This window comes from Heterodontus francisci, chromosome 24, assembly GCF_036365525.1.
Source record: "Heterodontus francisci isolate sHetFra1 chromosome 24, sHetFra1.hap1, whole genome shotgun sequence".
NCBI lineage: Eukaryota > Metazoa > Chordata > Chondrichthyes > Heterodontiformes > Heterodontidae > Heterodontus > Heterodontus francisci.
Genome location: NC_090394.1, coordinates 70,983,547 through 71,114,393, shown reverse-complemented (window position 1 = coordinate 71,114,393; position 130,847 = coordinate 70,983,547). Strand labels below are relative to the sequence as shown.

General features: G+C 44.1%; 2 protein-coding genes across 2 annotated transcripts; one reads left to right on the top strand and one right to left on the bottom strand.

Moving 5' to 3' along the window:
• The first annotated feature begins 22,552 nt into the window (after positions 1–22,552).
• LOC137383623 (uncharacterized) lies at positions 22,553–101,380 on the top strand. The gene is given in 19 exon segments (XM_068056777.1): positions 22,553–22,890; positions 33,994–34,156; positions 42,657–42,806; positions 43,306–43,466; positions 48,890–49,063; positions 49,669–49,810; positions 50,551–50,738; positions 51,570–51,711; positions 60,400–60,576; positions 66,348–66,446; positions 81,322–81,524; positions 84,477–84,639; positions 85,271–85,420; positions 86,215–86,375; positions 92,595–92,768; positions 94,375–94,516; positions 96,855–97,042; positions 98,458–98,599; positions 99,758–101,380. Coding segments are annotated over 19 exon segments (3,171 nt in total). The 5' UTR covers positions 22,553–22,689; the 3' UTR covers positions 100,009–101,380.
• On the bottom strand, positions 101,372–122,170 carry tekt4 (tektin 4). The gene is made up of 6 exons (XM_068056541.1): positions 121,462–122,170; positions 108,751–108,821; positions 106,579–106,722; positions 103,387–103,609; positions 102,070–102,224; positions 101,372–101,929 (listed from the first exon to the last, which is right to left on the bottom strand). The coding sequence occupies exons 1-6, from the start codon at positions 121,993–121,995 to the stop codon at positions 101,713–101,715; spliced, it is 1,344 nt and encodes a 447-aa protein (XP_067912642.1). The 5' UTR covers positions 121,996–122,170; the 3' UTR covers positions 101,372–101,712.
• Between the last annotated feature and the right edge of the window lie 8,677 nt (positions 122,171–130,847).

Genomic DNA, 130,847 nt, shown 5'->3' with positions numbered 1-130,847 from the left:
TGAATTTGCGATGGTCTCCTGCCTTGATAGTCTTATGACCAAGGCGGGAGAAATGCACTGTTAATGTAGTCCCACTACTCCACAGGTTACAGCATATCAAAAAGGTTTCCCATCTACTGAAGAATAGCCAAATTAGACACTCTATTTGTCCCCCAGAATAAAGCATACCAAACCAGGTTTCTTCAAACAACAACTACATTTTAACTATTTATTAGAAAAGAAATAATAAGTCTTAATTACTTAAGGGATAACTCTATATCTATGAAAAGCTCCTTAATTCCTTAGCCCTCGTGCACACTTTCAAAAAAAACTGTTAACTGGGGAAAAGAATTTTGATTTACAGCTGTTTCTTAGCAATGCAAGGAATAATTTTTTTAAATCAGTTCGTCACGTTCTGGTAGGATGTTTTGGTATGGCGAGGTGTCCCAGAGTTGAATAGTCGGATGCCACTTGAAGTCTCTCCAGGCGAGGTTGATGAACAGTCTTTGATGGATAGATGTTCAAGATGATTCGACCACAGCGGGCATCACACATATCTTTTAGTAAGGGTGCAACAACCGATCTGCTCAGGACTCACAGCAGCAACACAGCAGTAAGAAGCTTTGTTCAGGTTCCAGGATTTCCCAAAACACAGGAGGTAACAGGAACCACTCTGGATGCAGAAATTTTTCAGAGACAGCAGGCAATAAGAATCTGCCACCTTTCAAATGCAGGATTTCTTTTCAAGAGATGCAAGTCTCCTTTACAGAGAGGTCTTTTTCTCTAGTCTCCAAGCAGTTCAATTCTAAGTTTCAAAATGCCTGCTCTTTGTCCAACTCACTTGTTGTAAAATTCCAAAGTGGAAGCAAAAAGCCTTCCTGCCGCTCACGTGGCCAGAAACAGTGTCTCCACTGTCATTCAAAGTGTTGCTTTGAGGAGGTCAAAGAGCCCTAGCTGGCATCCTTGAAGCTGCTTGCTTTCCTATTATTGTATACAAAGTCAACATCCAAAAATTCTAGCTATTTTCAGGTGTCAAAGTCCACTGAAAATTCTTACTCCAGTTTTTAAAACACACAGAAGTCTAAGATTTTAGCACAAAAATAAAACATCTTGCAACAATAATAATGGTAGAACGAAGGATATGCCGGGACATAAGGTTTGTGTTCTGAATCTAAATAAAGGAAACTATGAAGGTATGAGGCACGAGTTGGCCATGATAGATTGGGGAACTTTATAGAGTCATAGAGTTTTACAGCACAGAAACAGGCCCTTCGGCCCAACGCGCCTGCACCGGCCATCAAGCACCCATCCAAAACTAATCCCACTTCCCCGCACTTGGCCCGTAGCCTTGTATGTTATGGTGTTTCCAATGCTCATCTAAATACTTCTTAAATGTTGTGAGTATTCTTGCCTCTACCACCCCTTCAGGCAGAGTGTTCCAGATTCCAACCACCCTCTGAGTGAAAACATTTTTCCTCAACTCCCTTCTAAACCTCCTGTCCCTTACCTTAAATCTATGCCCCCCAGTTATTGATCCCTCCACTAAGGGAAAAAGTTTCTTCCTATCTATCTTATCACTGCCCCTCATAATTTTGTATACCTCAATCAGGTCCCTGCTCAGCCTTCTCTGCTCCCAGGAAAACAGCCCCAGCCTATCCAGTCTCTCTTCATAGCTGAAATGCTCCAACCCAGGCAACATCCTGGTGAATCTCCTCTGCACCCTCTCCATTGCAATCACATCCTCCCTATAGTGTGGTGAACAGAACTATACACAGTACTCCAGCTGTGGCCTAACCAGCGTTTTATACAGCTCCATCATAACCTCCCTGCTCATATATTCTGTGCCTCGGCTAATAAAGGCAAGTATCCCGTATGCCTTCCTAAGCACCTTATCTACCTGTGCTGCTGCCTTCAGTGATCTATGGACAAGCACCCCAAGGTCCCTCTGACCCTCTGTACTCCCTAGGGTTCTACCATCCATTGTATATTCCATTGCCTTGTTAGACCTCCCAAAGTGCATCACCTCACACTTCTCAGGATTAAACTCCATTTGCCACAGCTCCGCTCATTTTACCAGCCCATCTATATTGTCCTGTAATCTAAGGCTTTCCTCCTCACTATTTATGACACCGCCAATTTTCGTGTCATCTGCGAACTTACTGATCATACCTCCTATATTCACATCTAAATCATTAATGTACGCTACAAACAGCAAGGGTCCCAGCACCGATCCCTGCGGTACCCCACTGGTCACAGGCCTCCATTCGCAGAAATAACCCTCGACCATTTCCCTCTGCCTCCTTCCACTAAGCCAATTTTGAATCCAATTTGCCAAATTACCCTGGATCCCATGGGCTCTTACTTTCTTAACCAATCTCCCATGCGGGACCTTATCAAAAGTCTTACTGAAGTCCATATAGACGACATCAATTGCTTTACCCTCATTTACACCTCCAGTCACCTCCTCGAAAAATTCAATCAAATTTGTTATACACCATCTCCCCCTGACAAAGCCATGCTGACTATCCCTGATCAATCCCTGCCTCTCCGAGTGGAGATTAGTCCTGTCTCTCAGACGTTTTTCCAATAATTTCCCTACCACAGACGTTAGACTCACAGGCCTATAATTACCTGGTTTATCCCTGCTACCCTTCTTGAATAATGGTACCACATTCACTGTCCTCCAGTCCTCAGGCACCTCTCCTGTAGCCAGAGAGGATCTGAAAATTTGTGTCAGAGCCCCCGCTATCTCCTCCCTTGCCTCACATAGCAGCCTGGGATACATCTCATCTGGGCCTGGGGATTTATCCACCTTTAAGCCCGCTAATACAGCTAATACTTCCTCCTTTTCAATGCTAATTTGATCAAGTATATCACAATCCCCCTCCCTGATCTACACCTACATCGTCCCTCTCCATAGTGAACACAGATAAAAAGTAATCATTCAAAACCTCACCTATGTCCTCCGGCTCCGCACACAGATTGCATCTTAGATTCCTAATGGGCACCACTTTTTCCCTGGTTATCCTCTTGCCCCTAACATACTTATAAAATGCCTTGCGACTTCCTTTATCTCGTCTGCCAGTGATTCTTCACGTCCCCTCGTCGCTCTCCTAATTACTTTTTTAAGTACTCCCCTACACTTTCTATACTCCTCTCGGGCCTCCACTGTTTTCAGCACTCTGAATCTGCTATACGCCTCCTTTTTTTTCCTTATCCAATCCTCTATATCCCTTGACATCCAGGGTTCCCTGGACTTATTGGACCTACTTTTCACCTTTCCGGGAACATGCTGGACCTGAACCATCGCAATTTCCTTTCTAAATGACTCCCACTGGTCTGATGCAGACTTTCCTATAAGAAGCTGCTCCCAGTTTACTTTGGCCAGATCCTGTTTTATCATATTGAAATGTGCCTTTCCCCAATTCAGTACTCTTATTTCCGGTCCCTCTATGTCCTTTTCCATAACTAACTTAAATCTTACAGAGTTATGGTCACTATCCCTGAAATGCTCCTTCACTGCCGCTTCTACCACTTGTCCAGCTTCATTCCCTCGGATTAAGTCCAGTACCGCTCTTCCTCTTGCAGGATTCTCTACGTACTGGCTCAAAAAGCACTCATGAATGCACTTGAAGAATTCCGCCCCCTTTAAGCTTTTTGCATTAATACTATCCCCTCTATTATAGGGGAAGTTGAAATCCCCTACTATTATTACCCTATTATTTTTGCACATCTCTGACATTTGCCTACATATCTGCTCCTCTATCACTGCCTGACTGTTTGGAGGCCTGTAGTACACTCCCAGCCAAGTGATAGCCCCATTTTTGTTTTTACGTTCTACCCATTTGGCCTCATTAGAGGAGCCTTCTAAGATATCATCCCTCCTTACTGCAGTAATTGACTCTTTAATCAACAGTGCAATGCCACCTCCTCTTTTACCCCCTCCCCTATCACGTCTGAAGATTCTATACCCTGGGATATTAAGCTGCCAGTCCTGCCCTTCCCTCAGCCATGTCTCTGTGATAGCAATAATATCATAATCCCATGTGTTAATAAATGCCCTCAATTCATCTGCCTCACTAGTAAGACTCCTTGCATTAAAATAGATGCAATCCAGCCTTGCATTGTTTGCTTGAGCCTTAACTGGTCTACATTTACTCTGCCCTCCAGACTGACTTAGCTTCTCATTAATATTTGATTGTACTACACCCCCTACTTTGCTTCCACTCTGTATCTCATCCCCTTCCCAAATTAGTTTAACCCCTGTTGGCCAGGGGCTGCAAGAAGTACTGAGTCTGTTACAAACTGCTGAACAGCTTGTGAACTAAAGTAACCTGAGCTCACCTGGTGAAAACCAAGTTGAACTAATTAAGTTATGTGAAAAACAAGTTGAACTAATTAAGTTATGTGAAAGACAAGTTGAACTAATTAAGTTATGTGAAAGACAAGGGGAATATCACAGGAATGGAGCCTTATTTGGACAAGGAGTGATACCGGGGTCCTTGGGCCTGGGCCAATAAGAAGAAGATACGAACGCGCGAGCAGGCCTAAACCAACGGGAAAGATACAGCACAGCTCGAAGAGATAAGAAAGAGAATAAGTATGGAGAATCTCGGGCATAGAGCCAGTGAGAAACTCCGGAGACCAACATTGCGGAAGTGGAAGACCCTGCATCAGCAACGCAGCGACGACGTAAAAGAGAGAGAGAACGGAATTCCTGGCCAGCGTCAGCTCTCCCCTTTTTCGGGTATTATCCTTTATTTTCTGTGACTAGGTCAGGGAAGGTCAGAGGAACCTAGTGGGTGTGCATATTGATTCTAGCTAGCTTTGTCATAAACTGCATAACCCAGTTTGAGTTGCATGCTTTTGTCTAACCACGTGTATAAGCGTTATTCTTACATTGTACAACAACGTGAATAAAGTAAATTGATAGTTAAAGAAAGGACTGAGTTTCCTCCTCTTGTACTAAGCCATTAACCATAGCCAGTGGATTAGGTGGAGGGTGACTCTCCTGTAACCCCGATATCCCAATCACCCAGCCTGAGCTTGAATTAAGAGGACTTAGTCCCACGTGATAGCCAGGATCAAGTGGGTGAAGGGAACAAAGGGGCCAAGGGGGAGTTGACTCCACGCCACAGTTAACACCACTCCCCCCGCACCCCCCCCCAGCAAAACAGCACTAGTAAACCTCCCAGCAAGGATGCTGGTCCCACTCCAGTTCAGGTGCAACCTGTCCATCTTATGCAGATCCCATCTTCACCAGAAACAGGCCCAGTGATCCAGGAAACTAAAGCCCTCCCTCCTGCACCATCTCCTCAACCATTTCATCTGCTCTAACCTCCTATTGATATACTCACTAGCCCGTGGCACCAGACGAGACCCAGAGATTACAACCCTCGAGGTCCTACTTTTTAATCTGCTACCTAGCTCCCTAAATTCTTTTTTCAGGACCTCACCCCTCTTACTAGCTATGTCATTGGTACCAACATGGACCACGACCTCCGGCTGTGCACCCTCACCCTCCAGAATACTTTTTAGCCACTTGGTGATAGACAAGACCCTTGCACCAGGGAGGCAACATACCATCCTGGAATCACGTCTGTGACCACGGAAATGCCTATCTGTTCCTCTAACCATAGAATCCCCTACCACTATTGCCCTCTTGTCCCTTTTTCTCCATCCCAGCACAGCTGAGTTAGCCAGGACATTCCGGTTTTGACTTTCGGTGCATTCTCCAGAGGAACCCTCTCTCTCATCGGTACTCAGAACTGAATATCGGTTGGAAAGTGGGATGTCCTCCGGGGACTCCTGCACTACCTGCCCTGACTTCTTTGTCTGTCTGGTAGCCACTAAGTCATCCCCCCCCCCCACGACTGTGCTTGCCTAGGCACCGGCTTGACTACCTCCTGAAACTTGCCATCCACGTAGTCCTCCACCTCACGGATGCTCCACAGTGACTCCAGCCGCCGCTCGAGCTCTGAAATCCGAAGCTCAAGCTTCTGCAACTGGAGACACATTCCGCAGACATGTTCACCAAGGTCACATGGCATGTCCACGGCTTCCCACATTGCACAGGAGGTACGTTTCGCTTGGCCAAGCTGCCCCACCATTACTTACTTTTACTATGAAAAAAAACTTGCTGGTGTAATAACTTACCAGCAATTTACAATCAACTTTTATCCCCTGTACCTTTGAGGCTGAGAATAAAAAAACCAAAGAGCACCTTCCACAACCCCCAGCCAGTGAAAATACCCACACTTAACTTACAGCCTCACTCCATGCAAACAGCACTAGCATAGCCAGTAAATACTAAAAATTTACAGGTAGCTATCCTAGGGCTTTAAATTAAAAGGAAGCCTTTGTTTTAAACTCCAATTAATCTCAGTTATCCCCAGGCAATAACAGCTGCCGCCCACCGACCAATCAGTGCACAGAATTTCAGTGATGTCACTGTTTGTTTTTTTTACACTAAATCCAAACAGAGCGCACGGAGAAACAGTCAGAGAGCCTGCCGCGGTCCCCGACTTCAGGTTAGTGAAGGGCCTCGATCCCCGCTCTTTCTTTTATAGGTCTACTCGGGTCCCGACTCCTTTCAGGTCCGCTGCCGTCAACCCCCGACCAGGTTAGTCTTTCGTCCCTTTATTAAAAGGGTTGATGGTGGATAGGCAATGGATAATTAAAGAATGTGTGTATGAAGTACAACAATTATTCATTCCTGTCTGGCGCAAAAATAAAATGGGAAAGGTGGCTCAACCGTGGCTTACGAAAGAAATTAGGGATAGTATTAGATCCAAAGAGGAGGCATATAAAATTGCCAGAAAAAGCAGCAAATCTGAGGGTTGGGACCAGTTTAGAATTTAGCAAAGGAGGTCAAAGAGATTGATTAAGCCGGGGGAAATAGAGTATGAGAGTGAACTTGTGGGGAACATAAAATCTGACTGTAAATGCTTCTATAAATATGTGAAGAGAAAAAGATTAGTGAAGATAAACGTAGGTCCCTTACAGTCAGAAACAGGGGAAATTATAATGGGGAACAAAGAAATGGCAGATTAAACACATATTTTGGTTCTGTCTTCACAAAGGAGGACACAAATAACCTCCCAGAAATGTTAGTGAACCAAGAGTCTAATGAGAGGGAGGAACTGAAGGAAATCAGTATTAGTAAAAAAAATATTGCGAGGGAAATTAATGGGGTTAAAGGCTGACAAATCCCCAGGGCCTGATAATCTACATCCCAGAGGACTAAAGGAAGTGGCCCTGGAAATAGTGGATGCATTGGTGATCATCTTCCAAAATTCTATAGACTCTGGAGCAGTTCCTACAGATTGGAGGGTAGCAAATGTAACTCCAATACTTAAAAAAGGAGGGAGAGATAAAACAGGGAACTACAGACCAGTCAGCCTTACATCAGTAGTGGGGAAAATGCTAGAGTCTATTATATAGGATGTGATAGCAGAACACCTGGAAAGCATAAAAGGGATTGGGGAATGTCAGCATGGGTTTACGAAAGGGAAATCATGCTTAACAAATCTATTGGAGTTTTTGAAGCTGTAACTAGTAGAATAGATAAGGGAGAACCAGTGAATGTAGCGTATTTGGATTTTCAGAAAGCTTTTGGTAAGGTCCCACATAAGAGGTTAGTGAGCAAAATTAAAGCACATGGGATTGGAGGTAACATACTGGCATGGATTGAGAATTGGTTGACAGACAGGAAACAGAGAGTAGGAATAAACGGGTCTTTTTCCGGGTGGTGGGCAGTGACTAGTAGGGTACTGCAGGGATCAGTGCCAGGACCCCAGCTATTCGCAATATATATTAATGATATAGATGAGGGAATTAAATGTAATATATCCAAGTTTGCCGATGACATAAAGCTGGGTGGGAGTGTGAGCTGTGAGGAAGATGCAGAGAAGCTTCAGTGCGATTTAGACCAGTTGAGTGAATGGGCAAATGCATGGCAGATGCAGTATAACGTGGATAATTGTGAGGTTATCCACTTTGGTTGTAAAAACAGAAAGGCAGATTATCTGAATGGTGATGGATTGGGAAAGGGGGAGGTACAACGAGACCTGGGTGTCCTTGTACACCAGTCACTGAAAGCAAGCATTCAGGTGCAGCAAGCAATTAGGAAGGCGAATGGTATGTTGGCCTTAAATGCAAGAGGATTTGAGTACAGGAGCAAGGATGTCTTACTGCAGTTATATAGGGCCTTGGTGAGATCACATCTGGAGTATTGTGTGCAGTTTTGGCCTCCTTATCTGAGGAAGGATGTTCTTGCCATGGAGGGAGTGCAAAGAAGATTTACTAGGCTGATTCCTGGGATGGCAGGATTGACGTATGAGGAGAGATTGGGTCGACTAGGCTTATATTCACTAGAGTTTAGAAGAATGAGAGGGGATCTCATAGAAACCTATAAAATTCTAACAGGACTGGACCGGCTAGATGCAGGGAGGATGTTCCCAATGGCTGGGGAGTCCAGAACCAGGGGTCACAGTCTCAGGATATGGGGTATACCATTTAGAACCGAGATGAGGAGAAACTTCTTCACTCAGAGGGTGGTGAACCTGTGGAATTCTCTACCGCAGAAGGCAGTGGAGGCCAAGTCATTAAATATATTCAAGAAGGAGATAGATATATTTCTTAATGCCAAAGGGATCAAGGGATATGGGGAGAAAGCGGGAACAGGGTACTGAATTAGATGATCAGCCATGATCTTTTTTGAATGGTGGAGCAGACCTGAAGGGCCGAATGGCCTACTCCTGCTCATATTTTCTATGTTTTTCTATGTTGTGGGTTACCAGTCCAAACTTTGTTCTTACTCCGGATTTCGCTTGGCGTCTATGATCTGGAACTCCAGATCTCCGTTTTTGTCACAACAAAAACAAGAAATGCTGGAACCACTCAGCAGGTCTGGCAGCATCTGTGAAAAGAGAAGCAGAGTTAACGTTTCGGGTCAGTGACCCTTCTTCGGAACTCCGTTCCTGTCATTGCATTGGGGTTTCAGAGTAATTTGTTCTCTTGGCACTAGTATGGTGCATTATATTGCCTCAGCCTTACTTTTGAGGGCTTCATTTTTGGATCGCCATGTTGAGCCACTTCACACAAGTCTGTGAAGGTCTTATTGCATGACGCACCGGTGTCTATCTGACACTTTATGTTGACTTAATATTCTCCTTCTGCAGTCGTCAGTCCAACAGTCACAAACCATTTATCACCTATTGACCTGACTGAAACAACCTGTTGTATGGTGTATAGCGATTTGTCAGAATCTTCAACTGATAAGTCTCCAGTGGCCATCTGCACCTGTCTGTTGTGCTTCCTTCTAGCCAAACACTTGTGTGCAAAATGATTCGGCTTCTTGCAGTGTGTCCCTTTGTGTGATGTCCTCCACAGTATTTGCATCCCGCCCTTTATTTGTGATCTTTCTGCCTTTCGGCCTGGAATGTCTATCAGCATAATGCAAGGTCTGGTCAGTTTTACCATGAATATGCTCTAGCTGTTGGTTTACAACCTCAGTGCTTCTGCACTTGTTGATTGCTTTCCTCTGAGTAAGTTTGTCCTCTCTCAGTTGACGTGCTGTCACTGTGGGATCTTGCATGCCTAATACAAACCTGTCTTTAATTTGATCATCTTTTATTTGCACACATTCACAGGATTCTGCAAGCTGTGTTAATGCAGTCACATATTGATCAATGGACTCTTTTTCACCTTGGGCCCTAATATTGAACACATACCGTCCATAAGTTACATCCACTTGGAGTCAAAGCATGCCTTCAAGGCTTTCAAAACTTCCTGTTTTTTTTTTGTTCTTCGGAGAGATTTAGGGTAGAATACATTTTGTAACAGTTTTTCTCCAACAGTGATCAAAGTACAGCTATTCATAGCTGCTCTGGTTTGTTAATTTCATCAGTTACTATTTTGTAATTTTGCCAATGCATGTGGAAAAACTGTCTGTTCTGCTTCATATCACCTTTCATTTCGACCGGCGCTGGGAGTGGAAAACTTGCAGCCATTGTGTCTTACCCAGTGCATTCAGCTGTGGCCTGCTTCTTTGTTTCTTTATTGTTTCTTCCTGTGGCTTTTAGCAGCATTTAGCAGCCCTGAACATTCCTGTGTTTCTCTTTTAGTAACTGTGCTTCTATAAAGCGCTTCAACACTCAATCTCAGCTCCACTCTGACACCATGTTTTGAGCTCACAGGACAACAGCCTTGCTTTACTGAACTGCCTTGTGATGGCTGCCTGAACTGAGTGCCTCATGGTAGAGGTCACATGAATGCAGCAAGCTAGGAGGTACATTAGTACAATATTGCATTTCTATCCCAAACAGAAGGAGTGTGGTGATGTGGCGTTAAACTGAGGCTCCATTTACCTTCCGCATGAAGTGCCTGCAGTGTTTCCTTACATTTTAATGACCACACTTCAAAAATATTGGCCTGATTCACGTTATGATGCCCTGACGTTGTCAAAGGTGCATTTTTAATAAATGAAAGTTCTTTAATTCCCATGCATTCTGTGTTTTGTTAGCTAGTCTCACCTTTGGCAAGGTAGATAGACTCTGCCAGTCTTAGACAAAAGACAAATTAGCCAAGATTCCCGCTCCTCATTGCTACTCACTCCCCTGGTTGAAAACTCTGTCTGCAGATATTGGATCGGACTCTGCTTTGACAGGAGTCCATGCCTTTGCCCCTCCCCCCATCACAGCCCCCAAAAAGAGACAATAGAAATGGAATTCCCTTAATGCTGCATTTCCTTCATTTCATTCTTCCCAGTGAGGGGGAGAAACTTCCACCAATATATAGCCCAAAAATTCATAAGTTGTATTACCTATAGAAAAAGGTATGAAGGCATTCCTCTTCACAAACTTCCCCTCAGCATCCAGAAAGTGAGACGGGTTGAACTCATTTGATTTTTCCCATTGAGTTTTATCAAACAGCACCGAGGATAACAATGGAATCACTGGGGTTCCCTAAAAAAATATAAAATATAATTTCCCTCTGATGTTACTTTTGAATTGTGATATTCAAAAAGCATTACTGAATATATTTGCATTGTTGCTGATTAATAATCTGAGTAGTAGTTTAAATATAACATTTCCATTCTAATTCTGGCTTCTTCAGCATCCCGAATTTTAATCACTCCATCATTAGCAACCTTGTCTTCAGCTGCCTGGGCCCTAACCTTTGGAATTCTCTTCCTAAACCTTTCCGTCTCTCTATCTCTCTCTCCTCCGTTAAGATGTTCCTTAAAATCTACCTTTTTGACCAAGCTTTGGTCACCTGTCCTAATATCTCCTTATGTGGCTCGGTATCAAACTTCCTTTGATAACGCTCCTGTGAACCTCCTTGGGACTTCTTAGTACATTCTGTTTGCGAGATGAATGCAAGTTGTTTTTGTTGAGCAGTATCCTCTCTATTTATTTTTCCCTCTTCCCTGTTCTCGCTCTTCCTTTATACCTAAATATAATTTTGAATGATGCAGCGCAGAGGGAGGTCTTTCAGCCCATCGTCTCTGTGCTGGCTCTTTGAAAGAGCTGTCCAATTAGTCCCACTCCACTGCTCTTTTTCCATTACCTACATAATAACAAGATACAACTTTAATAGTAAAATGCCCCAAGGCTTTTAGTCAAAGCCATATTATTTGGATGATGTATAAAATGGTCCACATAAGTTAATAGGAGCTGGTCATCAGACACTAATGGACCACAATGCAATGAGATGCAACCTTGAGAACTCTTTCCCTTCCCAACTCCATGGAATGTCAGAATATCAGCTCCAATTGTGGCCATACATCCCCTAGGGTACCTTTGGAATGAAGTATCCTTTGAAGTTTAAGTCCACTGTTGTTTCATGTGTGATGTTCAGCGGCACAATGTCACCAAACCTTTGGATTTCGTGGATCACTGCGTCGGTGTACGGCAAACTTTTCCGATCTTCAGCTCTGGGAGATCGCTCTGATCCAATAACACTGATAATTTCCTTGTGAACTTTTTCTGCAAGCCAAGGACATTTTTAAATTGTTTGGAAGTACGATTGTGTCTTTATTTGGGGAATCTCAAACTCTCATCTGCAGTAATCAGACAAGAGAGTTGTCGTTTGGTAGTAAAGAACTTGAGTATTGCTGAAGACAGAGACATTTTGTCGAAGCTTTTCATCTTGCATGCACCAGGAAAACTCGCAAGAATATCAATGTAAGGCAAAGCAAGAAATTTATACTGTATTAGAAGAGAATACCATATCTCTCATACAGTATAAATTTATTGTTTTCCCTTACATTGGTATTCTTGTAAATTGTCCTGATGAGTGCAAGATGAAAAGCTTTGACAAAATGTCTTTGTTTTCAGCAATACACAATATGAGTTGTGCAAAATGATAAAAGATCAGCTAAAAGCGGAATCAGTCAGATTGCTTCTTACTCTGAATCTCCGGATATTTCATCATCAGAAGCACGGCCCAACGAAGTGTGGTCGAAGTCGTCTCCATCCCAGCAGTAAACAGGTTGACCGTCATGAACATTAAGTTGTTATCATGGAAGTATGAATCGGGATTGTCCGATTCCTACAAAAATAAACAACACAAAAACTCAGGTTGTCGATTGGAACCAGTAGTGTCTGATCAGTGACACAGGATTAACCTGAAACATTGATACATCGATTATTGGGATTGCAACAGTGAAAGGGGATCAGGAATGAGAGGCTGCAGTGAGTTTACTCCAGTGCCAGTACAGCGTGAGTGCTGCACTGTCAGAAGTGCTGCCTGTCAGATGAGATATTAAACCAATGTCCCATCTGGCCTCTCAGGTGGATGTAAAAGATCCCACATCACTATTATGAAGAGTAGGGAATTCTTCCCAATGCACGGCCAATATTTATCCCTCAATCAACATCACTAAAAGAAAGAAAAAAGGAAATATCTTGCATTTCTATTGAGCCTTTCATGATCTTAGGACGTCCCAAAGTGCTTTTTGAAGTGTAGTCACTGTTATAATGCAGAAAACGTGCAGCAAATTTGAGCAGAGCAAGCTCTCACAAACAGCAATGTGGTAATGACCAGATTATCTGTTTTAGTGATGTTGGTTGAATCCACATAACAGTGACTACACTTCACAAGTATTTCATTGGCTATGATGCGCTTTGGGAGATCCAAAGGCTCAATGCAAATACAAGTTCTTTCTTTTTAACATTAATGTCTCTTTTCAAATCCTTTCCTTAGCACCAGAGACATTTGCAGCGGAGGAGGAGGCCATTCAGCCCTGTATGCCTGTGCTGGATTGAACAAATTTGCCTTTTGTTCTGAAACACATAAACATAGCTACTCAGTTATATAAAAGGCTGCATTAATTGCCGCTTCACATGTCCTGCCTACACGCAATTGCAGTGCCTGTGACATCAAGACCTGCATGAACAAGTACTGGCCACACGGAGGAGGACGGCTTAACGGGCGCATTCGACTTATATTACCAGACGCCGCATGGGGTGATTGTGCTGAATGCACAAAGACACCTTGCCAGCAACGTCAGGCATTACTCCCAAAACAGAATCTACAGTACATCTTAAAAGGGAAGTGTAGTTTCTACCTGCTGTTGTCTGAACATAGATACATACAAAAGCTCTTGAAAGTAATTCCCAAATTGTCAGGACCTATTGTTTAGATTAGTTATACAGCACTGAAACAGGCCCTTCGGCCCACTGAGTCTGTGCCGACTATCAACCACCTATTTATACTAATCCTACACTAATTCCATACTCATACCACATCCCCACCTGTCCCTATATTTCCCTACCACCTACCTATACTAGGGGCAATTTATAATGGCCAATTTACATGTCAACCTGCAAGTCTTTTGGCAGGAAACCGGAGCACCCGGTGAAAACCCACGCAGACACAGAGAGAACTTACAAACTCCACACAGGCAGTACCCAGAATCGAACCCAGGTCCCTGGAACTGTGAGGCTGCAGTGCTAACCACTGCGCCACTGTGCCACCCGTATCCTAGAGTAAACATTAAAAATCTATTACTTAAGGGATATGGTCAAATAACAACTCTGGAGATTTCCTACCTTTTCAATGGTCAGATATTATGGAGAACTACGTTAAGTACCTGGACTGGAATTTTACACAAATATATCCAGTCTTACCTGTGAGCCCAAAGCTCTCAGTTGTCTGCCAAGGCTTTAACCTTTCACAGTGACTCCTGTGACAGAAGCCACACCTGCCAAATGGAAACATATTAAATACATCATTTTGGACACTATTTGAATGCTTAATAGACATTGAATAAAACTTGTTTTAGAAAGACCACAAAGCAGTGGCTGAAAACATGGCTGCACATTTGTATCCTGAAAGACAGTTGCATGGAGACACAATGGAAGTACTCCCTGATTAGCCAGATGGGTTTTGTCAATTGTGATGATCAGAAGACATTGAGAGTCATTGTCTGTATAACAGCTTGCATCCCACTACCCCCTGCACCACCCCCACACCCCCAACCCCGCCACCCCCGCGATGCTATTTCAAACAAAGAGCTCGTCACATAACTAACCTGCCGGCCAACCCGGGAATTAACTGAATTGTGCTCACAGCAAGGTTTTGAGGCAGACTGCATTTTTAAGACCAAAGAGATGCAGGGTCTCTCTCTATCTCTGTCTCTCTCTCTCACACAAAGTTCCAGGGACCCACAGAAGTAGTGTAAGCCTCAAGACAGAAGAACCTGCAGCCTTCTGGAACCAGCTAAACAAGTTTGAAAGTATGCACTGGGCCCCAACGATAACTGCAAGACTTAACTTCAATCAAAGACTTTACATTTAACCCAAAACCAGTCACTAAATTTCATCCACTTATTCAAATCTTTCCCCTTTAATTCTTTCTCCTCTTCTGTATCCATTTGCTTGTGTTTATTGCATATGCATGTTAGCGTGGTCGTGTCACATATTTTTAGTAGTTTTCACTGAGTTAGAGTTTTAAGGTTAATAAACTTACACCTTTCTTGCTTAAATCTGAGAAAACCTGTCTGGTTGATTTCTTTACAATCACAATTAGAGAGCAGTGAGCAAGGACTCACTGAGGTGAAGCTAAAAACATGGTGTTTTATAAGTTAAACCCTGTTACGGCCAAACCAGGAAAAGGCTGAGAGGGGAGCCCTAGACCCCTTTCTCACCTGGTCGTAACAGAAATTTGGGGGCTAGCGTCCGGGATTGGACCCACAGACAAATGAGAAATTGGAAGTGGGAAATCAAATTGATCCAATCAAAAAGAGAAAAGATTTCAATACAGGTTTTCTTGTAGTTGTGTGTGCTAGAACACCAGCATGTCAGTGATTGACGCCAGTACACTCCCAGGTCAGGGTGAAGTAACTCGGAATAAGTTAAAGGCACTATCTATGGAGGTGTTGAGAAATATGGCTGAGCAGAGTGGGATCACTTTCCATGCCAAGGCTAGGAACTTGGAACTCCGAAGTCTAGTGGCCAACCATTTTTCCCTTGAATCTGAAGAATCAGAAACAGGGTTAGAAATAGACTCCGACAGGATATTGCGAGCAAAGATACAACTGAAACAAAGGAAACTTGAATTAGAAGACAGGCAAAGAGACAGAGAAAGGGAGGGACAGGAGAAAGAAAAAGAGAGGAAAGAGAGAAAGAGAGACTGGAGAGAGAAAGAGAAAGAAATTTCCAGAAGGAACGGGAGGAAAGAGAGCTGAGGCGGCTGGAGTGAACTATGGGGCAACAGAGTAACCCCAGTGAAAGCAATGAAATACAAGTGAAGTGGGGCTGTGTACGGTGTTTTTAAAATTTTCCCAATTGATTCCAAAATTCAATGAGGGAAACATGGAAGTATTTTTTGTATCTTTTGAGAAACTTGCAAGGCAGTTAAAATGGCCAGAGTTGGACTCTTATGGTGCAAAGTAAGCTAACAGGAAAAGCCCATGAGGTTAATTCCCTGTGCCAGATGAGAGCTCATCAAATTATGAACTGACAAAAATTGCTATCCTCGGAGCATATGAGCTAGTACCAGAAGCCTACCGCCAGACATTCCAAACCCTCAAGAAACAGATTGATCAGACTTACTTGGAGTTTGAGACAAGTGAGCAGCTGGCTTTTGACCAGTGTTTGAGGGCTCCTAAAGTGTAGCCCAGCTATGAAAACCTCCAAGATGTGATTTTGCTAGAGGAATTTAAAAACTCTGTCCCCCTCTCCATAAAGACCCATGTAGAGGAACAAAAAGCACATAGAGCGATGCAAGCTGCAGTTCTGGCTGATGAATTTTCTCTAATATACAAGTCGGTTCCCCAGGGGAAAACCTTTCCTAGTCACCCCCACAAATCCGAAAAGGACAAAAGGTGAGAAGGTGATAGGAGCCCAAGTAGTCCTGGGAGAGAATGAAAAGCAGGAGACACAGGGGGCCCTCTTCCAGCCAAAAAGGATAGTGCTGCAAGTAGGAGTGAGACCCGGAGACCTGTGTGCTTCCATTGTAATAAGGCAGGTCATCTAAGAGCTGACTGCTGGAAACTACGGGGAAAGCCTGTAGGGTCAATCAGGGCACACCCGCTCAGTGAAGGAGAAGGGACCCTGATGGAAAGCACAACTCAACAAGCTGTGGCTTTAACTGCAGCAATAGTAAGACCCAGAAAACATACTGCTATGGGTGCGGAAATATTTAATAGGATCCCTGAAGGTTATCAGGATTTTGTGTCTAAAGGGAGAGTAACCCCATATCCCTTGAGTGGGGCAAGCAAGCAGGGACACAGGGGCCAATAGATCCCTTTTACTGGGAAAAGGCCTGGCCTTTCCCCCAGAGAGTGCAGTAAATACCAGAATGATAGTAAATGGTATTGGAGGGCAGTGAACGCCCATACCTTTATGCAAGGTGCACTTGGAGTGTGACCTAGTTTTGGGATCGGTGACCATAGGGATTGTCCCTAGTTTGTATGTGGATAGGGTTGACCTACTCCTAGGCAATGATCTGGCGGGGGCAAAGGTGGTCGCTTCCCCAGTTGTGAAAGAGAGACTGCAGGAGGTCAGAGAAACAGGGCAGTGGCAGGAGATGGTCCCCTGCAGTTCCACTGAATGTGTAGTGAATTGGGCCATGACCAAACCAGCTCCACCAGAGGAGACTGAATTAGCACTCAGACAGATGACCATGAGATCTGTCTGTCTGAAACTTGATTTGGAAAGTTAGAGGATCCAGGGAATGGATTAAATGGATCTTCCCTAGCTGAGACTCAGCGAGCCGACCCAGTACTGAGAGAGTTAGTACAGGCTGCCCAAACAGAAATTGAAGCGGAGTCCCTGATTGCTACTATTTAAAGAATGAGGTACTGATGAGGAAGTGGAGCTCTCCTCACAGACCTGAGGACAAAGAGTGGACAGTGGTTCACCAGTTAGTGGTGCCGCAGAGGTACCGGAGAGAAATGTTTAGAATGGCCCATGAGATTGCAGTGGCTATACATGTCAGTATACGAAAAACCAAAGCCCGCATAAGGCAGTAGTTTGACTGGCCAAAACTCCACAAAGGTGAGGTGGCGTACTGTAGGAGATGTAATTATATTCGAGGAACAGTGAGCAAAGGCTCATTGAGGTGATAAGCTAAAAATCACTGTGTTTAAAAAGATAAACCCTGTTTCAGCCGAATGTGGAGGTGTGACAGAAACCACACCTGCCAAATGGAAATATATTTATTTTATCATATGGGACACTATTTGAACGCTGACTGGATATTGAACATAACTTGTTTTAAAAAGACCACAGAGCAGTGGCTGTAAACATGGCTGCAGATTTGCATTATGAAAGACAGTTGCATGGAGACACAATGGGAGTGCTCCCTGATTCAATTAGCCAGGTGGGTTTTGTCAATAGTGATGATCAAAAGACATTGAGAGTCATTGCCTGTGTCTTCTTTGGCCTCCTTGTCTCAAGAGACAATGGGTAGGCGCCTGGAGGTGGTCAGTGGTTTGTGGAGCAGCGCCTGGAGTGGCTATAAAGGCCAACTTCCCACACCATCTTGGCCAGTCTGGACAGAGCAGCGGACGCCTTTCCCATGCGCTTGTTGATTTCTGCATCAAGAGACAGGTTACTGGTGAAAGTTGAGCCTAGGTAGGTGAACTCTTGAACCACTTCCAGAGCGTGGTGGCCGATATTGATGGATGGAGCATTTCTGACGTCCTGTCCCATGATGTTCGATTTCTTGAGGCTGATGGTTAGGCCAAATTCATTGCAGGCAGCCGCAGTCCTGCAGACACTCTTCTGTGTGGGATGTTAATGCAGCATCGTCAGCAAAGAGGAGTTCCCTGATGAGGACCTTCTGTACTTTGGTCTTCGCTCTAAGACGGGCAAGGTTGAACAACCTACCATTGATCTTGTGTGAAGGAGAATTCCTTCTTCTGAAGACTTGAACGCATGTGAGAGCAGCAGTGTGAAGAAGATCCCAAACAGTGTAGGTGTGAGAACACAGCCCTGTTTCACGCCACTAAGGATAGGAAAGGGGTCTGATGAGGCACCGCTATGCTGAATTGTGCCTTTCATATTGTCATGGAATGAGGTGATGATACTTAGTAGCTTTGGTGGATGTCTGTGTAAGAGCTAGCATTCCACACTGAGTGTGTCCAGTAAGCTCAGAAGAATCAACAAACTTCGCAGGCAATGCTGTTTCAAACAAAGATATAGACACATGACTAACCTGCTGGCCAACCTGGGAATTAATTGTATTGTGCTCACTGTAAAGATTTGAGGCAGACTGCATTTTTAAGACCAAAGAAAAGCAAGGTCTCTCTCTCTCTCTCACGCAAAGTTCCAGGGATCCACGGAAGTAAATTAAGCCTCAAGACAGAAGACCCTGCAGCCTTCTGGTATCAGCGAAACAAGTTTAAAAGTGTGCACTGGGCCCCAACAAGAACTGCAAGACTTAACTTCAATCAAAGACTTTACATCCAACCTAAAACCAGTAACTGAGTTCCATCTACTAATTCAAACCTTTCCCCTTTAATTATTTATCCTCCTCTGTATCTATTTGTGTGTGTGTTTATCGTGTATGCATGCTAGCATGGTCACATCACGTATTTTTAGTAGTTTTAACTGAGTTAGAGTTTTAAGGTTAATAAACTTACACCTTTCTTGTTTAAATCTGAGAAAACCTGTGTGGTTGATTTCTTTACAATTACAATCACAATTAGAGAGCAGTGAGCAAGGACTCACTGAGGGGAAGCTGAAAACACAGTGTTTTAAAAGTTAAACCCTGTTATGGCCAAACCAGGAGAAGGCCGAGAGGGGAGCTCTAGACACCTTCCTCACCTGGTCATAACACTCCTGGCAACACAGAGCATGCGCAACGCGATCGCGGACGTCATCAGTGCGTTCAAACATTTGCCAGCTACCAGTACGATGCCGCGCTGATGTCACCATGCAATGAAGTCCTACCCTCAATAGCCGCGATCGGTGCTTCCATTCATCTGAAAAGTATCCCGCTCCTTCGCGCCATCCCCGCTTTCAATTTTTCACTTCCACCCCCTCAGCCGTTTGCTCCCTGCTTCTCCGCCCGTACCCTCCCACCCCCACCAACCCCGAGGCCGCTCGCTCCAGGCCTCATTGCTTTCTGCCCTTGGCCAATCACTCCCAGCTGCGCCGCCCGAAGAAGCAGCAGGGGTTGGAGGGTTAGGGAACGTGCCACCAATGTGGCAAGACAGGGAGTGAGCAGCCCAGGTGGGGAAGTGGCGAGGGCAGGAGTAATTGGCTGAGGGAAGGCAGCGGGGAGCGAAAGGCGAACAGAAGGGCATGGGAGGGAGCGGCGCAGAGAAGTATGATGGTGGGAGGGAGCGGGATGATGGTGGGAGGGAGCGGGATGATGGTGGGATCGGATGGAGGTGGCGATCCCAGCCATTGAGGGGATTTGGGTTTAATTTGTTTTCTGTGATAAATTGAACAGTGCGACCTTTATTACTGGCAGCTGCCTTAAAAGTCACAGACCATGACTTTTCAGTGGATGAGGTTGCATTTGTGCATGTGCCAGTCTTCTTCTTCTTCTTCTTTGGCCTCCTTATCTCGAGAGACAATGGGTAAGCACCTGGAGGTGGTCAGTGGCAGCACCTGGAGAGGCTATAAAGGCCAATTCTAGAGTGACAGGCTCTTCCACAGGTGCTGCAGAAAAATTTGTTTGTCGGGGCTGTTACACAGTTGGCTCTCCCCTTGTGCTTCTGTCTTTTTTCCTGCCGACTGCTAAGTCTCTTCAACTCGCCACACTTTAGCCCCATCTTTATGACTGCCCGCCAGCTCTGGCGAACGCTGGCAACTGACTCCCACGACTTGTGATCAATGTCACAGGACTTCATGTCGCGTTTGCAGACGTCTTTAAAGCGGAGACATGGACGGCCGGTGGGTCTGATACCAGCGGCAAGTTCGCTGAACAATGTGTCTTTGGGGATCCTGCCATCTTCCATGCAGCTCACATGGCCAAGCCATCTCAAGCGCTGCTGACTCAGTAGGGTGTACAAGCTGGGGATGTTGGCCGCCTCAAGGACTTCTGTGTTGGAGATACGGTCCTGCCACCTGATGCCAAGTATTCTCCGGAGGCAGCGAAGATGGAATGAATTGAGACGTCGCTCTTGGCTGACATACGTTGTCCAGGCCTCGTTGCCGTAGAGCAAGGTACTGAGGACACAGGCTTGATACACTCGGACTTTTGTGTTCCGTGTCAGTGCGCCACCTAGTGGTTGTGTTGTCAGCAAATGCAGCCAAAAATAAAATATATATATTTATATGAATATCAAAGCAAACTATTAACCTGCTCACATCTAAGTATTCTGCTATTAGAAAAATGCAATAATTAAATCTCAGAAATGTTAATGAATTTTTTGCACATCTGGTGTGTTTTTAAATGCTTTGACTAATTCTAACAGATTATAGATTTTTACTATAATTGTCATCCACAGCCTGAAAGGGCAGTAGAAGCAGATTCAATAGTAACTTTCAAAAGGGATTTGGATATATACTTGAAATGGTCAATTTGCAGGGCTATGGGGAAAGAGCAGGAGAGTGGGATTAATTGGATCGCTCTTTCAAAGAGCCAGCACAGACACGCTGGGCCAAATGGCCTCCTTCTGTGCTGTAAAATTCTGTGACATCTCTATTGAAATGTAAATCAAGAAAACCTGCCTGAATGGTTCATTTGTAATTATATTCGAGGAACAGTGAGCAAGGGCTCACTGAGGTGGTAAGCTAAAAATCACTGTGGTTAAAAAGACAAACCCTGTTACGGCCAAACCAGAGAAGGGGCGGGAGGGGAGCCTGAGACCCCTTCCGCACCTGGTCGTAACTTAAGAGCAGCTAAACTTTAGCCAGCCGGAGTCTTTGGAGTTATACTGCAGGCTGTGACTTTAAATTGATGTCTTGCATCTGGGAACTTTACTGTGAAATAAAACCAGCTGCTGCTGGTCATTGATCACCTGTAAAGGGAAGAACAGTGAGCCTACTGTGGGAGGCCCTTGGCCAGGACTTAACAGCACTCGGCAACCTCATGAGTTTATGGTAGTGGGTGAGTAAATTACTTTAGAATGAAGAAGTATTTGAAATGACCTCATGCTGTCAATGACAGGAAGAAACAAGAGGAAGAATAGGAAGTATGAGGAATGACAGAGAACTTGGAACTCAGTGATTGAAGATTGTGATGTAACGTGTGCTTACAAATTTTATCCAACGATGCAATGAAATCTGCAAAACTAAAAGCGACACCTCACTAAAAGGCATCTGGAATGTAAAGATAAATTTGAAAGACTTCTTTAAGCAAACAAAAAAGTAATCAGAAAACTCAAATGACGAATATGACCACGGTTCCGGAAAAGGCCCTGAAATTATCCTCTTTAACAGTGTTTCAGATTGCTAAAAACAAGAAAAGCTCACACGATCGGAGAGAAGCTGTAGAAATGTGAAAAGTAATAGTGAGGGCACAGCGCAAAAGCTGAGCTTTCTTGCCCCTGTATTCGCTGTCAGCGTGCTGTGAAATCAACATGGACTGTTCCATTATCTCAGCATTTGGGGAATGGAACTGAACACTGGAATTCTGTAATTTCACCTTTGCTGTCACTTGGACGCCACATTTAAACCAGGGCTCTGTTTGTCATCTCAGGTGGGTGTAAAAGATCCCAGGGTAATAGTTGGAGAAGATCAGGGGGGTATTCCTGCTGTCCTGACCAAAGTTTACCCTCAACCCACAGAGTTCGAAGACAAAATGTTCAACAGTGTGCACTGATTTAACTATCTTTTCCAGAATGCTAAATTAAAAAAATGATTTGCGAAGTTCAGATCATTTCTGGATTTGGCAGACTATCAAGAGTTATTGTCTTTTCTTGTGGGAATGAAAAGGTGTAATCATTTTATATAACTCAGTTTAGGTTTTGTTTCTCAGCAACGCAGTAACAACAAACAGCAACTTTTCCCGAGTGATTCCCGAATGGAGCAAATCCCGTTTACAAAAGTATTGCTTCCGTGTCAGAAAAGAGAGGCTGAGTTTTTGTATCCCGCCTTCTTGTCGGCTTGGAGAAGTGACAATTTTCTGCCAGTTGTTGCACAACCAGACAAAGTCCAGTTAACCAGAGATTAACAGCATAAACCCACTGACCTGTGTGAGCTTCTGCTTCGAGGGTGTGGAGCTCATTCGGAAAGGTGCTGAACTGCAACATAAACTGCAACAACTGTTTCCAACACAGACTGGGCCAGTTTGGATCCCAGGATGTCGATGACAAGTGTTTTCTCTTTGGATGCTGTCACGGTGGTGCTGCTTGCTGTTCTGACCATTATCCTTCTGGTGTATTTTAACACTGGGTCTAAATCTCGTGGAATCATCAACTTTCCTCCGGGACCGTCTCCGCTTCCAGTGATTGGCAACCTGCACATATTGGATCTGAAGAAGCTACACATATCTTTGAGGGAGGTAAGAGGGAATGAGACTCGTACAGCAAATTGGAGACTATTTTGCTGTTTGCCACCTCTATCAAGGGCCTTGGGAAGTTTATTTCTCTGCTAAAGGCACTATATAAATGCAAGTTGTTGTCGCCACTGAAAATAAAACACAGTCCAGGATATTCCTCCCCAAAAGCTGATCTGGTAAATTGACATAATGTTGGGCAGGTGAAGGAACTGTTGTTCCCCTGAATTCCTACCACTCTAAACCAGTTTGCCAGTTTTCCAAATGGGCATGATGCCCGTAGTAAACACAAATGTTATAAGTGCCTGCCCTTCTTAAAGGGGCACCACTAATAAACTGGAACAAAAAACAAAAGCTGAAAAGAAACATAAAATTTCATGGGTGGCATGGTGATGATGCACTCCAGTCCCTACAGGTCACGGACGGCCTCAAGTGTACAAGCGGACACCGCTTGCCCCATCTCCGGGGACACCCGGGGAGAGCATAACCACGGAAGAGATTCAGACCAAACACCCACCCGTTGCCTGGACCTGTGGATGGCCACTTTGGCCCAGGAACAGTCCCACAAGGAGGTGCTTCAATCCCACTGCTTCCCTCTGCAACGGGTGGCCAGAGATCAGGAGTTTGGGACTGAAGTGCAGCCAAACATTGAGGAGCAGCCCCCTCAAGTAGTGAAAGAGAGGCTGCAACCTCACACACTCTCCATGGAGTGATGAAACACAGACTCCTCCAGGTCCAGTTTGAGGGTCTACATCAATTGCAGTGCTTAATGCAGATATGCCTATAATTATACAGTCACCATTTTGGTAACATTGCTCACTCAAGGACAAAAGAGCTGAACTCCAGAGGTGAAGTGAGAGTGAGTGCCCTTGACATCACTCCACATCATAACAAGAAACGGCTGAAGGCATTGGATGCAGAAAAGGCTGTGGGCCCCGGCAACAGTACTGAAGATTTGTGCTCCAGAACTAGCCGCACCCCTAGCCAAGCTGTTGCAGTACAGCTACAACACCAGCATCTAGGTGGCAGTGTGGAAAATTGCCCAGTTATGTCCTGTACACAAAAAACAGCCAATTACCGCCCTATCAGTCTACTCCTGATCATCAGCTAAGTGATGGAAGGTGTCGTCAGTGCGATCAAGCAGCACTTGCTCATCAATACCCTGTTCGGTGACACTCAGTTTGGGTTCCGCCAGGGTCACTCAGCTCCTGACCTCAATACAGCCTTGGTCCAAATATGGACAAAAGAGCTGAACTCCAGAGGTGAAGTGAGAGTGACTGCCCTTGACATCAAGGCAGAATTTGACCGAGTATGGTATCAAGGATCCCTAGCAAACCTGGGGTCAATGGGAAGCGGGGAAAAACACTCCACGCTTTGCAGTCATACCTAACACAAAGCAAGATGGTTGTGGTTGTTGGAGGTTAATCCTCTCTGTCCCAGGATATCACTGCAGGAGTTCCTCAGGGTAGCGTCCTAATCTTCAGCTGCTTCATCAATGATCTGCCTTCAATCATATAGTCAGAAATGGGGATGTTCACTGATGATTGCATGATGTTCAGCACCATTCATGACTCCTCAGATACTGAAGCAGTCCATGTCGAGGTGCAAGAAGACCTGGACAACATCCAGGCTTGGGTTAAGAAGTGGCAAGTCACATTTATGCCACACAAGTGCCAGACAATGACCATTTCAAACAAGAGAGAATGTAACCATCTCCCCTTGCTGTTCAATGGTATTGCCATCTCTGAATCCCCCACTATCAACATCTTTGTGGTTACCATTGACCAGAAACTAAACTGGACCAGCCACATAAACACTGTGGCTACAAGAGCAGGTCAGGGGCTGGGAATTCTGTGGTGAGTGACTCTTCACCTGTCTCCCCAATGCGTGTCCACCATCTACAAGGCACCAGTCAGGAGTGTGATGGAATACTCTCCACTTGCCTGGATGGGGGCAGCTCCAACAACAATCAAGAAGCTCGACACTAAAGGCTGGTTCGGGTCTGCAAATGAAACCCGACCCCAGCCCGACAGAACCACATCTGACCCGAGCCTGACCCGGCCCGAGTCTTTTCATTTTTTCCCGTGCCAAACCCGACCCGACCTGACCATCAGTTAACCTACCTTCCGTTTTTCACTTTGTTGCTGATCTGCACAAGCTTTAAATAACTAAACAACCTTTCTAGTTCAAAAAGTACATTAACATTGGAGCCACTTACCGGAGGTGGTGATAGAGTGTGTCCGACACGGCCCGACGCGACCCGACCCGGAGGAGCGATCCGACCCGACCTGAACCCAACACATGTCGTCGGGCCCCGCTGGGTTCGGGTCAGGTAGTCATGCTGTACTCGGCATCATCCAGGACAAAGCAGCCTGCTTGTTTGGCACCCCATTCGCCACCTTCAACATTCACTCTCTTCCCCACCGACACACAGTGGCAGTAGTGTATAACATCTACAAGATGAACTGCAGCAACTCACCAAGACTCCTTCGACTGCATCTTCCAAACCACAACCTCTATCACCTGGAAGGACAAGGGCAGCAGCTGCATGGGAACACCACCATCTGCAAGTTCCCCTCCAAGTCACACACTATCCTGACTTGGAACTATATCACCATTCCTTCACTGTCACTGGGTCAAAGTCCTGGAACTCCCTTCCTAACAGCACTGTGGGTGTACGTACACCCCAAGGACAGCAATGGTTCAAGAAGGCAGCTCACCACCACCTTCTCAAGGGCAATTAGGGATGGGCAATAAATGCTGGTCTAGCCAGTGATGCCCACATTCCTCAAATGAATAAAAAAACTCACAGGTCTCCTTTAGTGCTGCAATGTGGTACTCCTGGGATAGGAGAAGCTTGGATAGGAAAACCTGCTTTAGATTCTGTCAAGTATTTTTATAAAATTAATTCTTGGCGGCAGCTGTACATTGAAGTCCCAGAAGTACATTGGCAATGAAGTTGTGTCAATATTGAATGTCCAGTAGTTGAAATAACATCGTTACATGTGCATGTGAGAGAGCAAGGATTTTGTTAAATGGATTGAGAAAGAAACAGGTATCATTGACTTTTTAACATATTCAGGTCATTGCTGTTTTTAAAGTGTTATGACCAGGTGAGGAAGGAGTCTAAGGCTCCCCTCTCATCCTTTTTCCAGGTTTGGCCGTAACAGGGTTTAATTTTAATACAGTGTTTTTAGCTTCCCCTCAGTGAGTCCTTCACGTGCAGGAAGTGTGTCCAACTGCAGCTCTTGTTCGACCGCATGACGGCTCTCGAGCTGCGGATGGACTCACTTTGGAGCATGCGCGATGCTGAGGAGGTCGTGGATAGCACGTTTAGTGAATTGGTCACACCGCAGATTAGGATTGCTGAGGGAGAAAGGGAATGGGTGACCAAAAGGCAGAGAAAGAGCAGGAAGGCAGCGCAGGAGTCCCCTGCGGTCATCTCCCTCCAAAACAAGTATACCGTTTTGGATACTGTTGAGGGAGATGGCTCACCAGGGGAAGGCAGCAGTAGCCAGGTCCATGGCACCGTGGCTGGCTCTGCTGTTCAGAAGGGCTGGAAAAAGAGTGGAAGGGCTATAGTCGTAGGGGATTCGATTGTAAGGGGAGTAGATAGGTGGTTCTGTGGTCGAAAACGAGGCTCCCGAATGGTATGTTGCCTCCCAGGTGCACGGGTCAGGGATGTCTCAGATCGGCTGCAGAACATTCTAAAGGGGGAGGGTGAACAGCCAGTTGTCATTGTGCACATAGGCACTAATGATATAGGTAAAAAACGGGATGAGGTCCTACAAGCAGAGTTTAGGGAGTTAGGAGCCAAGTTAAAAAGTAGGACCTCAAAGGTAGTAATCTCAGGATTACTACCAGTGCCACGTGATAGTCAGAGTAAAAATGAAAGAATAGTCAGGATAAATGCATGGCTTGAGAGATGGTGCAGGAAGGAGGGGTTCAGATTTTTGGGACATTGGGACCGGTTCTGGGGGAGGTGGGACTATTACAAATTGGACGGTCTACACCTGGGCCGGACTGGAACCAATGTCCTTGGAGGTGCTTTTGCTAACGCTGTTGGGGAGGGTTTAAACTAATGTGGCAGGGGGATGGGAACCAATTGAGGTCAGTTGACAGTAAGGAGGTAGTAACAAAAGCCTGTAAGGAACTAGATAATGAAGTCAGTGTGACTAAGGGGAAGAGCAGGCAGGGAGCAGATGATGAATATAAAGGGACTGGTGGTCTGAGGTGCATTTGTTTTAATGCAAGAAGTGTAGTAGGTAAGGCAGATGAACTTAGGGCTTGGATTAGTACCTGGGAGTATGATGTTATTGCTATTACTGAGACTTGGTTGAGGGAAGGGCATGATTGGCAACTAAATATCCCAGGATATCGATGCTTCAGGCGGGATAGAGAGGGAGGTAAAAGGGGTGGAGGAGTTGCATTACTGGTCAAAGAGGATATCACAGCTGTGCTGAAGGAGGGCACTATGGAGGACTCGAGCAGTGAGGCAATATGGACAGAACTCAGAAATAGGAAGGGTGCGGTAACAATGTTGGGGCTGTACTACAGGCCTCCCAACAGCGAGCGTGAGATAGAGGTACAAATATGTAAACAGATTATGGAAAGATGTAGGAGCAACAGGGTGGTGGTGATAGGAGATTTTAATTTTCCCAACATTGACTGGGATTCGCTTAGTGTTAGAGGTCCAGATGGAGCAGAATTTGTAAGGAGCATCCAGGAGGGTTTTCTAGAGCAGTATGTAAATAGTCCAACTCGGGAAGGGGCCATACTGGACCTGGTGTTGGGGAATGAGCCCGGCCAGGTTGTTGAAGTTTCAGTAGGGGACTACTTTGGGAATAGTGATCACAATTCCGTAAGCTTTAAAATACTCATGGACAAAGACGAGAGTGGTCCTAAAGGAAGAGTGCTAAATTGGGGGAAGGCCAACTATACCAAAATTCGGCAGGAGCTGGGAAATGTAGATTGGGAGCAGCTGTTTGAAGGTAAATCCACATGTGATATGTGGGAGGCTTTTAAAGAGAGGTTGATTAGCGTGCAGGAGAGACATGTTCCTGTGAAAATGAGGGATAGAAATGGCAAGATTAGGGAACCATGGATGACAGGTGAAATTGTGAGACCAGCTAAGAGGAAAAAGGAAGCAGACATAAGGTCTAGGCGGCTGATGAAAGACGAAGCTTTGAAAGAATATCGGGAATGTAGGACCAATCTGAAACGAGGAATTAAGAGGGCTAAAAGGGGTCATGAAATATCTTTAGCAAACAGGGTTAAGGAAAATCCCAAAGCCTTTTATTCATATATAAGGAGAAAGAGGGTAACTAGAGAAAGGATTGGCCCACTAAAGGACAAAGGAGGAATGTTATGCTTGGACTCAGAGAAAATGGGTGAGATTCTAAACGAGTACTTTGCATCGGTATTCACCGAGGAGAGGGACATGACGGATGTTGAGGTTAGGAACAGATGTTTGATTACTCTAGGTCAAGTCGGCATAAGGAGGGAGGAAGTGTTGGGTATTCTAAAGGGCATTAAGGTGGACAAGTCCCCAGGTCCGGATGGGATCTATCCCAGGTTACTGAGGGAAGCAAGAGAGGAAATAGCTGGGGCCTTAAAAGATATCTTTGCAGCATCCTTAAACACGGGTGAGGTCCCGGAGGACTGGAGAATTGCTAATGTTGTCCCCTTGTTTAAGAAGGGTAGCAGGGATAATCCAGGTAATTATAGACCAGTGAGCCTGACGTCAGTGGTCGGGAAGCTGCTGGAGAAGATACTGAGGGATAGGATCTATTCCCATTTGGAAGAAAATGGGCTCATCAGTGATAGGCAACATGGTTTTGTGCAGGGAAGGTCATGTCTTACCAACTTAATAGAATTCTTTGAGGAAGTGACAAAGTTGATTGATGAGGGAAGGGCTGTCGATGTCATATACATGGACTTCAGTAAGGCATTTGATAAGGTTCCCCATGGCAGGCTGATGGAGAAAGTGAAGGCGCTTGGGGTCCAAGGTGTACTAGCGAGATGGATAAAGAACTGGCTGGGCAACAGGAGACAGAGAGTAGCAGTAGAGGGGAGTTTCTCAAAATGGAGACGTGTGACCAGTGGTGTTCCACAGGGATCCGTGCTGGGACCACTGTTGTTTGTGATATACATTAATGATTTGGAGGAAAGTATAGGTGGACTGATTAGCAAGTTTGCAGACGACACTAAGATTGGTGGAGTAGCAGATAGTGAAGAGGACTGTCAGAGAATACAGCAGAATATAGATAGATTGGAGAGTTGGGCAGAGAAATGGCAGATGGAGTTCAATCAGGGCAAATGCGAGGTGATGCATTTTGGAAGATCCAATTCAAGAGTGAACTATACAGTAAATGGAAAAGTCCTGGGGAAAATTGATGTCCAGAGAGATTTGGGTGTTCAGGTCCACTGTTCCCTGAAGGTGGCAACGCAGGTAAATAGAGTGGTCAAGAAGGCATACGGCATGCTTTCCTTCATCGGACGGGGCATTGAGTACAAGAGTTGGCAGGTCATGTTACAGTTGTATAGGACTTTGGTTCGGCCACATTTGGAATACTGCGTACAGTTCTGGTCGCCACATTATCAAAAGGATGTGGATGCTTTGGAGAGGGTGCAGAGGAGGTTCACCAGGATGTTGCCTGGTATGGAGGGCGCCAGCTATGAGGAGAGGTTGAGTAGATTAGGATTATTTTCATTAGAAAGACGGAGGTTGAGGGGGGACCTGATTGAGGTGTACAAAATCATGAGAGGTATAGACAGGGTGGATAGCAAGAGGCTTTTTCCCAGAGTGGGGGTTTCAATTACTAGAGGACACGAGTTCAAAGTGAAAGGGGAAAAGTTTAGGGGGGATATGCGTGGAAAGTTCTTTACGCAGAGGGTGGTGGGCACCTGGAACGCATTGCCAGCGGAGGTGGTAGATGCGGGCACGATGGAGTCTTTTAAGATGTATCTAGACAGATACATGAATGGGCAGGAAGAAAAGAGATATAGAACCTTAGAAAATAGGCGACATGTTTAGAGAGAGGATCTGGATCGGCGCAGGCTTGGAGGGCCGAAGGGCCTGTTCCTGTGCTGTAATTATCTTTGTTCTTTGTTTGTTTGCTCACTGCTCTCTAATTGTGATTGTAATTGTAAAGAAATTAACCAGACAGGTTTTCTTAGGTTTAAACAAGAAAGGTGTAAGTTTATTAATCTTAAAATTCAATCTCAGTGAAAACGACTTAAAATAGGCCATTCAGCCCATCTGGTCTATGCCAGCAAGTTTGGATCTCATGACCTCTGTCTGAGCTTCCACTGCAGCTCTCAGATGTTGGATGGCTTCTGCCTGTGCAGCAATGGAAGCTGAGAAAATATCTACCAGATACTGCATCATGGTTGTGTCTGTCAGTGTTGTCATGGAGCTGACCACCACTTCCACAGTGAAATGAATGGGCACCAAGCTTTACATGATGCCATTGGAACCGGAGTCCTCCATGCTCCTTGTCAGTGACAGGAGCCTGTCTGACAAGCCTGCTAATCCAGAAGCAGCTTTGTTTGCGTGTTCATCAGCGTTCTCCTGTATGTGGTCCCAGTGAAGTTCTCATGTGAGTCCCCTGTAGCAGAACTCATGTGTGGTCTCACCCTCCGCTGAGCTGTCACGTGAATTTCCTTTCCCTTGTCGTGGCTGCAGCCCACTCCTGCCCGGTAACTCACCACATGCAGATCCTGACTCTATATTAGCCTCTAAGGTAGGTGCAGTGCCAGTATCTGAGCTGGTGGCTGCGACTGTCAGATCAAGTGATGGTGCTTCCTCATCACTGGTGTGGTGTTGCTCTGTCTTACTCCTGGGGCTGCTGTCACTGAGCAGGTGGCAGTTTCTGGGTATTGTCATGCAGATCACCCAACCCCCGCCAAGAATGGGGCACAGATATTTTGCCACATGGACATTAAATTTTAAAAATTGCTGCTGGGAAGAAAAGAAGGCCTATTACAAGGGGTTGCCAAGCCCCTGACTGGAAATACATTTGCATAGTAACAAATGGTGCTTAGAAAGGACAAAGGGGCCACTCCCTGCTGCAATTTAATCCACAATGGACTTTTGATTACTGGACATTGAAGGTGGAGAAGCTAGCATTCCAGTTTAACTACGAAGGTGACCGAATACACAAACAGACGTGGTCAGACCAGTTTAGTCACATGACTAACCGAATGTTGGATTATTTTGAATTTTGAACTTGCCACAGAGAATTTGAACTCAGAAAGCTCTTTGCTCCTGGACTGTGAACATCTCTCTCCTGGCTGCTCCCATCTCTTTCTCACAGAACTGAAGACCCATTGAAGACACCTGAACACCAAGAGAGAAAAGTCTCCTACAGTGAACAAGGTTTAAGAAGCATACTGGGCCCCAACAAAAAACAAGACTACCTACAAAAGGACTACAGTGAGCTCAAAGCACAGTAACAAGAAACTCTTCTGATATTGCCTCAAACCTCTCTACTTTATTTTTTCTTCCGCTCTTTTCTGTCTCTATTTGCATGTGCCTATCGCGTATGTATGCTAGTGTAGGGTGTGGCGTGTATCCGTAGGCGTTAACCGAATTAGAGTTTAAGTTTTAATAAATTTCACATTTCTTCTTTAAACCTAAGAAGGCTTGTTTGTGCTCATTTCCTTGCCTTGTAATTGGAAAGTGGTGAACAAAGATTCACCAAGGGGGAGCTCAAAACACAGTGTTGTTAAAATTAAACCCTGTGACAATAAGACCAGGTGTAGGCTGAAAGAGACCCCTAGACACCTTTCTCACCTGGTCGTAACAGTATCTAAAAGCATAAAGTAAGATGGGGAGGTTTGGGGTGAAGATGGTTTAGTGATATTGCTTTAATGGAATACGTAAATAGTGAGTGTGCATCATCACTGCAGGAAGTGATGTCATACAGCATGTGACACAGCAATAGGCGTTGTGTTGATTCCCAGTAAGATGTGCCTGGAGAGCTCTCCTGTAACTTGTACATAGTATTGTGAGTCTTCAATAAAAAGAATGCAAATTATTTATTACCATTCATCAGCGTGTGGGTGGCAGGTTTGTGTGAAGAACCCAGTAACACAACAGGAGGTGGGTGGGGAGGAAAGGAAGAGGTCCACGGTCACACCATCTGCACATTATGCCAGATAACAGGATGAGGATGAGGTGGAAGTTACGAAGGGGCATAAGCCAGTAACCTACCATCATCCTGGATCATGTCGGTGATGCCAGATGCTTCGTGCTCTGGCACAGCTGGCCCTGTGATGCAGAGCACCATCTCCTCCGTTGGGCTCAGTGGATGAAGGCAGCTCTGTCCCCCGCCATTACTCAGCTGCTCCCTCCTGTGCGACCTTGTCCTGCAAGAGAGAGGGCATAATGCCGGTGATAGTGTTGCACTATGTTTGGGTGCCATAGCTGAATAGCTGACGGTATGTGGAGGCTGAGAGATGTGGGTTTGAGGCTGGCATCATTGTAAGGTGTGTGAAGGTGAGGTGGAGTATATGTGATGTTCGGGGTGAGTGATGGGGGTGTGGTGCATTGAGCAGTGTGAGAGGTTGGTGGTGTGGTGGGTAGGTGATGTCATGTGAAGATGCATTCAGTAACCTTGACCACCAGTGTGAGGTCATGAAACTTCTTCCAGCACAGCTGCCAGTCCTCGGGGCCAGGTTCTGGACATTGACCTCCCTTGCCACCTGCTCCCATGCCTATGGAGGGTTTGCCCACACCCTCACTTTCCCGCCACCGCCACCACACTCATCCCCCGCGCCCACCCCGTGGAAACATGGCCTCTCTCCTTCCGTCTACTAATATGACTACTGCCTCCAGTGCTGCATCAGTAAACCTGGGAGTCCTCACTCTGCCCTGGTGTCCCTTTTCTCTTGGTCAGACGTGCAGCAATAGTGTTCAGCAGTAGCCTCTTGTAATTCAGTGCAACTACACATTACCAGGGACAGACTACCTTTAAGAGCTGGACGCTAAATGCAACATGTGCTAGCCTAGCACACTATTCGACTCTGTGTTGAGTGGGCAGCCAATCACCAGCGGGGTTGTGCTGTGTTCCATGCTGGAGTCATTGTAATGAGGCAGGATGGAGTTTCTGCGGTTCCCTGCCTCAACAGGCCCGGGCAGGTTGTGAAGTAGGAGCTGGAGGAAGCCATTTGGATCTTCGAGCCTGCTCTGCCATTCAAAAAGGTCATGGCTGATCTTCTACATCAACTCCACCTTCCCACACTATCCTCATATCCCTTAATTCCATTAGTATCGAAACATCTATCAAGCTCTGTCTTGAATATACTCAATGATTGAGCTCTCTGAGGAAGAGAATTCCACAGATTCACAATCCTTTCAGTGAAGAAAATTCTCCTCATCTCAGTCCAAATTGGCTGACCCTTTATTCTGATACCATGTCCCTTTGTCCTAGTTTCTCCCGCCAGGGGAAACATTTTCTCAGCATCTATCCTGTCAAGCTCCTTTAGAATTTCATATGTTTCAATTGGATCACCTCTTATTCTTCTCAACTCCAGGAAATATTGTCCTAGTCTACTCGATCTCTCCTCATCGGACAATTCCTTCATCCCGTCACCAAAATCAGGAACAAATGAATTTTTCTCCCGAATGGAAAGAAATGCTGGAATAGGTCAACATTTAAATCATTTCTTAAATATACTAACAGTCTTCTCTGTGAAAGAAAGTCAGTCAATTCATGGATCTTTCTGATCTGGAGCCAGAGCTTAGCCCAGTGATTAATCTCAGGAGTTTACAAACAGCTATAGTTACGACCACTTGACCGTTTAGACCATTTGGTCACAGAGAGGACAGTATCAGTGGCCTGAAAGGACAAACAGGTTAATAGCACAACACAATCATAGACCAGACCCTAGAAAACACATGGGCAACACCACAAGAGATCCAGTAGCTGTTATCAAATATTTGGACTGAAATAAATATTGAACTGTTCTGCTGTATTTCGGATATCTGATAGTTTAATTGTATAGATAAACATGTCACGATATATTATTGAAAGAAGCAGCACAAGACGTGCAGTGTAAAAATTTGAATTAATTGATCATGGAAATGTATTCCTTTTGTTGAAGCTATCTGAGAAGTATGGCACAGTATTCAGCATCAAGCTGGGACCCACAAATGTAGTGGTGCTGACTGGTTATGAGACAGTGAAGGATGCACTTATCAACCATCCAGATGAATTTGGAGAAAGAGCACACGTCCCAATATTTGAGACGGTTGCAAAGGGATATGGTAATTCTCACCTTTAATTCATTATCATAAAATCTGTAATTTGCAATCTGTCTGCATTCTCTCCTGGTTCAGATAATTAATATTTTTCAGAGTTTGGCAAAAATTCATTATTAGAAAGCTTAAAGTTTGAAAGGAACAAAGAACAAAGAACAAAGATAATTACAGCACAGGAACAGGCCCTTCGGCCCTCCAAGCCTGCGCCGATCCAGATCCTCTCTCTAAACATGTCGCCTATTTTCTAAGGTTCTGTATCTCTTTTCTTCCTGCCCATTCATGTATCTGTCTAGATACATCTTAAAAGACTCCATCGTGCCCGCGTCTACCACCTCCGCTGGCAACGCGTTCCAGGTGCCCACCACCCTCTGCGTAAAGAACTTTCCACGCATATCCCCCCTAAACATTTCCCCTTTCACTTTGAACTCGTGTCCTCTAGTAATTGAAACCCCCACTCTGGGAAAAAGCCTCTTGCTGTCCACCCTGTCTATACCTCTCATGATTTTGTACACCTCAATCAGGTCCCCCCTCAACCTCCGTCTTTCTAATGAAAATAATCCTAATCTACTCAACCTCTCTTCATAGCTAGCGCCCTCCATACCAGGCAACATCCTGGTGAACCTCCTCTGCACCCTCTCCAAAGCATCCACATCCTTTTGATAATGTGGCGACCAGAACTGTACGCAGTATTCCAAATGTGGCCGAACCAAAGTCCTATACAACTGTAACATGACCTGCCAACTCTTGTACTCAATGCCCCGTCCGATGAAGGAAAGCATGCCGTATGCCTTCTTGACCACTCTATTTACCTGCGTTGCCACCTTCAGGGAACAGTGGACCCGAACACCCAAATCTCTCTGGACATCAATTTTCCCCAGGACTTTTCCATTTACTGTATAGTTCACTCTTGAATTGGATCTTCCAAAATGCATCACCTCGCATTTGCCCTGATTGAACTCCATCTGCCATTTCTCTGCCCAACTCTCTAATCTATCTATATTCTGCTGTATTCTCTGACAGTCCCCTTCACTATCTGCTACTCCACCAATCTTAGTGTCGTCTGCAAACTTGCTAATCAGTCCACCTATACTTTCCTCCAAATCATTAATGTATATCACAAACAACAGTGGTCCCAGCACGGATCCCTGTGGAACACCACTGGTCACACGTCTCCATTTTGAGAAACTCCCCTCTACTGCTACTCTCTGTCTCCTGTTGCCCAGCCAGTTCTTTATCCATCTAGCTAGTACACCTTGGACCCCAAGCGCCTTCACTTTCTCCATCAGCCTGCCATGGGGAACCTTATCAAACGCCTTACTGAAGTCCATGTATATGACATCGACAGCCCTTCCCTCATCAATCAACTTTGTCACTTCCTCAAAGAATTCTATTAAGTTGGTAAGACATGACCTTCCCTGCACAAAACCATGTTGCCTATCACTGATGAGCCCATTTTCTTCCAAATGGGAATAGATTCTATCCCTCAGTATCTTCTCCAGCAGCTTCCCTACCACTGACGTCAGGCTCACCGGTCTATAATTACCTGGATTATCCCTGCTACCCTTCTTAAACAAGGGGACAACATTAGCAATTCTCCAGTCCTCCGGGACCTCACCCGTGTTTAAGGATGCTGCAAAGATATCTGTTAAGGCCCCAGCTATTTCCTCTCTCGCTTCCCTCAGTAACCTGGGATAGATCCCATCCGGACCTGGGGACTTGTCCACCTTAATGCCCTTTAGAATACCCAACACTTCCTCCCTCCTTATGCCGACTTGACCTAGAGTAATCAAACATCTGTCCCTAACCTCAACATCCGTCATGTCCCTCTCCTCGGTGAATACCGATGCAAAGTACTCGTTTAGAATCTCACCCATTTTCTCTGAGTCCAAGCATAACATTCCTCCTTTGTCCTTTAGTGGGCCAATCCTTTCTCTAGTTACCCTCTTTCTCCTTATATATGAATAAAAGGCTTTGGGATTTTCCTTAACCCTGTTTGCTAAAGATATTTCATGACCCCTTTTAGCCCTCTTAATTCCTCGTTTCAGATTGGTCCTACATTCCCGATATTCTTTCAAAGCTTCGTCTTTCATCAGCCTCCGAGACCTTATGTATGCTTCCTTTTTCCTCTTAGCTAGTCTCACAATTTCACCTGTCATCCATGGTTTCCTAATCTTGCCATTTCTATCCCTCATTTTCACAGGAACATGTCTCTCCTGAACGCTAATCAACCTCTCTTTAAAAGCCTCCCACATATCACATGTGGATTTACCTTCAAACAGCTGCTCCCAATCTACATTTCCCAGCTCCTGCCGAATTTTGGTATAGTTGGCCTTCCCCCAATTTAGCACTCTTCCTTTAGGACCACTCTCATCTTTGTCCATGAGTATTTTAAAGCTTACGGAATTGTGATCACTATTCCCAAAGTAGTCCCCTACTGAAACTTCAACAACCTGGCCGGGCTCATTCCCCAACACCAGGTCCAGTATGGCCCCTTCCCGAGTTGGACTATTTACATACTGCTCTAGAAAACCTTCCTGGATGCTCCTTACAAATTCTGCTCCATCTGGACCTCTAACACTAAGCGAATCCCAGTCAATGTTGGGAAAATTAAAATCTCCTATCACCACCACCCTGTTGCTCCTACATCTTTCCATAGTCTGTTTACATATTTGTACCTCTGTCTCACGCTCGCTGTTGGGAGGCCTGTAGTACAGCCCCAACATTGTTACCGCACCCTTCCTATTTCTGAGTTCTGTCCATATTGCCTCACTGCTAGAGTCCTCCATAGTGCCCTCCTTCAGCACAGCTGTGATATCCTCTTTGACCAGTAATGCAACTCCTCCACCCCTTTTACCTCCCTCTCTATCCCGCCTGAAGCATCGATATCCTGGGATATTTAGTTGCCAATCATGCCCTTCCCTCAACCAAGTCTCAGTAATAGCAATAACATCATACTCCCAGGTACTAATCCAAGCCCTAAATTCATCTGCCTTGCCTACTACACTTCTTGCATTAAAACAAATGCACCTCAGACCACCAGTCCCTTTATATTCATCATCTGCTCCCTGCCTGTTCTTCCCCTTAGTCACACTGACTTCATTATCTAGTTCCTTACAGGCTTTTGTTACTACCTCCTTACTGTCAACTGACCTCAATTGGTTCCCATCCCCCTGCCACATTAGTTTAAACCCTCCCCAACAGCGTTAGCAAAAGCACCTCCAAGGACATTGGTTCCAGTCCGGCCCAGGTGTAGACCGTCCAATTTGTAATAGTCCCACCTCCCCCAGAACCGGTCCCAATGTCCCAAAAATCTGAACCCCTCCTTCCTGCACCATATCTCAAGCCACGCATTCATCCTGACTATTCTTTCATTTTTACTCTGACTATCACGTGGCACTGGTAGTAATCCTGAGATTACTACCTCTGAGGTCCTACTTTTTAACTTGGCTCCTAACTCCCTAAACTCTGCTTGTAGGACCTCATCCCGTTTTTTACCTATATCATTAGTGTCTATGTGCACAATGACAACTGGCTGTTCACCCTCCCCCTTTAGAATGTTCTGCAGCCGATCTGAGACATCCCTGACCCGTGCACCTGGGAGGCAACATACCATTCGGGAGCCTCGTTTTCGACCACAGAACCGCCTATCTACTCCCCTTACAATCGAATCCCCTACGACTATAGCCCTTCCACTCTTTTTCCAGCCCTTCTGAACAGCAGAGCCAGCCACGGTGCCATGGACCTGGCTACTGCTGCCTTCCCCTGGTGAGCCATCTCCCTCAACAGTATCCAAAACGGTATACTTGTTTTGGAGGGAGATGACCGCAGGGGACTCCTGCGCTGCCTTCCTGCTCTTTCTCTGCCTTTTGGTCACCCATTCCCTTTCTCCCTCAGCAATCCTAATCTGCGGTGTGACCAATTCACTAAACGTGCTATCCACGACCTCCTCAGCATCGCGCATGCTCCAAAGTGAGTCCATCCGCAGCTCGAGAGCCGTCATGCGGTCTAACAAGAGCTGCAGTTGGACACACTTCCTGCACGTGAAGGAGTCAGGGACATCAGCCGTGTCCCTGAGCTCCCACATTGAGCAAGAGGAGCATGACACGGGTCTGAGATCTCCTGCCATTTTTAATCTTAAGCTTAACTTAGTTAAATGAAAAAGGAACGAAAAGTTTTTACCAATCACAATAAAACCAGAGAAATCGAAAAAGCCTTACCTTATAAACACCCCACCGAGTCCTTTTTTTTTGGTTAGAGGAGGAGGGCGGGTGGGAGACACGACAAGTGTGGTGTCTCGGGTTCAGAAACCGCCCAAATATATAGTGTTTTACTTACCCAGCAGCCCCCTGGCCTCCGCCGAAAAACAAAAGGAAATTAAATTTACTTTCAAACTGACCTTCCCAGCTGCTCACTCGATCACTCTCTGCTCCCGAAAAAGCTGCTGCAATGAAAGGAAAGTTATTTTAAACCGCCCAAATATATAGTGTTTTACTTACCCAGCAGCCCCCTGGCCTCCGCCGAAAAACAAAAGGAAATTAAATTTACTTTCAAACTGACCTTCCCAGCTGCTCACTCGATCACTCTCTGCTCCCGAAAAAGCTGCTGCAATGAAAGGAAAGTTATTTTAAACCGCCCAAATATATAGTGTTTTACTTACCCAGCAGCCCCCTGGCCTCCGCCGAAAAACAAAAGGAAATTAAATTTACTTTCAAAACTGACCTTCCCAGCTGCTCACTCGATCACTCTCTGCTCCCGAAAAAGCTGCTGCAATGAAAGGAAAGTTATTTTAAACCACCCAAATATATAGTGTTTTACTTACCCAGCAGCCCCCTGGCCTCCGCTGAAAAACAAAAGGAAATTAAATTTACTTTCAAACTGACCTTCCCAGCTGCTCACTCGATCACTCTCTGCTCCCGAAAAAGCTGCTGCAATGAAAGGAAAGTTATTTTAAACCGCCCAAATATATAGTGTTTTACTTACCCAGCAGCCCCCTGGCCTCCGCCGAAAAACAAAAGGAAATTAAATTTACTTTCAAAACTGACCTTCCCAGCTGCTCACTCGATCACTCTCTGCTCCCGAAAAAGCTGCTGCAATGAAAGGAAAGTTATTTTAAACCGCCCAAATATATAGTGTTTTACTTACCCAGCAGCCCCCTGGCCTCCGCCGAAAAACAAAAGGAAATAAAATTTACTTTCAAACTGACCTTCCCAGCTGCTCACTCGATCACTCTCTGCTCCCGAAAAAGCTGCTGCAATGAAAGGAAAGTTATTTTAAACCGCCCAAATATATAGTGTTTTACTTACCCAGCAGCCCCCTGGCCTCCGCCGAAAAACAAAAGGAAATTAAATTTACTTTCAAACTGACCTTCCCAGCTGCTCACTCGATCACTCTCTGCTCCCGAAAAAGCTGCTGCAATGAAAGGAAAGTTATTTTAAACCGCCCAAATATATAATGTTTTACTTACCCAGCAGCCCCCTGGCCTCCGCCGAAAAACAAAAGGAAATTAAATTTACTTTCAAACTGACCTTCCCAGCTGCTCACTCGATCACTCTCTGCTCCCGAAAAAGCTGCTGCAATGAAAGGAAAGTTATTTTAAACCGCCCAAATATATAGTGTTTTACTTACCCAGCAGCCCCCTGGCGTCCGCCAAAAAACAAAAGGAAATTAAATTTACTTTCAAACTGACCTTCCCAGCTGCTCACTCGATCACTCTCTGCTCCCGAAAAAGCTGCTGCAATGAAAGGAAAGTTATTTTAAACCGCCCAAATATATAGTGTTTTACTTACCCAGCAGCCCCCTGGCCTCTGCCGAAAAACAAAAGGAAATTAAATTTACTTTCAAACTGACCTTCCCAGCTGCTCACTCGATCACTCTCTGCTCCCGAAAAAGCTGCTGCAGTGAAAGGAAAGTTATTTTAAACCGCCCAAATATATAGTGTTTTACTTACCCAGTAGCCCCCTGGCCTCCGCCGAAAAACAAAAGGAAATTAAATTTACTTTCAAACTGACCTTCCCAGCTGCTCACTCGATCACTCTCTGCTCCCGAAAAAGCTGCTGCAATGAAAGGAAAGTTATTTTAAACCGCCCAAATATATAGTGTTTTACTTACCCAGCAGCCCCCTGGCCTCTGCCGAAAAACAAAAGGAAATTAAATTTACTTTCAAACTGACCTTCCCAGCTGCTCACTCGATCACTCTCTGCTCCCGAAAAAGCTGCTGCAATAAAAGGAAAGTTATTTTAAACCGCCCAAATATATAATGTTTTACTTACCCAGCAGCCCCCTGGCCTCCGCCGAAAAACAAAAGGAAATTAAATTTACTTTCAAACTGACCTTCCCAGCTGCTCACTCGATCACTCTCTGCTCCCGAAAAAGCTGCTGCAATGAAAGGAAAGTTATTTTAAACCGCCCAAATATATAGTGTTTTACTTACCCAGCAGCCCCCTGGCCTCCGCCGAAAAACAAAAGGAAATTAAATTTATTTTCAAACTGACCTTCCCAGCTGCTCACTCGATCACTCTCTGCTCCCGAAAAAGCTGCTGCAATGAAAGGAAAGTTATTTTAAACCGCCCAAATATATAGTGTTTTACTTACCCAGCAGCCCCCTGGCCTCCGCCGAAAAACAAAAGGAAATTAAATTTACTTTCAAACTGACCTTCCCAGCTGCTCACTCGATCACTCTCTGCTCCCGAAAAAGCTGCTGCAATGAAAGGAAAGTTATTTTAAACCGCCCAAATATATAGTGTTTTACTTACCCAGCAGCCCCCTGGCCTCCGCCGAAAAACAAAAGGAAATTAAATTTACTTTCAAACTGACCTTCCCAGCTGCTCACTCGATCACTCTCTGCTCCCGAAAAAGCTGCTGCAATGAAAGGACTTTGGAGGATGAAAATAACCCTTTGAATAAGATCGGTAACTCATTCTCTGTAACTTCTACAAAACATGGTTGTATTTAATCACACAATATCTGAAAACGATAGCCTATAAACTACAATTGGTGATGTTTGTGTAGGAATGTTTAACAGATTCACATGGCATCCTATTTTCCACATTTTTAACAGTGATGTTAATATCTTAATGTCTTTATTAATACATAAAGAAATTGAAGGAGATGCTGTTAGGATTCGGGACATAAGAACAGGGGTAGGCCATCTGCCCTCAAACCAGTTCTAACATTCAAACTCCAGATCTCCACCTTTGCCCCAAATCCCTTAATACTTTGATTAACAGAAACCTTGTCTTTTAATGTTTCCCCTCTTCTGCCCTATCACAAACCTTCTCTTTTTGTTACTTTTTCACCCTCCCCCATTTGACCTACTGAAAACCAATTACATTTTAAATTTTCCCAGTTCTGATGATGGGTTAGTGACCTGAACTGTTAACTTTACTTCCCTCTACATAGATGCTGCATTTCCAGCATTTTCTGTTTTTATTTCAGATTTCCAGCATCCGCAGTATTTTGCTTATCTATTCACCTATCTGTTATTCATTCTATCTGTTAAATTCAAATATCTTATTTTATATTTGTAGTTTTTATGATTTCCACAAACCTTTTCAAATGTTTTGTGCTCATAATGGTGTTTGGAAATGGAACACGTTCCTACTTTGACCATCACGTCAAGCAATTCCACATGGGTGTCGCATGGCTTGATGTGGTGTAAAGACTCCTCTACATTGCCCCCTAAAAGGGTGTTAGCTGTTGCTCAATGAGTAGCACTCTTGTTTTTGAGTGATAAGGTGGTGGGTTCAAGTCCCACTTAACCAGAATAACCCAGGGTGGTGCAGTGGTTAGCTCCGCAGCCTCACAGTTCCAGCGAGCCAGGTTCAGTTCTGGGTACTGCCTGTGCGGCGTTTGCAAGTTCTCCCTGTGACCGCGTGGGTTTCCGCCAGCTGCTCTTGTTTCCTCCCACAGCCAAAGACTTGCAGATTGATAGGTAAATTGGCTATTGTAAATTGCCCCTAGTGTAAGTAGGTGGCAGGAGAATTCAGGGAAGGTGGGGATGTGGGAGGGAATATGGAATTAATGCAGGATCAGCATAAATGGGTGGTTGATGGTCAGTACAGACTCAGTGGGCCAAAGGGCCTGTTTCAGTGCTGTATGTCTCTATGACTATGACTAGGTTCATGCTCCCTGTGCAGTGCACATGAGATGTTAAACTGAGGCCCCATCTGTGCTCTCAGGTGAAAGTGAAAGGTCTCATGGCACTATTTCAAAAAACCTGACCTGTGCACTATTACATTGCTGTCTCGGTGAGTTCACTGTTGGAAAATAGGCTGCCATGTTTCCTACTTTACAACAGTGACTACACCTGAAGAAAACCTCATTGACTAAAGCATTTGTGACATCATGAGGTTGTGAAAGGTGCTATTGAAATGCAAGTTTTTCTTGGTCCACTGTTTTGCATTTCCCACACCAGCTATTGCATGGATTCTGGGAGGGATGTTGCCACTTAATGCCGAGTCTCACAAGAATCACAGTGATTGTTTCTTTCTGATGGATTTAATTGTAGGCATTATTTTTGGTCATGGGGAATCATGGAAGCAAATGCGAAGGTTCACCTTAACCACTCTACGCAATTTTGGAATGGGCAAAAAAACCATTGAAGACAAAATAATTGAAGAAACTGATTTTCTGATAAAAGTATTTGACTCATATAAAGGTGAGTTTGTGTAAAGTAAACTAACAGAATTATCAATGTTTCTTCCGTCTCAGTGCTTCTTGTTTATAAATGTAGACGTGAATTAAAGAATTCTGCAAATCTGTATCATGGAAAGAGGCCATTGAGTCCATTGTGTCTGTGCTAGCTCTTTACCAGAACAATCTGAAACTAATCCCACTTACTGCTCTGTGTACGTAGCCCTGCATCTTCGTTTGCTGCGGATTGAATGAGTTTGTCCACAACTGATGTGACCAAATGGTTTCTAGTTTCTAGTTTATCTATCTCACAATTCATGAACATTGACTGTTCTGCAATTCCCCAGCACAATTTGTATATCTAAGGAGGACTGAAAAATGGTAGTCAGAGTCTCTGCTATCTCCTCTCTGCCTTCCTTTAACAGCCTAGGGGACAAGCTCGGTCTCTTACTCATCTGATGAGCAATATAATTTTGATTTCCAATAAAGTCTCAGACTTAACTGTGTGTGATTTTTTTTTGCAGGCCAACCATTTAATCCAACCATCAAACTGAACTCTGCTGTGGCCAATATAATTTGCTCTATAGTTTTTGGTGATAGATTTGATTACGAGAATGAATGGTTTGTCAACTTAGTAAAGAGAGTGAATGAAAACGTTCAACTTGCTGGTTCCCCTATGACCCAGGTAAACCTCTTCTTTCATTAGTAACACAAATACATTCCAGAAAAGAACATTTGTAACTAGCAGTAGCTGGTAGGGGTCTGTGAATGGAGTCTCCAAGGCCTGTGGTGCAAAAAATTAGTAAAGTTGATTTTTTAAATGACTGGTTAACCTGGGGAAGAACATTAATCATGATTGTGAATTACACCCTGTTTAATTATCTAACTAAATGTGGAAGGACAAAAGCTCGGTATATTCCAGACAAAAACACCCTTAAAACCATGTGCTGCAGAAGTGTACCATAATAGTTCCCCAGAAGGAGGTTATTCTGTCAATTGTGCTTGAGCTGGTTCTGTGCTAGAACAGTCCAAAACATTTCCCACTGCCCTTCCCTCTCCTCATATCCCTTCGTTATCTACTGGTTCAAATGTTTCACTACTTTTCCCCTAAAAGATCTACTGATCTCAGCCACTCCCCATCGCAAAGAATTTCATGCTTCAACTAACCTCTGTGTAAAGACATAAACTCTCCCCTCATTCTCCGAGTGACTGTTTAAAATTGATGATCCCTCATCATTGACTTCCCAGCCTGCGGAAAGAGACTTTCCCGCAACTTCCTTTTGAATCCTTCAGCTAGTTTATTTCTCCTCTCATAGCACTGAGTAATGTCATTCAAGGTGTTCCCCAGGCCTGTGACTTTAGTGCATTATTCCTCCTCATCCTCCTGGGCTTCTCTGCAGCCTTTGAAAGAGTTGATCACACCATCCTCCTCCAATGTCTCTCCTCTGCACTTCTTCACACAAAGGACAGTGGAAATCTCAAACTCTCTCCCCAAAAACTGTTGAGGCTGGAAGTCAGTTGAAAATTTCAAAACTGAGATTGATAGGTCTTTTTTTAGGCAAGGCTATTAAGGGTTAAGGCAGTGGTTCTGAAAGTTTCTTGGTTAAAGGACCTTTTCTCAAATGGATTGGTAATCCCGGGTTCCCCATTGGAATTAACAGGCTATGTAATACCCATAATATGAATGTGCTGCATGTACCGGGGGCTTTAATAATGCTTTTAAGTCAACAGTATTTACTTACAGCTATCAGTGAGATGGGTGTGCCTGCTTCTCACGGCAGAGCCTGTCTAGTCTTGGTATAATTTCTGACCAATGATACTCAGAAATCATTCTCCACTTAGTTACAACCGAGGTTGGAGGAATGCACCGACTGTCCATCATTCCACCGCTCTGCGGGTCACAACATATATTGAAATGTTTTACCCACTTACAGATACGGCCAATTATATACTTTGTTAGATTCAGAATAAAAATCCGCCAACCAGATTTCTTTAATATACAACAAAATTATTGATTTATTATAAAACAAGACTTATTCAATGAAGATGCAAACCTTATTAACACACAGTTCGAAATATGAAAGTATAAATATCTACCCTTCTAAAATAACCTAACACACCTGCACACACACCCACACGCTCATGCACACACACAAACACCGGTTAAAGAAAAAAATTAAAGAAAAACGAGAAAAACTGGCTCTGCAGTAATCAAGACTGGAATTTTACGGCCCCCAACGAGCGGGCTGGATGAGGGGGGGTAGGGGGTGTGGGCGGGGGAATGCAAAATTTGTTGGGAGGCAGGGGGTCATTCCCAGCCCCCTCCCACCCCTGCTGCAATTTTATGCAGGGCGACAGTGGCAAGAAATAGCCCGCCTGCCCAAGGCCAATCAAGGCCCTTAAGTGGTTAATAAACTAGCACATCAGGGCCTCCTCCAGCCACTGTAGGTGTTTTACCCTCGGCATCTAGGCGGCAAAAGCCCCAAGAAACCTGCCTGGCAAAACCAGGGAGCTTTCTTGTGGGCTGGAGGGACACTCCTGATCAGGCCGCCCTCAAAGTTCCAACCAACTCCAATGCACATCACTCCCCCACCCTCATCCCCCAATCGACCTTCCCCCCTCCCACCCCATTGCCTCACCGAGGCCCAGCTGATTGTCCCCGGCAAGCCCCAAAAACTTATCTGAATTCCGGGGCCATCCCTCCTCTTGTCTCCGATGGCTGGGTGTAGTCCCAGTTTGGCCAGTGCTCCCAGTGAGGCTGCTGGGACTAAGAGTTGCCTGCCCGCTGATTGGCCAGCAACTCCATTAGGCGGGACTTCCTGCCTCAAGGAGGTAGAAGTCCCATTCAAGACCCATTAAGGGTCTGGGGAGCAAAAACTCCCCAGACCCGGTGGAGGCGGGCTCGTTGCCAACTTTTTGGCCAGTTGGCAGGACCTCCCACCCAACATAAAATTCCAGCCCAACTTTTAAAAAAATACTTTGGCCAAGATATCGTTAATTCTTGAGAAAAAGGATAAGATATTGAATGTTCCAGAAGGCCTTTGGTCTGGCGTCTGGGTACACTTAGATGGCTGTCGCAAGACGGTGTGCAGATTGCAAGCTGAGTGTGGAGATTCGAGTTTGGTGATTGGCGAGTTCGGTGAAGGGGGGAGGAGGTGCTCCATTTTTCTACTTTTTTTTCTACTTATTTAACCCTCCAGTATTTGGTTCTTGCTTCAGTGCAGTGGAAGGAGCCGTTTGGTGAGTACCTGGTAAGTTATTCTACTTACAATAAATAGTCTGTAAAGTTAAGGGAGGGCAGGGCAGTTCTGCTGAGTGGAATGTACAGCCTGTAGCATGTGGGAAGTCATGGACACACCATGTTGCAGGACTATGCAGGAGTTGCAGGACTATGAGGTTCAAAGCTGTGGAGGAAAGATCACCAGAAGAGATGAGGTCAGTGACAGTCCTGTGGACAGTAGCTTGATCTTCGGTGGTGGGGTCATGGTCCAGGGGAGGTAGAAAGAAGTATCTGAGAGTTGGCGCTCAGCCTTTGCAAGGTGGAGGTCGGTGCACCAGACAACAATAGCACCACCCTTGTCTGTAGGTTTGATCACAATGTCAGAGTTAGACCTGAGAGAACAGAGTGCAGCAAGTTCAGAGAGAGACAGGTTAGAGTGAGTGCGGGGAGCAGAGAAATTGAGACAGTCAATGTCTCGCTGACAATTTTCAATCAAATGATCAAGAACGGATAAGAGGCCAGAGGGAGGGGTCCAGGTGGAGGGAGAATGCTGGAGGTGGGTGAATGGGTCTGCTGGTCAGATGGAAGAGTCCTGGTCAAAGAAGTGAGCACAGAGCACAGTGTTGGAACCCTTGCATTGCCTGATCTATATTAATGACCAAGACCTTGGTGTACAGGGCACAATTTCAAAGTTGCTGATGATACAAAACTTGGAAGCAATGTGAACTGTGAGGAGGATAGTGTAGAGCTTCAAAAGGACATCGACAAATTGGTGGAATGGGCAGACAGGCGGCAGATGAAGTTCAATGCAGAGAAATGCGAAGTGATTCATTTTGGTAGGAAGAACATGGAGAGACAATATAAAATAAAGGGTACAATTCTAAAGGGGGTGCAGGAGCAGAGGGACATAGGTGCATATGTGCATAAGTTATTGAAGGTGGCAGGACAAGTTGAGACAGTGGTTAATAAAGCACACAGTGTCCTGGGCTTTATTAATAGGAACATAGAGTACAAGAGCAAGGAATTTATGTTGAACTTGTATAAAACACTAGTTCGGCCTCAGCTGGAGTATTGCGTCCAGTTCTGGGCGCCGCACTTTAGGAAAGACGTGAGGGTATTGGAGAGAGTACAATAAAGATTCACAGCAATGGTTCCAGGGATGAGGAATTTCAGTTATGATGATAGATTGGAGAAGAGAAGGCTGAGAGGTGATTTAATAGAGGTTTTCAAAATCATGAGGGGTCTAGATAGAGAGAAACTGTTCCCACTTGTGAGAGGATCGAGAACAAGAGGGGCACAGATTTAAAATATTTGGTAAGAGAAGCAAAAGCGACATGAGAAAAAAGCTTTTTCACGCAGCGAGTGGTTAAGGTGTGGAATGCACTGCCTGAGAACATGGTGCAGGCAGGTTCAATTGAAGCATTCAAAAGGGAAAACCCATGGGATACAGGGGAATGTGGCGGGTTGGATCCAAAATTGGCTCAGTGAGAGGAAACAAAGGGTAGTAGTCGATGGAAGTTTTTGTGAATGGAAAGTGGTTTCCAGTGGCATTACACAGGGCTCGGTGTTGGGTCCCTTGTTGTTTGTGGTATATATTAATGATCTGGACTTAAATGGGGGAGGCATGATTGGGAAATTTTCTGATGACACAAAAATTGATCGTGTAGTTGATAGTGAAGAAGATAGCTGTAGACTCCGGAATGATATCAATGGTTTGGTTGAGTGGGTGGAAAAGTGGCAAATGGAATTCAATCCAGAAAAGTGTGAGGTAATGCATTTGGGGAGGATAAACAGGAGGATATTGAGAGGGGTAGAAGAAGTGAGAGACCTTGGAGTGCATGTCCACAGGTCCCTGAAGGTGGCAGGACAGGTAGATAGATTGGCGAAGAAGGCATATGGAATGCCTTCCTTTATTGGCTGAGGTATAGAATACAAAACAGGGATGCAATGCTGGAACTATATAAACTGCTGGTTAGGCTACAGCTGGAGTATTGCGTACAGTTCTGGTTACTGCATTACGGGAAGGACATAATTGCTCTGCAGAGAGTACAGAGGAGATTTACAAGAATGTTGCCAGGGCTTGAAAGTTGCAGCTATGAGGACATGTACCTGAAGTGCTGTACCAGGTAAGGCGATGGACCAAGTGCTGGAAAATGGGGTTAGATTGAGCAGCTAGTTTTTTCAGCCGGCACAGACATGATGGGCTGAGTGGCCTCCCTCTGTGCCGTAACTTTTCTATGGTTCTATGGGATCTGCAGTTTGTCTTCATTGTGGCCATAACACAAAATGATTTTTCAGAAATGTACATTGTTTGGAAAAACAGCAACACTTTCATAAAAGAACGACATGTTAACATTTTGGGGTAGAGCCCTTCAATAGGATGATCACCAGGGGACGCACAGTTTGGACATTTTGATGCCACACTGGATTTGTACCAGGTGATTGACCAAGATCACATTGAATCACATGGTTTACATTTCAAGAAAGATATCACAGAATTGTACGTCACAGAATGAGGCCATTTGGTCCATCAAACCTCTGCTGGCTCTTTGAAAGAGCAATCCAAATTAGTCCCACTCCCCTGCCCTTGCCCCACAGCCCTGCAAATTGACCTTTTCAAGCACATATCCAATTCCCTTTTAAGAGTTACTATTGAATCTGCATCTTCCGCCCTTTCAGTCAGTGGATGACAACAATGACAGTAAAAAACCTAGAATCTGTAAGAATTAGCCACAACATTTAAAAATGCACCATATGCACAAAAGCTTTGTAATATTTCAAAGATTAATTTATTGCATTTTTCTCATAGCGAAATACTTAGATATGAGCAGGTAATTGGTTTGTTTTGATATTAATATAAATAGCATTACTTTATGTTTATTCTGCAGTTGTACAATGCATTTCCGTTCCTGGGATTCCTTCCTGGATCACACAAGAAAATGATCTCCAATGCAAAACTGAATCGTGCCTACCTCAATAACTACTTCAAGGAAAATCGCCGTAAACTGGATGAGAATGACCTGAGGAGTTTTATTGATGTATTTATGTTCAGACAACAGCAGGTAGAAACTACACTTCCCTTTTAAGATGTACTGTAGATTCTATATAGGGAGTAATGCCTGACGTTGCTGGCAAGGTGTCTTTGTGCATTCAGCACAATCACCCCATGCGGCGTCTGGCAATATAAGTAGAATGCGCCCGTTAAGCCATCCTCCTCCGTGTGGCCAGTACTTGTTCATTATAACAGTGACTACACTTCAAAAATCACTTTGGGACGTCCTAAGATCATGAAAGGCTCAATGGAAATGCAAGATATTTCCTTTTTTCTTTCTTTTAGTGATGTTGATTGAGGGATAAATATTGGCCGAGCATTGGGAAGAATTCCCTACTCTTCATAATAGTGACGTGGGATCTTTTACATCCACCTGAGAGGCCAGATGGGAAATTGGTTTAATATCTCATCTGACAGGCAGCACTTCTGGCAGTGCAGCACTCATGCAGTACTGGCACTGGAGTAAACTCACTGCAGCCTCTCATTCCTGATCCCCTTTCAGTGTTGCATTCCCAATAATCGATGTATCAATGTTTCAGGTTAATCCTGTGTCACTGATCAGACACTACTGGTTCCAATCAACAACCTGAGTTTTTGTGTTGTTAATTTTTGTAGGAATCGGACAATCCCGATTCATACTTCCATGATAACAACTTAATGTTCACGACGACCAACCTGTTTATTGCTGGGATGGAGACGACTTCAACCACTCTTCGTTGGGCCATGCTTCTGATGATGAAATATCCGGAGATTCAGAGTAAGAAGCAATCTGACTGATTCCGCTTTTAGCTGATCTTGTATCATTTTGCACAACTCATATTGTGTATTGCTGAAAACAAAGACATTTTGTCGAAGCTTTTCATCTTGCACTCATCAGGACAATTTACAAGAATAAGGGAAATCAACAAATTTATACTGTATGAGAGATATGGTATTCTCTTCTAATACAGTATAAGTTTCTCACTTTGCCTTACATTGCGAGTTTTCCTGGTGCATGCAAGATGAAAAGCTTCGACAAAATGTCTCTGTCTTCAGCAATACTCAAGTTCTACCCAACGACTGTGCGGCACAGTGGTGCAGTGACTAGCACTGCAGCCTCACAGCTCCAGCGACCTGGGTTCAGTGCTGGGTGCTGTCTGTGTGGAATTTGTAAATTCTTCCCAGGTTTTCTCCGGGTGCTCCGGTTTCCTCCCACATGCCAAAGACTTGTGGGTAGATAGATAAATTGGCCATTGTTTAAAAAACTATTTGCCATTAGAGTAGGTAGGAGAATTGAGGGAAGGGGGGATGTGAGAGGGCAAAATGGGATTAATGTAGGATTAGTATAAATGGGTGGTTGATGGTCGGCGCAGACTCGTTGGGCCGAAGGGCCTGTTTTGGTGTTGTATCTCTCGATGACAACTCTCTTGTTTCATTACTGCGAGTGAGAGTTTGAGATTGCCCAAATAAAGACACAATCGTACTTCCAAACAATTTAAAAATGTCCTTGGCTTGCAGAAAAAGTTCATGAGGAAATTATCAGTGTTATTGGATCAGAGCGATCTCCCAGAGCTGAAGATCGGAAAAGTTTGCCGTACACCGACGCAGTGATCCACGAAATCCAAAGGTTTGGTGACATTGTGCCGCTGAACATCACACATGAAACAACAGTGGACTTAAACTTCAAAGGATACTTCATTCCAAAGGTACCCTAGGGGATGTATGGCCACAATTGGAGCTGATATTCTGACATTCCATGGAGTTGGGAAGGGAAAGAGCTCTCAAGGTTGCATCTCATTGCATTGTGGTCCATTAGCGTCTGATGACCAGCTCCTATTAACTTATGTGGACCATTTTATACATCATCCAAATAATATGGCTTTGACTAAAAGCCTTGGGGCATTTTTCTATTCAAGTTGTATGTTTTTATTATGTAGGTAATGGAAAAAGAGCAGTGGAGTGGGACTAATTGGACAGCTCTTTCAAAGAGCCAGCACAGAGACGATGGGCTGAAAGACCTCCCTCTGCGCTGCATCATTCTAAATAATTTTTAGGTATAAAGGAAGAGCGAAAACAGGGAAGAGGGAAAAATAGAGAGGATACTGCTCAACAAAAACAACTTGCATTCATCTCGCAAACAGAATGTACTAAGAAGTCCCAAGGAGCTTCACAGGAGTGTTATCAAAGGAAGTTTGATACCGAGCCACAGAAGGAGATATTAGGACAGGTGACCAAAGCTTGGTCAAAAAGGTAGATTTTAAGGAACATCTTAACGGAGGAGAGAGAGATAGAGAGACGGAAAGGTTTAGGAAGAGAATTCCAAAGGTTAGGGCCCAGGCAGCTGAAGACAAGGTTGCTAATGATGGAGTGATTCAAATTCGAGATGCTGAAGAAGCCAGAATTAGAATGGAAATGTTATATTTAAACTACTACTCAGATTATTAATCAGCAACAATGTAAATATATTCAGTAATGCTTTTTGAATATCACAATTCAAAAGTAACATCAGAGGGAAATTATATTTTATATTTTTTTAGGGAACCCCAGTGATTCCATTGTTATCCTCGGTGCTGTTTGATAAAACTCAATGGGAAAAATCAAATGAGTTCAACCCGTCTCACTTTCTGGATGCTGAGGGGAAGTTTGTGAAGAGGAATGCCTTCATACCTTTTTCTATAGGTAATACAACTTATGAATTTTTGGGCTATATATTGGTGGCATTTTCTCCCCCTCACTGGGAAGAATGAAATGAAGGAAATGCAGCATTAAGGGAATTCCATTTCTATTGTCTCTTTTTGGGGGTTGTGATGGGGCGAGGGGCAAAGGCATGGACTCCTGTCAAAACAGAGTCCGATCCAATATCTGCAGACAGAATTTTCAACCACGGGAGTGAGTAGCAATGAGGAGTGGGAATCTGGGCTAATATGTCTTTTTTCTAAGACTACCAGACTCTACTTACCTTGCCAAAGGTGAGACTAGCTAACAAAACACAGAATGCATGGGAATTAAAGAACTTTCATTTATTAAAAATGCACCTTTGACATCGTCAGGGCATCATAATGTGAATGAGGCCAATATTTCTGAAGTGTGGTCATTAAAATGTAGAGAAACACTGCAGGCATTTCGTAACAGAAGGTAAATGGAGTCTCAATTTAATGCCACATCACCACACCCCTTCTGTTTGGGATAGAAATGCAATATTGTACTAATGGATCTCCTAACTTGCTGCATTCATGTGACCTCTACCATGCAATATCATGACCTTCACAGACCTGTGTGAAGTAGCTCAACATGACAATCCAAAAATGAAGCCTCGAAAGTAAGGTTGAGGACAAATTACTCTGAGAGCCCAATGCAATGACAAGAACGAAGATCTGGAGTTCCAGATTATACACGCCAAGCAAAGGCTGGAGCATGAACAAAGCTTGGACTGAACTGGTAACGCACAATGTACAAAAAGGGATTTGCAACATGTCGCAGCACACTAAACCATTGATTGCTGAACAGATCCTAGTGAAGTGAGTTATGACTTTAACCCCTGATAGGGATTAAACCAAATCAGGAGTACATCCCTGTGAATCTCCTTTAATTAAGTTCAAACCAGACAAATTATTATAGATGCTTATTTGGGTGCAAAGAATTGAACTAGTTTTCCCTCAAGAAAGAACACCAGCAGAGAATATTACCATCTATCGCATAACCTTTTTTAAAATAATTATGGCTAAGTCATAAATATCCCAGATATTATAAGGATCTTGGAAACTCTCTTCAATATGTATCTCTCCACTTAAAGAGACACAGAGAGGGGGTTCTTGTAGTTGTATACAGGATGCAACATGAGACGATTTATGAACTTTGATATATTTATGAAAGAATTTGACGTGCAACACTTGGGAGTCAGTTGCCAGCGATCACCAGAGCTGGCGGACAGCCATAAAGGCGGGGCTAAAGCATGGCGAGTCAAAGAGACTTAGCAGTTGGCAGGAAAAAAGACAGAAGCGCAAGGAGAGAGCCAACTGTGTAACAGCCCCGACAACCAATTTTATCTGCACCACCCGTGGAAGAGTCTGTCACTCTAGAATTGGCCTTTATAGCCACTCCAGGTGCTGCTGCACAAACCACTGACCACCTCCAGGCGCTTACCCATTGTCTCTCGAGACAAGGAGGCCAAAGAAGAAGATATCACAATATCTTCTTCTTTGGCCTCCTTGTCTCGAGAGATAATCAGTAAGTGCCTGGAGGTGCTTCTCTTTGCTGACGATGCTGCATTAACATCTCACACTGAAGAGTATCTGCAGAGACTCATCGACAGGTTTGTGACTGCCTGCAATGAATTTGGCCTAACCATCTGCCTCAAGAAAACGAACATCATGGGACAGGATGTCAGAAATGCCCCATCTATCAATATCGGCAACCACGCTCTGGAAGTGGTTCAAGAGTTCACCTACCTAGGCTCAACTATCACCAGTAACCTGTCTCTCGATGCAGAATTAAACAAGCGCATGGGAAAGCCTTCCACTACGATATCCAGACTAGCCAAGAGAGTGTGGGAAAATGGCACACTGACACAGAACACAAAAGTCCAAGTGTATCAAGCCTGTGTCCTCAGTATCTTGCTCTACGGCAGCGAGGCCTGGACAACGTACGTCAGCCAAGAGCGACGTCTCAATTCATTCCATCTTCGCTGCCTCCGGAAAATCCTTGACATCAGGTGGCCGGACCGTATCTCCAACACAGAAGTCCTCGAGGCGGCCAGCATCCCCAGCATATACACCCTACAAAGCCAGCGGCGCCTGTGATGGCTTGGCCATGTGAGCCACATGGAAGATGGCAGGATCCCCAAGGACACATTGTACAGCAAGCTCGTCACTGGTACCAGACCCATCGGCCGTCCATGGCTCTGCTTTAAAGACATCTGCAAACGCGACATGAAGTCCTGTGCCACTGATCACAAGTCGTGGGAGTCAGTTGCCAGCGATCGCCAGAGCTGGCGGGCAACCATAAAGGCGGGGCTAAAGCGTGGCGAGTCAAAGAGACGTAGCAGTTGGCAGGAAAAAAGACAGAAGCGCAAGGAGAGAGCCAACTGTGTAACAGCCCCGACAACCAATTTTATCTGCACCACCCGTGGAAGAGTCTGTCACTCTAGAATTGGCCTTTATAGCCACTCCAGGTGCTGCTGCACAAACCACTGACCACCTCCAGGCGCTTACCCATTGTCTCTCGAGACAAGGAGGCCAAAGAAGAAGATATCACAAAATCAAATATTACGCAGAGATGTAACGCATAATCTTATTTCGAACATAGAATCCAAAAGTTTAACCTTGCTAATCTTGCAGCAAAATATCTTAGAATATCCATCAAAATTTAAAGTAAACTTTTATCTTAAATTCCCCGAGTACGCCATTGGGTGAGAAGTATCGTTGAGGAATTCAACCCTTCAAATTTTTGCTTCAGAAACTCTCATGTTTATGCTGTTTCTAAGGTATCATCTGACCTATTAGCATATAGGTGTTACTTTTCTGTGTGTGTTTTTCCTGCTTTTGAAATCCATATTTGGTAGTATCATTAACCAACATCTCCACTTCTTGTTTTGCTGGAATTCCCCGCTCTTGAAGTTGTGAGCATTTTTATCTGGTCAAAATGTTTATAATTGTATTTACTTGACTTCATGTTCCTGTAAGTACTATTCCATTTATTGTTTTATTATCTATAATTGTGTTTTTATGATACCTTGTCACTACTTTTTGAGTCGATCTATCCATATCACCAACCAGCACTATCAATTATGTTTGTTACCACCTCTTACTGATGTCACACAGGATATTTCAATATGTTTTTATCCTCCAAGTCCCTGGAAACAGAAACAGTGAAATGGATTTTCCAACTTAAAAGGTGTTTCTGGATCACATTCTATTGTAACAGGGACCTTAAGACCTTGAAATTTCTAACTCTACCTTCTTAAAGGGGAATTTCAGTGAGTCTTGAAAACTGACCATTTATTCAATCTCTAATTCTCAAAGGTATAATATATTAACTATATCTAAATTCTACCTAATTAAGCCTATTATACCGATATTCCATCACACTAGATATTGGTGCGATGCCAATATCATCACCCTCTATAAAAACAAAGGTGACCGCGGTGACCGCGGTGACTGCAACAACTACTGTGGAATCTCCCTGCACAGCATAGTGAGGAAAGTCTTTGCTCGAGTCGCTCTAAACAGGCTCCAGAAGCTGGCCGAGCGCGTCTACCCTGAGGCACGGTGTGGCTTTCGTGCAGAGAGATCGACCGTTGACATGCTGTTCTCCCTTCGTCAGATACAAGAGAAATGCCACGAACAACAGATGCCCCTCTACATTGCTTTCATTGATCTCACCAAAGCCTTTGACCTCGTTATTTTGACGTGGTCTCTTCAGACTACTAGAAAAGATTGGATGCCCACCAAAGCTACTAAGTATCATCACCTCATTCCATGACAATATGAAAGGCACAATTCAACATGGTGGCTCCTCATCAGACCCCTTTCCTATCCTGAGTGGCGTGAAACAGGGCTGTGTTCTCGCAACCACACTTTTTGGGATTTTCTTCTCCCTGCTGCTTTCACATGCGTTCAAGTCCTCTGAAGAAGGAATTTTCCTCCACACAAGATCAGGGGGCAGGTTGTTCAACCTTGCCCGTCTAAGAGCGAAGTCCAAAGTACGGAAAGTCCTCATCAGGGAACTCCTCTTTGCTGACGATGCTGCTTTAACATCTCACACTGAAGAGTGCCTGCAGAGTCTCATCGATAGGTTTGCGGTTGCCTGCAATGAATTTGGCCTAACCATCAGCCTCAAGAAAACGAACATCATGGGGCAGGACGTCAGAAATGCTCCATCCATCAATATTGGCGACCACACTCTGGAAGTGGTTCAAGAGTTCACCTACCTAGGCTCAACTATCACCAGTAACCTGTCTCTAGATGCAGAAATCAACAAGCGCATGGGTAAGGCTTCCACTGCTATGTCCACACTGGCCAAGAGAGTGTGGGAAAATGGCGCACTGACACGGAACACAAAAGTCCGAGTGTATCAAGCCTGTGTCCTCAGTACCCTGCTCTATGGCAGCGAGGCCTGGACAACGTATGTCAGCCAAGAGCGATGTCGCAATTCAATCCATCTTAGTTGCCTCCGGAGAATACTTGGCATCAGGTGGCAGGACTGTATCTCCAACACAGAAGTCTTCGAGGCGGCCAACATCCCCAGCTTGTACACACTACTGAGTCAGCAGCGCTTGAGATGGCTTGGCCATGTGAGCCGCATGGAAGATGGCAGGATCCCCAAGAACACATTGTACAGCGAGCTCGCTACTGGTATCAGACCCACCGGCCGTCCATGTCTCCGCTTTAAAGACGTCTGCAAACGTGACATGAAGTCCTGTGACATTGATCACAAGTTGTGGGAGTCAGCTGCCAGCAATCGCCAGAGCTGGCGGGCAGCCATAAAGGCGGGGCTAAAGTGTGGCGAGTCGAAGAGACTTAGCAGTTGGCAGGAAAAAAGACAGAGGCGCATGGGGAGAGCCAACTGTGTAACAGCCCCGACAAACAAATTTTTCTGCAGCACCTGTGGAAGAGCCTGTCACTCTCGAATTGGCCTTGATAGCCACTCCAGGCGCTGCTCCACACACCACTGACCACCTCCAGGCGCTTACCCATTGTCTCTCGAGATAAGGAGGCCAAAGAAGAAGAGGAGTACAATGATGTGTTTACAGGTTTAGGATGTTTTCCTGGAGAATATCATCTCAAAGCAGATGAGAGGGTAAGACCAATTCAGCAACTGCTGACCAAACTTCCAGCTGCCCTCAAGGCCAGCCTGAAGGACAAGATAGAGACAGAAAAGAAGGGAGTAATCAAGAAAGTGACAGCTCCTACAGAATGGATTTGTAGCACCGTAGCAGTGAAACAACCGGAAAGCTGAGAGTATGCATTGACCCAAAAGATCTAAATGAAGCTCTGAAGAGATCTCACTACCCTCTGCCAACCATCGAAGGAATTTTGCCATAACTTGCAAAGGCAAAATTCTTCACTATCCGAGAAGCGAAGGTTGGTTACTGGCAAGTAAAACTAGATGAAAGCAGCAGCTTTCTAACTACATTCTGGATGCCTTTCGGGAGATACAGATGGTTACTCATGCTGTTTGGCATTTCCATGGCTCCAGAGGAGTATCAACGCAGAATGCATGAGAGTTAGTGATGTTCCCAGATTGCAAGCTATAGCGGATGATCTGCTAGTTTATGGATGCGGAGACTCAATGGAAGAAACCATTGCTGACCACGATCAAAATCTAGTGGGACTGCTAGACAGAGCTCGCCAGATGAACCTGAAGCTGAACAAAAATTGCAATTAAAGATGTCAAGTACATAAGTCATGTACTGACAGCAAAACGTCTTCACCCAGATCCTGAAAAGGTGAGAGCAGTAGCAGTGATGCAGTGACCACTAGAAGTAAAAACAGTGCAATGATTTGTCGGATTCGTCAAACATTTCGCAAAATTCTTGCCCAATTTGCTGTCAGAGTGTGAACCATTACGCCAACTCACTGCCAAGGACGTGCAGTGGTATTGGGGCACAGAACAAGAAGCAGCATTCACTAAAATCAAGCAACGAGTGACGGCAATGCCAGTGCTGAAATACTATGACGTTAATGATGAAGTCACCCTGCAGTGTGACGCCAGCAAGATAGGACTTGGAGCAATACTAATGCAGCAAGAACAACCAGTTGTATTTACATCCAGGGCGTTAACGCAAATGGAACAATCGAGTAAGCGTGCCTGGCCATTGTCTTTGCTTGTGACCATTTTCATCAGTACCTACTTGCAAGAGACAAAGTGACGGTCAAGTCTGAGCACAAGCCCCTTCAAAGCATTTTCCTCAAGCCACTACTATCTGTTCCAAAGCGTCTGAAAAGAATGTTACGCTGGTTAGAGAGATATCATCTGGATGTGACATACAAGCAAGGGAAACGGATGTCCATCACTGACATGCTGTCAAGAGCAGCACTCCCTATGAAAAAAGTAGAGGATGCTACAACAGAGTGTGAAATCTTTCAGATCCAACCTGAAGCTGCAGCTCGATATGCTCTGGAAGTCATCAACCCAGCAGAGACATTGAATCTGACAGACACACGCCTTGCTCAAATCAAGTGAACTACCCAACAAGATGCAACTCTTCAAATGTTGCAAGAAGTAGTGATGAAATAATAGCTTGAAAGCATCAAGGACACTTCTGTGGTTACAAGAGCGTATTGGGCGTACAGAGATGAATTGACAGCCCTAGATGGCATCTTGTACAAAGGAAAGAGAATCATTATCCTGAAGGAGTCAAGAGGAGAGATGCTAAAGCGCATCCATGCAAGCCACAAAGGGATTGAGTCACGTCTGAGGAAGGCAAGAGAAGTATCTCTACTGGCCAAACATGAGCAATGAAATCACGGACCACATCAGCCAGTGCAGTGTGTGTAACGAGTACTAAGCTAAGCAAGCGAAAGAGCCACTGGTGACACATGACATTCCAGACAGACCATGGATGAAGCTGGGAGTAGACCTCTTCACTCTCTCAGGAACTGATTATCTTGTCACTGTAGATTACTATTCTGACAACTGGAAGGTAGACCAGCTGACTTCAATGACTAACCGTGAAATTGTAGAATGCCTGAAAGCACACTTCAGTCATTACGGCATTCCAGATGTTATGATGAGCAACAATGGCCCTCAGTTCACGAGTGAAGAATTCAGCCGCTTCATAAAGGATTGAGAAATTCAACACCATACATCATCTGCACACTATCCCCAGTCAAATGGAAAGGTTGAGGCAGCAATGAAAATTGCCAAAGGAATCATAAAGAAATCAAGCAAATCCTGCAGAGATGTATACAAGGCAATCCATGAGTGGAGAAAAACATCTGCTGAAGGCATGGAAAGTAGTCCAGTACAAAGACTAATGTCACGCTGCACCCAAACCACTTTTCCAATAGCAAAAAAGCTACAAAGCCAGAAGCAGTAACAGGCGCGAGTAACAAAATCAAGGAGAAATGGCAGAAACCCTAATTTTATTTTGACAAAACTGCCAAACCATTGCCAGAATTGAGCATTGCAGAACCAGTCAGGGTACAAAGTTTCAACGCTCAGAACAAGAGTCTGCCCAAGTGGCAACTTGGGACCTGCGGTTGTCACCTCGATCGTGTGCGGTGGAAGTACCGGCCAACCAGGAAGATGTGAACTCACCACCTGCACAGACCACAGATCAACCATCAGTCCCAGAGGTCCACAGCACCCCAACAACAGAAATGGACAACAGTTACCACGGCAACAAGTGACATGGGAAAGACACTCCCCAGAGAAGGAAAATCACCCAGATGAACAGCCAACGACAACACACACAAGCACCATTAAGAGACCAGCCTGACTTAAAGACTATGTGTGCAATACATGTGCAAAGACTGATGAGAATAACAGACTGCTAATGCATGAGAACAGTTGTGTGCATCGTGAGTGACTTGGGCAACTCACAGTGTAAATGATAATGCATGCAATTTTGTTTGCATGGAAAGGACGATGTTTGGGATAGAAATGCAATACTGTTTACTAATGTGCCTCCTGGCTTGCCATAGTCTTGTGATCTCTGCCATGAGGCACTCAGTGCAGGCAGCCATCACAAGGCAGTTCAATAAAGACACAGTACAAGCAAGACTGTTGGTTGGTCCTGATGAAAGTTCACTGACCTGAAACGTTAACTCTGCTTCTCTCTCCACAGATGCTGCCAGACCTGCTGAGTATTTCCAGCATTTCTTGTTTCTATTTCAAGCAAGACTGTTGTCCTGTGAGCTCGTAACACCCTTCTGAACTGCACTGGGAGTGCCAATCTAGATTTTGCACCCAGGTCTTTGGACTGGGGGCTTGAAACCACTGCCTTTTGGCTCAGAAGTGAGATTGCTTTCCACTGAGCCACAGCTGACACCTTAAGTTAGCACGGTATTTAATTTCACTTTAAACAGAGGTGAAGACTGTCTGTTCTTCGGAACTCCAAAGTTCCGAAGAAGGGTCACTGACCCGAAACGTTAACTCTGCTTCTCTTTCCACAGATGCTGCCAGACCTGCTGAGTGGTTCCCGCATTTCTTGTTTTTATTTCAGATTTCCAGCATCTGCAGTATTTTGCTTTTATTTTAGTGAAGACTGTCTGCTCAGCCTCAAACGTGTTCGTTTCGGAAATGCCATACAAAACTGCAAGGGTTTACCTGTTATCTTTAAAAAAGTGGTATTTAAAATCATGCTGAATAATTTTGTTTTTCTGAAGAGCAGCTTTGACATATTTTGCAACTGTGTTTTTGCAGGTCGGAGGTCCTGTGCTGGTGAGACCCTGGCCAAGATGGAACTGTTCCTGTTCTTTACTGCTCTGATCCAAAAATTCAAGTTTCAAGTTCCACCAGATGTCAGTGAGCTGGAGCTTGTGTCTGGTGTGGGTTTTACTTCATTCCCAAAGTACAAGAATGTTTGTGCTGTGCGTCGCTGATTGAAACACCTCATTCATGGTTTACCTGATTTTCCTTTTCATCACTTTCTTAATCGATTCAAGAAATGCATTTGTGTGGTTTTTTTTTTGCAGTTGGTTATGTTTGTCATTGGGCTGAATCAAGCTGGAAAAATTAATGGTGTGTTCACAACTCACCCCAACATTAATGCACAAACGGGCTAGAAAGTCTAGTGAATGAATATCTACACCCTGAGTTGTGAATATCTGGAATTTGCTGGGCAATGTACGCTGCCACCTCTATTTGTATCACACAAAGGCAATGTCACCCTTAACCTCTCTATTATTTTTAAGAACTTGCTGGATTTGCTAATGAATTTCCCATTGAATGCACTGCAGAAAGTACCTGTCCAACCCTAAACTGGACAGTGAGTGAGCTTGGGCTGAGGAGTCGGGTGTTTGACAGTAAATTGTGGCGAGCGGGAAATCCGTGATATTAATGGTATATTTGCCAATTATGATTGATTGATGCGAGCCAGGTTTGGTGAAATCATTACCCTCTCCTTTATAAACATAGTTCTGATTTCACTGCACCTGGCATTAAGGATAATTCAACCCTTCCATCCATATGCCCCTTGCTTTAATACACAGTAGTGTGCAGTTTTGGCTGTTTTGGAATAAAAAAAGTCACTCTTGCATGTGAATGGTGTGGTTGCCAACTCTGGACGTATTCCCCGAGGTTTCATCACTTGATCTCTTGCTTCCGACTGCCCTGCCCCCATGCCACTGCCATTGGTCACCCAACACATCCATCCTCGCAGTGCCCAGCCAGTTGGTGAACAGCCTCTTCACTACACGATTGGATAATTCTTGACTCTCAGCCTTTTATCCCATCACCTATATTCTTTTTATAAGTAATGAATGAAAGTTTTCAAAGAATGAATAAAACACACAAATTTTTAATGCCCTATGATTTTTCTCTGGGTTGGTTGCAGCAATGTCCTGGAGATTAATCTTCAATCTCTGGAGACTCCAGGAAAATTCTGGAGCGTTGGCAACCCTAGAAAGTCCTTCCATAACTGTGTCTTATGTGAAAGCTTGGATCAATTTGCAAAGTTAATTTCTAACATGAGAAATGGATCTCGTAGATTCACTTCAGGTCATTAACCCTTCACACATCTCAGAATCTTACAGTCCAGATTTTAAAATATGTTGAGGAGGAAAGATAAAAATTCTCGAAAGCTTTTTAATAGCAGTTGCAAGCGAAACAAATGTTAGTGAAGAGCTGGCTATTCCTTCAGCTCTGTAAAATGAAGCATTTAGCTGGCATTCAGATAGCTAAAATGGAATTGTGCATGCACATGAATATGAACACACCTTTCCATGTGGACTAGATCTGCATACATAATTCAAATTAAATATCCTGCTTTTGGCTGCATTATTCATTGCTCTGAGCTATTTGAAATCTGGAACATTGAATTGTAGAATGGGTACAACATGGAAGTATGTCATTTAGCCTGTCATGTCCACGCAGCCTCTCTGCAAGAGGAACTCATCAAATCCCGCTCCCCTCCCTTTTTCCCATAGTCCTGCAAATTATTTTTCCCTCATAACTTGAACAGAGCCAGGACCAATGTCCTAGCAGGTGATTTTCTGGTGCTGTTGGGGAGGGTTTAAACTAACTTGGCAGGGGTGTGGGAACCAGGATTTAATATTAGTGGAAAACCAAGGTGCACAGAGAATTGGAAGACTAGAGAAGGAAATAGTAGGTATTAAGTGGCGTCAGTAAGAGGGAATTTTATAAGGTCTAAAGTATGTTTACTGTGCATGTATGTGAATGCAGACATGAATGGTGATGGACAATGAAACAACTAACAGGAGGCGCCTCCACAAATATTCCCAACCTCAATGATGGGGGAGCCCAGCACATTGCAAAAGACAAGGCTGAAGCATTTGCAACAATCTTCAGCCAGAGGTGCCAAGTTAATGATCCATCTCGGCCTCCTCCTGAAGTCCCCGGCATCACAGATACCAGACTTCAGCCAATTCGATTCACTCCGCGTGATATCAAGAAACGACTGAAGGCACTGGATACTGCAAAGGCTATGGGTCCTGACAACATTTGGCAAAAGTACTGAAGACCTGTGCTCCAGAACATGCTGCGCCCCTAGCCAAGCTGTTCCCGAACAGCTACAACACTGGCATCTACCTGGCAATGTGGAAAATTGCCCAGGTATGTCCTGTCTGCAAAAAGCAGGTCAAATTCAGCCCTGCCAATTACCACCCTCTCAGTCTACTCTCGATCATCAGCAAAGTGATGGAAGGTCTCGTCAACAATGCTATCAAGCGGCACTTGCTCATCAACAAGCTGCTCACTTACGCTCAGTTTGTGTTCTGCCAGGACCACTCAGCTCCTAGCCTCATTATAGCCTTGGTTCAAACATGGACAAAAGAGCTGAACTCAAGAGATGACATCAAGGCAGCATTTGATCGAGTATGGCATCAAGGAGCCCTGGCAAAACTATAGTCAATGGGAATCAGAGGGAAAACTCTCCACTGGTTGGAGTCATACCTAGCGCAAAGGAAGATGGTTGTGGTTGTTGGAGGTCAATCATCTCAGTCCCAGGACATCACCGCAGGAGTTCTTCAGGGTAGTGGCCTAGGCCCAACCATCTTCAGCTGCTTCATCAATGACCTTCCTTCCCTCATAAGGTCAGAAGTGGGGATGTTCGCTGATGATTGCACAATGTTCAGCACCATTCGAGACTTCTCAGATCCTGAAGCAGTCCGTGTAGGAATGCAGAATGATCTGGACACTAGCCAGGCTTGGGCTGATAAGTGGCAAGTCACATTCACTACAAGTGCCAAGCAATGATCTTCTCAAACAAGAGAGAATGTAACCATCTCCCCTTGACATTCAATGGCATTACGATTGCTGAATCCCCCACTATCAACATCCTGGGGGTTACCATTGACCAGAAACTGAACTGGACCAGCCATATAAATATCATAGCTACAAGAGTAACTCACCTCCTGACACCCAAAGCCTGTCCACCAGCTACAAAGCACAAGTCAGGAGTGTGTTGGAATACTCTCCACTTGCCTGGATGGGTGCAGCTCAAACAACACTTAAGAAGCTTGACACCATCCAGGACAAAACTGCCCGCTTGATTGTCACCTCATCCACAAACATTCACTCCCTCCACCACTGACGCACAGTGGCAGCAGTGTGTATCATCGACAAGATGCACTGCAGCAACTCACCAAGCAATGCACCACGGCTCCTTAGACAGCATCTTCCAAACCCGCGACCTCTATCACCTAGAAGGACAAGGGCAGCAAATGCATAGGAACACCACCACCTGCACGTTCCCCTCCAAGCCGCACACCATTCTGACTTGGAACTATATCACTGTTCCTTCTCTGTCGCTCGGTCAAAATCCTGGATCTTCCTCCCTAACAGCACTGTGGGTGTACCCACCCCACATGGACTGCAGCGGTTCAAGAAGGAAGCTCACCACCACCTTCTCAAGGGCAATTATGGATAGACAATATATGCTGGCTTTGCCAGTAATGCCCACATCCCATGAACAAATTTTAAAAATTGCACAGAGTGTGGTAAATAAAGTTGGTGAGCTGCAGCCATAGGTAGCCATATATTAATGACCAAGACATGGATTACAGGGCACAATTTCAAAATTGCTGCATGACACAAGACTTTGAAGTATTGTGAACTGTTAGGTGGGTGGTGATAAACCTCAAAGGGACATAGACAGGCTGGAGGAATGGGCGGACAAGTGACAGATGGAATTTAATGCAGAGAAGTGTGAAGTGACTCATTTGGGAGGAAGAACAAGGAAAAGTAATGTAAATTAAAGGATACAATTCTAAAGGGCATGCAGATGAAGAGGGAACTGGGGGTATATGTGCACAAATTGTTGAAGGTGACAGGGAAGGTTGAGAAAGCGGTTAATAAAGCATACAGGATCCTGTGCTTTATAAATAGGGGCATAGAGTACAAAAGCAAGGAAGTTATGATAAACCTGTATAAAACAGTGGGAGTATTGTGTCCAGTTCTGGACACCATACTTTAGGAAGGCATTGGAGAGGGTGCAGAAAATATTCATGAGAATGTTTCCAGGGATGATGAACTTCAGTTATGTGGATAGATTGGAGAAGTTGGGGCTGTTCTCCTTGGAGAAGAGAATATTAAGAGGAGATTTGTTAGAGGTGTTCGAAATCATGCGGGGGTTCTGGACAGTGTAGATAAGGAGAAACGGTTCCCGTTGGCAGAAGGACTGAGGTAATTAGCAAAAAAAAACAATGGCGACATGAGGAAAATTTTATTTACACAGCGAGTGGTTAGGATCTTGAATGCACTGCCTGGATGTGTGGTGGAGGCAGATTCAATCATAGTTTTCAAAAGGGAATTGGTTAATTATCTAAACAGAAAACATTTTTCAGGGCTAGGGGGAAAAGAAAGGGGAGTGGGACGAGGTGAGTGGCTCTTGCAGAGAGCCGGCATGGACATGACAGGCCGAATGTCCTCCTGTGCTGTAACCATTCTATGATTCTATGTTGCTTTTGGTTCTTTCACTGATCAAATCTGCATCGTCTGGATATTGACCATTTCGCCACTGGAATCAGTTTCTCATTGTTCACTTTATCAAACCCTTCATGATTTTGTATACCTCTATCAAATCTCCTCTTACTTCTCTTTGTGTAAAATTCATAATTTTCCTGTCTGCAAGTATCTTTGTTGTGTCAATGTATGATTCATTAAAATGTGAACACTTGTTGCTGTACTCTTAATAAATTAAAGTTTACAATGTTTCTGCAGATCAGTAACTTAATTACCTGAGCCATTGATTCACAGAGCTGGACTTTGTCCCCATTGTGGAGTACTGACTCTGGACAGGAAAGCTGGGAGGCAAGGGACCCTGGCTGCATTTTGCAGCAGTCAGGCAATTAACTGACTGACGCTAGGGCTCCTGTCCTTTTAAAAGATGGGATCCCACCCCCACCCCCCCCAAGAGCTGCTGGCCAATCAAAGGGATGGCAACAGTCCCAGCAATGTGACTGGGAGTGGTGGTCACTGCTGAGGCTGCAGCTGTCAAAGTGGATGCTGACTTCCCCACAAGGTCAATGGGGTCGGTGGGGGGGGGGGGGGGGTGGGGGGGGGGGGTGGCGCCAGGGCCAATGACGCAGGCCCCGGCGAGGGGTGCAGGTTGGTGAGGGAGGGGAAACGTGTTTCCACAGGAGCAGCCATTGCCACTGGCAGGCCCTCCCTGGGCCACAGCATGTACGATCAGGAAGGACCCACTGAAGCCAACAGGGAGGCCGCCTGGTTTTACTGGGCGGTCTTCCCATGTGGTGGAAGTCCCCGCTGCCACTAGTAATATTCCAGCGGTGATGGGAAAAGGCCCTTAAGTAGGTCTTAATTAGCCTCTTAAGGGCCTCTACTGGCCTCTGGGCGGGAAGGCCTTCCGCAACCTTCTCCGCCCCTGGTAAAATTCCATGGCGTAGGGAAGGTGATGGGTCGCCATTTTATGTCCCTGCCCCCGCCTCCCAACCTGTCCCCAGAGGACTGGTAAAATTCAGCCCATAGTTGATGCTTCCATTCATTGCCAACCCTCGACATTTTTAGATGTGATCATTGAAATCGGTTGGTTTATTACTTTCATTCTGTTGCCAACTGTAACCAGTAGGTTTAATAAATAGATAAAAACAGCAAAGGCTGAAAAACTCAAAATGCTGTATCAGGTCCATCAGGAAACAGGTTAAACTTTTGGCTGTAAACCTATTTTCAAGACTCTTTTGTCGGACTGAACAAACTAGAAGAGAAGTGGTGGGAGAACGGGGAAGGGAAGAAAACTACAGCTAAAAGCAGTGAGCAAGGCATGTGCTTAGGTAAAGTGGGATCAACAATTAAAAGTGTCAGAAGCCAATAGCCTCAACTCTCTGCTAAACACAATACAAGAGCACAAAAGCAAAATATTGTAGATGCCAGAAATCTGAAATTAAAAACAGAACATACTGGAAATACTCAGCAGGTTTGGCAGCATTTGTGGAGGGAGAAACAGAGTTAATGGCCGGAGTTTTACAGGAATGGGCTGCAGTGGGGGGGGTGTAAAATTGTGTAGTAGGTGGGTGCTGTTCCTGTCGCTTTCCCACCCCTGCTGCAATTTTACGAGCAGCGGGAGAAGTGAGAAATGGCCCACCCACTCCAGGCCAATTGAGTGGCCAATTAGTTGCCACTTAAGGGTCTTCTCCTGTTGCTGCTGGTGTATTATCAACAGCGAGCAGGCACTTTGTTAGTGGTGGAGACTGCCCAGCAATACCAGGTGGCCTTGTCGGCCCAAGGGGGTGCCCTCCTGATTGGGCACCCTGTGCCCCATGCACGGCCCCCCAGCAGCTCCTGCCACCCTGGCCAATGCACCTCCCACCGCCTTCCTGATTGACCCCCACACCCTCTTGCCGATTGTCCCCAGCAACGCCCAAAACCCCGCTTATCTTTTTCGGTGCTGGCGTCCACGTTTCCCCCTGTAGCTGAGTGCAGCCCCCAGATTGGCTGGCAGCTCCTGGAGACAGGGCTTCCTGCCTGAGTGGTGTGGAAGTCCTGCCTGAGGCCAATTAAGGGCCTGGGTCACGTAAAATCTCTGCATGGCACACAGGCCCAGCAGAGGCGGGCACAGTGGGCGGGGCCTCTGCCCCAATGTAAAATTCCAGACAATGTTTCAGGACAATAACCTTTTCATCAGAACTGGGAAAAGTTAGAAATGTACTAGGTTTTAAGCAAGTGAAAGGGTGGTGGGTGAAAAATCAAAATGGATGGTCTATGATAGGGAAAAAGACAGGACAGAAGAGTTGGTGGTGCAGGAACAAAGGGAGTGGTAATGGGAAAAGTAAAGAAACAAAAGATGTGTCGAGAGGAGGTGTGAGGGGCAGAATGATGAACAGCTGCCATCCAAAAAGCAAAAACAAGAGAAAAACAAGAGTAAAACCGAAACCTGCAAAGAAAAAGGAATCAAAATGGGGTCAGAGGTTACAATCTGAAATTGTTAAACTCCATGTTGATTTCCGAAGGCTGTAATGTGCCTAATCGAAAGATGATGTGCTGTTCCTGGAACTTGCATTGAGTTTCATTGGAACGCAGCAGGAGGCCGAGGAGAGTGAGATCAGCATAAGAGCAAGGTGGAGAATTAAAATGACGGGAGACCGGAAGCTTGGGGTCACGCTTGCAGACTGAATGGAGATGTTCGCAAAGCAGTCACCAGAGTACGTTTGGTCCCCACAATATAGCGCAAACCGCATTGTGAGCAGCGAATACAGTATACGAAATTGAAAGAAATACAAGTAAATCGCTGTTTCACCTGGATGGAGTGTTAGGGCCTTGGATGGTGAGCAGAGAGGAGGTAAAAAGGCAGGTGTTGCATTTCCTGTGCTTGCTGGAAAGGTACCATGAGAAGGGGAGGGGTTGTTGGGGGTTATTGAGGAGTGGAGCAGTGTGATGCGGAAGGATCAGTCCCTTCGGAATGCTGAAAGGGGATGGGTGGGGACGATGTGTTTGGTGGTGGCATCACGCTGGAGTTGGCGGGAATGGTAGAGGATGATCCAATCAATATGGAGGCTGGTGGGGTGGGTGAAGCCAAGGGGAATCCTAACATGGTTCTGGGAGGGGAAGGGGTGCGAGCAGAAGTGAGCGAAATGCGGCAGACACAGTTGAGGACCTTGTCAACCTCAATGGGGGGATTCCTCGGTTGAGGAAAATGGAAGACATATCAGAAGCGCTGGTGTGGGAGGTTGCATCATAGCAGATGCGATGGAAACAGAGAAACTGGGAGAAAGGAATGGAGTCCTTACTAGAGGCAGGGTGGAAGGAAGTGTAATTGAGGGAGTCAGTGGGCTAATAATGAACATTTGTTGATAGCCGATCCCCAGAAATGGAGACAGAGAAGTTGAGAAAGGGAAGGGAAGAGTCAGAGATGGATCATGTGAAGGTGAGAGAAGGGTGGAAATTGGAAGTAAACGATGACATTTTCCAGTTCTGGGCACGAGCAGGAAACGAAATGGATACAGTCATCAATGTGCCGGAAAAAGATATGAGGGAAGTGGTCTGAGTAGGACTGGAACAAGGAATGTTCCACATATCCCACAAAAATGCAGGCATAACTAGGACCCACACGGGTACCCATAGCAACACCTTTTATTTGGCGGAAGTGAGTGGAGTTGAAGGATAAGTTGTTAAATGTGAGAAGAAGTACAGCCAGGTAGAGGAGGGTGGTGGATGGAGACTGGTTGGGCCTCTGTTTTAGGAAGAAGCGGAGAGCCCTCAGACTGTCTTGGTGGGAGATGGAGGTTTAGAGGGATTGGACATCGATGGTGAAGAGGAGACGGTTGGGGCCAGGAAATTGGAAATTGTTAAAGTGACAGAGGACACTGGAAGAGTCACGTATGTAGGTGGGAAGGGACTGAACAAGGGGAGGACAAAATAGAGTGGGGATGGGAAGAAATCAGTTCAGTGGGGCAGGAACAGGCTGAAACAATGGGTCTACCAGGGCAGTCCTGTTTGTGGATCTTGAGCTGGACAATACAATACCACAGCAGATTTTCTCACTACTCTCTGAACAGTCTCCAATGTGTCAATAACCATTTGTCCAAAAATTCCACTGTGCCTGAACAATGATCTTCACAAGGTCACAATTTCTTCTTGAGTTCAGGTCAAATACCTTTGGTGTTGTATTGCAGTTTATAATTTACCACCTTCATGATTACTCAGGGATTCTTTCAGTGAGGGCATAATAATCAACCTTCAAATAGAACATAGAACATAGAACATTACAGCGCAGTACAGGCCCTTCGGCCCTCGATGTTGTGCCGACCTGTGAAACCATCTGACCTAAACTATTCCATTTTCATCCATATGTCTATCCAATGACCACGTAAATGCCCTTAAAGTTGGCGAGTCTACTACTGTTGCAGGCAGGGCGTTCCACGCCCCTACTACTCTCTGAGTAAAGAAACTACCTCTGACATCTGTCCTATATCTATCACCCCTCAACTTGAAGCTATGTCCCCTCGTGTTTGCCATCACCATCCGAGGAAAAAGACTCTCACTATCCACCCTATCTAACCCTCTGATTATCTTATATGTCTCTATTAAGTCACCTCTCCCCCTCCTTCTCTCTAACGAAAACAACCTCAAGTCCCTCAGCCTTTCCTCGTAAGACCTTCCCTCCATACCAGGCAACATCCTAGTAAATCTCCTCTGCACCCTTTCCAAAGCTTCCACATCCTTCCTATAATGCGGTGACCAGAACTGCACGCAATACTCCAGGTGCGGCCGCACCAGAGTTTTGTACAGCTGCAGCATGACCTCGTGGCTCCGAAACTCGATCCCCCTACTAATAAAAGCTAACACACCATATGCCTTCTTAACAGCCCTATTAACCTGGGTGGCAACTTTCAGGGATTTATGCACCTGGACACCAAGATCTCTCTGTTCATCTACACTACCAAGAATCTTCCCATTAGCCCAGTACTCTGCATTCCTGTTACTCCTTCCAAAGTGAATCACCTCACACTTTTTTGCATTAAACTCCATTTGCCATCTCTCAGCCCAGCTCTGCAGCCTATCTATGTCCCTCTGTAACCTACAACATCCTTCGGCACTATCCACAACTCCACCGACCTTCGTGTCATCCGCAAATTTACTAACCCACCCTTCTACACCCTCATCCAGGTCATTTATAAAAATGACAAACAGCAGTGACCCCAAAACAGATCCTTGCGGTACACCACTCGTAACTAAACTCCAGGATGAACATTTGCCATCAACCACCACCCTCTGTCTTCTTTCAGCTAGCCAATTTCTGATCCAAAGCACTAAATCACCTTCAATCCCATACTTCCGTATTTTCTGCAATAGCCTACCGTGGGGAACCTTATCAAACGCCTTACTGAAATCCATATACACCAGATCCACGGCTTTACCCTCATCCACCTGTTTGGTCACCTTCTCAAAAAACTCAATAAGGTTTGTGAGGCACGACCTACCCTTCACAAAACCGTGCTATCGCTAATGAACTTATTCTTTTCAAGATGATTATAAATCCTGTCTCTTATAACCTTTTCCAACATTTTACCCACAACAGAAGTAAGGCTCACAGGTCTATAATTACCAGGGCTGTCTCTACTCCCCTTCTTGAACAAGGGGACAACATTTGCTATCCTCCAGTCTTCCGGCACTATTCCTGTCGACAATGATGACATAAAGATTAAGGACAAAGGCTCTGCAATCTCCTCCCTGGCTTCCCAGAGAATCCTAGGATAAATCCCATCTGGCCCAGGGGACTTATCTATTTTCACACTTTCCAAAATTGCTAACACCTCCTCCTTGTGAACCTCAATCCCATCTAGCCTAGTAGTCTGTATCTCAGTATTCTCCTCGACAACATTTTCTTTCTCTACTGTAAATACTGATGAAAAATATTCATTTAACGCCTCCCCTATCTCCTCTGATTCCACACACAACTTCCCACTACTATCCTTGATTGGCCCTAATCTAACTCTAGTCATTCTTTTATTCCTGATATACTTATAGAAAGCCTTAGGGTTTTCCTTGATCCTATCCGCCAATGACTTCTCGTGTCCTCTCCTCGCTCTTCTAAGCTCTCCCTTTAGATCCTTCCTGGCTAGCTTGTAACTCTCAAGCGCCCTAACTGAGCCTTCACGTCTCATCCTAACATAAGCCTTCTTCTTCCTCTTGACAAGCGCTTCAACTTCTTTAGTAAACCACGGCTCCCTCGCTCGACAACTTCCTCCCTGCCTGACAGGTACATACTTATCAAGGACACGCAGTAGCTGCTCCTTGAAAAAGCTCCACATTTTGATTGTGCCCATCCCCTGCAGTTTCCTTCCCCATCCTACGCATCCTAAATCTTGCCTAATCGCATCATAATTTCCTTTCCCTCAGCTATAATTCTTGCCCTGCGGTATATACCTGTCCCTGCCCATCGCTAAGGTAAACCTAACCGAATTGTGATCACTATCACCAAAGTGCTCACCTACATCTAAATCTAACACCTGGCCGGGTTCATTACCCAGTACCAAATCCAATGTGGCATCGCCCCTGGTTGGCCTGTCTACATACTGTGTCAGAAAACCCTCCTGCACACACTGGACAAAAACTGACCCATCTAAAGTACTCGAACTATAGTATTTCCAGTCAATATTTGGAAAGTTAAAGTCCCCCATAACAACTACCCTGTTACTCTTGCTCCTGTCGAGAATCATCTTCGCTATCCTTTCCTCTACATCTCTGGAACTATTCGGAGGTCTATAGAAAACTCCCAACAGGGTGACCTCTCCTCTCCTGTTTCTAACCTCGGCCCATACTACCTCAGTAGACGAGTCCTCAAACGTCCTTTCTGCCGCCGTAATACTCTCCTTGACTAACAATGCCACACCCACCCCTCTTTTACCATCTTCCCTGTTCTTACTGAAACATCTAAATCCCGGAACCTGCAACATCCATTCCTGTCCCTGCTCTACCTATGTCTCCGAAATGGCCACAACATCGAGATCCCAGGTACCAACCCATGCTGCAAGCTCACCCACCTTATTCCGGATGCTCCTGGCGTTGAAGTAGACACACTTTAAACCAAGTTCTTGCTTGCCAGTGCCCTCTTGCGTCCTTGTAACCTTATCCCTGACCTCACTACTCTCAACATCCTGTACACTGGAACTACAATTTAGGTTCCCATCCCCCTGCTGAATTAATTTAAACCCCCCCCGAAGAGCACTAGCAAATCTCCCCCCCAGGATATTGGTACCCCTCTGGTCCAGGTGAAGACCATCCTGTTTGTAGAGGTCCCACCTACCCCAGAAAGAGCCCCAATTATCCAGGAAACCAAAACCCTCCCTCCTACACCATCCCTGCAGCCACGTGTTCAACTCCTCTCTCTCCCTATTCCCCGCTTCGCTAGCACGTGGCACGGGCAACAACCCAGAGATAACAACTCTGTTTGTTCTCGCTCTAAGTTTCCACCCTAGCTCCCTGAATTTCTGCCTTAAATCCCCATCTCTCTTCCTACCTATGTCGTTGGTGCCTATATGGACCACGACTTGAGGCTGCTCCCCCTCCCCCTTAAGGATCCCAAAAACACTATCCGAGACATCACGAACCCTGGCACCTAACTAATCAGGGATAGTCAGCATGACTTTGTCAGGGGGAGATTGTGTCTAACAAACTTAATAGAATTTTTCGAGGAGGTGACTGGGTGTGTAGATGAGGGTAAAGCAGTTGATGTGGTCTACATGGACTTCAGTAAGGCTTTTGATAAGGTCCCGAATGGGAGATTTGTTCAGAAGGTAAGAGCCCATGGGATCCAGAGTAATTTGACAAATTGGATCCAAAATTGACTTAGTGGAAGGAGGCAGAGGGTGATGGTCGAGGGTTGTTTTTGCGATTAGAAGCCGGTGACCAGTGGTGTACCGCAGGGATCGGTGCTGGGACCCTTGCTGTTTGTAGTGTACATTAATGATTTAGAAGTGAATATAGGAGGTATGATCAGTAAGTTCGCAGATGACACGAAAATCAATGGTGTCATAAATAGTGAGGAGGAAAGCCTTAGATTACAGGACGATATAGATGGGCTGGTAAGATGGGCAGAGCAGTAGCAAATGGAATTTAATCCTGAGAAGTGTGAGGTGATGCATTTTGGGAGGACTAACAAGGCAATGGAATATACAATGGATGGTCGGACCCTAGAAAGTACAGAGGGTCAGAAGGACCTTGGTGTACTTGTCCATAGATCTCTAAAGGCAGCAGAACAGGTAGATAAGGTGGTTAGGAAGGCACATGGGATACTTGCCTTTATTAGCTGAGGCATAGAATATAAGAGCAGGGGATTATGTTGGTGCTGTATATAAAACGCTAGTTAGGCCACAGCTGGAATACTGTGTACAGTTCTGGTCACCACACTATAAGAAGGATGTGATTGCACTGGAGAGGGTGCAGAGGAGATTCACCAAGATGTTGCCTGGGCTGGAGCATTCAGCTATGAAGAGAGACTGGATAGGCCAGGGTTGTTTTCTTTAGAGCAGAGAAGGCTGGGGGTGGGGGAGACCTGATTGAGGTATACAAAAGTATGATGGACATTGACTGGGTAGATATGAAGAAACTTTATCCCTTAGCAGAGGTGTCAATAACCAGGGGGCATAGATTTAAGGGGTTTTAGAGGGGATTTGAGGAAAAATGTTTTCACCCAGAGGGTGGTTGGAATCTGGAACACACTGCCTGAAGAGGTGGTAGAGGCAGGAACCCTCACAACATGTAAGAAGTATTTAGATGAGCACTTGAAACGCCATAGCATACAAGGCTACGGGCCAAGTGCTGGAAAATGGGATTAGAATAGATAGGTGTTTGATGGCCGGCATGGACGCGATGGGCCGAAGGGCCTGTTTCTGTGATGACTCTATGAGTCTAATTCCTATTAGCAGGAACTCTCCTATTAAGGATAAGTTAGTAAGGGAAGCTGTTTCCAATGGTTGCAGGATCGATAATGAGAGTGCACAGATTTAAGGTGATTGACAAATGAACCAGAGGCGACATGAGGACACATGGAATACACTGCCTGATCGGCCGGTCGATACAGATTCAACATTAACCTTCTGAATAGAATTGGATAAATGCTTTAAGGAGAAAAAAATTGCAGGGATGTGGGGAAAGAGCAGGGGAGTTGGACTAAGTGGACTCTTAGAAAGAGCCGGTGCTGAATTGATGGATGCAATGGTGATCATCTTCCAAAATTCTATAGATTCTGGAATGGTTCCTGCAGATTGGAAGGTAGAAAATGTCACCCCACTATTTAAGAAGGGAGGCAGAGAGAAAACAGGGAATTACAGACCTGTTAGCCTTACATCAGTACTGGGGAAATTCTAGAATCTATTCTAAAGGATGTGATAAATGGACACTTGGATAATAATGATCTGATTGGGCATAGTCAACATGGATTTGTGAATGGGAAATCATGTTTGACAATCCTGGTGGAGTTTTTTGAGGATGTTACAATCAGAGTTGATAAAGGGGAGGCAGTGGATGTAGTATACTTGGATTTTCAGAAGGCTTTTGAGAAAGTCTCTGATAAGAGGTTGGTTAGCAAAATTAAAGCACATGGGATAGGAGGTAATATAATGGCATGGATTAAGGATTGGTTAACAGGCAGAAAACGGAGAATAGGAATAAACAGGTCATTCTCGTGTTGGCAAGCTGTAACTATTGGGGTACTGCAAGGATCAGTATTTGTGCCCCAGCTGTTCACAATATTTATCTCAATGATTTAGATGTGGGGACTGTATGTTTGTGTATGAGACTATTGGTGTAAGTTCTGTGATCTTTCTTTGAATCTACTTGGAACATTTATTATAGGTTCTACATAGTCTACAGTAGAATGAAAGTTTGCAATGTATATCTGACCTAATAAAGCTTACTTTTTAATTCAGATACTTGAATCTGCTCTCGTTATTTCTCTTAATTCTCGTGCCCGAATCGGAGAGTAACCTGTCAAGGGTAAAAGGTTACATCCTACTGAGATCAAAAATCACCTCTTAAAGTTTGGTGCACAGAATTGAATAGAATACTCCAGCGGAGGCCGTGCCAGTGTTTTATTTATAGGTTTAGCATAATGTCCTTGCTTTTGTACTCTATACCTCTCTTAATAAAACCAAGGATTCCATATGATCCATATGCCCTGCCCCCTCCAAAGATTTGTGTCCATACTCCCCCAGGTTTTTTTTCCCCAAAAATATACTTTACTTGGGCGGCACAGTGGCGCAGTGGTTAGCACCGCAGCCTCATAGCTCCAGGGACCCGGGTCCGATTCTGGGTACTGCCTGTGCGGAGTTTGCAAGTTCTCCTTGTGTCTGCGTGGGTTTTCGCCGGGTGCTCCGGTTTCCTCCCACATCCAAAGACTTGCAGGTGATAGGTAAATTGGCTGTTGTAAATTGCTCCTAGTATAGAGAGGTGATAGGGAATATGGGATTACTGTAGGGTTAGTATAAATGGGTGGTTGTTGGTCGGCACAGACTTGGTGGGCCGAAGGGCCTGTTTCAGTGCTGTATCTCTAAATAAAAAATAAATAAATAAAATTCTTAAAATTTGTAGAAATCCATTAGGTAACAGTTCAAATTTGACATTACATAAAGTGCAATACAGATCAGTTTCCTATACAGTACAGGAGGTGCCTCAGTCAACTTGCCTTTATAGGTTATATTTACAATGTATATTGACATTTCATGTCAAACATTCTCTAGTGCAAACAGTTTCCAGCCCTTGGTATACTATAGCGGGAGGGCCTTACATAGTGGGCCTTTTCCCATTGAGCCTATTTGGCTGCTGCCCTAAGCTACACCCCCCAGGTCGCTCACTTCCTGCACCCCCTTTAAAATGGTCCGAGTCAGTCATTCTTCCTACCAAAATGTATCACTTCACACTTGTGCATTAAATTTCATCTGCCATGCATCTGCCCATTTCACCAGCCTGCCTATATCCTTCTGTACTCTGTTACTATCTTCCTCAGTGTTTACTATGTTTCTGACTGTTGTGTGACCTGTAAACTTTGAAATTATGCTCTGTATACCCAATTCCGAGTCATTAATAGATCAAAATAGCAGTGATCCTAATACCCACCCCTGGGGAACATCACTGTATACCTCCCTCCAGTTTGAAAAACAACCATTCATTGCTACTCTCTCATTTCTGTCCCTGAGCCAAGTTCATATCCATACTGCCACAGTCCCTTTAATACCATGGCTTTAATTTTTCTAATAAGTCCATTATGTGTTACTTAATGAAACACCTTTTGAAAGTCCAAATGCACAATGTACCCATGCTGGGTATGGTAACATAAGAGTTATATTTCTGGGCTATTAGTCTAGAAGCCTGGGCTAATAATTTGTCATTGTGAGTTCTGATCCCACCATGGCAGTTTAACAATTTGCAGTCAGTTGATTGAATATATCTGGAATTATAAAAAGCTAGTATTAATAATGGTGACCTAGGAGCTATTGGATTGTCACAAAAACCAATGAGTAATTTCAGCTATCAGTGTCAATATAACACATACATATAAGGTTGAACCAGTGCCTCGCATGGCAAAAGAACCAGCTAAGGAGATTTTTTTAAACAGTGAATTGAAACGATCTGGAATGCATGACTGAGGTAACCTCATCTTTAACTTTATGAAGAGGATAGCTTTCTTCTTGTGATACAGAATCAAGTATATGATCAATCATAAGTAAATATCTCTGTCAAATTTTGCAATATTTGCACTAATTGAACTCTTACAAATAAGGAAATCTTCCAATTAAACATGACTTGCATTTAATATTGATTATCTGTGAAATTAATCAAAGTTCAAGAGATGACGCCAACTAATGTTTGTCTGTCCTCCATCATATCTGAAAGATTGCCTCATGGCAGACTGGTACAAAAGGTGAAGTCACACAGGATCAGAGGTGAGCTGAAAAGCAGTATAAAGGTCCAGACAGCAACAATCTGTTTGGAAGAATTGATTGATACACTTAACTCTTAACAATTGCTCTGCTATAGTTGCCCTGCACTTTCTGCAAGGCCATCTTCCTCAGTCTAATGTTAATATGCAGCAATTTCTCGGCCATCAGCAGATAATACCAATAATACCAAAATGGAGGAGCCATATTTCTGTTTCCATCATTCCCATTAGACAATAGATGCCACTTTTTTGTTCTAATTATAATTCACAGAATCACAGAATAATACAGCAGAAGAGGCCCTTCGGCCCATCGAGTCTGCATCGATGCATTAAAGACACCTGACCTGTCTACCTAATCCCATTTGCCAGCACTTGGCCCATAGCCTTGAATGTTATGATGTGCCAAGTGCTCATCCAGGTACTTTTTAAAGGATGTGAGGCAACCTGCCTCTACCACCCTCCCAGGCAGAGCATTCCAGATCGTCACCACCCTCTGGGTAAAAAAGTTCTTCCTCAAATCCCCCTTAAACCTCCTGCCCCTCACCTTAAACTTGTGTCCCCTCGTAACTGACCCTTCAACTAAGGGGAACAGCTGCTCCCTATCCACCCTGTCCATGCCCCTCATAATCTTGTACACCTCGATCAGGTCACCCCTCAGTCTTCTCTGCTCCAGCGAAAACAACTCAAGCCTATCCAACCTTTCTTCATAGCTTAAATGTTCCATCCCAGGCACCATCCTGGTGAATCGCCTCTGCACCCCCTCCAATGCAATCACATCCTTCCTATAATGTGGCGACCAGAATTGCACACAGTACTCCAGCTGTGGCCTTACCAAAGTTCTATACAACTCCAACATGACCTCCCTGCTTTTGTAATCTATGCCTCGATTGATAAAGGCAAGTCTCCCATATTCCTTTTTCACCACCCTATTAACCTGCCCTTCTGCCTTCAGAGATCTATGGACAAACACGACAAGGTCCCTTTGTTCCTCGGAACTTCCCAGTGTCAGGCCATTCATTGAATACTTCCGTGTCACATTACTCCTTCCAAAGTGTATCACCTCACACTTTTCAGGGTTAAATTCCATCTGCCACTTTTCTGCCCATTTGACCATCCCGTCTATATCTTCCTGTAACCCAAGACACTCAACCTCACTGTTCACCACTCGGCCAATCTTTGTGTCATCCACGAACTTACTGATCCTACCCCCCACATAGTCATCTATGTCGTTTATATAAATGACAAACAATAGGGGACCCAGCACAGATCCCTGTGGTATGCCACTGGACACTGGCTTCCAGTCACTAAAACAGCCGTCTGTCATCACTCTCTGTCTCCTACAGCTAAGCCAATTTTGAATCCACCTTATCAAGTTACCCTGTATCCCATGTGCATTTGCTTTCTTGATAAGTCTCCCATGTGGGACCTTGTCAAAGGCTTTGCTGAAATCCATGTAAACTACATCAACTGCACTACCCTCATCTATACACCTGGTCACATGCTTAAAAAATCCAATCAAATTTGTTAGGCATGACCTCCCTCTGTCAAAGCCATGCTGACTATTCCTAATCAAATTTTGCCTCTCCAAGTGGAGATAGATTCTCTCCTTCAGAATTTTCTCCAATAGTTTCCCTACTACTGATGTGAGACTCACTGGTCTGTAGTTCCCTGGCTTATCTCTACAACCTTTCTTAAATAGTGGGACCACATTAGCTGTTCTCCAGTCCTCTGGCACCTCCCCGGTGGCCAGAGAGGAACTAAAAATTAGGGTCAGAGCCCCTGCAATCCCCACCCTCGCCTCCCACAGCATCCTCGGAGGTTTGTGGCATTTGGAAGTAGAGAAGGAGGATAGGAAGAATTTTTGGATGTTAGGAAAGTCAGGTAATATTGTAGGAAGGAGCGCTCATCTATTGTTACTCTAAACTGATTATGTTCATCTTGACCTTACTGAGAAGCACTGGCCTCAGAAGCCTCTCAAGGGAGATAGTAACAGAGTTGCATGACATGATGCAAGAAGATTTCTAATCCAACTTCAGGACAGTCAACGCTGTCAGTGACAGGTGCCATGGGTTCTTTCTACATCAGTAACCTCATCAATCTGCAGCACATTGCTGCATCAAGTAGGTCAGTGATGGTTTTGCTTACAAGAGCAAGCAAGTACATCAATTTCTACTTGAGTAACAGACAGCAACAGGAGGTAGACCCAAGACATTGTTTTTTGGATTGGCAGGATTCCCAAAGGTCCAAAGTGCATGTAAACAGCCCTATGTGCTCCTTACATAAACTGCAATGGCATTTTCTCCATTGATATTCATTTTGTGTGTGATATTCCAAGTGAATGTCCACTTCCCTAGCAGCAGTGAATGCGTGAATATGACCCTAGTCTACAATGCCTTGAAAATTTGCTGACATGCAGCAGCTCAAGATTGAGAAACGGGAAAGCCAAGGCTCATAATCTATCTGTGGTATCCCTGGACACCAGTGGATACATATTCAAGCACATTTTATTCATGCTGATGCAGTGATTCCAATATATATATAGCACCTTTCATGACCTCAGGGTGTTCCAAAACAGTTTGCAGCCAATGATGTACTTTTTGAAGTGTAGTCATTGTTGTAATGTAGGAAACGGGGCAGCAAAATTATGCACAGCCAGCTATCACAAACAGTAACAATTCAACATAACCCATGGAAGGTTTAAAGAGTCATTCTGGTCTGCTGTGTTCTGTATAACTGGTGTTGAAAGAGACATTAACGTAAAGGAATCAGTGCAAGAGGCCATTGGTGAGTAGATAGAGGGTATTACTACATTGTAGTAATAATGGCCTCCAAAGGTGAGATTCAGTCCTTTTGGACTTCTTAAAAATTTGTTTCATGAGATGTGGGAATTGCTGGCAGGTCCAACATGTGTTGCCATCCCTAATTTCCCTTGAGAAGGTGGTGGTGAGCTGCCTTCTTGAACCGCTGCAATCCATCTGATGAGGGTACACCCACAGTGCTGTTAGTGAGGGAGCTCCAGGATTTTGATCCAGTGACAGTGAAGGAATAGCGATATAGTTCCAAGTCAGGATGGTGTGTAGCTTGGAAGGACTCTTGCAGATGATGATGTTCCCATGTGTCAGTTGCCCTTGTTCTTCTAGGTGGAAGAGGTTAGGGGTTTGGAAGGTGTTGTCGAAGGAGGCCTGGTGAGTTGCTGCAGTGCATCTTGTACATGGTACAAATTGCTGCTACTGTGCGTTGGTGGTGGAGGGAGTGAATGTTTGTAGATGGGGTGCCAATCAAGCGGGCTGCTTTGTCTTGGATGGTGTTGAGCTTGCTGAGTGTTGTTGGAGCTGCACCCATCCAGGCATGTGGACAGTATTCCATTACACTCCTGACTGGTGCTTGTAGATGGTGGACAGGCTTTAGGGACTCAGGAGGTGAATTTCCAGCCTCTGACCTGCTCTTGTAGCCACTGTATTTATGTGACCGCTCCAGTTCACTTTCTGATCAATGGTAACCCCCAGGATGTTGATAGTGGGGCATTCCGTGATGGTAATGCCATTGAATGTCATGGGGAGATGGTTAGATTCCCTCTTGTTGGAGTTCATCATTGCCTGACACTTGTATGGTGCGAATGTTACATGCCACTTGTCAACCCAAGCCTGAATGTTGTCCAGATCTTGTTGCACGTGGACATGGGTTGCTTCAGCAACTAAGGAGTTGTGAATGGTACTGAACATCGCACAATCATCAGCGAACATCCCCACTTCTGACCTTTTGATGGAAGGAAGTTCATTGATGAAGCAGCTGTGGATGGTTGGGTCTAGGACACCACCCTGATGAACTCCTACATCAATGTCCTGGGCCTGAGATGATTGCCCTCCAAAAACCATCTTCCTTTGTGCTAGGTATGACTCCAAACAGCGGAGAGTTTTCCCCCTGATTCCCATTGACTTCAATTTGCCTAGGGCTCCTTGATACCACACTCAGTCAAATGCTGCCTTGATATCAAGGGCAATCAGTCTCACCCCATCTCTTCATTTCAGCTCTTTTGTCCATGTTTGGACTAAGGCTGTAATGAAGTCAGGAGCTGAGTGGCCCTGGCAGACCCCAAACTGAGCGTAAGTGAGCAGGTTGTTGCTGTTAACGGGCTGTTAATATTTACTTTTGCCCATTTATTATCAATCCAAGTGTGACATCTCAATCATCGAAGATCATTTATAGCAAATGGTTGAACTCCACTTCACCCATTTCTTTCTGATTCTTGGAATTAAAGGTTGACTAATAAAATATGTCTTTCCTGAGCTTCTTTGATACAGACATGGTCACTTTAGTCCTTTTTTTACTTTTGACTGCATTTTGCCTGCTGTATTTTTATACTGGGTCCAGACCCTCAGCTGCTTTCAAGCTTCCCCCAGGTCCTGCTCCTCTACCATTGATTGGGAACCTGCATACCCTAGACCTGAAAATGCTCTACAGGAGCCTGATGGAGGTGAGATAAGTTTATCTTGGTTCAGTTCTATTGTGTCACTGCACTTGAGAAAGTTGTGTATGAAAGAAACAGACTTGTTTGCCCATTCTGAGCAATGTTGCGTGTTTGGGGCTTTGCATGAAAGGATCTGTGTGGTGATTGTAAGGTTGATGGCAATAAAAAGATAATATTTCCTTATTTGGAGAGAAGCTGAATAAAGCAAACTCAAATTCCATTATTAATGCTTAATTAACTCCATTAATCAAAAGCACACAAAGGTCTATGGAGGCTGTTGGTAAATTGTAGATTCAAGTACAGGACAGCAGAAGAATATTGTTCCAAAGTCTTGCTTCTGGAATTCAGACTTTCTGATGCCACAAAGGAAAGCACTGCACAAAGAGTGAAGAACTTTCAGGCTCGGGGGTTTGGGAGATTACAGTTTAGAAGTAAAAGCTGGAATTTTACATTGGGCTGCAGGCCCCGCCAACAGGCCAAAGAAGTCAGGGGTGAGCCCGCCTCCACCAGGCCTGGGAGCCACACTATGATTTTACGTGCAAAGGCCCATAATTGGCTTTGGGCAGGACTTCCGTCCCTCTAAGGCAGGAAATCTGGCCTCCAAGAGCTGCCGGCCAATCAGTGGGCTGGCAGCTCTCAGTCCCAGCAGCGCCACTGGGAGCAGTGGCCACTTCTGGGACTGCAGCCAGGGAGAGGGGCAAGAGGGACGCCAGCTGTGGAAAAAGGTAAGTATGTGGGGCCTTGCTGGGGACAATCAGCCGGGCCCCAGCGCGGCGGCGGTGAGGGGGGCGGGAATGTAGTGCAGTGGGAGCAGCATGTACCATGGGGGGCCCTCCTTGGGGCATAGGGTGCCCAAGCAGGAGTGCCCCTGACCCAGCGCGCAAGGAGGTTGCCAGGTTTTACTGAGCAGCCTCCTGAGGTCTTGAGCTGCCCGCCCGCTGCTGATAATTTACCAACGGGTGTGGGAGGGGGCCCTTAAGGGGCAGTAAATTGGCCATTTAAGGGCTTTAATTAGCCTGAGGCATGAGGGCTGCTTCTCACAGGGGCGAAAAGGCAACAGGAACGGCAACCCCCCACCCCCCCGCCTCCCACTCAATTTTGTGCCCATCCCGCCACTAGCTCACTCCCCAAGAGGGTGTAAAATTCCTGCCAAAGCTTTAGGGACTGACTTCTTACAAGAATAGGTGGAGGCAATTCAGCCCTTTGAATCTGTTCTGTAATCCTTTATATCCACCTGAGAGGGCAGACAGAGTCTTTGTTTAACACCCCACCCAAATTACAGCACCTCCAACAGTGCAGCATTCCCTCAGTACTGCATTGTATCTACCAGTGTACATTATGTGCTCAAGTCTCTGGAGTGGGACTTGAAGCCACAACCTTCTGACACAGAAGTGAGAGTGCTGTTCACTGGGTCAAGGCTGACACTTCAAGCACAATAAACACAGAAGTGCAGTACCTTACTTAGCAACATCTATGACACTCAATGATCATCATCATGAAGTTACACAATGAAAATTCTAATATATACTTAGTCCTACATTACTAAAGAAAGAAAGACTTGCATTCATATAGCACCTTTCATAACCTCAGAACTCTCCAAACTCTTACAGCCAATTAAATTCTTTTGAAGTGTCATTGTAGTGTAACAAATTACAACATTGTAGCAAATTGCTGTGTATTAATTGGCATAAACAAGTTCATCGTAGACTCAAGTGTCAATCTTAACTGTGCTTTGTTTAATGGTAGTATTGCAGAACTATACTCAATGTGCAAGATTGCAGTACAGCTTAGCAAGCTTGTATTCACTGTGTCATTGACAAGTTTCTGCATTCAACCATTTCTTTAGAATTGGAATTTAAAATGTCCTCTTCTTTTAGTAGGTTAGCTGCTGTATCATTGGGTCCTCAGCTTTTCTTCTGAGAATACCCTTGATGTGCGGCCGTCTATGGTTCTGGGTGCAGTCTGTGGTCATTGGCTTCTTTCTTCGGTCATCACTTTATTGCCCTACCTTAACTAACCCTGCAAGAGAAGGCCGAGACATGACCTAATAGAGGTCTTTAAAATTAGGAAAGGTTTTGGCAGAGTAGTTACAGAGAGAATGTTTCCACTTGTGGTGAAGAGCATATCTACAGCCTGTCAATATAAGATAGTCACCAAGAAATCAGCTAGAAAATTCAGGAGAAACTTTTTTACCCAGAAAGTGGTGAGAATGTGGAATTCACTACCACAGGGAGTGGTTGAAGTGAATAGTATTGATGCATTTAAGAGGAGGCTAGACAAGCATATGAGAGAGAAGGGAATAGAGGGTTACAATGATAGAGTTAAATGAGGAAAGACGGGAGGAGGCTCCAGTGGAGCATAAACGCCAACATGGACTGGTTGGGCCGAAGGGCCTGTTTTTGTGCTATATATCCTATGTATTCCTATGAAATGTAAGGTTAACTCCCTGTGCTGTTCACTGTTGTTGTACTCTCCAGTTCTACTGTCTGGTTTCAGAGTCATAAGCTAGTAACTGACAGTTGTGACACACTTTATATGTGTTCAATTCAACACAATGTTTCTTAATGATGGAACTTGTCCTTTTAACACTTTCTGTTGGTGCAGAACTGGTTCTAAAGTTCTTCACAATTTCTGTGCAGCTTTCAGTTCTTTCCAGAAAGCTTAGCAACACTTTTCGGCAACCTTCTAAATCAACTCAGAAACCCCGCGGGTAAAATTGGACAAGGACATGGGACACAAGACAGTTGGTATCGCACGTGCTGACAGATGTATATGACATGCAACCATATTCAGTTCTATTGAAGTCAATAGAATTGAATGGGGCGACTAATGGGCAACTGATGTGATGCCTTTTTCTTGGGCCCCCATCTGTGTCCAATTTCATGTGTTGCCCTCCCTCACCTTCACCCGCTTTATAAATATAATTACATTGATAGGATTTTTCTTGTTTAATTTCAGTTATCAGAGCAATATGGGTCTGTCTTCACCATTCATCTGGGACTGGAAAAAGTGGTGGTGCTCACGGGGTATGAAATCGTGAAAGAAGCTCTCGTAGACCATGCAGATGAATTTGCAGAGAGAGCAAAGATCCCAGTGTTGGAAATGCTGGCAAATGGTTATGGTAATTGGTAGCTCTTCGCTTTCTTATGCAGCATTGATATATTTAATTACTAAGAAAGCTCAGAAGATATTTCAAGACAGGTTTGGCTAGCCAGTTACAAAGGAGAGCTTGAGCGCTATTAAGAAATGCTAGAGCAGTCAGCCAGTTGTTGTGGGGGGGATAGCACTGAGAGAGGTCATATTCATGGTAAAAAGATGGTTCCACTTGTGGGGGAGTCCAGAACCAGGGACCATAAATATAAGGTAGTCACTAATAAATTCATTTGGGGAATTCAGGAGAAACTTGTTCACGAAGTGTGGAACCTACCAACACAAGGAATGGCTGAGGTGACTAGCATAGATGCATTTAAAGGGAAGCTGGATAAACACATGAGCATAAAAGGAATAGAAGGATAGGCTAATAGGGCTAGATGAAGAGGGGCATAAACATTGCATAGACCAGTTGGCTGAATGTTTCAGTGCTGTATGTTCTATGTAATTCTATGCAAAATACTACATCAGGGCAATTAGACTGAAACCATTGAAACAAATGGAGGGTGCATTTAGCATAGCAGAACACCGATGCTCCCTCACCCAGTTCCTGGATGCACTGGGAACAAAGTAAGTTATCTCTCATTTGATGTACATTCTAGGTATTTCTTTTGGACATGGGGAGTCATGGAAACAGATGCGAAGATTTGCTTTAATGACCCTACGTAATTTTGGAATGGGAAAGAAGACAATTGAAGACAAAATTACGGAGGAAGCCAAGGTTCTGGTGCAAGAAATTCAATCTCATGAAGGTTTAAGTTTAATTCTATAATATATGTGGATTTGTTGGTGTACAACTTGCTTAAGTGACTTTTGCAGAAACACACAGTGCTTTTTTAATTTCAGGTTTTATTTTGTATTGCTAACATTCTGATTGCTGGAGTGTCTGCCTGGTGGATGAAACATTTGTGGCAACCTGGATGATGGACTGAAATACATGATCAGCTCATCACCGTCTCTGAGCCCGATTCTGCCCTCACCTAGCATCCATCCAAGCTCACTTCCAGCAGCAACACTGTAAGGTGATCAGGAGCAGGTGCCCTGGCTGAATATCCCCTCCCTTACTGAGGGTTGCTGCAGCCAAGTCTATCGCCCATGGTGCTATATTGAAGAAAAGCAGGGGAGTTCGTCCCAGTGTCCCAGTTAATATTTATCCCACAACCAACATTATTAAAATTGCTGATCTGGTTATTATCTCTTTGCTGTTTCTGGGAGCTTGTTGTACTCAATCTGGCTGCCACATTTCCTCATTACAACACTGCAGTTCAATAAGTGCTTCTGTGGCTGTAATGTGCTTTGAGACATCCTGAGTTTATGCAAGGCACGAAATAAATGCAAGTTTTTTTTACCTTTTTGTTTTGTTCTGGCAAAGACCATTACAGACCCAAACATGGGACCTTCCTGGTCTGTGTGACTTAGGAACTGGAACTGGCTCATCAGAGGAACTGAAGATGTGACAACTTCAATTAGCAGAAGGAATTAAAATGTATCTCCATTCTGTTTTCAGACTAACGTTAAATTGCATGTTGATCTGCTTTTCTGGCAGGACAGCCCTTTGATACAACTGTGCCTGTCACCTCTGCCATGGCCAACATTATCTGTTCGATAGTATTTGGAGAACGGTTTGACTACGAGGACAAAATATTTTGTACTATAATAAAGCTGATACGTGAAAATTTTAATCTACTTGGAACTTCTCGAGTCCAGGTATACATTCAATGTTACAATATTATTTAAATTTGTGCTTAAATATTTAAAATGGCAAATTAACCCATTTGCTGGTGTTAGATCCAATACACTTCAGATTTTCTGGGCAAACCATTGCTTAAACATTTCCAGTTCTTAAGCTAAGAATGAATACTGTTGCAGTAATAAAAACAAAATCAATGCCAAAAGCTTTATTAATATTATACTAAGTCTGTATAATATTACTTATTTAATTTAACACTCACACAATTCGCTTATCACAGCATATTTAGACTTCCTATTGCCTAACATTGACTGTACATTCACCTCAAATCCTCTGCATTTGTTCAACTACTCCCTCACCTCCACCATTGAGGCCCTCATGCTCAGCAAAATCTTTGCCATCTCCCATTCTTTTGTTACCCTGGTACGATACCACCACCGCCACCACCCCTCCCCCCACCCCCCATCTTTAATCTATTTAGTGCAATAGGCGCAGATTTTTTTTTGTTCATGAGATATAAGCATCGCTGGCTCGCCAAGCATTTGTTGCCTGTCCCTAATTGCCCTTGAGAAGGTGGTGGTGAGCTGCTGCAGTCCAAGTGGTGTAGGTACACTCACAGTGCTCTTCGGGGTGGAGTTCCAGGATTTTCACCCAGCGTCAGTGAAGGGACAGTGATATAGTTCCAGGTCAGGATGGTGTGTGGCTTGGAGGAGAACATGCAGATGGTGGTGTTTTCATACATCTGTTGCCCTTGTCCTTCTAGATGGTAGAGGTTGCAGGTTTGGAAGGTGCTGTCAAAGGAGTTGCTGCAGTGCTGTGATGAAATATAGTTATAATAAGTATAATTAGGTAGAATTTAGATATAATTAATACATTATACCTTTTAGAATTATAGATTGAATAAATGGTCAGTTTTCAAGACTCACTGAAACTTTAAGGGCAAAGTAAAAAATCTGTGAACATCCCGGTTACAATGAATGTCCACCAGCAACGCCTTTTAAGTTAAATGAGAGGCTATATATGTTCCCTACTGATAACTATAATCCTAATTAATTGATAATATTAACGATGTAGACAGACTGACTTAAGGAGATGGTACAAGGAACCATCAAAGATGATCAATGACAAAGTGGAATGTTACCTACAGAAAGCAGATGCCACGTAAACCCAATTTAATCCAAAAAGGAAAAAACAGTTACTGCACAAATTTAACTCACAATCTTTTAAGTATAAAACACATTTATAAAGTTAAGTCTTAGTATTGCCATAAAACACTACAGACATTTTGACCAGATAAAAGCTCACAACTTCATGAGAAGGGAATTCTCAGCAGATAATAAATTGTGAATAAGTAAGTAATGATATTACCATATCTGGATAACAAAAGCGGGAAAAACACGCATAAAAAGGTAACACCTACATTCCAAAAGATGAGTTAATAGATTAGAAACAGTATAAACGTGAGAGTTTGGAATTGAAAAATCAGTGCTATTGAAATTCCTCATCAATGCTACTCAACCTATGGTAAGAATGGCTGACTGCATGACAGGAGAATTCTGCTCGTAACCGAGAGGGTTTTGTTTTGTTAAGCAGGAGGCTTACTCGGGGAATTTAAGGTAACAGTTTTCTTTGAATATTCTAAGATATTTTGCTGTAACAATATCAAGGTTGAACTTTTGGATTCTATTTTAGAAATAAGATTATGTTTTACATCTCTCAGTAATCTTTGGTATTGTAGTATACTTATCCACTTAAAACTGAATTGCATTTTAAATTCTTTAATAAATATATAAAAATTAATAAATAGTCTCATGTAGCATTCTGTATACAACTCTGTGTCTCTTTTAAGTGGAGAGATACATATTGAAGAGAGTTTCCCAGACACTTATAATATCTGGGATATTTATGACTTAGCCACAATTATTTTTAAAAATAGGCTATCTGAAAGATGGTAATATTCTGTGCTAGTTTCCTTTCTTTGAGGGAAAACTAGTTCAGTGCTTTGGACTCAAATAAGCATCTATAAGAGTTTGTCTGGTTTGAACTTAATTAAAAGAGATTCACAGGGCTGCACTCCTGATTTGGTTTAGTCCCTATAAGGGGTTAAAGTCATAAATCACTTCAGTTGGTGCCCAAAATGTGTCTTGTTGTTAACAGAATTCTGTATTTAACTATTTATCTTTAGTGTTTATTTCAGATTTGTAAGTACAGAAGGAGTGTTTTACTAACAGCGGTACTCAGACCCTGATTTAAGTATCTTGAAACGGCAAACTCTTGATCATGGTTTGTGGATCTTAAATCAGAATTCCCTCATTCTGCTTTTGAGGTTTGGAAATTTCCTTTAAAGTTCTCTTTAAATCCTAGCTGCGGTTAGGGTCCTGACACATTCTAGCTCCAAGTTCAGATTCCATTCAGACATAATGGCTAATGTTGAAGGCGGATCAGGTAGTTGTCTTTGAAATAGTTTTGATGCCGATGGTTCAGGTAGAGCTCATGGTACAATTGTGGCTGACCCCAGGAGGGAGGGATAGCACGTATTCAGTGGGATAATCAGACTGATACCCCAGACACACAACATTCCTTAATGATAACGTGCACGTATGCACAATTGGGTGGCCTAATGACTGGTATACCACATGGCCTCTTATTATAGGGCAGCTGATATTAAATACTTCCTTAAGATCACATCCAGGCCTGTGGAGACATCCATGCACCAGGATGACCGACCAACATATATTCAGGCACAGCTAGACTGCACCTACCTGGTGGGGGGGAGGGGGGGGGGAAAATAAGGGTCTCTTGGAACAGCTTCTAAACAAGTACTACCCTTATCTACAGCGTCATCTGAATCAATGTGGCAAGGTAGATATTGAACCTCACTCTCTTGATGCAGGCTGGCACAAGCCCAGGAAACAGTGGACTATTCAGGATCATAAAGGAAAATTAGATCTACTCGACACTATTAGGGATTTAGAGGAACAAGATGTCCTAATAAAAATGCCCTCTAGAACTAATTCACCATTTAGTTTAGTTTAGTTTAGAGATACAGCACTGAAACAGGCCCTTCAGCCCACCGAGTCTGTGCCGACCATCAACCACCCATTTATACTAATCCTACACTAATCCCATGTCCCTACCACATCCCCACCTGTCCCTATATTTCCCTACCACCTACCTATACTAGGGGCAATTTATAATGGCCAATTAACCTATCAACCTGCAAGTCTTTGGCATGTGGGAGGAAACCGGAGCACCCGGAGGAAACCCACGCAGACACAGGGAGAACTTGCAAACTCCACACAGGCAGTACCCAGAATTGAACCCAGGTCGCTGGATCTGTGAGGCTGCGGTGCTAACCATTGCGCCACTGTGCGCCACCATTGTTTTGGTGTCCTTAAGCCTGATGGCAAATGGCGATTAGTGGCCGATTACACATCCCTTAATAAAGTCTCAGTGCCAAACAAGGCTCAGCAGCAGAATCCCACTGCTCTTCTTTCCGGCATAAAGAGAGAAAAATTTAAATGTTGTATTGATTTAGCTAACGGTTTTTGGTCTCACCCACTTAAAGAATCTGACTGGCAAAAAACTGCAATGACAGCCCCTGACGGCTTTCAATACTGTTGGACTAGATTGCCCCAGGTATTTCAAAACAGTCCAGTTTTTTTTTCTGCTCATGTTATCAATCTCTTAAAAGACCTGCCCAATGTTAACTCTTACATGGATGACATTTATGTTTCACATAATGACCTCCAAGAACACTTCCAAGTGTTGACACAGTTTTATCTTGGCTCACTGCTGTTGGATACCTGATCAACATTAAAAAAACAGTTTGTTCGAGAGGAAGTAGATTTCTTAGGCCTCTGTGTAACTGGAAATGGTAGGGGATTAACTCAACCCTATAAAGAGAAATTAGACATAATTCAATATCCCCGAACCTTGAAAAATCTGCAGGCAAGTTTCGGACTCCTGAACTTTGCTAGACCATTTACACTGACCTTTGCTGAGCTCTCAGCACCTCTGTATGCTAGAGCAGGCGAGGCAGCTAAAGGCCCATTCATTTTTTCCCCAGATGATTACTTGAAATTGCAACAACTGTGCCGTGATGTACAGAAGTTGTCCCACTTAATCTTCATGTTAAAACATCTCCTAAAGTAGCAGTTGCAGTTTTTTTACAATGAAAATTGCACTGTGCTGGTTCAGTTTCATTCTTATAATTTTTCCAGTGTTGAAAGACTGCACAACAGAAAAGAAAGAGTCATGACGATGATTGTTCACTGTCTCATTAAAGCACGACCCCTTCAATGGATACACCCCAGTACAATTTATACTGAAATACCAGACTTGAGATCAGGTTTGCGAATGGCCTCTGATGAGAGAACAGCCACTCAAATCCGATAGGACAAATGGGCCTCCTTTTTGAATGATCCTACACTCATTTTTAAATTTCTATCCTCAGACATGGACTTAGAACAGTGCACCTTGTAGGTGATACACACTGCTGCCACTGTGCTTTGATGGTGAAAGGAATGAATATTTGAGATGGTGGAGGGGGTCAAGTGGGCTGCTTTGTTTTTGATGGTGTTGAGCTTCTAGAGCGTTGCTGGAGCTGCACCCATCCAGGCAAGTGGAGAGTATTCCATCACACTCCTGACTTGCGCCTTGTAGATAGTGGACAGGCTTTGGGGAGTCAGGAGGTGAGTTACTTGCCACAGGAATCCAAGCCTCTGACCTGCTCTTGAAGCCATTGTATTTATATGGCTGGTTCAGTTAAGTTTCTGGTCAGTGGTAACCCCCAGGATGTTGATGGTGGGCGATTCAGCAATGGTAATGCCTTTAAATGTCATGGGGAGATAGTTAGCTTCTCTTTTTTTGGCACTTGCCTGGCACTTGTGCGGCGCGAATGTTACTTGCCACTTATCAGTAGAAGCCTGAATGCTGTCCAGGTCTTGCTGCATTTCTACACGGACTGCTTCAGTATCTGAGGAGTCACGAATGGTACTGAACATTGTGCAATCATCAGCGAACATCCCCACTTCTGACCTTATGATGGAGGGAAGGTCATTGATGAAGTAACTGAAGATGGTTGGGCCTAGGACACTACCCTGAGGAACTCCTTTAGCAATGCCCTGGGGCTGAGATGATTGACCTCCAACAACCACAATCATCTTGCTTTTTGCTAGGTATTGCTAGGCTCCAACCAGTGGAGAGTTTTCCCCCCTGATTCCCATTGACTTCAATTTGTCCAGGGCTCCTTGATGCCATACTCAGTCAAAAGCTGCCTTGATGTCAAGGCAGTCACTCTCACCTCTCCTCTTGAATTCAGCTCTTTTGTCCATGTTTGGGCCAAGGCTGTAATGAGGTGTGGAGCTGAGTGATCCTGGCAGAACCCAAACTGAGCATCAGTGAACAGGTTGTTGCTGAGTAAGTGCTGCTTGAGAGCACTGTCAACGACACCTTCGATCACTTTACTGATGATTGAGAGTAGACTGATGGGGTGGTAATTGGCTGGATTGGATTTGTCCTATCTTTGTGGGCATATCTGGGCAGTTTACTGCATTGCCGGGTGGATACCAGTGTTGTAGCTGTACTGAAACAGCTTGGCTAGGGTGTGACCTTGTGTGGCTTGATGTGCAATCTTGAGCATACCTGGTGCACAACTGGATTAGACATCCATTGCCAGTCCAGGCTTGATCACGCCAAGTTTTAGTGGGCCTCCTCTGTTCTACTAACAAAAGCCTCTTTAAACCCTTGCTCCCTGAACAGTCTCCCCCAATTCTTACAACAAATATGTGGAGCTCATTGGTTTTTTCATTACCAAGATATAGACCAGCTGATCAGCTGTTCCCCCCCCCCACTGCCTTTTCCTCAACCACCAAGCCATACCTCTCCCCAATTTCCTCTTATCCTGGCTTCTCCAGAGTCAGGGAGAAAATGAGAGGTGGGGAGGGTCTGTACTTTCTCATCAGCTGCAAAATCTCTAACTTCTACCCATTCTGATGGAAGTTCATTGACCTGAAATGTTAACCCAATCTTTAGCCCAAACCAGTGTTTCCAGCATTTTCTGTTTTTATGTCAGATTTCCACAGTATTTTGCTTTAGTTTAAATGTTAATTTAAGATCAATTATTAAGAAAACACATACGTTTAAAAAAAATTGCCTTGGCTGTTCATTTTCTGTTACATGCAAACCTAAGTTAGATGGTCTCTGAGGAGTTGAACATACTCTATATTCCCCAGATGTACAATGCTTTCCCTTTCCTGGGATTTCTGCCTGGAACTCACAAGAAGATCTTTGAAAACAGAAGACAGATGGTTCAGCTCATCCTGAATTTCTACAGAGAACATCAGAAAACATTGAATGAGAATGATATAAGGAGCTTAATTGATGCTTTCTTGGTAAAGCAGCAAGAGGTATTTTAATGCTTTTGATTGTTGTGTTTCTTTTAAAAGAACTATCCTCAGTATAAGGTGTAGAGGTAGCTCAACAATGGGTGCTATTTCAATGTAACCAAACAACAGGATTAGACTAGGCATGTGGAATTGCTCAACAACTGCTGCTACTCCAGATCATGCAAAAAGATCCAAACTCCACTGATTAGACAGATTATCTGTATAAAAACAAGTAAAGGAAGGGGTGAAATTTACCTTGGGCAGGCATTGTTGCATCTGCTGCAAATTATACGCCGCACTCGATATTCAGTTCCATTACCTAGATGCTAAACCAGGAACTCGTCTGCCCTCTCAGGTGGATGTAAAAGATCCCATGGCATTATTTCAAAGACAAGCAGGGGAGTTGTCTCCGGTGTCTTGGCTAATAGTTATCCTTCAAGCAACACTTTAAAAGCAGATGAACTGGTCATGATCACATTCCTGTCTGTGGGACCTTGCTGTGCATAAATTCTCTGCCGCATTTCCCGTGTAATGACAGTGACTACACTTCAAGAAATACTTCATTGGCTGAAAAGTGCTTTGGGACAATCAGAGGTCATGAAAGGTGCTATGTAAATGCAAGGCTTTCTTTTCTTTCACTGAAACAGAATATTGGACAGGATTCATAATAGGCAGCAGACGTGAAATCCCCCACTTTGCGTCCCAGTCCAAGTTGAATTTCACCCCCAAGGTTTGTTCACATGCAGTCTGTTAACAGAACATATTGAAGATATCTGAGGCACCACACCAGCCTTTTCTCCAATTCCACAACTGGAATTAAAATGTGGAAAATGGAACGATCCTGGGGTCTCAATTACTTTTGCAGCACCTTTTCAACCTTAATTCAGTCCAACTGATAAGAGTACATTTGCTGAAATCTGCATTCCAAATTGCTCCTAATCTAAAGTTAAACCACCAGGAGATTTGCTGCTGATGTTTCCGGTCCCCCAAATCCATTCTGTTCTGGCTATTATAATAATTTTTCAAAATGGACTTGGCTGATATTGGACACAACATAAAAATGACCCATTGCCTTGTTGAGAACCAGCAGTGGAAATGATCCTGTTCCATTCAATCCATCAATGCAGATTTACTTACTAAGCATTAGTTAAGCTTTGCTCACATACATGATTTTTATCCAGAAGAAATATTTGAATTAGATAAACACTTGAAGGGGAAAGAAATTGCAGGACTATGGGGAATGGTGCAGAGCCGTGGTACTAACGGGATAGCTCTTTCAAAGAGCTGGCACAGGCACGATGGGCCGAATGGCCTTCTGTGCTGTGATTTAACATTTGCTTTCGACGTAATGCAGCAAATGCTTGCAATGATATTTTCAAATTGATGAATATTAAATGAATAAGGTAAATATTTGTGCAGGTCTCAGTCAAAAGTTATTTTGGTGGGTGGGGGGGGGGGGATGCTCCAAGGTTATGAAGGGCCATTTATACCAACCTAGCATTTCTGATTGTTGACTAACCTAGATGAGGCAATGTCTTTTTTCTTGTTCCCTGCTTTCCTATACACAAGGTGGCTCTAATGCTTCCAAATAAAACTAATTTCAGGTTGTGTCATTTTTATTTTCAAGGATTCAAAGAATTCAGATTCCTATTTCCATGACGACAACTTGGTGACTTCAGTGACAAACTTGTTTGTAGCTGGGACAGATACTTCCTCTTTAACACTGCGCTGGGCAATTCTCCTGATGATGAAGTACCCAGAGATTCAAAGTAATTTATTCATTAGCACATTTACCTGAGTAAGACATAACGTTGTCAAAATTAATACGTTGCACTTCAAAAATGTGAAACAACTGCCAGTTGAGGTTTAAAATTAATTAAAATTAAGGCATAGGCCCATATGATGACTTAATCAATCGTTGCAATTAATGAGACTTGAGCCCATAATCTAGGCTGATTCTTCAGTGCAATACTGAGGGAGCATTGGAGTTGCTGTCTTTTGGATGAGACATTAAACCAAGGGCACGTTTGCCCTCTCAGGTGGATGTAAAAAAAATCCCGTGACACTGTTCTAAGAAAAGCAGGGAGTTCTCCTGCCCAATATTTATTCCTCAATCAACAAGACTAAAACAAATTAGATGAACTGGTCATTTATCTCATTGCGGCTGTGGCATCTGGCTTTGTGCAATTTGACTGCCATATTTCTCTAAATTGCAACAATGATTACATTTCAATTGGCTGTGAAGCACATTTGAGATCTCCTGAGGTCGTGAAAGTGCTATATAAAAAGTACAATTGATTACTGTATTTTAGAGTCATAGAGTCATTTACGGCACAGAAGGAGGGTTTTCAGCCCATCGAGGCCATGCCAGCTCTTCATGGAGCTTTGCAGTCAGCCCCACTGCCTGGCTCGATCCCCATAGCCCTGCAAGTCTATTTCTCTCAGGTGGGCATCCAACCTCCTCTTGAAGTCATTGATTGTCTCCACTTCCACCACCCTGTGAGCAGTGAGTTCCAGATCATTACCACCTGCTGCTTAAAAAAAAGTGCTTCCTCATATTCCCCCTGCATCTGTTGCTCAAAACTTTCAATTTGCGTCCCCTCGTCCTTGTACCATTTGTTAATAGGAACGTTTTTTCCTTGTCTAACTTATCTAAGCCTGTCATAATCTTGTACAGAGGAAGCGAAGTAGTTAAGTAGGATAACTGTTTATGATAAGTGAACCATTTTTAGCATTTTTCAAATAACTATTCGGTTGCTAGCAGTTCTAGAGAAATGAAAGCTCCCTGAGCTATTAGTTCACATATTATCCTCTCATCTTGTTCCATGAATTATTTTTATAAGTTTCATTTCAATTTCTCCCTCTATTTAATTTAACCTAACTTATCTTTTGGTTACATTTTACTTGGTCTGTTTTCTTTATCCAGGGCGCCACTGTCCACTTCAGAGTTGTGAGCAGCTTTTAAAAATTGGTCCTTGACTAGCTTAATACTTGCTTAAAGTTTGTTTATTTCAGCAATGCAAAAGTTTTAAGATCAATCTGTGCCTTTGCTACAGGAGGGAATGAGGAATGGAGCCTCACAGCTCCAGCGATCCGGGTTCAATTCTGGGTACTGCATGTGTGGAGTTTGCAAGTTCTCCCTGTGTCTGCGTGGGTTTTTACCGGGTGCTCCGGTTTCCTCCCACAGCCAAAAGACTTGCAGGTTGGTAGGTAAATTGGCCATTATAAGAGCCATTAGAAGAGACTTAGCAGTTGGCAGGAAAAAAGGCAGATGCGCAAGGGGAGAGCCAACTGTGTAACAGCCCCGACAAACAAATTTTTCTGCAACACCTGTGGAAGAGCCTGTCACTCTAGAATTGGCCTTTATAGCCACTCCCGGCTCTGCTCCACACACCACTGACCACCTCCAGGCGCTTACCCATTGTCTCTCGAGATAAGGAGGCCAAAGAAGAAATTGCCCCTAGTATAGGTAGGTGGTAGAGGAATATAGGGATAGGTGGGGATGGGATTAGTGCAGGATTAGTATAAATGGGTGGTTGATGGTCGGCACAGACCCGGTGGGCCAAAGGGCCTGTTTCAGTGCTGTATCTCTAAATAAAAAATATAATTAAAAAAATTTAAAAAGTCCAATTTTTCTTTGGCACAGTAAAGATTCAAGTCAGACATAATTATCCCTGATATTTTTCATTCATAAGCAGTTGTCACGATGAGGCTCTTCAATGTTAATGCCTCTTCAACCTTTTAGCCTTTGTCTTCATTGTTCAAACAACATAAGTGTGTTTCATAACTGTGCCACAATTTGAATGAGCACATGTTAAATTCAATAATAATTTTCAGTGATTTTTAAACAGGAGTCAATCAACAATAAAATATGCCCAATCATGAAAGAATACAGAAGACTAAATAAATGAAACTAACATTCATGGACAAAATTCACACATTCTGAAATTCCTCACAGAAGCAGATATGAATTACAAAGCTTTAAATTTACACTCTTGACCCAGGTTCCTCTTAATGAACAGGTTAGCCAGTATAGGGGCGCTTTGAAGTAGCTGTATGCTTTCATGATTGGGAACATAATAGAAATTGAAGTGTTTCTCCCTTTAGGAAGTGTTCAAGAGGAAATTGAAAGAGTTTTAGGAACAGAAAGAGCGCCCAGAATGGAAGATCGGAAGGGAATGCCATACACTGATGCAGTGTTGCATGAGATCCAAAGATTTGCTAACATCATCCCAATGAATATTCCACATGCAACAACCATGGATACACACTTCAGAGGGTTTTTTATTCCAAAGGTAAAGTCTTCAAATAATGATCAAAATTATCAAAGTAATATTTCAGTTCTATGCTTCAGAGTAATTTCTAATATCTTTCAACTGCTAATTCCAAACATCCACATTTAAGGATGATCAATGTGTAACGATCACTAGTAAGGGGGGTCTGGGTAGGTCAGATGGATAGCATGTAGTTCAGAACAACATCAACAGCGCTGGTTCAATCCCTATCCTGGCCTGAGGAAGGCAGTGGGTAACCACTTCATATATTCATTTCCCCAATGATGACCATCTTTCCTGGGTGGAGAAAAAGAGCAGAGGACTTGCCCTTGGGCAGACCACTAGCATGGCACCCTTATAAAGATTGGGAGATTCAACTTTGAGACACATTAAGATAAAAATCATTAGCTAAAATGTCACAGTGATACAATGTGCCTAATCAATGAAGGAAATTGATCAGATATGGCTTTGCATGTCTAGGGTTTAATGTATGACACCATATTATGGTTATTCAAGTTGTCTTACATTAACTAACTTGAATCATATTTGTTGTTGCTGAAATGGGAAAGGATGAAGTTGAGAGACCTAGGAGTCTTTAATAGACTCAATGCTGAACATGCTCAACCAATGTAAAGCCTCAATGAACAAAATCAGTGGAATATTGGACTACATACATAGAATATAAGTTAGAAGCGGTGATGAAAGCAGCTCTGGTCAGACCTCAGCTTGAGTACTCTGGGTGCTGAGAAACAAGGAAGAAGTTCAAGCACTGGAAGCAGTGCGGAGAAGATCTGCAAGACTAAGCTCTGGTGTCAGAAGTCTACGTTTTGGGCAAAGTCTGGAGAAACTTGAGCTTTTAAGTCTTGAAAGCAAGTGTTTGAGTGGTGACCATATAGAGATACAGAAGATACAGGGACTGGAAAAGATAAATCTTGAATATTACTTGAAATTGTGAGTAAAATAAGGGGACACAGGTTCAAACTACTAAAAGATTAAATTTAGGACTGATATCAGGAAGATATCCTTCACTCAAATGTGGAAGAGACTCCTAGATAGGGTAATGCAGTCAAAAAGCCTGGAATCATTTAAGACATAAAGGATTCCACATTAGGCGACTTTAGAGTTTTCCTTGATGAATGAACTAAGATGGATGGAATGCTCTTCATCATTCTTAAGTAGCTTGTGAATGCGAAAGATATTTTCTGTCAGCTGGGTTCTATAACTGCTGGACAATCCGTTCTGCCAGGCCAGGCAATCAAGAACATCCACCCCAGTGTTGCAGCCTCCTGCTGCATAAAGTATCACCGTTGCAGTGTTTGTGCAGCTTTCAATGGAATGGCTTCTACACTTTTCATTGTACAAATTGCTTCCAACAGGAATAAGCCTAACAGTTGTGTATGAGAGTTTCACATTTGGGGCTTTTTTTTTATTTAAAGGGAATGCAGGTGATTCCATTGTTGTCCTCGGTGCTGTTTGATAAAACTCAATGGGAAAAACCAAATGAGTTCAACCCGTCTCACTTTCTGGATGCTGAGGGCAAGTTTGTGAAGAGAGACGCCTTCATGCCTTTCTCTGCAGGTAACAATGTATTGGATTATTTTAATAAACCCCTTTTCATACAGTCACCACTTCTCTAGAGCTATATATATTCTTCTATTTGCATCTGTTTGTGGAATATCCATCACCAATTATTTTCCTAGGTTTGTTTTCTTCACTAAAATAAAGTAATTTGATATATTAGGGAAATAAGATCTCTCAGGCTTCTGGTTTCATCAGCAATCCCTAAAAATAAGTTTGAATCTATATATATAACTAAAAAATTGTATCTATGTGGAATGCTTGAATGTATCAACATAGACTTTCAACTTGCTTTCTGATTTGCTCTGAATTAAACACATGGTATTAGCGGCATGTGGTTAGCTGGAACCAATCCGATTGGAGAATCACATCCCACAGCAAACACTGACAGCAGCCATGATACTTTCACACCTAGTAGAAGTTGAAGGAGACTGAAATAGTTCTTTTTAAAAGTTGTAGCTGAAAACTTAACTAGATAAAAAGGCTTGCATTTATATGGCACCTTTCACAACCTCAGGATATCCCAAAGTGTTTTACAGCCAATGAAGTACTTTTGAAGTGTAGTCACTGTTGCAATGTAGGAAATGCAGCAGCCAATTTTTGCACAGCAAGATCCCAAAAACAGCAATGTGATAATGGCCAAATAGTTTGCATTAATGATGTTGATTGGGGGATAGCTATCAGGCATGGAATAACTCCCCTGCTCTTCTTCGAAATAGTGTCATGGGATCTTTAATGTCCACCTGAGAGAGTCAACAAGATCTCACTTTAATGTTTCATCCGAGAGGATGGCACCTCCAACAGCGCAGCACTCACTTGTGCTGCACTGGAAGTGTCAGCCTACATTATGGGCTCAGGTCTCTGGAGCGGGTCTTGACCCACAACCTTCTGACTCAAGAGGTGAGAATGCTACCCTCTGAACCACAGCTGACTCAGCTAAGTTGAAGCAACTATAAAAATTCAAGTTTTCCTCAGACTTTAAACTAAGTTAAAGGCATGAGTGGTTATGTCCTGAATAAACTTTGTGTAATCCCAGTCTCAGCTGATTTTATTGGTTACCAAATGAAGTTTTAAAATGCCACTTTAAAAAGACTGTGCCACTTTACAGAGCAAGATTTTGGAACACTTTATGAAAGCTTTTCCTTCTGCTTTTCAAAGGGCGACGGATTTGCATAGGGGAAAGCCTCGCCAAGATGGAGCTGTTTCTGTTCTTTACAACTCTGATGCAGAGATTTTCCTTCCTTGCTCTGCCTGGGGCCCCCTTGGATCTCACACCATGTGTTGGCCTTACTTTGTGCCCGAAGCCTCACCAAGTGTCTGCCATACTCCGCTAACAAACACGGCTGATAGGGTTGTCAACCCTCCAGGATTCCCCTGGAGTCTCCAGGAATTGGAAGATTCATCTCTAGGATGCTGCTGCAACACCCAGGAGAAAAATCATTGGGGGCATTAGAAATTGTTTTTGTTTTCATATTCTTCAAACATTTTTGTTTATTAGTTGCAGAATTAGAAATTAGGAAAAAATACCTCTTTGATTGGGCAGGTCTTTTGGAGGCAGGAGGTTATGTGATGAAACCTCCAGGGATATATCCAACCAGAGTTGTCAGCTTTAGAAATTGCTATGACAGGAAACTGCTTAAGTCTTAATGTAATTACACCCTTCCACTAGTCATGGCACTGTAGTGCCTCATTTTGCCATCTCCCAGCTCGTCAACCTATACTGCAAAGAAAGCCCAATGCTCCAGCCAATTCTTAGCTTCCCAAATTGCTGTAAGTTCTCCAGTTCAGCTGAATCATCACATGAAATCAAAGTTCCATATCAAACAAGTACAGAATGTATGACTTTAAAATGGGGGCGGCGTTATCTCTTATTGGCCGGTTTCAATTAACCCCTGCCCTCTAACCCCACTTCACCTGAATACAACCTTTGGTCCGTGTTCCCCTTGTGTACAGTTACAGGAGATTGATTAGAATGTTAGCACAGCTGTCAGGCCATCCATTGATAAATCTTATGTTGACCTCTCCCCATGGAGTTTTGCATGTTAAATATGTCCATGCCCAACTGTTAGGTTTTATGTAACCAATGTAAGGAAAACAACAATGTACCTGTTTCAGCTGAACCAAATAAGCGACAACCATTCGCTGGTTCATTCTTCAGGGCAATGCCTTAACCAACCAGAGTCAAGCTGTCTGGTTTAAATTTCAAACAAAGCTTGGCAGTTAACGGTCAGTCACCGTAAACTGGTGCATTCTCCATGGCAATGCCTCTACCGATGAGTTCACTTGCTAACCAATCAGCACTCTCTTCTCAGAAAGTATAAAGTTGTTGTTTTCCCTTACATTCGTATTCTTGTGGATTGTCCTGATGAGTGCAAGACAAAAAGCTTCAAAAACATGTTTCTATTTTCAGCAATGTTCAAGTTCTGTACTACCAAACAACTATTTTTATGTAACCCTTTTGTCTGTAACATCTGTAGACGGCGTTCTAATAGGTTTCCAAATGTTGACTGCAGCCCTGGGATGTAACACAAACACCTGTGATAGAGAAATACATCAGTACATCTATTACATGCATGTACTGGCAGAATGCATGGCTTTAAAAAGTGAGCTGAATTACGTTTGTTCAACTGTTCCCCTTTAACCTTGCTTTACCTGAAGACTACATGTAATTTTGATTCCCGGGGACATTGACTAGTTGTTCGAAGTTTAAAGTGGTATCTTGTTTAAGTACTTAAAATTATCCTTGTAAATCTAAGCATTAAAAATTATATCGCACATGAACTTGAATCTCTTCTGTTCCTGGAGTTTATTGAAACATGATTCTGGAAAATCCAAAGACAAGAGTTTGATAACACAGAAAATATTTTCAGTTGCAGACAATGCTTCCTGACAGTCAGGATGTTGGAAGTGCCCAACAGGGTCATGATAATCCAGTGGTGATTTCAGTGAATTTGTTCAAATTGAATGAGATTTTTAGTTCCGCTTTTAGCTAAATGCACAGCATCTATTAAATCATATTGGTGCCAACATGTAGCTTCCACATCCCTGGAAAATCCAAACATTATTCCTCATAAATAACATGTCCTCATATTATGTGTACATTTTTATTTTGTTTATTGATAACCTGACAGTCTAATGATAGTTGGGTATCGTTCACGATGCTTCAGGCACTTTTCACTATCAATAAATATACTGTTTGCTTTTATTGCGATTTCCTTCTCGAGAGTCATCCGAGTGTTTTCCATGTTCTCCAGGGATATCTGGGCTTCTTTGAGTTTCTCCTGCAGGAGTGCGATGGATTCCGTGATTTCATTGACCTCACATATCAAGCTGCAGATTTTGGGAGACAAAAGGTGGGCACAGTTGGTGAGAAACTGGGTCACAACATATGATAGAATAGGAAGAGTAATCATTTGAATAAATATTGTCAGTGCACAGATCCCCCTCTTATGAACATGCTGTCGGCTTACTTTAATTGAGCAGGGTCTCTGGTGAGTTCCACATTGGGCCTGTAGGTCCTCTCGTACAGTCTAGTTTGAGCTACCTTCAGTGGAGCCTCTTTGTCCTTTATGGCCTGTTTTAGATTGGCAATGTTTTTCTCCTGGGCTGCAATCTGTTCAAGTATCTGTTCAAAGTAAAAAAAAGGATGTCAACGTACAGCCTCAACAAAGTCTTCATAGGAACGTAGGAGGAGGAGTAGGCCATTCAGCCCATCAAGCCTGCTCTGCCATTCAATACGATCATGGCAGATCATCCACTTCAATGCCTTTTTCCCACACTATCCTCATATCCCCTTTTGTCATTTGTAATGACAATTGTAACTCATTTACATAAATTCAATCTACGCAATTATTACAGAATTTCATATTTTCTTTGCAGCAAAGTTTAGTCTACTAAATTGTCACATCCCACTGATAACCATATCGTGGCTAATTTTGTGAGATGAGGCTCCCAACATGAAGCCTTGTCACCAGCGAGCACATAAAACAGAGGATTTGATACACAATAAATGTGAGCCACTGCCCATGATATTATGAATAGAATTGCTGACAATAACAACATACATAGATAAAGGCAACCTAACACATCAAAGTTGTTGTTCTACAGACAATACACACGGTCAATTGCGTCTCCCACTCAATCAACAACAGCTTGCATTTATATGGTGTCTTTACAATAACTAAACATTCCAAGGTGCTTCACAGGAGTGATCATCAAACAACATTTGGCGCTGAGCCACACAGACACTTATTAGGATAGATGACCAAAATCTTGGTCAAAGAGGTAGGTTTTAAGGTGCATCTTAAAGGAGGAGAGGTGGAGAGACAGAGAGGTTTAGGGAGGGAATTCCAGAGCTTAGGGCCATGGCAGCTGAAGGTGCCAATGGTGCAGCAACTAAAATCAGGGATGATCAAGTGGTCAGAACTGGAGGAGCGCAGAGATCACGCGCAGGAGGATACCAAGAGAGGGAGCAGTGAAGATATTTAACTTCCCAAAGGTTCTGAAGAGCCTCCCCTCATCCCTTCAAGTAAGTCAAATAAAACTCCAGCACACCTGTGCAAACATTTGCCCTACATCTGTACAGAGCACTTCTTTTTAATCCTAAATCTTTTAATTCAAATTATTTCTAATTCAGGTTGAAATGGTTAAATAAAAAAGCCAGTATGAATATCCACCCATAATAATGCTGAGTGTTTATAATAAAATTATCTCAACTTTTAGCCTTCTATATTTGAAGCGATTTTCGTAATAAAAATGAAGCAGATTCAGTTGAGCAGGCCATTTACCTTTCTCAGGTGATGCTCCAGCCGAGCCTTGGCGTCACTGAGCTCTTCCAGACGCTGGTTAAAAGCAGCGTTGACTCTATCATACTGGCAACGCAGATCTTGTGAGGTCTCAAGCAGCACGTTGTCAACCAGAGCACGAAGGTTAATGGAAGCCATTCGCTCCTGTTCAGCTTTGTAAATGTTACAATGGGTGAACTCTGCCCAAGACTGCGGAGTCGAAGAGCTATGAGATTAAAAAATTGCAACAGCATCAAGACTCAGTAGTTACTTCTGTGCAGAACTACTTTTTGCTCTTTGAAGGAGCTGGCACAGACTTGATGGGCCAAATGGCTTCCTTCTGGGTTCTACTATTGTTTGATTATCAAATGACACGCATTAAGAACACAAGCTATAATGGACATGGAAGTGGAACACCTTTTCAGAGGGAAGCTTCCTCTGACTGACCACAGTATTGGCAATATGGCAGAATTTAATCCGGCCGACAGGAGTGGACGGCGTGGTGGCGGGGGGTGCCGTAGAATCAGAAGGGAAGGCATGGTGTGCAGTGCCCGTTGCCTTCCTGACTCCGTCCAATTCAATCAGGAGTGGGGAAGGTGGAGGACGGCCTTCTCACCCAGAAGTCAATTGACGTCCTTAAATGGTCAATTAAAGTGCACTTCAGGGACTTTTCCCACTGCCCCCTTCCTGATTAGGCCCACAGAGGCCACACACCCCAGCGGCAAGGGCCACTCCCGCAGAAATACTGCCCCTTGCCCTCACCAATGACCCCACCTCACCCCCTCCCATACCTTGCCTCAGCCTGACCCTGGTGAGGCTGATCTACTTACCTGGGTTCCGGGGACTCCTCCATTGTTGCTGGTCCTAGCTGGGTGCAGTCCCAATAGTGGCCACCGCTCCTGGTGGCGCTACTGGGACTGAAGAGCTGCTGGCCATCTGATTGGCAGACAGCTCTTGGAGACGGGATCTCCGCCCTTAAAGGGACGGGAGCCCAATGCTAGGCAGTGAATTGCCTGTTGGGCAAGAGAATTGCATCAGGGCTCCTGGAGGCGGCCACGATGGGGTTGGCCCTGGCTTTCTGGCCCGCCGTTGGGGCGCCTGCCACCGGCATTAAATTCAGCCCCTTGTCTGTAAGTCAGAAAGTCACAGGTTCAAGCCCCATTCCAACAACAACAGCTGTATTTATATCGCACCTTTAATGTAATAAAATATCTCAAAATGCTTCACAGCCGGCGTTTTGAAGCAAAATTGGGCACTGAGCCACAGAAGGAGATATTAGGGTATATGGCTAAAAGTTTGGTCAAGGAGGTAGGTTTTAAGGAGTATCTTAAAGGAGGAAAGAGAGGTAGACAGACAGAGAAGGAGGGAATTCCAGAACTTGGAGCCAGGCAACTGAAGGCATGGCCACCAATGATGCAGTGATTAAAATCAGGGATGCTCAACAGGCCAGAATTAGAGGAGTGCACATATCTCGAAAGGTTGCGGAGCTGGAAGAGATTGCAGAGATAGGGAGAGGAGAAGCCAAGGAGGGATTTGAAAACAAGGATGAGAATTTTAAAATTGAGGCATTGCTTGACTGGGAGCCAATGTAGGTGAGTGAGCACAGGGTTGATATATGATGGGAGTTCAAATTTAGGCTGATAGGTCAGTGCACTACTGAGGGAGAGCTGTATGTCAGAGGTGCGACTTTCCAATGTGACGTTAAACTGTTGTTTTCTAGTCTAAACATGCAACAAATTCCCGTTAGCTGGGTTGATAGTTTTCGGTCAATGCACATCACAAGAAGTCTTAAGTCACCCTCTAGTGGTGCAGTTCCTTTTTACACTATGTCAATATGCTTCATGCTCCTGATAGACCGTGCATATCCCAAATATTGTGATAGTGAGGTTTACTGAGTACCTTGGCTCATAGATGGCTTTAGAGGTTGATTGAAGGTATGGTAATGAAATCAGTCCTACAATCCAAAAGTGATTAAACTTCAGAAGTAGTTCATTGTCTGGAAGTTGCATTGGAAGGTTGTGAAAGGTGATATATGAATGCAAATTCTTACTTCCTATGCGTGTTGCTGTGCTTTCCCCCATGTGCAGCTCATGTGCTTACCAACATCTGCCAGTGAACCAAGAACCGGGACCTGAATGAAACTTAAATTTAGAACAATTTCTCCTGGTTCAGGCCTGTCTTCTTGGCCAGTCCACATTTACACATTGGGGCTAGGGACCTTTTAGTGGGATTTGCAAACTGGTTGTAATTAGCAGAAAACCAGAGAAAGTTGCCCATTCTGAGGTCTGGGTCGGGTTGTCAACTCTCCAGAATTGTCCTGGACTCTCCAGGAATTCAAGAATAATCTCCAAGACACTCCTGTGAGCATCCCGAGAGGAAACTCATTGGGCCATTAAACAATGTGTTTTAATTCATTTTCTTTTAACACTTCTGTTTGATAAAAATATTGGAGGTGGGGAAAAAGGCTGTTTGACTGATGGGCAAGAATCATCCAATTGGATAATGGGGAGTATGTCCGCTTTCTGATTGGCGCAGGAAGATGGTGCACTATGAGGATGGACGTCACAGGTGACCAATGGCAGGAGTGTGGGGCGGGAAAGTTGGAGGCAGGAGATCACGCGATGAAACCTCCAGGAATATGCGCAACCAGGGTTGGCAACCCCAGGTCTAAGGCGGGCATTGGCTGGATCTAGTTTGATGGGGTACTTGATTTTTTTGGGATGTTGTGGGCTCCTTTTATCAATATGCCTTGCTCTTGGGGCACAGCCAAAAGGTAGGAAGGACTGTAATCTCCAACAGTCTGCTGTGACTCCACCATTCCCCTGTGCAAACAAGGCAAGCGTGCGTCCAAACACAGAGTGGGACCACTTGACAAATGAAATCCTAGTTGTCTTAGGCAAGGTGTGTCCCAGGGCTCCCTTGACCAGACTATTTTTGCTGGAGTTGTATTTTCTGGACACATGAAAATACATTTCATTAATTCCCCTCAAAATGAATTTTGCCATGCTTTCAGTTTCTATGACTGCAGGCGGTCATGTGACTCTGGCCCATGTGGCCTGGTCAGAGAGGAATTGATTAATTTCAAGTATTAAGTGTTAGTTTATTTGAATGGAATTTGACCTGAAAGTCACTAAAGGATTTGAAGGCCCTGTCAATATTGTTTGATTTCTGAATTTGAATTTGAATTTGCCTTACTTGTCCTCGAATTTGGCAGAGTTTGGATGGAACTGTATGTTCGTGCTCTGGTTGTTGAGGCCTCCAGCCTTGACGTCAATTTTATAGGCCTCATACTTGTCTGACCAGTCCATCTCCAGGAGCTCCTTGATATCTCTGTTCCTCCTGAAACAAATGGTTTATAACACACCATTAGAACAATGGGAGAATACTTAGAATAATATATTATTCAAGCACAAATTGTTAAAGAAAGTGTACAGTGCCTTCCAAGATGACAAACCTAAGAAGTTATTTTTTGTTAATGGTTGAACTTCCTTTTCTGAAAATATTAACTTTAAGGCTTAAGCAATACACACAGAGCAAAATGGATGCAATGCACCTAATGGATGTAACGAATTGCAAAAACATTGACTTTAAGTTTTATATAAATGCCTTGCCAAGCAGCCATTTTCATGTGCAAGTTGGAACAGTGACCACTATGATGGCATGATAACCATGCGCAACCCTGTTCTCAAGCAATGTACCTACAGTTTCCAGCTGGGGTCACAAGATATCAATTAGCATCTGCCCTTCCTCCCCCTGCCTATAGGAACTGAAGCCGAGTCTGAAGAACTACCTGATGGCCCTGTCTGAGATCAGTTCAACAAATTAAAGATGAGAGTTTGAGCCCAGGCCTTTAATAGTCTACATTTCTGACTCTATAATAAAGTCGCCAAGCTAATGGGAGAGTGACTTTTGGTGCATCATTATAAAGCAGAAGTTTACAATATTGTTTCAGATCGTAACCTCTGCCCCCATTTGCTGGTCTTTGTCTCTGTCCCTTGTTTTCCTTTTTTTCCCCTTTTTATTGCTTTCGGATGGCAGCTGTTCATGATTCTGCCCTTCACATCACCTCTCGACACATCTTTCGTTCCTTGTCCCATTACCACTCCCTTTGGCCTTGTAGTATGAAGCCTTTTATCATTCAATCTCTCCTGCCCTTCACCCTATCAGAGACCTTCCCTTTTGTTCTTTTTCCCACCCTCTCCCCTTTCACTTGCTTGAAACCTATTACATTTCTAACTTTTCCCAGTACCGATGAAAGGTCATCGACCTGAAACGTTAACTCTGTTTCTCTCTCCACAGATGCTTCCAGATCTGCTGAGTATTTCTGGTACTTTCTGATTTTGTTTACAATATCAACTTTTGAAGAGAAAACAATTAAGCCAGGCTAGAGAAAAGTGGAGATGCACAATGGATCAGTCAGTGTCTGAATGGAAGAAAAGAGAGATTAATGTTTCCATTCAAAGCTTTCATCCCTGCGATATTGATTGACCGGCTGTGCATCCTCATCCTTTTCTGATTTTATTTCAGTTTCTAATATTTGGGGTGGAAAAGATACATTTTATATTTTAAATATCCTGACATGCTGTTCACAGACAGCCACAGTTTACATTTTGAAAACTTGTACAAAACTAAGAGATGGACTGCCTGAAAGGATGATGGAAGCAGATTCAATAGTAACTTTCAAAAGGCAACTGGATAAATACTTGGAGGGGGTAAAATTTGATAAGGTTGTGGGGAAAGAGGAGGGGAATGGGATTAATTGGATAGCTCTTTCAAAGAGCCAGCACAGGCATGATGGGTCAAATGGCCTCCTTCTGTGCTGTATTATATTGTATGATTCCACTAAAATAAATCAATCATTTATTTAATCAGAAGGGCAGGGACTATGTTCCTGTAAGCATCAAAGTCTTCCCCTTGATTGGGTCCTGGGATGAGAGGGCTATCCCATAACGAGAGATCAAGTAGAATGAGGCTATCTTCTCTGGAATTTAGAAGAATAAGAGGTGATCTCATTGAAACATATAAAATTCTTACAGGGTTTGACAAAGAAGATGCTGTGTGGCTGTTTCCCCTGGCTGCAAGTTTAGAACTAGGGGTCATAGATTCGGGATAAGGGGTCAGCCATTCACCAAAAGCAGAGTGAATCTTTTCTCATATATTCTTTCATGGGATGTGAGCGTTACTGGCAAGGCCAGCATTTGTTGCCCATCCCTAATTGCCCTTGACAAGGTGGTGGTACCCTCTCTAGTGCAATTACATCCTTTCTGTAATGAGGTGACTTGAACTGCACACAGTACTCAAGTTGTGGTCTAACCAATGAGTTACACAGTTCCAGCATAACCTCACTTACCTTACCTTATACCTTACCTTATCTGCTTAATGACCTCATCCAAAGTGCGCTTCAAAACTCCTTGTACATTTCGAATCAGATCAACTTCCTGCATTAAAAAGAAATTACTTTATGTCACTTCAGAAATGATGTATTACTGGTGAAGCTTTCACTGGCCGGTACTCCTGAGTGTGAACTTTTTTAAAAATTCATTCAGGGATGTGGGCGTCGCCGGCCAGGCCAGCATTTATTGCCCATCCCTAATTGCCCTTGAGAAGGTGGTGGTGAGCTGCCTTCTTGAACCGCTGCAGTCCATTTGGAGTAGGTATACCCACAGTGCTGTTAGGAAGGGAATTCCAGGATTTTGACCCAGCGACAGTGAAGGAACGGCGATATAGTTCCAAGTCAGGATGGTGTGTGATTTGGAGGGGAACTTGCAGGTGGTGGTGTTCCCATGCATTTGCTGCCCTTGTTCTTCTAGTTGGTAGAGGTCGCGGGTTTGGAAGGTGCTGTCTGAGGAGCCTTGGTGTATTGCTGCAGTGCATCTTGTAGATGGTACACACTGCTGCCACTGTGCGTCGGTGGTGAAGGGAGTGAATGTTTGTAGATGGGGTGCCAATCAAGCGGGCTGCTTTGTCCTGGATGGTGTCGAGCTTCTTGAGTGTTGTTGGAGCTGCACCCATCCAGGCAAGTGGGGAGTATTCCATCACACTCCTGACTTGTGCCTTGTAGATGGTGGACAGGCTTTGGGGAGTCAGGAGGTGAGTTACTCGCCGCAGGATTCCTAGCCTCTGACCTGCTCTTGTAGCCACTGTATATATATAGCTACTCCAGTTGTTTCTGGTCAATGGTAGCCCCTAGGATGTTGATAGTGGGGGATTCAGCGATGGTAATGCTGTTGAATGTCAAGGGGAGATGGTTAGATTCTCTCTTGTTGGAGATGATCATTGCCTGGCACTTGTGTGGCGCGAATGTTACTTGCCACTTATCAGCCCAAGCCTGGATATTGTCCAGGCCTTGCTGCATTTCTACATGGACTGCTTGTGTATCTGAGGAGTCACGAATGGTGCTGAACATTGTGCAATCATCAGCGAACATCCCCACTTCTGACCTTATGATTGAAGGAAGGTCATTGATGAAGCAGCTGAAAATGGTTGGGCCTAGGACATTACCCTGAGGAACTCCTGCAGTGATGTCCTGGAGCTCAGATGATTGACCTCCAACAACCACAACCATCTTCCTTTGCGCTAGGTATGACACCAGCCAGCGAAGGGTTTTCCCCCTGATTCCCATTGACCTCAGTTCTGCTAGGGCTCCTTGATGCCATACTCGGTCAAATGCTGCCTTGATGTCAAGGGCAGTCACTCTCACCTCACCTCTTGAGTTCAGCTCTTTTGTCCATGTTTGAACCAAGGCTGTAATGAGGTCAGGAGCTGAGTGGATTGTGAACTATTGTGAATACCAGGTTCGAGCAATTCATACACAACATTACAAGCGTTCATTGACACTGGCAATGAAGCACCATATGGCTCAATTGGTAGCATACTTGCTGCTGAGTTAGAAGGTTGTGGCTTCAAGTCCCACTCCAGGACTTGAGTGCAAACATCTCAGCTGATACTCCAGAGCAGTACTGAGGGAATGCTGTGCTGTCAGAAGCACAGTCTTGTGAATTAAATGTTAAGCTGAGGCACAGTCTTCCCTTGTAACTGGACTTAAAAGTTCCCATGGTGCTATTTCAAAGAAAAGCAGGAGAGTTCTCCCTGGTGTCTTGGCCAATATTTATCCCTCAATCAACATCACAAAAACAAATTATCTGTTCACATTTTTATTTGCGGGAGCTTGCGGTCGGAAAATTAGCTGCTGCATTTCCCACGTTACAACAGTGACACTGTCTTACGGGAGGAGAGAGAGGTTTAGGGAGGGAATTCCAGAGCAAAGGGCCTTGACAGCTGGAGGCACAGTTTCCAATGGTGGGGTGATCAAAACTGGGGATGTGCAAAAGGCCAGAATTGGAGCAATGTAGGGCTGGGGGTGAGGTTACAGAGGTAGGGAGGGAAGAGGTCATGGAGGAATTCCTCTCTCCTTCCTTAAAACCTACCTCTTGGACCTAGCTGTCTTAATATTTCCTTGTGTGGCTCGGTATTAAATTTTGTTTGACAACACTCCTGCAAAACGGCTTAAAACATTTTACTATGTTAAGGGTGCTATATCAATGCAAGTTGTTGTTCTTGTTGTTGCTGAATCAGATCATTTTTGAATTGCTGCCTGTAAAAATCTTCAAAGGAGTGTTATGCACGGATGTAAGTCAGCAATCTCATTGGATTAAACACAAAATTCCAAACTTCCACACTGACCTTATGGGCTGAATTTTATCGGCCCCTCGATACTGTGGGTCACGGTGCGGGGGGCCGGTAAAATTCTGTAGGAAGAGGCCCGCCTCGACCTGCGATGTCAAGAAGTGCCTGCCGCATATTACCGGCAGTGGGGGGACCTTGTTGCACCTCCACCCCCCCCCCCCACCACCGTTGCCTGGCGGCGGGCCCTTCATCTAAATATGCACATTAATATTACGTAGATGCAAATAAACATACCTGCAGGCGTCGGCTGTCCCACACCAATTTTACAGCCGCCGTCCGTACTTCACCCACCTTCGGAACTCCATACAGAGTTCTGAGGCGAGAACCTGGTGGGGAGGGGGGAGGAATAAAATTTTCAGGGCGGGAGGGCTGGGGGAGCAGGAAAATCAATTTTGATTGCTTGTGTGAATGGTGGGAAGGGGTTGAAGGGCAAAAGTTTGAAGATTGGGGGGTAAAGTGCGGTTAGGGAAAAAGGCATTCTTTGGTTATTCCAGGCAATGACATTACCATTGGGGGTGTTGGGGAAGGGCCTCCATCACAACACTTGTTATTTAATAAAAATTAATAATACTACACCTTTAAACATTGTAATTTCATCTAAGGGCTCAAAATCCATTAAAAATGGCGCCCGCGACTGCGTGGTGGCGCCGGACGCCATTGCCAGGGACGTGGCGGCCGCCCCTGCTGACGTCACCAGGGGCAGCAGCTCCTCTCCTTCTATTTAAATGAGCCCCCGCGCGTAACATCAAGGGGGCTCCTCTGCAGCACTTCCGTGTCGGAAGGCTGCCAAGTTGAAAGCCCGCCGCCGCAGAGCACGGCACGTGATTAATATTCAGCCCTATATGTCAACATATCAATCCAGAAAACAAGGATTCAAATTTTTAAATTGAAGCTTTGCCAAACTAGGAGTGAGATGGGCAGCAAAACCCATAAAACCTTCATTTACATTACTTACATTGGTACATAGATTACAGAGAAACAGAAACAGTATTCCTACCTGTTTATTCATATCAATCAATAATAATCATCTTGACAGCATCAAGATTTAAGAATGAATATTGGTGAATGTCCTCTGTCATATGTATATGAACCTTGAGTTGGAAGGCGATTGTACTGAAAAAGTTTCTTCCTTTCTACCTAATTTTACACAACGTGACTGTACCAGATTGCTATTGATCATGCAAAAAAAGTTACTGGTGGATAACATGCTTGACCTGCTATCCATCACATGCACCTTAACAAGTATCGATAAAAATATTGCAGTGAGCATTCTGAAAGACTCACTAAAGCAATTATACAACAACGCAATGATCAATCAAATTGGAATTAACCTATGAATCACGTGCTAAATGCATTTATTCTACTCAGATTTCTGCTCAAACATCACCTCCCCCTGTTCTGTGTGTCAAACATTCTTAACTCAATAGCATTTTGTTTCTTCTCGATTTATGTGGAGGGTAGTGGGGCGGTGGGGGTGGGAGTGGCAGTGGGGTAGGGGAGGCACTGAATACAGAATTTACATTGGTCCAGGACATAGCTAACACATCTGGTTAATGTCTGTGTCAGACTGAGAAAACACTGAAATGAAAACATTACATGCACAGATGCCAGAGAAAATAAATGAATCTAAACTCCAATGGAGCACTCAGCAAACTGGCATAGGTATGATGGGCCAAATGGCCTCCTTCTATTGTGTCCTAGCTCCCACCTACCGTGGATCAATAATATTACTGTTGGGTTGAAATCTTGCCTACCGTGCACTCAGCTAAACTGGAGGCAGTGCCATTTATTTTGTGGGCACTCACTGCCAGCATCAAAAATATCCCCAAATTATCCTCATGACATGAACAATATTAGCTGACTGTGTATTAATGATTATTTCATAGTAAATTTATAGCAGATCGAAAACCCCTGGGACACACCTTGACTTAAGGGAATAAAAACATGGAAACCGCATTTTACTTTTAAGCTCAAGTATGCCAAAATGTATACTTATACAAAGATCATTATTGTGAATAGGTTGATTTGAATGTTATTCAACTGGCCTAGTATCTGCAGTGTGCATATACAAAAAGCCAAGCACAAGCCTAACAGTAGGTTTACTGGTGATAGCAGAATCATCACTGCCATTTAACCTTCTAACTCTATAATCAGGGGGTTTGCCCACATGCCTGATTAGAGAGAACTGCATCTGGGCAGCATACCTCTGCACTCCCCACTCAAACCACACCAAATATGTTGTCAGTGTCATCTGTTTTTAATTGAGAAACTTAATTGAAGACCCATTCATAGCATGGAACACCACCAAGACTGAAAGAGAAAAAAAGCAAGGTGAATCAGGAAGTGGAGGTCATGTGATACTAAACTTAGACAATATTGTATTTAAACTGCACATCCTTGTTTTCAAATCCCTCCAGGGCCTCACCCCTCCCTTTCTCTGTAATCTCCTCCAGCCCCACAACCCTCCATAATAGCTGCGCTCCTCACATTCTGGTCTCTTGCGCTCTGCCATTGACAGCCGTGCCTTCAGCTGCCTAGGCTCTAAGCTCTTGAATTCCCTCCCTAAACCTTTCCACCTCTCTACCTCTCTATCTTCCTTTAAGATGCTCCTTAAAAATACCTCCTTGACCAAGCTTTTGATCATCTGTCTTAAAATCTCCATACGTGGCTGTGTCAGATTTTTGTCCACTAACGCTTCTGTGAACTGCCTTGGGACATCCTACTACATTAAAGATGCTATATAAATGCTCTTGTTGCTGTTACAATGCGTTACTGGTCAGTTGCTGTAAAGTACGAATCACCACTGGCATCACCTTAGCACTGTTAAAGGAGAAGGTAGGAGTGCAGGTTAGTGGTGAGGATGATTGTTACCAGAAAATAAAAGGAAGCGACAGAACGTGTGAACATCATATTGCACCAAGGAATCGTACAAGAGTAGGGAAATTTAATAATAGAACAAACTTAAAGGCTTTGTGTCTGAATGCACGAAGCATTCAGAATAAAATAAATGAGTTAACAGCGCAAATAGAGATGAATGGGTATGACTTAGTAGCGATTACTGAGACGTGGTTGCAGGGAAACCAGGTTTGGGAATTGAATATCCAAGGGTACTCAGTATTTCGGAAGGATAGACGGGAAGGAAAAGGAGGTGGTGTAGCTTTGTTAGTAAAGGAAGAGATCAGTGCTGTAGTGAGAAATGATATAGACACTGGAGATCAAGGCGTAGAATCAGTCTGGGTAGAAATAAGAAACAGCAAGGGAAAGAAGTCACTGGTTATTCTAGATTTGGTGTTGTGTAATGAGGTGGGATTAATAAATGATTTCATTATTAAGGATCCTCTAGGGAAAAGTGATCATAGCATGCTAGAATTTCAAATTCAGTTTGAGGGCGAGAAGCTGGAGTCCCACATGAGTGTTCTGGAGTTAAACAAAGGTAATTATATAGGCATGAGGACAGATTTGACCCTAGTGGACTGGGGAGGAAGACTACAAGGTAGGACAGTTGATGAGCAGTGTTTAAAGAGATATTCAAATTTATCCCAACTATCATATATTCCAGAGAGGAAGAAAGATTTTAAGAGGGGGAAAAAACATCCATGGCTAAGCAAGGAAGTTAAGGATAACATAAAGACGAAAACTAAGGCACACCATATTACAAAGGCTAGTGGCAGGCTGGAAGATTGGGAAACTTTTAAAGATCAACAAAGGGCTACTAAAAAAGTAATAAAAAGAGCAAAGGTAAATTATGAAAGAAAACTAGTGCAAAATATATAAACGGATAGCAAAAGCTTCTATAAGTATATAAAAGGGAAGAGAGTAGCTAAAGTGAATGTTGGTCCCTTGGAGGATGAGACTGGGGTGTTAATAGAAGGGAACATAAAAATGGCGGAGACACTAAATCAGTATTTTGCCTCAGTTTTCACAGTGGAGGACACTAGTACCATCCCAATAGTAACAGGTAATGCAGAGGTTATAGAAAGGGAGGAACGTAGAACAATCACAACCACTAGGGAAAAAGTACTGAGCAAACTATTGGGATTGAAGGCAGACAAGTCCCCAGGGCCTGATGGCCTACATCCTAGGATCTTAAAGGAAATGGCAGTGGAGATAGTGGATCCATTGGTTATAATATTCCAAAATTCTCTGGATACGGGAAAGGTTCCAATGGATTGGAAAAAAGCTAATATAACGCCCTTATTCAAAAAGGGAGAGAAGCAGAAAATAGGAAACTATAGACCAGTTAGTTTAATATCTGTCGTTGGGAAATTATTAGAATTCATTATTAAGGAAGTAATAACAAGACATTTAGAAAGTCAAAACGCAATCCATCAGAGTCAGCATGGTTTTATGAAGAGTAAATCATGTTTGACTAATTTGCTAGAGTTCTTCGAAGATGTAACAAGCAAAGTGAATAATGGGGATCCTGTAGATGTAGTTTATCTGGACTTCCAGAAGGTATGTGATAAGGTGCCGCACAAAAGGTTAATACACAAGGTAAGATCACATGGGGTTCGGGGCAATTTATTAGCTTGGATAGAGGATTGACTAACCAACAGAAAACAGAGAGTCAGGATAAATGGGTCTTTTTCTGGTTGGCAAGATGTAACTAGTGGGGTGCCACAGGGTTTCGTCCTCAGGCCCCAACTATTTACAATCTATATAAATGACTTGGGATATTAGTGGGACAGTAAGTTGCAATAAAGAAATAAGAAATCTACAAATGGATATGGAAAGATTAGATAAATGTGCCAAAATTTGGCAGATGGATTTTAACGTGGATAAGTGTGAGGTTATCCATTTTGGTTGGAAGAATAGAAAGGCAAATTATTGTCTAAATGGGGAGAAACTTCAGAGTGCTTTGGTGCACAGGCATCTGGGTGTCCTCGTGCATGAATCGCAGAAAACAAGTTTGCAGGTACAGCAGGTGATAAGGAAGGCAAATGGAATTTTGGCAACTGTACAAGGCATTAGTGAGACCGCATCTGGAGTATTGCGTACAGTTTTGGTCCCCTTACTTGAGGAGGGATGTAGTTGCATTGGAGGCAGTTCAGAGGAGGTTCACTAGATTGATTCCAGAGATGGGGGGCTTGTCTTATGAAGAGAGATTGAGCAGTTAAGGCCTCCCTGGAGTTTAGAAGAATGCGAGGAGATCTAATTGAGGTTCTTTTGGGCCTCCTTATCTCGAGAGACAATGGATACGCGCCTGGAGGTGGTCAGTGGTTTGTGAAGCAGCGCCTGTGGTGGCTATAAAGACCAATTCTAGAGTGACAGGCTTTTCCACAGGTGCTGCAGAGAAATTTGTCTGTCGGGGCTGTTGCATAGTTGGCTCTCCCCTTGCGCCTCTGTCTTTTTTCCTGCCAACTACTAAGTCTCTTCGACTCGCCACATTTTAGCCCCGTCTTTATGGCTACCCGCCAGCTCTGGCGAACGCTGGCAACTGACTCCCATGACTTGTGATCAATGTCACAGGATTTCATGTCGCGTTTGCAGACGTCTTTATAGCGGAGACATGGACGGCCGGTGGGTCTGATACCAGTGGCGAGCTCGCTGTACAATGTGTCTTTGGGGATCCTGCCATCTTCCATGCGGCTCACATGGCCAAGCCATCTCAAGCGCCGCTGACTCAGTAGTGTGTACAAGCTGGGGATGTTGGCCGCCTCGAGGACTTCTGTGTTGGAGATACGGTCCTGCCACCTGATGCCAAGTATTCTCCGGAGGCAGCGAAGATGGAATGAATTGAGACGTCGATCTTGGCTGACATACGTTGTCCAGGCCTCGCTGCCATAGAGCAAGGTACTGAGGACACAGGCCTGATACACTCGGACTTTTGTGTTCCGTGTCAGTGCGCCATTTTCCCACACTCTCTTGGCCAGTCTGGACATAGCAGTGGAAGCCTTTCCCATGCGCTTGTTGATTTCTGCATCTAGAGACAGGTTACTGGTGATAGTTGAGCCTAGGTAGGTGAACTCTTGAACCACTTCCAGAGCGTGGTCGCCAATATTGATGGATGGAGCATTTCCGACATCCTGCCCCATGATGTTTGTTTTCTTGAGGCTGATTGTTAGGCCAAATTCATTGCAGGCAGCCGCAAACCTGTCGATGAGACTCTGCAGGCACTCTTCAGTGTGAGATGTTAAAGCAGCATCGTCAGCAAAGAGGAGTTCCCTGATGAGGACTTTCCGTACTTTGGACTTTGCTCTTAGACGGGCAAGGTTGAACAACCTGCCCCCTGATCTTGTGTGGAGGAAAATTCCTTCTTCAGAGGACTTGAACGCATGTGAAAGCAGCAGGGAGAAGAAAATCCCAAAAAGTGTGGGTGCGAGAACACAGCCCTGTTTCACGCCACTCAGGATAGGAAAGGGCTCTGAGGAGGAGCCACCATGTTGAATTGTGCCTTTCATATTGTCATGGAATGAGGTGATGATACTTAGTAGCTTTGGTGGGCATCCAATCTTTTCTAGTAGTCTGAAGAGACCACATCTGCTGACGAGGTCAAAGGCTTTGGTGAGATCAATGAAAGCAATGTAGAGGGGCATCTGTTGTTCACGGCATTTCTCCTGTATCTGACGAAGGGAGAACAGCATGTCAACGGTCGATATCTCTGCACGAAAGCCACACTGTGCCTCAGGCTAGACGCGCTCGGCCAGCTTCTGGAGCCTGTTTAGAGCGACTCGAGCAAAGACTTTCCCCACTATGCTGAGCAGGGAGATTCCACGGTAGTTGTTGCAGTCACCGCCGTCACCTTTGTTTTTATAGAGGGTGATGATATTGGCATCGCGCATGTCCTGGGGTACTGCTCCCTCGTCCCAGCACAGGCTTAGCAGTTCATGTAGTGCTGAGAGTATAGTAGGCTTGGCACTCTTGATTATTTCAGGGGTAATGCTGTCCTTCCCAGGGGCTTTTCCACTGGCTAGAGAATCAATGGCATCACTGAGTTCTGATTTGGTTGGCTGTATGTCCAGCTCATCCAGACTGGTAGAGGCTGGGCTGCATTGAGGGCAGTCTCAGTGACAGCATTCTCCCTGGAGTACAGTTCTAGGTAGTGCTCAACCCAGTGGTCCATTTGTTTGTGTTGGTCAGTGATTATGTCACAACAAAAACAAGAAATGCTGGATTCACTCAGCAGGTCTGGCAGCATCTGTGGAAAGAGAAGCAGAGTTAACGTTTCGGGTCAGTGACCCTTCTTCGGAACTTCGGAGTTCCGAAGAAGGGTCACTGACCCGAAACGTTAACTCTGCTTCTCTTTCCACAGATGCTGCCAGACCTGCTGAGTGAATCCAGCATTTCTTGTTTTTGTTTCAGATTTCCAGCATCCGCAGTATTTTGCTTTTATTTCAGTGATTATGTCCCCTGATTTAGATTTGAGGGGGGCGATCTTCTTGATGGTTGGCCCAAGAGCTCTCTTCATGCCATCATACATTCCTCTGATGTTTCCGGTGTCTGAGGCCAGCTGAATATGACTGCATAGGTGTTGCCAGTAGTCGTTTGCGCAGCGCCTGGCTGTTCTTTGTGCAGTGCTTCTGGCTGCTTTAAGTGCCGCGGATGTTAAATCGCTGGGGGCTTTCTTGTAGTTCAACAGTGCAATGCGCTTAGCGGCTATGACAGGTTCCAGCTCTTCATTATGAGATTGAAACCAGTCTGCATTTCTCTTCGCACTTTTGCCGTAGGTGGTCAAAGCTGACTCATAGATGGCGTCTCTGATGTGGGCCCACTTGGTCTCAGCATCCCCTGTGGGAGTGTTTTGAAGGGCTGTTACAAGTGAATTTAGAAATTTTTGTAACAGCTGTGGGTGAGAAATTCTGCTAGTGTTGATGCGCGGGTGGCCCTTCTGCTTGGAGTGATGCAACTTCTTTGGTCTGAGTCTAACCTTGCTGCACACCAGGGAGTGGTCGGTGTCGCAGTCTGCACTGTGGAAGCTGCGTGTGATTTGAACACTGTTTAAGGCGGCTCGCCTTGTGACAATGAGGTCTAGCTGGTGCCAACGACGCGATCTTGGGTGCCTCCATGAAACCTGGTGACAGGGTTTAGTGTGAAAGAACGAGTTGGTGATGCAGAGGTTATGATAGGTACACAACTCAAGCAGTCTCTGCCCGTTCTCATTCATCCTTCCAACGCCATAGCGCCCAAGGCAGGAGGGCCATGAGTCATGGTCGGCCCCAACCCTGGCATTAAAGTCCCCCAGCAGGAATAGGTGTTCGGTGTTGGGGATGCTGCTAATGATGTTATGGAGTTGCTCGTAGAACTGGTCTTTAGCTTCAGGAGGGGAGCAGAGTGTTGGAGCATAGATGCTGAGTAGGTGTACTGGACCAGAGGTGGTGAGCAGTCGGATGGACAGTATGCGTTCCGAGCCATTTGAGGGAGGCTCTATCATGCTGAGCAAGGAGTTTCTGATGGCGAAGCCCACTCCATGCTGTCTTGGTTCTTCAGGATCCCTGCCCTGCCAGAAGAAGGTGTAGTCTTGCTCTGCTAGAGATCCACTCGCAGGGAGGCGTGTCTCCTGAAGTGCTGCAATGTCTACATTGAGTCTACTGAGCTCGTTGTTAATGATGGCGGTCTTCCGAAAATCGTTGATTTGTGTAAGGTCTTCCGACAGGCCAGGACACATAGTTCTGACGTTCCAGCTTGCAAAGCGAAGGGCTGGTACCTTCTTTCATTTTTTTGTGTTGTTTGGTGTGGTGTATATAAGATGATTAAAGGGATTGACAAAGTAGACATAGACAGGATGTCTCCTCTTGTGGGGCAATCTATAATGAGAGGTCATAGTTTTAGGATAAGGGGTAGCAGATTTAAAACAGAGATGAGGAGAAATTACTTCTCTCAAAGGGTCATGAGTCTGTGGAATTCACTACCCCAGAGTGTGATGGATGCCAGGACATTGAGAAAATTTAAGGAGGAAATAGATATATTTTTAATTAGTAATGGGTTGAAGGGTTATGGAGAAGGGGCAGGAAGGTGGAGTTGAGGCCGAGATGAGATCAGCCATGATCGCATTGAATGGCGCAGCAGGCTCGAGGGGCTGAATTGCCTACTCCTGCTCCTAGTTCTTATGTTCTTATGTTCTGTTGTGTGCTGATAACTGTATTCTTAATCCTGAGCGAGAGAGAGTTCTGCACATGCACACTCACATCCATATAGAGAGCTCCTCAACCTAGCTAATAGACTGGGAGGGAGCTTCCACTTTCTTAATCAATAAAGAGAAAATATGATGAAGTTTAGAAAGTATTTCAGAGGGCTGACTAGCCCCTGAGCAATTTGTAAATCCAGCTTGACGTACACTGGCACCAGATCACTTCCCCAAGAGCATCTCACAACAGTGTGACCTGGAGTCAGAGGTGGAACATAGGAACAAGAATGGGGCATTCAGCCCCTCAAGACTGCTTTACTATTAAATGAGGTCATGGCTGATTTGCATCTTAACTACATTTACCCACTCTGGTTCCGTATCCCTTAATACTCTTGCCTAACACAAATCTATCCATATCATAAAAGCAAAATACTGCTGATGCTGGAAATCTGAAATAAAAACTGTGGAGAGAGAAACAGAGTTAACGTTTCTGGTCAATGACCTTTCATCAGATGGTTGGCAAAGGCTAGGAACGTAATAAGCTTTGAAAAGTGAAAGGGGGAGGGGGAACGAAGAATAAAACAGAAGGTCTATGATAGGGCGGAGGGCAAGAGAGACTAAGTGACAAAGATGCTATGAAACAAAAAAAATCTTTCCATCTTAGTTTTGAAATTTTCAATTGACCCTCCAACCTTAACAGTTTTTGGGGAAGAGAGTTCCAGATTTCCATTCCCCTCTGTGTGAAGAAATGCTTCCTGACATCACCCCTGAATGGCCGAGCTATGAGTTTCTGAACTCCCCCCAACAGAGGAAATAGTTTCTCTCTATTGACCTATCAAATCCTCTCATCATCTTAAAGCCCCTCAATTGGTTCACCCCTTAATGTTCAATATTCAAGGGAATACAAGCCTAGTCTATGCAACCTGTCCTCAGAATTTAATCCTTTAATCCCTGGAATCATTCTCCACTGCATTCCCTCCAAGATCAATATATATATTCTTCCTGAGGTGCGGTGCCCAGAACTAAATGCAATCCTCCAGATGGGGTCGAGCCAGAGTTTTACCCAACTGTACTTCCATCCCTTTGTACTCCAGCCCCCCTTGAGATAAAGACCAACAATCCATTCTCCTTTTTTGTACCTGTCCAGTAGCTTTCAGTCATTTTTGTACATGGAGTCCCCAAATCTCTCTGCCCCCTTCAACAGTTCCCAGCCCCCTGACTATGGGAAGATGGGTCTGTCTTACAAGGAAGGAAGCTTCTTTGCAGGAATACAATTAACTGCAACTGATCAAGCAACAGTTGGGAAGGACATTGTATCCGCCACTCACCCTGAGCAGCTCATCTTCCACAATGTCTTTGACTAGATCGGGACCTTGGCGTCTTTCCCTGTTCTGCAGGTTATCAGTTGAGATGAAAAAGGCGATCTCGGTCGCGTCCAAGGCAATCTCCAGGCGTCTCTTCTGCTGCAGCAGGAGTTCCGTCTCTGCCAGCAGGTCCTCGATTTCCCTTTTCAGTTCCGATTTCCAGAAAAAGATATCCTGCAACCTCTCGCCCAGCTTCTTGGTCGAGTTAGCTTGGGTGTCCTGGGTCAGCCTCTCCCTTTCTGACATCAAGGACTTGGACTCATTCCGCACGTTTTCCGCCGTGTCCCTGTCGGCGAAGGACTGATAATACTTGGCATAATTGTTCTGCATCCATTCCTCGGGGATGTACTTGGCTGTCCTGAACCCTGCAGTGGCCAAGCCGGAGGAAGAATGAAGTCCCTCATTGCGGACCATGCAGTAAGGTTTGCAAGGCAGTTCCTCCATGGGAATGCATCGCGCAACTTGCGGATGAGTGACTAGAACTTCTGTAGCAGACATGGTTTTAATGTTTCAATTTCCCTTTAGACGTGTCATTCACTCTTTTTTTAAAGAGATATAGAAATACACACACATATATATATATATATATATATAATGTACTGAGCAGCGTTTGAACCCTTGCTTCCTCCAGCGCACCTTGATTGCAGTCCAATAAACTGCTTCCTTCCTTAACTTTTGTTACTCCGGTTTGTTGTAAGAATCGCGTTGCTTGGTTACCCGGGGCCGTTACTATGGTAAGAACGCGCGTTGTTACAAAGCCTGATCCTCTGGGGACTCGATGGGGCCATTGAGCAGTTGGCTGCTGCAGCCTACTCCCGCTACTGCTTCAAGACTGCATGCTGTTGTTGTCATTGGGCTGGTAAATTTAACACTGTGTGGTTGCCGTTTTCAATCAGCGTTTTCTTTTTTAAAAAAACAGAAGGAATAAGAGCTGGGGGAGGCCATTCGGCCCCTCGAGACTGCTCCACCATTCAACAAGATCATGGCTGATCTTCTATCTCAACTCTACCTTCCTGCAGTACCCCTCAACTCCCTTCCCACTCAGAAATCTGTTGTCTTGAACATACTCAATGACTGGGCATCCGATGCTCTCTGGGGTAAAGAATTCCAAAGATTCACCACCCTCTGAATGAAGAAATTTCTCCTTGACTCAGTCCTAAATGGCCGACCCCTTATTCTGAGTGCTCCATAACCTTCCTTCCCTCTTCATTATAGTTAACTTGCAGTGATAATGGAAATAAGAAGTGTGGTATAAGTATCATATATGTCCAACAAAATGATGGAAGGCCAGGCCTCCAGGACATGCTGGAATCTCCAGGAATGGACATTAATCTCCAGGCCACTGCTAATGGCAACCTGGGAGAAAAAATATAGCAATATTAAAGAAAAAGCATAAGAATTTTTCATTTTCTTTGAACATTCATTAGTTATTGCTATATTAGTTATATTGGAGGTGGATGAAAAGGCTGGTTGACTGACTGTCAAGCATCATCCAATTGGATAATGAGCAGCCTGATGTCTTGCCAATTGGAGGACAGACGTGTTGGGCGACCAATGACGGGAGTGTGGGAGCGAGATGGTTAGAGGCAAGGATCATGTGATGAAACGTCAAGGAATACGACTAACTGGATTTGGCAGCCTATGTCTCCCACACATGCCTTTCCTCAAACCTACCTCAAGTTAATTGTACTGCTTGACTATAAATTTGAACAAAACTACCTAGCTAAATGTTTTTGGGCTGGGTCTCACCAAAAATGTTGCCTCACCGCAGTGGAGAGAGGTAAAGAGGGGGAGAGGTTTGGGGAGGGATTTCCGAGCTTAGGGCCTAGGTAGCTGAAGGAATGGCCACTAAAAGAAAAATAGGAGCAAGAGTAGGCCATTCGGCCCTTCAAGCCTGCACTGCCATTCAATACGATCATGGCTGATCATCCAAACTCAGTAACCTGTTCCCGCTTTCTCCCTGTATCCCTTGATCCTATTAGCCCTAGGAACTATATCTAACTCTTTCTTGAATATATTTAATGATTTGGCCTCAAGTGCTTTCTGTGGTAGAGAATTCCACAGGTTCACCACTCTCTCGGTGAAGAAATCTCTCCACATCTCAGTCCTAAATGGCTTACCCCTTATCCTGAGACTGTGACCCCTGATCCTGGACTCCCCCGCCATCGAGAATATCCTACTTGCATCTAGTCTGTCCAGTCCCATTAGAATTTTGTAGGTTTCTATGAGATTCCCTCTCATTCTTCTAAACTCTAGTGAATACAAGTCTAATCGGCCCAATCTCTCTTCATACGTCAGTCCTGCCATCCCAGGAATCAGTCTGGTGAACCTTCACTGCACTCCCTCCATAGTAAGAACATCCTTCCTCAGACAAGGAGACCAAAACTGCACACAATACTCCAGATGTGGTCTCACCAAGGCCTTGTATAATTACAGCAAGACCTGTACTTGAATCTTCTCGCTATGAAGGCCAACATACCATTTGCCTTCTTAACTACCTGTTGCACCTGCATGCTTACTTACGGTGACTGGTGCACAAGGACACCAGGTCTTGTTGCATCTCTACCTTTCTCAATCTATCGCCGTTCAGATAATAATCTGCCTTTCTGTTTTTGCCACCAAAGTGGATAACCTCACATTTATCCACATTATACTGCATCTGCCATGTATTTTCCCACTCACTCAACCTGTCCAAATCACACTGGAGCTTCTCTACATCCTCCTCACAGCTCACACTCCCACCCAGCTTTGTGTCATCTGCAAACTTGGATATATTACATTTAATTCCCTCATCTATATCATTAGTATATATTGTGAATAGCTGGGGTCCTAGCACTGATCCCTGCGGTACCCCACTAGTCACTTCCTGCCACTCAGAAAAAGACCTGTTTATTGCTACTCTTTGTTTCCTGTCTGCCAACCAGTTGTCTATCCATGTCAGTACCTTACTCCCAATCCCATGTGCTTTAATTTTGCACGCTAATCTCTTAGGTGGGTTCTTATTGAAAGTCCAAATACACCACATCCACTGTTTCTCCCTTATCTATTCTACCAGTTACATCCTCAAAAAATTCCAGTAGATTTGTCAAGGATTTCGTAAATTCATGTTGATTTTGTCCGATCCTGTCATTGTTTTCCAAGTGCTCTGCTATTACACCTTTTATAATGGACTCTAGCATTTTCCCCACTACTGATGTCAGGCTAACCGGTCTATAATTCCCTGTTTTCTCTCTACCTCCTCTTTTAAATAGTGGGGTTACATTAGCTACCCATCAATCCATTGGAACTGTTCCAGAGTCTATAGAATTTTGAAAAATGACCAGCGATGCATCTACTATTTCTAGGGCCACTTCCTTAAGTACTCTAGGATTTAGATTATCAGGCCCTGGGGATTTATTGGCCTTCAATCCCATCAATTTCCCTAACACCATTTCCCTACTAATACTGATTTCATACAGTTCCGCCTTATCACTAGACCCTATGTTCCCCAATATTTCTAGGAGGTAATTTGTGTCCTCCTTTGTGAAGACAGAACCAAAGTATGTATTTAATTGGTCTGCCATTTCTTTGTTCCCGATTATAAATTCCCCCATTTCTGACTGTAAGGGACCCACATTTGTCTTCACTAATCTTTTTCTATTCACATATCTATAGAAGCTTTTACAGTCAGTTTTTATGTTCCCTGCTAGCTTGCTCTTGTACTCTATTTTCCACCTTCTTAAACAATCCCTTAGTCCTCCTTTGCTGAATTCTAAACTGCTCCCAATCCTCAGGTTTGCTGCTTGTTCTGGCCATTTTATATTTCTCCTCCTTGGATCTAATACTATCCCTAATTTCTTTTGTAAGCCATGGTTGAGCCACCCTTCCTGTTTTAATTTTGTGCCAGACAGTAATTCATCCATGTTCTCTTTAAATGCTATCCATTGCCTATCCACTGTCAACCCTTTAAGTAACGTTCCCTAATCTATCATAGCCAACTCGCGCTTCATACCTTCATGGTTTCCTTTATTTAGATCCAGGACCCTAGTCTTGGAATTAACTCTGTCACTCTTTATCTTAATGAAGAATTCTATCATGTTATGATCGCTCTTCCCCAAGGAACTCCGCACAACAAGATTATTAACTAATCCTTTTTCATTACACAATACCCAATCTAGAATGGCCTGTTCGCTAGTTAGTATTATTGCTAATTTGGTTTGCCCAATCTATATGTAGATGAAAATCACCCATAATTACACCCTTATTGCATGCGTCTCTAATTTCCTGTTTAATGCCATCCTCTACATCACCACTGCTGTTTGGGGGTCTATATACAACCCCTACCAACATTTTCTGCCCCTTGGTGTTTCTTAGCTCCACCCATACAGTTTCCACATCAGGATTATCTGAGCTAATATCCTTCCTCACTATTGTATTGATTTCCTCTTTTACTAACAATACTACTCCACCTCCTTTCCCTTTTTGTCTGTCCTTCCTAAATATTGAATACCCTTGGATGTTCCGTTCCCATCCTGGTCACCCTGCAGCCATGTCTCCATAATTGCAACTATATCGTATCTATTTGTGCAGTTAATTCGCCTACCTTATTACGAATACTCCGTGCATTGAGCCACAATGCCTTTAGGCTTGTCTTTTTAACATTCTTAGTCATCATAGCATTATTTCGCACTATGGCCCTATTTGTTTCTTGCGCTTGATTTCTATGCCTTCCACCTCTGTCTTTTTGTTTCCTGTTTCTATCCTTGTTTCTTCCTCCTCAGTCTCCCCGCTCAGGTTCCCATCCTCCTGCCATTCTGGTTTAAATCCTCCCCAACAGCACTAGCAAACGCCCCTGCAAGGACATTGGTTCCGGTCCTGCCTGGGTGTAACCCGTCCCACTTGTACAGATCCCGTCTTCCCCAGAACCGGTCCCGATGTCCTGGGAATCTAAATCCCTCCCTCCTGCACCATTTCTCCATCCTGAGATTACTACCTTTGATGTCCTGCTTTTTAATTTAGCTCCTAACTCCTTAAATTCATCTTGCAGGACCTCATCCCTTTTTCTACCTATGTCATTGGTACCGACACTTACCACGACCACTGGCTGTTCACCCTCCCCTCAGAATGTCCTGTAGCCGCTCTGAGACATCCTTGTTCCTAGCACCAGGGAGGCAACATTCATCCTGGGGTCTCGTTTGTAGCCACAGAAACACCTGTCTGTTCCCCTTACAATTGAATCTCCTATCACTATGGCTCTCCCAGTCTTTTTCCGCCCCTCCTGTACAGCAGAGCCATCCGTGGTGCCATGAACTTGGCTGTTGCTGCTTTCCCCTGGGAGGCCACCACCCCCCCCAACAGTATACAAAGCGGTATATTTGTTAGAGAGGGGGATGGCCACAGGGGACTCCTGCACTACCTGCCTGCACCTACTACTCTGCCTGGTGGTCACCCATCCCTTTTCTGCCTGTGCAGCCATTACCTGCGGCGGGACCATCTCGCTAAATGTGCTATCCACAATGTCCTCAGCATCACGGATGCTCCACAGTGAATCCACCCGCAGCTCCAGCTCCGTAATGCGGGTAGCCAGTAGCTGCAGATGGATACACTTCCCGCACACATGGTCGTCAGGGACACTGGAAGCGTCCCTGATTTCCCACATAGCGCAGGAGGAGCATATCACGGGTGCGAGCTCTCATGCCAAGACTTACCTTTAGATTACTTAGTTACTCCCTTTAATTAAAAAATACTAATTATGCTAGGAGCCTTATTCTACTCCAAACACTACCCACTACAATCTAAAGTCATTAATAAATTACACTAATTTGAAAAAACATACTTTAGTAGTACTAACCTTATCACTTATAAGGTAGGTTAAAAAAAAGAACTTTCCCCTAATTTTTTTAAGCTATTTCCAGACACGAACAGCTGTTACCAACCAATCACCTTGCAGCTTTCCTGTGATGTTACTGTTGATTTTTTTTTCAAACTCTGGCGCTCCTGGACTGCTCTCCGCTCCGCTCCCGGAAGGTAAGTTACTGGACCTCAATTCTTGGGCTCAATTTATCCTCTTCTCTCACTCGGCATTCTCCCCACAGGTCCGCTCCTCTCCTCTCCCGAAAGGTAAGTGACTCGGCCTCAATTTATCTTCTTCTCTTACTCGGCATTCTCCCCACTGGTCCACTTCTCTCCACTCTGGTCCCGGAAGGTAAGTGACTGGGCCTCAATCCTTGGGCTCAATTGATCCTTTTCTCTCGCTCGGCGTTCTCCCCATAGGTCCGCTCCGCTCCCAGAAGGTAATGGTCCTGCCTTCTTCTTACAGTGTTGGAACTGATGTGTGCGTGGGGAGATGAGTGAACCAGACAGGTTTCTTAACAAGTTAATGCGTGGGGTTTTAAAGGCAACCAGCAAGTAGACTGTGAAAATAAATGTTGACAAGCTGGCTTGAGTTAAATACTGGTCTGTAGTTTCCCAACTGCGCTGTGTACCAGATACCAGTTGTATCTATTATAGTGTATGGGATCTTTAGCTTTATTAATAGAGGAATAGAGTACAAAAGCAAGAAAATTATGCTAATCCTTTATAAAACACTGGTTATGCCTCAGCTGGAGTATTGTGTTTGATTCTGGGCACTCCACTCTTTAGGAAGGATGTCAAGATCTTGGAGAGGGTGCAAAAGAGATTTACTAGAATGGTTCCAAGGATGAGGGATTTCAATTATGTGGAGAAATTGGAGAAGCTGGGATTGTTCTTCTTAGAGGATTAAGAGGAAACTTGATTGAGGTGTTCAAAATCATAAATGTATTTTATTAACTAAATAAAAAGAAAATGTTTCCAGTAGCAGAAGGGTCAGTAACCGGAGGACGCAGATTTAACGTGATTGGCAAAGGAACCAGGTGCGACATGAGTAAACTTCTCTACACAGTGAATTATTGTGATCTTGATTGCACTGCCTGAAAGGGTGGTGGAAGCAGATTCAATAGTAACCTTCAAAAGAGAATTTGATAAACACTTGAAATGAAAAAAACAGGGCTATGGGCAAAGGAGTGGGATTATTTGGATAGATTTACCAAGTTCTAGCACAGGCACGATGGGTCAAATGGCCTCCTTCTGTCCAGCATCATTCTATGATTCAATGATTATATATGTGCTGACTTTAAGCTCTTGGTATTTTCATTGTACCATAGAACTGTGGATATTTGTGCTCTGAAAATAGGGGCTGTATCTGGGAGTGCTTTTCTACATGTTCTTCCATCCCTGTAATGAAAAACAAAGTCAACCCATGTAATATTTCAGCTCCAAATAAACCTTCCTTCAATGGTGAGCCACAAAGCTGCAGTGAATTTTGGGTGGAAATTAATCTTTTTTAAAAGTTTGAATTTGTAGTATAAGGGTTTGAAATGGTTAATGTTTGAGACAGTGTGAGGAATACCTCCCACCGTGATAATATAAGAGATCACGTGAGAGAAACTTGAACGAGAAGCAGCATGGCTTCAGAGAAGTCATATAGACTTATGTAAAGCTGTACATAGTTAATATGTAATAATGAGTTAATGTTAAAATTACTGAAGACTCAGTAATCTCTCCCAGCTAGATCAACCAAATATGCAAAATGGTGGCAGACAAACCAAACATACAACAGAATTCACCTTCAGATTTTGTACGGAAATAAAACTGCTTCCTTACAAAATGTAGCAGATACTGTGTCTTTGTCCTCCTGTACAGAGTTCAGTGATAATCTTGCATTTCTGTTGTCTAAAAGGTACAACCACCTAGAAGATGCTGAGGGAGAGGAGAGATATCAGGGGAAATTCTGGGATCTGGAGGGGGCTACGGTAACACACGCTCATAAAATTTTGGGTGATAGATACTCCAAATCGCCTTTATGGTTGTGCCTCTGTGTTTCCACTGTAGATTTCCTGTTTATATTTGCAAAACAGAGAAAAGTTCATATTTGTTCCTTGGCTAATTCTTAAATCAAATTAGATTTTGTGTTTTGTGTTTTGTTATGAACTTAGCTTAATCCAATATGGCAACTTTCCAAAAAAAAATACAGTGAGCATGATGGGGAATAATTCATCATCTGTTAGCCATTAACATATAAGTAAAATACTTCTTCAAAATACATCCAACATTTCTCTTGAATGTATGGTATTAACAGATAGTGGTTAACAGTGAAACCTAATAAGCATATTATATCTCAGATACCAATTAAGCAATATATATCAGTATTTCATAAAGTGACTTGCGGTCTTGTGTGCTGGTTTAGCCTAACTTGAATATTGTAGGAATATTTTGTAAATGATGAGAGAAAAAGATACATTTTTTGTTAACAACATATTCATTTTTTGGGTGTTAATTTGTCTGCAATCTGATTCAACTCAATATACTTTTATCCTATAATGTCTAAATATTATCATGTCTGTTTCTAATAATGTAAAAGATAGGATCAAAGCAATCTTTAGTTCAATATTGGAGGGGGTAATAATTGTGTTAGGCTTACATTACAAATGCGAAATGTTACACAAGGCAAATCATTGAAATGTTAATTGCAATAACAAAACTAGAGAAATTGAATTAGGTTAAATTACAGTAGATCAATTTTGCAATATACTGGGCATAATAACAATCTTGTTTTAAAAGATTAAATATTTATATGGTATAGCAAATTTGAGTACCTTTTCATAAATAATATAATGGCCAGTATATTGCACCTTGCAGTTTATTAAAAAATCTCGGTGGTGCCTAAATGCTGGCATGGACTGGTTGGGTTGAGTGGCCTGTTTCTGCGCTGTAAATTCTATGCAATTAAATATTTCTTATCACATTGCATTAACATTATATAACATACTACCGTAAAATGCTTCAGGTGTGACTACAGATGCAGTACTCAAAGTGAAACTTTTGGAGAATTTACTGGAAAAACAAATATCCTTCAACACCTCACCTGCAAAAAACAGTGCATCCTGATTGTACAATTGTTAATGAGTCATCCACATTTAGGAAACATTGTCAAAGATATTTTACTATCAGTGAACTATCCTGTATGAATTGCTGATTCGTGCACTTTACAAAAGGATTAGAACCATAGATGTTTACAGCAGAAGAGGCTATTCAGGCCATCATGTCAATGCTGGATCTTTGTTAGAGAAATTCAAACTAATGCCACTGCCTTGCTGTCTTCCACTAGCCTTGCATCTTCCTCCACAAACATTTATTCACTATTCCCTTAAAGATACAATGCAGTCTGTCTCAACCACTCCTTGTGACAAAGCATCCCATTCTCCAATAACATGCATAAAGAATTGTCTCCTATCTTGTTCTTCACTGTCTTAGTGATCATTTTAAACTGATGGTCCCTTTTTACTGGTTCC

Excerpts from the sequence above, each read along its gene's own strand:
- tekt4 (XM_068056541.1), bottom strand. The coding sequence starts at position 121,995 with ATGTCTGCTACAGAAGTTCTAGTCACTCATCCGCAAGTTGCGCGATGC. Across the intron at positions 108,822-121,461 it reads TGGAAGATGAGCTGCTCAGG|GAAGTTGATCTGATTCGAAA; the intron begins GTGAGTGGCGGA and ends TTTTTAATGCAG. Across the intron at positions 102,225-103,386 it reads TGGAGCATCACCTGAGAAAG|ATACTTGAACAGATTGCAGC; the intron begins GTAAATGGCCTG and ends TACTTTGAACAG.